General features: G+C 35.6%; 6 protein-coding genes and 1 long non-coding RNA gene across 9 annotated transcripts; 5 read left to right on the top strand and 2 right to left on the bottom strand.

The window, feature by feature from the left end:
• The first annotated feature begins 51,019 nt into the window (after nt 1-51,019).
• LOC128230920 (uncharacterized) lies at nt 51,020-53,210 on the top strand. Its single transcript, XM_052943347.1, has one exon. The coding sequence runs from the start codon at nt 51,020-51,022 to the stop codon at nt 52,670-52,672; it is 1,653 nt and encodes a 550-aa protein (XP_052799307.1). The 3' UTR covers nt 52,673-53,210.
• A 1,936-nt stretch (nt 53,211-55,146) lies between these two features.
• LOC128231420 (uncharacterized) lies at nt 55,147-56,860 on the top strand. Its single transcript, XR_008260365.1, has 3 exons — nt 55,147-55,290; nt 56,003-56,114; nt 56,718-56,860. It is a non-coding gene; the product is annotated as an uncharacterized LOC128231420 (long non-coding RNA).
• A 10,178-nt stretch (nt 56,861-67,038) lies between these two features.
• On the bottom strand, nt 67,039-78,558 carry LOC128231414 (protein SPT2 homolog). The gene is made up of 8 exons (XM_052944226.1): nt 78,430-78,558; nt 76,767-76,878; nt 74,362-75,180; nt 73,884-74,018; nt 72,694-73,647; nt 72,163-72,313; nt 71,211-71,288; nt 67,039-70,759 (listed from the first exon to the last, which is right to left on the bottom strand). The coding sequence occupies exons 1-8, from the start codon at nt 78,484-78,486 to the stop codon at nt 70,669-70,671; spliced, it is 2,397 nt and encodes a 798-aa protein (XP_052800186.1). The 5' UTR covers nt 78,487-78,558; the 3' UTR covers nt 67,039-70,668.
• A 166-nt stretch (nt 78,559-78,724) lies between these two features.
• LOC128231416 (U3 small nucleolar RNA-associated protein 18 homolog) lies at nt 78,725-90,129 on the top strand. The gene is made up of 13 exons (XM_052944229.1): nt 78,725-79,059; nt 79,988-80,079; nt 80,865-80,960; nt 81,107-81,174; nt 81,359-81,486; nt 81,787-81,870; nt 82,753-82,921; nt 83,824-83,924; nt 84,296-84,386; nt 88,038-88,161; nt 88,476-88,650; nt 89,255-89,397; nt 90,058-90,129. Exons 1-13 carry the CDS (start codon nt 78,868-78,870, stop codon nt 90,080-90,082), a joined length of 1,488 nt encoding a protein of 495 aa, XP_052800189.1. The 5' UTR covers nt 78,725-78,867; the 3' UTR covers nt 90,083-90,129.
• A 1,434-nt stretch (nt 90,130-91,563) lies between these two features.
• LOC128231417 (uncharacterized) lies at nt 91,564-93,274 on the top strand. The gene has a single exon (XM_052944230.1). It carries the CDS (start codon nt 91,656-91,658, stop codon nt 92,838-92,840), a length of 1,185 nt encoding a protein of 394 aa, XP_052800190.1. The 5' UTR covers nt 91,564-91,655; the 3' UTR covers nt 92,841-93,274.
• A 2,089-nt stretch (nt 93,275-95,363) lies between these two features.
• On the bottom strand, nt 95,364-98,742 carry LOC128231415 (uncharacterized). 2 transcript variants are annotated; one of them, XM_052944228.1, is made up of 4 exons: nt 98,358-98,742; nt 97,816-98,132; nt 97,374-97,479; nt 95,364-96,942 (listed from the first exon to the last, which is right to left on the bottom strand). In XM_052944228.1, exons 2-4 carry the CDS (start codon nt 98,122-98,124, stop codon nt 95,672-95,674), a joined length of 1,686 nt encoding a protein of 561 aa, XP_052800188.1. In that variant the 5' UTR covers nt 98,125-98,132; nt 98,358-98,742; the 3' UTR covers nt 95,364-95,671. The 2 variants fall into 2 exon arrangements, with proteins under 2 accessions (XP_052800188.1, XP_052800187.1); XM_052944227.1 differs by having other exon boundaries at nt 95,368-96,942; nt 97,374-97,485; nt 98,358-98,740.
• A 5,235-nt stretch (nt 98,743-103,977) lies between these two features.
• Nucleotides 103,978-130,760, top strand: LOC128231413 (carboxy-terminal kinesin 2-like). 2 transcript variants are annotated; one of them, XM_052944225.1, is made up of 16 exons: nt 103,978-104,061; nt 107,673-107,774; nt 108,375-108,591; nt 109,856-109,885; nt 113,686-113,858; nt 116,739-116,869; nt 117,084-117,294; nt 117,556-117,723; nt 117,880-118,026; nt 118,234-118,350; nt 119,489-119,662; nt 122,097-122,261; nt 122,531-122,669; nt 125,264-125,403; nt 127,688-127,837; nt 129,966-130,759. In XM_052944225.1, exons 1-16 carry the CDS (start codon nt 104,050-104,052, stop codon nt 130,008-130,010), a joined length of 2,121 nt encoding a protein of 706 aa, XP_052800185.1. In that variant the 5' UTR covers nt 103,978-104,049; the 3' UTR covers nt 130,011-130,759. The 2 variants fall into 2 exon arrangements, with proteins under 2 accessions (XP_052800185.1, XP_052800183.1); XM_052944223.1 differs by lacking the exons at nt 103,978-104,061; nt 107,673-107,774; nt 108,375-108,591; nt 109,856-109,885 and adding an exon at nt 111,695-113,547 and having other exon boundaries at nt 129,966-130,760.
• The last annotated feature ends 13,419 nt before the right edge of the window (nt 130,761-144,179 follow it).

Genomic DNA, 144,179 nt, shown 5'->3' with positions numbered 1-144,179 from the left:
CAAGAACAGCGGAAATTTACCTTCGATAATTTGAAGAACTCTACCCTACTTCAGGTCCTTGGTATTAGGGCGCTGTACGAGTTTCGCCTCGACCCCATTCTATCCTAAGAACTGACACCCAAAGACGCCAATGAAACAATACCTATACACTAGATTTAATGCTCAGTCATGACTATTTCAGGGATATGGTATGCCCTACACCATTTCTCCCGCTCTTTACTCGATAGTGAAGTTGCTAAAACTCGGTTGAGGTGTCTGCTTAGCAAGAGGAATCTCGGGGTTAAACCATCTTATTTGGAGTCCTTCCGTCCTATAATCTTTAAAATACTCTATCAACACCGAAAATACTGTTTAAAGAAGTTTTGGCAGTGCCAAAATGTTTGCAATATGTAGATATACATATTTAAAATTATCAAATAGGAATTGGCTTCAAAATTTACAAAACGATGCATAACATCGTTGGCCATTTTATTTAATTATCCATCAACGGCCATTTGTTTAAAACTGTCGTGTGGTTTCGGTTTATTGAGTGTTTATTGATTGATCATTATTATTTTTAATATCTACGAACAAATCATATCATTGAAATGTGCAAAGTGGACTTACGACATCATGTGGACAACTTATCGAAGTTTTATTCCATGTGCTGCTGACCATATATCACCGCGGAGAATTTTGTTATTAACTAGTTTTTCATAACATGGAACAGGTAATCGTGCTTAAGGTGCAATTCGTTCAGGAATATTTAATGTATTTCTGCAGAATCTGTAGAATGTGCTTGGGCACGGATTTACAAGCTTTGTTTGAGGCTTTCTCAAGAAAAGAGATCGGAAATTCTCGCGGAACTCTGATGAATGATAAGCACGTTAATGTCACAGAAAAATAAATGTTGGCGGCGGATGGATTTTCCCTATGTAAACTTGCTAAAATGAAATAAGTAAGTTTACTCAAACTTACCACGTGCACGCTGTTGCTAGCTATTTATGGTGTAAATTACCAATCTTGGGAAAAGAATGACATCACATGTTATACACGTGAAAAAATTGTGATTTTGAAGATCTTAAAAACTATTTACGAAAATGCCATGGATATGTTTCGACAAACTTCATCTAGTTATCATTATGATTGATTGCATTATGCTATTGCAGTTTGGACAATTACTAAACTACACGTAATCTCAATCGGTGTAAAATGCCAAACTACGTAGAACACGTAGAATGCCTTATTGGACATTAAAAAAAAAACAATAAAAAAACAACAATAATTTAATAGTAAATGTGATAAATTATATTTCATTATTATGAAGTGAGCGTGGCTAGATATGGCTGTGTTAATCAACGCAAACTTTCAGATCAGGAACTGATCAATATTTTTCCTGTGATATGTCTGTTGTGTATGACACGGATGGCAACTCGACGACAGAGTACGAGAGCGCTGCGCCCTCTGCGGGGGATATTGCCGATGATCAGTGCGGTGTTGCCCTGGCAATCTACTCTGTCCACGCCCCTGCTTCCTTCGTTTTCGTTATCATCATCATTCTCATGTTTTTCATCGCTCACATTATCAAGTAATATTAAAGCTTAATTTAGACCGAAAAATAACTATAGAACGGGACGTATTATAGTTTTACTTGCGGCGTACGTGCATAGGTACGAAAATTACATAGGTTTATCCTATGCTATTGTTCCAACCGGTTTCGTTTCATACTCATCAGGACAGATCACAATAATACCATTCGCACTGATGAGTATAAAGTGAAACCGATTGGCAAATAAAATAAGATAAACCTTTGTAATGTCGTTCATTCATAAGTGGCACAACTTCACTTTATCAGATATAAATATAATTATATGATATATTTAAACGCAGACCAGCAAATGCACATTTTAAACGACAAAATACAATCAAAATAGCAAAGGAAGGCTAGTAGAGATTTTTTAAAACTACATCATATAGCAATATATATATATATGATATTTATGTACTTCTTTGTTTTCTGTTCAAATTTAGTTAATTCATTCATTGGTTTAAACAAACACCAAACAACTGGCAGATAGATATTTGTTTCAAAAAGTTTTTGAAATATCTCGCATAAAATCATTCAATTTCTTATAGCGAAACTAACGCTTTTCGACAAAACAATGATGAATTTTCTGTCACTTTCTGAAATATTTATGAGCAAAATAACTCTCAATTAAACTTGTTAAGGCATACGCACTTCCGAAAGTTTCTGATAGACTGTTTGTGCGCCGTTGTCTATTTGTTAGACCAAAGCAATGAGAAATACAGTTATACAACAACCATAGGCATATTGATTGATATTCTGTCTTCGTGCGCAAGGTTTTTGGCCGATGACATATTATTCATGATGCATAATTGTAGCAAAGCTGTAAAGCTGAAGACAAACTTCATCATTATATGACAAAAGAGTTTATGTTTTGAATAAAATTATAAGTGTTTTTAGTAATTACATTCAATCATATCGTAATGGCTGTTTTTAGTGACCCTACTGGATTGCCATATATCAAGATTTAAAGGTCTTTCAGGTCTTGAGTAGTCGAACTAAAATAAGTAGTTTATTTTGTTCCATGTTAAAAGGAAGACACCAAGGATGGCATACAACATCAACAGATATGTGGATTATTTAAATCCTCTGTAGCAATTATACTACCGAAAGTTAAAGCCAATGTTGCTTATTAAAATAACAAAAGCAAAATCCAGATGTCAGTACCTGTTTCATTAAAGCTTTCAATATGCAGAATTAACATGCCTAAATATGTTTTGCAAAGGAAAAAGCATTTCTGTTAAAGAATGGCGCAGCAGATACATCTGACAAAAAGAGAAGTAGATTTAAACAAACGATATACATTTCATTTTTGTTTACTGAATAACAGTTAAAGGCAGTACAAGTATGGGAAATCGCTACGAGGAGGAGCAACAGGAGTGCTGCGTTATCCATTGAAGAACCTTCCAGTATTTAATTGGGATAGGCTAAACGTTGTGTTTCCCAGACGGAAGGAGTCGATGCTGTTTTTAATTGTATATTTTTTCACAATAGTGTATTTAAATAAAGACCAAACAGATAGAGTATGAACGGGGACAGAAAGCAGATATAAATGGAAATGTAATAAACATTGTTTCCAATTTTGAAACTCAATCTGTGGAAGAACCCTCTTGCAACAATTGAATAAATATGCAATTGGCCGAAGACAAGTGTCTACTTCTAGTAGTAAACATTCATGTTTCACAGAGAATTTGGTAAAGTACTCGCGAGGCACAATGCCGTCTTACAATGGATAGATATATACATTTAATACAGACTATGTTGGGCTGTATAGAACTTTCGGGTACATTATGGGCAAAAACTGAAAAACTTGTTTAAGTATGACCTTAAAAAATAATAATTTGTAATACTGTGTTGGGAGTCTTGCCTCTGCTGAATAACAACCGTTCAACTTGATATTTCCGAATGCTTTAGAAAAATAAAGATAGTTCCATTAATCTCATTAAGGTTTAGTCAAGTTTTTATGAAGAGACGTCTATTTGTTTTGTATCGGACATTACAAAGAATACAAGCTCATTAAAAAACTAGCGTTGTAATTAATACGTATGTTATATGAGTCACAAATCAACGTGTGATAGAATAATACAATCTCTAAAAGATTCCCAGGCACAATTAAACAGAAAATTGCAATCAATTTTCTTACGGACAAAAGTCTTAGAAACTATAGCCATGGATGCAAACTAATTTTTCGAACAAATATTATTCGATTACCATATATCAAAGTTTATAAAAGTATTACAGCTAACAAAGTCTTGGGATTCTTGCAACAAAGTTGCAGCACGTCACACCAGTCTATGACATGAAGCGCTGTTTCCGCTTGTTTCCGTAGATAAAATATGTCCCTGATAAATTGTGTCTTATATAACTGAAGAAAAAACTTTTTTATTTATGTTTATTTTAGTACCATCAATTCTGCAGACACCAATGCTAAAATATAAATTTCATTTCATTCTGATGAGTACTTGAAATTTCTTTATTACTTAAGCTGTTCCATACGTTGCTTTTTTGTTCTTTGTTTTCAAGTTGATGCTGACTGTAGATTTCTGTGGGTATAGTACTGCTTAGATCATTAATTATTTTGTTATTACTTTTGGATGCTTGGACAAGCGTGAGGTAATGGCCAGTTTAAACATGTTTAAAACACTCGTGAATTCATTTTGCAATACACCCGAGTTTCACTGACCTTTTGTAGGCGGTAATCTAAAGCTTTTTGGTGCGTTGGGGCGTGTTCATGCCGTTTGTGTCACTACCTGGTGCCTGAATGTTTGACTTCTGGGATTGTCACTGTAGTTCCCATTATATCATTGTTTGTATATTAACACAATACGTACACGGTCAGTATTTTAGTTTCAATATACTCTGACCTTAGATTGATCATCAACACGCTCTTGCTATTGCTATATAAACCATATTTATTGGCTTAATACATACTGAATTCGTCTGATGTAAGCCACAATCGCCATAATTGATGATACTTCAAGATTCCAAACAGGTTTTATATTAGTTTAACTTATCACACAGAAAATCTGTTCTTTTTGGCAAAATATTGATTATTGATATTTACGTGAAGAAAGCAATTATCTTGCTAGTTGCTTGCACGTGCAAAAGCACATTTCTTAACAAGTTCGTGAGTTTTAGAAACCATTAACCATATGCGAATCATAAGAGTTGCAATAAATGAGATTCCGAAATGTGCACAAGAACACTGATTTAAGTCGGTGAAAATGAACGAAATGTGTACTGAAAGATATTTTAACGAAATTTTGTGTATCGTGCGTTACCGAGTGTTTTGGCTGTGACTTAATTTTCTTCAAATATTTTACGTTTTCAAATCATTTGGAAGGAGAGAATAGCATATACAAGTCGCTTTTATTTTTAATAATGTTTTTCTTTATTTGTTCCCAGTTTAAGTACAATGATGCTTTTTATTATGAAACTCTATGATCACACAGTTTTAAACCTTATATTTTATAAGGTAGACTGTGTGTGATGTTTTTGGTTTCTTACAATGACTGCATCGTATCTTTGAAAAGTATTTGCATTAGGTGCTCTGAATTGTTTCCCTCCGTCTGCAGATAGAGTTGGGATCTCTAATCATAGAAGTACTTGGGGTTTACCTTTTCGTTTATTATTATTATTTGTTTTATTGATAAGTTTCCTAAAGTTAATGCATACTTTGATAAGATTTACCTTTTGCGTTTTATCTTCATTAAGGATTGTTGGGATAAGAGTGAGGTTTGTGCACATAAACTGGTTTAAACCCCCAGTAATTATTACATTTTACTGACCGTTCCAAGGCGGTACCTAACAATTCTTGATAAACATACCAATTATTTATATATATATATATATTATTTATGAACTGTGCTGTTTGTAGAGTTTTGTGCTGTTCTATGTTTCTTGTTTGTGATTTTGTGTTCTATGTCTTTGACGTTTGCCCATTGCCACTAAACCGGGTTGATGTTTAAACTTTTTGCTACTGAGCATGTTTCTGTAGCTTTTTGCATAAATAATGTTCAGAAGCATAGTGTCCTGTTTCCCATTTATAAAAGAAATTGTTTTTCATTTATTAATAATACTACATTTTTTCACGTTTATTACTGTTTACTATCGAGTATATTAAAACATATTCGCTTGGAGTGTTACGTCGTTTTAGATCATTTTTACTTTAACCGACATTGTCTCCATACTTACAACATATTGACTATGACATGTAAATACGGAACCCGGTTACGTGTTACGAGCAAAGTCGTAATTCTATTTGAACAAGGCAGTTCAGCCAAACATTATTTTATCCGTTTATTACCGACGAGGAATCATTCAAGGTATGGCAATAGTGAAGTGAAACACCCAAATATTCTTTTTTATCCCAAAAAGAATGCTTATTACAATGAGACAGAGCTGAAACCATTAGCGTCTTTGAGCGCTTTGTTCTTCTTGTTTTTCTGTGTCCGACCTGGAATACAATCGCTCAAATAAGGACCAAAAAACAGCGGAAATTTACCTTTGATAATTTAAACAACTCTACTCCCGGTGCTTGGTGATTTTACGTGAGTTACGCGTTCCGACTCGACTCGATTCTATCCTGAGAACAAACGCCCAAAGACAACCATGAAACAAGACCTATACACTACATACATTGTTCAATCATTACTAGCTCAAGGATGTATTAAGCCTTACACCATTTTTCCCGCTCTTTACTCGATAGCGAAGGTGCTACAACTTTGTTGAGGTTTCCGCTTGGCAAGAGGTAACTCGGGGTTAAACCGTCTTTCTTAGAAAATCAATTGGACTCCTTCCGTCTTATAATCTTCAAAGTAAATTATCATCACCGAAACAAATTGTTGTTTGGCAGTGCCAAATTGTTTGCAATATGTAGACATATTCAATTATTTACAAATAGGATTTGGCGTCAAAATTTAAAAAAATCCCGATGCATTACATCGTTGACCATTTTATTTAAGTATCCATGAGCGGCCATTTGTATAAAACTGTCGGGTTTCCTGGGTTTAGTGAAAGTGTTTATTGATCATTATTAGTTAAAAAATTACTACGAATGAATCATTTAAATGACCAAACTGGAACTATGACAGGATGTGGACAACTTATCGAAGTTTTATACACTGTGCTACTATCCATTTAGCACCGCGGATGAATAACACGTTATTAAATAGCAGTATTATATTGTTTTCTTTTTCTTAACATGGAACAAGTAATCGTGCTTAAGGTGCAATTCGTTCAAGAAAATTTAATGTTTGTCTGTAGAATTTGTAAAATGTGCATGGGCACGGATTTATTATTGAATACAAACTTTGTTTGAGGCTTTCTCAAGTGAAGAGATCGGAAATTTTCGCACCGCTCTGATAAATGATAAGTTCGTTATTGTCACAGAAAAAACTGTTGCCGGCGGATGGATTTTTCTATATGTAAACTTGTTATAATGGAAAACCTTTGTTTAGTCTAACTAACCACGTGCAAGCTGTTCCTAGCTGGGTATGATGTATAATGCCAATTTTGGGCAAACGTGGCATAACATGTTATACACTTGGAAATATTGTGATTTGGAAGATCTTAAAAAATATTTACGAAAATGCTATGGATATGTTTCGATACATTAATAACTAAACTACTTGTTATCTCAATGTTTGTTAAAAGCCGAACCCTATTGTATGACTCATTTGACATTCAGAATAATACATAAAAAACAAAGAATAAAAAGCAACTTTGATGAATTTAATCTAATCATTTTTATACAAAAAGTGTTCGTGGCTAGATATAGCTGTGTTTGTCAACACTAACATTCAGTTCAGGGGCCAATCAATATTCTTTCTGTGGTATGTCTCTTGTGCCTGACACGGATGGCAACTCGACGACAGAGTACGAGAGCGCTGCGCCCTCTGCGGGGGACATTACCGATGATCAGTACGGTGTTGGCCTGACAATCTACTCCGTCCTCGCCCCTGCCTCCTTCGTTTTCGTCATCATCATCATTCTCATGTTTTTCATCGCTCACATTCTCAAGTAAGATAAAAGCTGAATTTTTCAGCGTTTTTTTCTTCTTTTTGCTTAGACCGTATTTGGTGAATATCACTACGCCGCGAACTTCCGATTGCAAAATTTTATGTCATATTTTTATATGCATGGTTTATGGAAACAAACTAAAAGAAAGCAAAGCTTATTATGTTACTCCCCTCTTCTCTGCAAAAGGTTTGTGTTGCCTTCGCAAAATATGAGCAAAATAGCTGTAAATATGAGAATTCGTTGATTTAAAATACGTTAATATGCTGATTACTTTCCAAATTTCACTTCAGTCCGCAAAGTCGATGGCTGAATCTATGGAAAAGATGATATTCAATATTTCGTCTTCGATGCATTACCCGTCCAAAAGGTAGCCTGTGACAAGACATAACAAAAGTGCACATGCTTGATAACACTGAATGCATTAAAAACACCTTGTAACATGTTGTGAAATGTTCGTACTTTTATCTCAATCGAACGTCATTTCAAATGTATTGGTTGGTATTTTAGTTAGTTTATATCATGGAGCTGTGCCGTCCACTGTACTTTTGACATTTGTTATAATTACATGTGCTTTAATAAAAAAAAAACACCTCATGATAAGCGTTACTTGCTATAATTATTCAATTTTACAGGTGAAAAAGATGCTTATATATTTCGAGAAGACTGAATAATAAACAAAAAAACGCCCATATAATATTGACTTTATTATAACTAGATGTACTTATTATTACATGTGGCTTACTGGTATTGGTTATCAAAGCTTCCGTCAGCAAAGAAGTTCACTGCTCGTTTTAAAAAACTTAGTTCGGTATATAAATTTTACTTATTACCAAACATAAACATGTATGTAATGTATTTTCTTAATCTGTGTATTGACCAGTTTCTTTAGTTTTCTTGCTGCTTGAAATGGTCATATAGTTTTTCATTTGTATAGTTTTACAGCTTTTTCAAGTTCTTGAGTAATTTTATTCAAGCATATCGTAATGGCTGTTTGACGTGACACCCCTGAATTGCCATATATCAAGATATTTAAGGATTGCAGCTGACTCAATCTTGGCACACCATCGGGCAACAGGGAAACCAGCATAATGATAAAATTAAAAAATGTCAAAATAAACCCTAATTATATTGAAATACAGATTTATAGAACTCATTAAATTTAGATTTTTTTTAATTAATTTTTTAATGGTTTTCTTTTTTGTGTTTATCATCAACACAACCATACAGTTTCAATATATTAAATAGGCTAATCAATTAGTAGTTAACCGACGCCAAAATTAAGTTTTAACAAGTGACACGTTCAATAATACAGGGACAAGCAAGGTAGTCAAACATTCAAGAATAATCCTGTTAAGAGTCACAAGTCAAAGGCCAAAAAATGCCCTAACGTGAGACACAAAAAACAACAACCAAAAAACACCAAATGGCTTTTTCAATAAATGACATATAATATTGCCTTGGATCGGTCAGTGATACACGAGCTCACTGGAAAACGAGTTCTCTGGGTGGTTTAAACCAGTTTATATGCGCATAACCGCACATGTATCAATGATAACAAAATGGAAGATATAAGCCCCATCGGAGAAGGGATTATTCAGAAAACAATGGAGAATGACGTAAGTAAGTAATTCCAAGTTTTCAACGACCGGAACAAGTCTCGTTTGGTGTTGACTGTTATAGGCCTCCTTATTCGTCGAGTAGTCGAATTCAAGTATAAAGGTAATTTATTTTGTTGCATGTTATTAAACCCTTTTTTATTCCTTAATCAATATACAATAACTTTTCCCTAGGTTTTATTGCTCACAGTTGCCTAGCAAATTGAATGGCGATTTCCGCTTTGCGTCTTCTGCAAATATGCATCTTTTTATATAATCTCTTCTACAGCATTCCTTTGGTTTCTTACCGACAGTATTGATTATGGCAGCATGTTACATGTATCGAGCAAATTCATTTCATTTTTTCAACAAGGTCATTTATACGTTCTATGGAAGCCGGGGAAAGCCATTTTGACTTATGTCTGTGACTAGTTACATTCGATTTATGAATTTTGGCTTTTGAGTTGTTAATTTTGATTTATGGCTAATTCTAATTTATTGCGCTTTTCAATCACATGGTTGTGACGCATAGGAATACATCGACGACGGCAGACAAAAGATTGTGTCAAATCATTACCAAAAAATATCAGACTGTGTATGGGTTTAATAATCCTATCGAAAAAGTTAAATTACCAGCGATATCGCACTAGTCACTCCATAGTTATTGCCCTTTAATTCGATAAATTACCGAAAATTGGTTTTGCTCGATTGATTACGTCAGTATCATATGTCAAGTCATCAGCAAAGTTGGTCAGAATATCTATGTGCATAATATCTCGGCAAATTCGTATTACCAGCGATATCACTCAAGTCACTCCGGAGTTATATCGCTTTAGTAATACTTAAATTGGTCTTCTTAAGAAGGTATTGTCTGATCATTACCAAATCTGGTCAGGATGCATATGGGCATATTATTGTTGAAAAAGCGATAACCAGCGATATATCTCGAGTCATTCCGGAGTTATCATTCTTTAATTATAGAAAATACCTAAAATATAGCTTCACAAAACTACAACACTTGATGGTTACATCGATACTGACGAACGAAAGGTATCATGGCCATACCTTTGTATTCTGATATATTTTTGCCACTTCATCATTTAACACGATAAATAAGGACTGTGTGGCATCAGCATCTTTGGAAATCAAAGGTCGGGCTTTTAAAAGGTGGCCAAACTCTTTGAATTCATCGAAGTTTCTCATTGGTATAACATACATTTCTTTGGAACTTTTATCATCAAGGTTGTTTATCGATGTGCTGCAGTCATGCATGTCAAGCATTTCCGGTAGGAAATACATTACGTCAGGGTTTGTTTCCGTATTGCACTTTGTTAAGGTGTTGTGGTCTCATATCATGCATATTTTATTGCTGTGCAATTCGATTTAGATCGGTTTGAAGCAAATCAATGGAACACAATTTCAAATTCTCACAATGTATAGGGTCTAACTCCTTCAAACGACCAGAAACACGCAAGTCTTTAAAGAAGTTTATCCATCCACCACTGTATACCTTGTTGCGATAGTGTACACCACGATCTTACAATGCGTTGGTTTGAAGTGCTCTTTCATACAATAATGCTTCGACTTACAGCAAATGGGTGATTCCGACGAGTTTTCTGTACCATCACAACAAAATATACGAGGTGTTTTATGAATTTCATTAACGGAATTCAAATAATATTTTTGCGATAAACTTGGATTGTTGTTAGTGATTTAAACTTCTAACCAGATTATTGTCCTGCTAAACCTGTCTTTCGCACCATGGATACGATATCCGAATGGCTTCAACATATCGTTTTCGTTAATTATGAAACGCCGAACCTATGCATTGACAGCTCTTTTAATCAAGATTTACATCTTCAACCGTCCCTTAATGGAACGCCGAACCGGTGTTACGCTGATGCATCTTATTCTATTAGGTCTAACTGGCATGCTATCATGTCTAACTAATCTAATATCATGTTATGTTATTATGTCTATCCGAGAACTGATTGTGTCAAGCTGACATGTTTTATGTCAGACCGACATATTATTTTGTCTTACTGATATGTTATTATGTCTAAGTGACATGTAACTATTTCAAACTGAGCTTTAATTATGTCCTTTTCCGTTTTAGCATGTTAAAAAAATGTTATGTTATGTTTTACTTTAATAAATTTTCTATCATGTCAGGTTTTTACCATGTCACTCTCAATCGATATGGTTTCCTTTGCCCTGTATATCCTATATCGGTTCACTATTTATCCCGTAACTTAAAATGGCACCAATCTAGTATTAACACAAGGCAAAGACGGTGAAACTTTGACAACTCTGGTATCATGCCATTTCTCGCCGAATTTGGACGTTAACTGATACGCTCTTATTTTTTTCAATAATTCTTGTAAGTTCTTTTAGATAATAATTAACATATATTTCAAAATTGGCAATTTATTTGAAATTTCTATTAAACTTCCTTGTTTTGTAAACGATATCATTTATCTGTTGGATCTTTAAGTACTGTGAATTAGTTTTAAACGGGGTAAACGTTATAACTTTTGGCTACTGAGCTTGTTTCTGTAGATTTTCATATTAATATTGAAGAGCATTGCGCATTCTACTCTTCCCTCACCCCGTTTCCTTCGTTTTCTTCATTCTCATCCTCCCTATGCTCTCCAGTGCTCATATCCTCAGCTATATAAAATATGTATTTAGTTGTGATGTTCGATGCTGGAATTGCTTGTGTTAAGGTTATATTAATGGGAAAAAGCCTTTTTGTTTCCGTAACTTGAATTACATCTTTTAACAATTCGCTTAAACCGACACATTTCACATTGTTATTTTTTTTTTTTTTTTTTTTTTTGGGGCTTTCCGTTTTGTCAAGATGATATGAATATAAAAGCGCACATATAGTTCGTAAGTTCGGCCAAATGGTGAAATCTATCTAGCTAATGGTAGATTAAAGAGCACTTCTTGTTCTTTGACAGATATGGCCAGATATCTATTTGCCTTGCTCAATTATTATCAATAAAAATGTAGGTCAACAATTGGTCGATACTTGATCCCTGGTCAGTTATTAATCATTATCATATCCGCCGCGATAAGGTTCTTTCTGGTTTCTGCAAATAGTTTATTGTTTTCGACGAAGATAACTACAAAATAAACGGAACATCTTGCTTATGTTGGAATTATTTACATTGCGTTATTTTTTTTATTATTTTGAAATGTCATTTTCAAATTCTGTGAAATAGATGACACTCGTGACATGGGCTCACCGAAATAGTGTTTCGTTAGGTTCACTGATCGTTGCAAAATAATTATCAAAATTTCTCAACGATCTTTTTGTGTACAGAGATGCCGCCCCTGTGTATAATTATACAGTTGTAACAACATGACATGCCCAATACATATTACTACATAAATAACCTTCACAAAAACAATATTAGTATACTTTATTTTATTCTAACAACTTGCGATCCAAACGTTTTTCTTTCTATTATCAATGAGATTTCAGCGAAGAAATCGTTGTGCCCATTATTGGAATAATTAATATAACTCACAACAGAGGATATTCAAAGAATACAATTTTTTAAAAATACAAAAAACGTTGACAGGGCAATTTCTCAGACCTGGATCAATGTTCCTTAAAACACGAAACGCAATTTGAGCAAATTTCATAAGAATATTGAAAATGTCCCAATAAAAAAAAACATGTTAAACGATTGTTGACCCCATATTATTTTGTATAATTTGAAAGGTGTTCATGCGCAGAGAAATACTATTTCAAGGTTATATTAAAAAAGAATTGAAAAGAAGCTTTAGTGGTCTGAAGAGATTGAAAATGATATTATTTCACGTCCGAGTTCAGTTCAAATAAAAAGCAAACACTCAAACAACAATAACTATACTTTCGTCATTAAGTTCACATAGTGAAAATCAGCAAGTTTTATCCTTACAAATTATACCAAATTAATAGAGGGCAACCAGGCATAAACCTTTAACATGATGGTTAATGGAACTAAATGGAGTTTTATTGTTTCGTAAATCGCGCTTGATTGATAGGATGCTTTCAGGTATTGTTATGTTGTGCAATGCAATGTTTTTTGAGGTACCTCAGTGACAGGGTTTGCCAGCTGTGAGCATTTATCTGAAGTACATGAATTTTTGTGTTTTGACGATCAGACACTTTTAAAGCATTTCTACATGTGTATGAAATTTTTCACCAAACGAGGTAAGGTTATAATTTTCTTTTAAGATTCAAATAAGAAATAAAAGCAATATCATATGTACGATCTGAATAAAATATTAAATAACTTTTTCGGCACTCATAAATGTCACAAATTGCTCATGTTACTTCATATAATAAATAGTGGGAAAAGAGTTTCATCCAATAAATTCCAAACATGGTCTGGAAATATCCATAAAGATGAAAGGTTAGCTTTGAAAAGTTTTGACTGTTGATAGAAAAAAAATTGTAAGATGTAAACGAGTTCACTTTTGAACCGATTATTTTAACAAAAAAAAACAAAGGATAATCATACAAATGCAGAAGGTTGTGTAACGTGTATGAGTGAACCGAACGAATGTACACTGAAAACTTTAATGGCAGAACTCAGAAAAAAGAGTGTATATAAGTTTCCTGACCTTTTGATTGAATACAAATTATTTTAATTGGGCCTAAAATAAAAACTCAAAACGAGTATTGAATATGTTTGAATAACTAATTTTCCCTGTATATTTTTGCCTTTAGTGTATGTATTATGTATTTTACAATGGATTCGAAAAAAAACAATCAATCACCAAAATCTACTTTTATGAAAATGATCTCTGTGAGTCAACAGAAAGCTGAGCTTTCTCGGATGACACACGGAGGTGCAATATAACTATTTTGTTGTTACAAACTATGACTCACACAAAAGCTGAGATTTCTCCGCAAGAACAAAGACGCTATGGCTAAGCTATAACAAAGCCCTCTGTGGTAGCTCTCAACTACAACGTGGTCGACTCGTCAGCTATTGACCAAGCAATGTGTAAAAGCTGGGCATTTCATGAAGTTCCAATTGACTAAATTTTAGGTTCTTCTCGACGTTTACTAATCGTTTGCAGCATACAGAATGACAGTGTTACACCCAAAACTGGACGTTATATACGCCGCGAAGAAGCGTTTTCGAGTTTTTATTGTTTTTAAATGACGAGTTTGATAAATTTTATACAAAATAAACACTAATTTGAGATCCTTTATAACATAACTCACTTAAGATGGAAATCTAGGTCAGAGTGTTTTCCAGTGCGAATGAATTACATTGGGTGTTATTAGGCTGGCTTATCCGTATGAATGAAATTATTCCAACATTTTATTTATAATAATAAACAGAGATCTTGGCATAATTATCAACCGATTTTCAAAGATTTTACTTAAACTCAACAAAATACATATTTCAATCCCTGCCATAACTACGTGTTGTCATCAGTACTCATGCGAGTGTGTACTGTACCAGAACATGTCATTTGGGGTTTTTTTTAGGTGGAGGATTACCATGATGAATTTTGTCGTTTTGACGGGGGATGTGCAAATGGATTTTACCATTGTGAATTAGAGCACCAGAATTGCTGTAAAAACAACCAGAATCAGTGCCATTGGAGGTGGAATCAGTTATATTGTGAAGTTGAGCATTGCTGGTGAACTACATAGACTGAACATTTTGCGTTTCAATTTTATGCAAAGAAATAAGATATCGTCTATTGGCTAACCTACAATATACAGAGGAATGCGTGATAAACTATTTGCAGTGTTGTATGATTTGCCTACAGAACTAACCGCAAAACTCATTACAATTATGCCTTTTATCTCGTTTTCAGAAATTTCTTGCTAAACCGCTCAATGTGAGTCTGGATGAATTAGTATTTTTGTTCTGTTAATAAGCCTCAACAGAACATAAAACCACGGAACTCACAGTTGGATAGGGATAGGGAACGAATAGGTACATATGTAAGCCTCACCTGCGTTACAAGTAAATAAAATGTTTCATAAAACTAGTCTATGTACGTTTTCAACAAACTCAACAAACATAAATCCCAAACGGATTATACTTTTTAAAAACGTATTTGCTCAAAGAATGTGTTGATAAACAGATTTTGTCAATATTTCAAAGAAAACTAATACTAGAGCAAAAGGATATACTTGAGTAAATGTTAAAAAAACAATAAATTGTACTCAAATAAATTGTGGGGTGTATAATATGTTTCTCTTGGAATCTTGACCGAAGGCATTAATCAACATATTTTATGAGATAATGCCCTTTTAAAGATGCAAAACAGATATGATTTTTAATTACTTTAGATGCTATGTGGTAGGGTGATTCTAGACTGAGATTGTGATTCGACTCATTTTTCGTGATATTGGGGCCTGATATAATAATACAGAATGTTGCAATTATTTTCCTATTGAATAAGTATCGGTTAACAATAGTAAACTACTAAATAGTTATTCGTAGAGTCATTATTCGATTGTCTTACCAGTAATCTTCAATAATCTTGGAATTCTTACACGTCGCGCAAGTGTTCGACATTTAACGCATTATCCGCTTGTTTTAGCAGATTAAATATGTTACAGCTAAATATTTAAGTAATGGCATTATATGTATCTACAAAAAACATAAATTGTTGAATTTTCATCTCGTTTTAACGTATATGCAATTCTACGAAATTTCTTTGCAAAAATTGAAAAAGGCATTTCACTCTTGTGAATATTTTAGTTGACAACAAATTGTTCGTAATGAATGATTGATGTATTTTTAAACCGAATCACACTTTCTCCAGGCTTAACTGAATGAACAGTTTAAGTTTGAACGTTTAAAAAACCCACATACTGTCGGAACGGTTAAATATTATGTTGTAAATAATTGATATTTTTTTTATAATTCTAATCAGTTGAATGTCCATCTAACATTTTACAGCTCTTTTTATCGGTATATAAATTCCCCAAAGTGCTTCAGTGAATTTGAAAGACCACAAAATAAAATGTTCAAAAAGTTCATAAAATTGTTATGTCGATTAAAGTTTCAATATTTAGCAATTATAACACATTTTTCATTTCATAGTGATACAATTAGTCAGGTCGAGCTGTGTTTAGAGCTCAGCGTATTTTATGTAGGAATATTCTATCAGATTTTGATCCAAAGAGAATGTTTGCATTTTTTTACAAACCTGTTGTAATATTAGCATTGGTTTCATGTATCAAAACGTTTGACGCTATCTAATCCTCAATATGGCTGTTGCTTCCATTTTAGGAAATATGTTTGTATTTTGTAACCAGGAAGTTCATTTTAGGAACTATTTTTCAATATTCTATTTTTCAGGACTTTTCTTATTTGAAAGTATGTCATCAAGAAGCCATAATACATTGTTGATCGGATGGTCTGAAACATTTGTACAGAAAAACATAACATATATATAGTGTTAAAAAACAATATATTTGTACATTAAAACTAAATAAAAAGCGGAATTTTCTCATGTTTTAATTTTTGGCCTTCCCAACCAACTTTTATATTCATAATCCTTGGAGGCCGACTCTTTTGAAATAATTATAATGATACATAATAACTATCACTGTACAAGACAATTATAAGTATGTTTAATGTCGGAACAAGTGAGTGACTGAATATCCATCGATTATTTCATACTTCCCTGGTGAAATCCAGCATCACTGTCCGTTCAAAGGCGGTTACCCATACATTCATTGATAACGATAGTTGTATACATGTGTGGTCTGTCTTTGTCGTTTACAAGTACGTTGAGTTACGCTCATTTAGTGTATCGTATCTTTGAAAAGTTTTTGTATTAGGTACTCTGAATTGTATTCATTCGTCTGCAGATAGAATTGGGATCCCTAATCATTGAAGTACTTGGGGTTCACCTTTATTATTATTTGTTTTATTATTAGGTTTCCTCAAGTTAACGCATACTTTGATAAGATTAACCTTTAAGGTTTTTACTTTTTATTTTCGATTGTTGGGATAAAAGTGGGGTTGTGCACGCAAACTGGTTTAAACCCCAGTGAATGGACACTTCACTAACCGTTCTAAGGCGGTACCTAACAATACTTGATAAACACACATACTTTTTATATATTCACTGTGATGTTTGTGGAGTTTTTGTTCCATGTTAATTGTTTGTGATTGTTTGTGTTCTGTGTCGTTAGCGTTTACTCTGTGCCATTCAACGGGTTTTATGTTTAAACGTTTGGCTACTGGGCTTGTTTCTGTAGTTTTTCATATAAATATTCAAACAGGGCCTTTGTTATTCTCTGCTAATGGGATTGTCCCTATTGTCTCAATGATAATTTTGGTTGAGGGATCAATTTTCGGTAAGACTTCGACAAAATTTATAGAAGTTTCCGGGCTATTTAAAGCAGAGTTTTAAAGACCCAGAAACGACCATAAGAAACTTCATTCTGATGTTACAATGAGATTAAACAGCCTTTGACGTTGCAGCATAGATTAGATTGATTGGCTGCATGCACATTAAGTGACTTGATTGACCGTCTTGTATTGCCTTAATGGTCTGCACTTCCAGAACTGGTCTCATATAATCTGCAATTTCGCACAAATTGATTTCTAATTAACACAATATTGACTAGGGATATTAAATCCAATATTCGTGGATAACAATTATCTTGGCTGTTGCTTGCATTCTTAACCAGATCGTGATTTTCAAAAACCATTAACCAGACGTTTGCCTAAAGTGCCCGAATCGAAAACGTTGCACTGAGTTGCCGAAATGTGTACCAGAACACTGCGCACACTGATTAACATCGACGAAAATTACTTGGAGATATTTTACCGACATTATTGTATATCGTTGTCATTCTATGGCGGTGCTAAAACAAAAGGTTATGTTGTCAATGAATTAAAGAGCATGTGTTTTCATATACCACTATAAATAAATATGCTTCAGGTAAGTTACTCATAGCTGCCTAGTGCATTAAAAAATCAATTTCTGCTTGTGGTCTTGCGTAAAAATGCCTTGTTTGAAATTATCTTGACCACTTTATAATTTCTTGTTCCAGAAAGAGTAATGACTTATAATCCGACTACTGTCAAGAAATGAAAAAGATAATGGTATTAACAACTCATCTTCTTAAAATGATCGTTTTTGCGTTTTTATCATATGCAATATAATTGCTTTAAATTATATTTTTGAAATAATCATTTGGGTTTGTCTTGTTAAATAAAAACAATACTTCGCAGACATGTAGCGACAAGACAAGAAACTTTATAGGAAACAGTTGGTCCCACACAAGTTTGGCAGTCGTTATGACCATGCTCAAAACAAGCAGCTAAATCAGCTGATCACATGTTTCATTGAATTAAATGACTGACACGATTTGTTCAATATGTAATTCTTGTCAGTTCTTTAAAATCAAGAGTTTCCTTTATCTCGGAATGGTCAATAAAAATTGTTGCATTAAGTTCTTCTGATTAGGTTTCAGACATTAGATCCACCAGAAACAGCTTTTGCTAATGCTCCGCCCAGTACACCCGTATAATCTGTTGGCAATAAGTGTTTTTTTCTTTAAACTGTATTTTTTCGTATCTTATCAATTTACAAAAACTAGGTTCTAAGTGTTCGTTACCTGATCAGCCAGACCTAGTTATCTTCTAACTGTCACCGATAAATAGATTCTGGAATGGGTAAGGGCTAAGGTTTAGGAGATCCTTTGGAAGCACAATCTACATCCAAAGTATTTAATCAGATGTTTGATTGATAACGTGCATTGATAGTTCTTTTAAATGAAGATTTACATCTTTTTAGGAATGGCCAATTGAGTGTTGCATTGCATTCCTCTGATTCGGTATCAAAGATTTAAATTATAAGGATTTTAAAAGTATGATCTTTTCTTATTAATAATTCAGTCTGTATAAGTTGAAAATATTTCTACGCGTTTTCTCCAAAATATGATAAACATATTGTTATCAACTCTGTTTAAACGTTTCATTACTTTTTAAACGTTTTTTTTATGTTAACCAAGATAAAATGTAACCATCAGTTTCGTTATTTATTGTTGTATCATAAATTGTTTTACATACATTTTATTTTTAAAAATACTACAAGGTCTAATCAGAGCTGATATTAGTCTTTAGTAATATAAGCATTGGCATTTCTATAAATCAATGCTCTTTTTACAATAGAACAACTAATCGTGTCTTTCGATTGCAAAAAAAAACAACATCTTTAATGTTTCTCTGTAGGATCTTAAGAATGTGCATAAGCACTGATTTATCATTGAATACAAGCTCTGTTTAAGACTTCCTCGAGAGGTGTGATCGGAAATTCGCACAACATTCTGGTGATTGTTAAGCTTGGACGTTACCAGTAGAAATTGTTGGCATTGGGTATATAGGTTTTCTTAACATATTGGAATAACTTCAAATACTCGAGCTGACCAGGCGTCATTTCTACCGCCAGTGATATATATGAAATAATAAATATTTGGAAGTTCCTATAAAATCGGAAATTATTTGATCGAAGTGATTTTTTTAAATACGAGTATGATTGGTACTTGTATTTCAGTGTAGACAATCATCAACATAAAAAAGAACGCGTAATCAGAAAATGTTGATTTGACGACGGATGTCGGTTTTACATTTTTATTACTCAAACTTCGAGGGAACTCGTAGTGAAAAAACTGAGCTGAGAAAATAAAGCAACCAAAATATATATGCGGTGATAATATGATATGTATGTATGGATGAATATAAATGTGTTTGTAAACACCGACATTCAGTTATCCGAATTCTTTCGTTGTGATATGTCGTTTATGCCTGACACTAATGGCAACACGACGGCAGTTTTCGAGAGTGTCCCTTCCTCTGCGGGGGAGTTGGACGAGGGGCAGTACGGGGTTACCCTGGCAATCTACTCCGTCATTGTACCTGCCTCGTTTGTTCTCGTCATCCTCATTATCCTTTTGTTCTTTATCGCTCACATTCTCAGGTAAGATGCAATCTAGTGTTCGTGTATGTTCCTCCGTTTGCTTAGGAAATATTTCTAGTTCGTAAATTATGTTTGCTTTGTTTCAAACGAATCGGTAAAATCAATATGCCTTACAATTACCATACAACAATTAGTGTTGTTCGGTGCTCCTTAAACGAAAGAAACTATTTTGTTTAAGTCTGCTAATATACTATCGATAAACAGATGATTATTTGTTGACTTCTAGTAACTTTCAGTCATAATCAAAGTCACCAACGAATTGTGCAAATTGTTTGGGTTCCTTTCCCAAAACATGGACAAAATAGCTGTAAACCTTGAAAGCTATGGAATATGTCCACATTAAGACGTTCAAAATCTTTTCAAATTCCATTTCAGCCCACAAAGTAGACGGGTGATTCTATGGAAAAGATGATATGATAAATCCTCGTCGAGAAAATACCCGTCCAGATAAGCAACTAGTGACAGTACAGAACAAATGTGCACAAGATTGACAACACTGTATGAATAAAGAAATCATTTGAAAAACATTTCATCTCATCTAGTTTATAAGTTCCGATTGGTATATTCGCTACTTAAAGGCCTAGTTTTAGCTTTCTATAAGTAACCCCCTTCCAAATCTCTGTACAGTTCACAACCTCTGTTTATTGATCTTTATCTGCTTGCCTTGATCCCTCTTATCAGTTCTCCGATCGGAGTATCCTGCTGTGCAGTTTGGCAGGTTGTATTTTAGAAATGGACCCTAAATGGCCCTGAACCAATTACGAATACACATGAAACTGGTCCCTTCTGTGACACCAGTGCAAAAAGCAGTAGATGCACAGCAGGGGATTATCATGCCAAACATTCCTTAAACTAGGCCTTTAATATACCAGAGGTATGTCGTGTATTGTCCGCTTGACATGTGCATTAATGGCACATGCATAAAAACATATCATTTTCAGTATTAATTTAACGTGATGTAATTGTTTATTTTGCTTATTTTTACTTCCACATACATTTATACTTGTCATAACATTATTGGTATCAATAGCTCCGGGTAGTTCACAGGAACAATCTTTGAAAAGGCCAATGCTCGTTGCATGGCGGTTATCCAAACGTATTAAGTTATTAGGGAATGTTTTCTCCGTACGTTCATTTGTTAAATATGTTATTGTACTATAGAACTTAATGGTCTTCATTTGCTGCACAGCTTGGCTCTGTAGTTTCATTTATTTTGTTTTAGTTTCCGTTTTTATTATGTTATTCTTACAACTATAAAGAAAAGGGAAACTCAGACCAGTTCCATAACACTTCATCTATACATTTTGATAACGGTTTTGTTCGTAGCAATTTTCATTCATGAGATATATCTTAAACCCAGAAATCTAAGTGCCCAATATTGGAATAATAAGTATTGAACGCATGAGACAATTTATATTGTATGTCATGTCCTACAATGCCAAGAACTTTGACTGGACCATTTTTCTTCAGACTTTATTAAAAGTTCTTTTAAACGCAATGTATTATCCAGAGTTAAGTTTATTAAAGTGTTAGATCTGTCGGACTGAAATTGCTGTTATTCTAAAGATAAATCAAAAGGTATTGATTGAAGAGGTTAGTTTGTTCGCATATCTATTTTCATTCTTGTATTTTCTTCTTTTGCGTTCATTGTAAATACTATTTCGACAAAGACGGTGGACGCTTAACAAGTTCGTACTGTATGGAAATGTTTTTGAATTTGCCATTTTGTCTTTACAGGGAGGCTATTGTTTTAACTACGCGAAGGCACATAGTTTAACATTCATTGAGGAGTGTTCTATAACATGATAACATGCAAATTACTTCATTGTTTGTTTGAACCAACTTGGAGGTTTTTACTCTTCTTTCATTGAAATATTTTGAAATAATCATTAATTGCATTGTTATATAAAACTTAAATGGCTGTACCTTGCCCTGATCCTAATGTGGCTATAAATGCTTTCTGAAATAACTATTATTGCATTGATACCAAATGTTTGTGATGCATATGTTTTGAATCAGATTTTTCTGATAGGTAATGGTGACTTTATTCGAATAGTTGTGTCGATGTTTGATTGAATGTGATGTTGTATTTATGCCATATCTGCGTTGTTTATATCATGCCTGCGTCGGCTTGTCTGTGCTGTAAAATTAAGACTGATTGCGATTACGTGAATTGCAGGATTATTTCTTTTTCATTTTTCTTCCTGGTCCTTCAATTTAGCCTTAAAAGCGACGTTTTCTCGACCATTAGTTTTTGTTTAATATTTTCTTCTTGAGAGTAACTTTATGAAAGGGTATACCCGGAGAAATAACTGCGAACACTAAGAAACATTTCCGACTGTATTGTGCGTTATCTTTAATATATGTTTACTGAAATCGTCCCTTAAAATTTATTTTGATACAAAATCGGGGATAGTTGCAATTGTTTATTTTTCTAAATGTTGTACCAGTTGATCAAAAACTTGAAGATAGTGCTGCAGAGCTGCAATGGTAGCTATAGACAAACACTTTTATAGAATGAATCGCAGAAAGGGTTTAATAAGGTGAAAAATGCCAAGGCCAGGAATTTCAGACATTGCAGTAGCAGACAATTTGCGGATAATAAGTCCGTTGCATGTTTACTGATTTTCCATTAGCAGTAAATTCCCCCATTTTAGTGCTTGATTTGAACATAATACCGCTTGATAATACTATTTCTATAATTCTAATTGTTATAAACATTACTTCTCGTAAGGGAAATTTTCATAAATTTTGTTTCTTTGGGACCATCTGTATTCTGTGTTGTGTATTCTTTAAAGACGACACGAATTTGTATTAATCAAACAACCCGTTGGAATTTTAGTAATCTAATACATGGAGAGCACAAAATACGTCCATGAGAGAAAACCTCGGTTTGATTAAAAGAAGTAACACGTTCAAAGCTTCGTTTTACCGTTTTAAGCCGTATTCTATTTTCAGGATCATTAAGACACCTTTATTCATCTTAACGAACACAAACTTAATTACAAAGCCACAGACTTCAATCTATATTCTCAAAACATCTTTTAGTGTCTAAGCCCATGCCCCGGCAATGGATTTTTTTCATTCATTGGATAAAGGCCCGCTGGTTAGTAAAGAGGCATTCGCGCCGGCACAGCAGGCTTATGCCAAATGAATTGTTTAATACTATTACATATAACATTTCCTTATTGTGATCCATCATATTACGAGTTTATGGCCTGTTAATGTTGTTCCTTGATGCTTTGAGAATCGAATTGTTTTATACTTTGAGAATGCTTTTAGACAAACGAAGACCAACAACATGTATAAACAAACGTTCTCGACGGATATATGGTGGTGGAAAGAGATTTCCTCCTTCTGGCCGGATAATCTTAATAAATTATGACTGACAAATAAAAATATATCATTGTGCTACTACGATTTAACTATAGTTTAAATGTTAAGTTGATGCCAAAGGAGATTGATAATAGTTTAAACGACAACACAATACAAAAGACAAAACATCAACTACCAGCTCTTTAACAACTATGTGCTTCAGTTTTGTCTAACATCTAAGCAAATGGAAAACATGGACTGTTAGGACGACTGTGCAAATGTCAGACCAACATTGACCCAAACCAAATACCTGTTTTCCCATCTGTTCACTCTTTATCTAGGGTAGGCTTGCCCTCCAATTGATTATTATGGTAGAATGACAGACATGTAAAATGCTCATTTCACGCTCAAGAGAAATAAGCCTGAGAAAATAAAAAAAGGAATATCTCAATAAATAGATGATTATTCTCTCAGCCATCATCGGATGTTTATACGTCACGGACGACTTTATAAAAGTCTAGCATGGGATTTCGCTATTAAGTCAAAACACGGCATGTCGGAACAGGCGACTCTTTTTTCATTCGACATCATCTCAATTTAAGAGACATTAACTAATTAACACTTATGTCTTTAACCCCCAGCTTATGTAACTTAAAAAGGCTTTTATGGGCTAAAATGTACATATAAAAGGATCAAAATTGATACTCATTGATCCACTATTCTCTATTATAATTTTTAAACTGTTATTTTCACGATGAAAACGATCACTCTCGCACATGACGGCACTGGTTGATCCTTATGAAAATATCAAGGCTTCTTTTAAAAATAAACAGACGAGCTAAGTAGTAAGTATGCTATTTGAATTTTTGTTTGTTATTTTCCATAAAAATACAGATTCTTCAAATGGTTGTTGACAACAATAACCTTTATATTTACGTATAGTATACCTTACTTAAATGTGTCCCTTCTTTGTGTATATAAAGTTGATCGGTCCGTATATCAATGTATTTTAATAAAAGTCCAGTTTTTATGACATCAGCGGTCCATATCATGTTTTTGACTGGTCCGGACCTCGCCCAAAAATAATATGGACCGCTGACGTCATCCAATATGGACCGCTTACGTCATTAAACTGTTAAGTGCTGCTTGTAATTTTCTCAAAGATTTGTTTAATAAAACGCATAAAAAAAACTTTAAAATTATTAAGTGTTCGATATAATATAAGAAATATATAATGATAAACATTCGTAGAATGCAGAAACTAGTCAATACCATTTTTTGCTTATGGAGACATCTTTTAATAGCGTGGGCAAAGTGGCGGAAGTGCTTGAGAAAAAATGTCTTATCAAATAATTATCGATTTACATCTGAAACTGGCATTTTTATTATACTTTAGTCTTTATTTACTTTCTACATGCTATGCTGTTAAAAATGTCTTGGAATTTTATAGCTATTCGTAAAACTGTATAGTCTTCCAATGGCCATGACGAAAGACTGGACATTTTTTTCAGTATGACATAGGCCGGAACACCATAAACACAAGACCCAAGGTAAGGTATTCAAGCTATAGACTAAGTTGATATACAGCAAGAGTACCGTGGAACGAGCGCGAAACGCTCGTCTGCTAGTTTGTTTTTCAAAAAAACTGGAAAAGGTGTTGTTTCGGGCAACATATTAATAACAAGTTTCACTTGTACATCTTTAAAGCTTTTGGAGTTTAAGCCAGAGCTCACGATTTTGCTCTTTTTGTGTCAGAAAAGGGGCATGATTCAACAGTTATTAGAGTCAATTGCTATACAATATCGTATTTACTCAGGCATCTTTTATGTGAAAAAATAAGTTGTGGCCAAAGTTAAGTGTTTTGCTTTTTTGTCAATAAAAGGGCATTATTCACCGGTCATTAATGTAAGAGGTAGGGGCCTTGGCATACATGTGCGTATTGACACTAGCAATATGTGATCCAAGCTTCGTTTGAATATCAGATAACCATTTAAACCAAAATTAAATTAATTATTTAAATTAATCACGTTTATGCTTAAAGCGGCCAAAAAATAAAATTTCTTGCGCTATCGTAACATAGACATTAGATAAGACCTTAATAACATTTCAGGAAGAACGTTCATGGCAATCATTTTGAATTCTACAACATAAGAAAAAAAATTGTTGTTGAGCGATTCAAAATTGCGTTGTAATGAACGCAGGTGCATAGTTCAAATGTCAGACATTATCCAGTTTAAAAGAATAAAAGAAAAATACATTTTATAGTAAATATATGTATGATATATTGACGAACGATCTTGAACATAACAAGTGAGTAGGAGTTTAGTTCTAAGGCTTTTTGACATCTCAAGAAAGTCATAAATACGCGTGAGTTACCAATATTCTATTTCCAACTGTAGGTTATATTATCACCAGCATTTTGGGAACCTGCATTAAATTACAGAAAAAAATCCATAACAATAACACAGATTAAAAACTAACAGTGTATAAAAGTCACAGACAGAAGCAAGTGTATATCATTTAATTATAAATTACCTCACATTTCAAATAATTTCCAGAAACTTAAAGTATATGCCATTTTAATATTTCTGAAGACATCGTTTACATAATCGTTATTAACATTGTAAGTCTTCACTACTCGTACAGTTTTGGGGCCACATTTATGATGCACATTTTGAAAGAACTGTTTTTCAGTTGTGCTTGTAATATAAATATATTATCACATCATGTCACAAGTCACCTTATTTACAACGCTGTTAACTTATGAACAAGCAAGCCAATTGTTCTGAAATAATGTGTTCTGATATATAATAATACAAAATGTTGCAATACTTCTCCTAAGGAATAAGTTTCAGTTAATCATATTTAACTCCTTAATATATTTTCGTTATGTCATTATTCTAATATCTCATCGGATATCTTGATTAACCTTGGAATTCTTTAACGTCACGCCAGTGTGCGACATGCAACGCATTTCCCGCTTGCTTCAGCAGGTATATTATGTTACGGCTAAATAAATGCATAGTTTTATATTGAATTAGTAGAATTATTATATATATATATATGAATTGGCGTGTTTTATCTCGTTTTTAACGCACATGCAAGCTCGAACGTTCAAAATAGTTCCAAATAAAAAAAACATTTAAATAAAATGTGGCAAATAATTAAGGTTGTTTTCAATTTTAGTCATTTGAATGTCCATCTTCTATCAAACAGAGAGTAAAAATCTTTTGCATATGTATAAAAATATGAATTTCTCATAGGGCAAAAATGAGTTTGAAAGACCAAAACATATAATTTCAAAAAGTTCATAAAATTGTTATTTCGATTTTCGAACTTTCAATATTAAGCAGTAATAACACATTTGTAATTTCATACCAAAAAGGTTATACAGAAGAAGAATATAACATGCATATCATATGTATTAAATGTGAAATTTAATTATTTTACAAAAGATACTACTTGTGCGTTATATTCTTTTAAGTACAAACGTGTCTAACTTTAATGAATATGTCCCATTCCCACACCACTAAAAGGGCGAAAACGATATATTAGAAGGGTTTACAGGGTAGAGCTATGTCGTTCTTAGTATGGTTTTGCTTACCAAATAAAATACATGGCTATATGTCAACGAACATGTTATACACATGAAAACACACATAGTTTCTACGTTTTCCTTTTTTCAAATGCATTAAATATATATACAGCTTAATGTTTTAAGATGTTTGTATTTTCAGACTTTAGCATAGAAACTGGCTTAAACATGTGGAGCTGTGTTTAGAGCTCAGTGTATTTTACGTAGGAATATTCTAGCAAGTCTCGCTCAAAACAGATGTTTTGCATTTTTTCGCAAAACTGTAATAATATATGCAATGGTTTAAGGTACCCATACGTTTGACACTATCTAATCCACTCTGGGTTGTGACTCTGTTGTGAAGGTTTCATTTTAGGAAATTTATTTGTATTTTATAACCAGGAATTGAATTTTAGGAACTATTTTCCAATATTCTATTTTTCAGTCTACATGTATTCTTTGTTACAAAGGCTACCGGTAAGGCCGTACCAATTATTCGCCCAGCCTGAGAATGAAGAAGCTATATTTCATTCTTGATCGGATCGTCTCAAACATTTGTACACAAAAGCATATCAGATATTGTAAAGACATTTCTGTAAAAATGCAAAAGAAAATCTGGAATTCTAAATTATTTCGTCGTAAAATTTGCTAAACTCCTAATTACACTAAAACATAATTGTTACTCTTATTGTAAAAATATTGTACACCAAAACTAAATAAAAAGTGGAATTTTGTGATGTTTTTAATTTTAGCCCTTCCCAACAAACTTTTATATTCATAAATCTGTGAGGCCGACTCGTTCGAAATGATAATGAATATCACTGTACAGGGCAAATACAAGTACGCTTTATGTTGGAACAAGTATGAGAATGATATCTCTCAAATATTTAAATCCTCTTGTGAAATCCTACTTCGCTTACAGTTCCAAGGCGGTTACCCCAACATTCATTAATACGGATAGTTGTCTACCTGTGTTAACAAGTACGTAGTGTTACTCTCTTTCAGTGTCTGATTCAAGCAGGGTCTATGGTATTCTTTTTCACTTGGAATATCCCAATGGTTTCAATTTTATTATTAATTTGAGGATCGAATTTCGGTAAGACATCGAAAAAAATAAGACTAAGTTTCAGGGCTTTTTAAAGCAGATACTGTCATAAGAATCTTTACTCCCATGTTACAAAGAGATTAAACAGACACTTACGTTGCAATATACATTAGATTGATTGGTTGCATACACATTAAAGGACTTGATTGACCGGCCTGTATTGCTTTAATGAACTGGTCTCATATCATCTGCATTTTCATATAAATTGTTTTCTGATTGACACACTATTGATTAGGGATATTAAATCCACTGTTTACGAGTGGCAAACAATCATCCTCTTGTTGTTTGCATTCTTAACGAGATCGCGATTTTCATAAACAACTAACCAGACCTAAAGTGCCCGAAACGAAAACGTTGGACTGAGTTACCGAAATGTGTACCAGGACACTGCGCACATTGATTAACAAAGATGAAAAATGCCGGGAGATAATATACATGATTCTATATCGTTATCTCTATATCGCAGTCCTTAAACATGGGTGTGTTGTGTATGAATTAAAGATCATTCGTTTTCATATATCAATATAGATAAATATGCCTCAGATGAATTAATTGCCTAGTGCATTAAAAACAATATCTTCTTGGCGTCATTCGTAAATATGCCTTGTTTGCCTCGTTTGAAATCATCTAAACCACTTTATAAATTATTGTTCCGGACAGAGAAAAGGCTGATGATCCGACTTCTGTAAATAAATGAAACATTTAATGGTATAAACAACGCCTCTTCTTAAAATGCTCGTTGCGTTAATTATCATGTTGCAATATAATAGCTTCAAAATGATATTCCTTAAACAATCATTTGGGTTCTAGTTAAATATGTCACACGATGTGTATTGTTTGTATCAAATAAATTAATAAAATAAAATAAATTTGCATTTAGTCAGGAGACTTTTTTATTATGACATCCATGGTATTCCAACAATTCTTATTTCCTATATTTCTACTTTTGTCCTTACCTTGGTCCAATTGTTACTCCGCCCTAAGTGTCCTGTGATCATTATTTTACACTACCATTGTTCATACTAAACTATCACGCGTGATTGGTCATCAGGTGTCGAGTGTGTTAATCTTTCCACTTGCCATTCTGACTTTATAGTGACAAGTTACATTATTGCTATAATAAAATATCTAGGATATTATATATTGTTTCAGGCTATTACATTTTTGGTGTAAAATAATCATATAATATGTGATAATAAATGCTGTGATAATATGTATGTTTTAATAAGAATAAAAGAGTTTGTAAACACTGACATTCAGTGATCCAAATTATTTCTGTGATATGTCGTTTGTGCCTGACACTGATGGCAACACGACGGCAGATTTCGAGAGTGACCCATCCTCTGCAGGGAAGTCGGACGAGGTGCAGAACGGGGAAGCCCTGGCAATCTACTCTGTCCTCGCACCGGCCTCGTCTGTTCGAGTCATCCTCATCATCCTTTTGCTCTTCATCCTTCACATTCTCAGGTAAGATGCAATCTATTGTACAATTATTAATTTACATTTCTAGTTCGTTATCTATGTTTGCTTTGTTTTAAACGAATCGTTAAAATCACTTCGCCTTATTGTTAACCAAACATCAACTTGTTTACTATCAACAAATAAAGGATTATTTGTTGCCTTCTGGTAACTACCAATCATAATCATAGCCACACATAAATTGTGCAAATTGTTCTTTCCTAAGATATTTCCAAATAGCTGTAAACATTGAAAGCCTTGACTACTGTCCATGTTTGGACGTTTTTTTTCAAATTTTATTTCAGCCCACAAAGTATGCGGGTTCTACTATGGAAAAGATAATACTCGATATTTCGTCGTCAAGAAAATACCAGTCTAAATAAGCAATAAATGACAGTACAGAAGAAATTAGCACACGACTGACAGTACTGTATGACTAAAAACATCTTCATTAGGGAATTTTATCTTATTCAGTTCATATGCTCCGTTGTTATATTCCATATACCTGACCAATGTCGTCCATTGTTCGCTTGACATGTGCATTTGTGACACTTGCTTTAAAACATATCAATTGCAGAATAAACGTAACGGGGTGGTATTGTGTATATTGTTTAGTTTAACTTCCACATACTATTAACCTTGTTCTTACATCATTATTATCCATAGGTTCGGTATGGTCACCGTAACAGTCTAATAAAAGGCCAGTGCTCGTTGCAAAGCGAATTCAAACGAATAAAGCTTTTAGGGATTTTTTTTCTGTACGTTCATTTATTATATATGTTGTTATACTAAAAACAATATTAGTTTTCTTTAGCTGCCCATCTGGTTATGTAGTTTCACTTCGTTTGTATAATTATTATAGCGTTTTCCGTGTTTATCCTGTGATTCGTACAACGAAATGGAAGGGGAAACCCAGACCAGTTCCATAACCCTTCACCTATACATTACATTTTGATAAAGCTTTTGTTCGTAGCAATTTAATATCATTGCATTTGTTTTCATTTGTCAGTAATGTATAAGCCCAATGCCCAATATTGGAATAATAAGTTTTGAAAGCATGAGAGAATATTCATTGTACGTCATGTCCTACAATGCCAAGAACATTGACGGGACCATTTTTCTTCAGACTTTAATCAATGTTCATTTAAACGCAATATGTCTTTCAGAGTTAAATTAATAGAATGTTAGAGCTGTCGGAATGAAATTGCAATTATTCTACAAATAAATCAAAACGTATTGCTTGAAGAAATAAGTATGTTCGCATATCTATTCTCATTCTTGTAATGTCCTCCATTACGAAAATTGTACACACTACTTCATCAAAGACGGTAGGCGTTTTATAATTTCTTACTGCATGGGAATGGTTCGGAATTTGCCATTTTGTCTTTGTAATGCTATTGTATTTAAGTACGCGAATGCACCTTGTTTAACATTAATTGAATGCGGCTCTATAATATGATTACATGTAAATTACTTCATTGTTTGTAAGTACCAACTTGGAGGTTTTTTACTTTTTCTTTATTAAATATTTTGGGAAACAAAACTGTAAAATCAATTGCGATTACCATAACATGCAATCAAATACACATTTATTGCATTAATATAATATTGTAAAAGGCTGTGCCTTGCTCTGCTGCTGATGTGTTAAATAAAAATTCCTGAAAAAACGTGCATTAAATGCAAATATTTGTGAGGCATATTTTTTAATCTGATTTTTCTTATAGATAATAGAAATTTAATTCGAATAGTTGTATCGATGTTTGAGTGAATGTGATGTTTTATTTATGTCCGATCCTCGTTGTTTATGTCATGCCTGCATCGGCTTTGTCATTCGGTCTCTGTGCTTTAAAATTAAGTCTGATTACGATTGCGTGGATAGTAGTATTGTATCGTTTTCATGTGTCTTGCAGTTTCCTTTCATTCAGACTTAAAAGCGATGCATTCTCGACCATTAATTTATTGTATAATATTTTCTTTTTGAGAGCATGTTTACACAAGGGTATACACAGAGAAAAGCAATTTTCGGGGAATTTCAGTGACAGTATATTACTTAAAATTGAATTATGCAAGGATATTCTGAATGAAAAATACAATATATCAGTTGCAATTGTAATGTGCTTAAAACAATGTTGGTAAGAAGCACCTTAAACAAATCCCCTCTCATAGTGTTTACATTACAAGTTGCCATAAGTGCTTTGAACTGATTCAAAATATTCCATGTTTGCCTTACTCTATATTTTGATGTGTATTATTGTACACTGGGCAACATGGCAACATGGTTAAATCCTGTTCAGATATACTTGAATTTTGGTTAAATAGTTTTCATGAACTTCTATGTCACGCAATATCATTGTATCTACCGATTTCAATTTACAATTTAAAAAATATTGTTCGTGTTTAGCACTGCGTTTATTTTATGAAACATTGAAAAATCATCGACTGACATTGGCACACAAATAACTGCGAACACCAAGAATAATTTCCGACTGTATTGTTTTCGTTAATATATGTTCACTTAAACCGTCCGTTTAATTTTATTTGGATACAAATCGGAGATAGTTGCAATTGTTTAGTTTTCTAATTTTTGGTATGGTATACACAAAGACCAGTTAATCTAAACTTGGAGATAGCGCTAAAGAGATTCAGTGGTTGTTATGGACACACATAATTATAGAAGAAATCACAGTACGGGTTTAATAAGGTAAAAAATGCCGAGGCCATGAATCCAAGAGATTGCAATAGCAGACAATTTGCGGATAATGCGAAGTCGGTTGCATGTTTTCTAATTTTCCATTAGCAGTTAATTCCCCCAATTGAATGAACTCGAACATAATATCGCTAGATATTGTATATAATGTAACTATAATTCTAATTGTTATAAAAGTAACTGCTCGTAAGGGGAATTTAGGGGAATTTACATAAATTTTGTATTCTGTTTAGTGTGTTCGTTGAAAAACGACATAAATATAAAGAAAACACGAATTTGAATAAATCCAACAGACTGTTGAAATTTAATTAACCAAATACATGGAGAAAAATACATCCACGAAAGACAGCCTCAGTTTGTTAAAAGAAATCACAAGTTTAACGCTTCCTTTAAACCGTATTCTATTTTCAGGATCATAAAGACACCTTCATTAATCTTAACAAACACAAACCTAATAACATAGCCATAGACTTCAATCAATATTCTCAAAACTTCTTTTAGAGTCTAAGCCTTTGCTCCGACAATGGATTTTATTTTATTTTTTCATTGATTGGTTAAAGGCCCGCTGGTTAGTAAAGAGGCATTCGCGCCGACACAACAGGCTTATGCCAAATTAAAGTACAGCAAAAAACAATAACCATAACGTGCAACATTTCCTTCTTGTGAGCCATAATATAACGAGTTTATGGCCTGTTTATGGTGGTCCTTGATGCTTTGAGAATCGAATTGTTTTGTACTTTGAGAATGCTTTTAGACAAACGAAGACCGACAACATGTTTAAAGAAACGCTTTCGAATGATGTATGGTGGTGAAAAGAGATTTCATCCTACTCTATCTTAAAAATTATGACTGACAAGTAACAAAAATTACCGTGCTACTACGACAAAAAATATTAAAGTGTTAGGTTGATGCTAAAGGAGAGTGATATTAGGTTAAACGACAACACAAAACAAAAGACAAAACATCAACTACCAGCACTTTAACAACTTTTGCTTCAGTTTGTCTAACATCTTAACCAATGGTAAACATGTACTGTTAGGAGCAAATGTCAGACCAACATTGACCTAAAGCAAATACGTGTTTTCCCATCTGTTCACTCTTTATCTAGGGCAGTATTGCACTCTGATTGATTTTTCTGGTACCATGACAGACATATAAAACGCTAATTCCACGCTCAAGAGAAAAAAACCTTAGTAAATAAAAACAGGAATATCAAAGTAAATAGAAAAGTATTTTCTCAGCCATCATCAGATGTTTACACATCACGGACGACTTTATAAAAGTTCTACAACGCATAGGATCTTGTCGGAATAGGCGAATGTTTTTTCTTTCGACATTATGTCTAATAAAAAGACATTTACTACTAATAATAATGTCTTTAACCACCAGCTTATGTAACTCAATAAAAATTTGATGGACTAAGAGGTACATATAACAGGATCAAAATTTGTGATGATATTTAAACTGTAAACGAAAATGATCGATCTCACACATGACGGCAATGGTTGATCCTAATGAAAATATCAAGGCTTTTTTAAAAATAAACAGACAAGCTAAGTAGTAAGTATTACATTTTAATTTTTGTTTGATATAAAAAAGAAAAAAAACAACAGATTCTTCAAATCGTTGTTGACAAATCAATAGCTTTTATATTTACATATAGTAAAAATGTTAAACATTCGTAGAAAGCAGAAACTAGTCAAACTCATTTTTTTCTTATGAAGACATATCTTAAAATAGCATGGGCAAAGTGGCCGAAGAGCTTGAAAAAAAAAATGTCTAATCAAATAATTATCGATTTACATCTGAAACTGGCGTTTTTATTATACTTTTTGTGAGAGTCTTTATTTACTTTCTACATGCGATGCTCTTAAAATATCTTGGAACTTTATAGCTATTTGTAAATCTTGTATAGTCTTCCAATTTTCGTTGCAAAGGACATGACATTTTTTGCTGTATGAAATAGGCCGGAACACCATGAACACAAGACTCAGGGTAATCAATCTACAGACTAAGTTTATATACAATAATAGCACCTCGGACAGTGCGCGAAACGCTCGTCTGCTAGTTTTTTTTTTTAAAAACTGGACGTCTTGTTTCGGACAACATATTATTGCCAAGTTACACTTGAATACCTTGAAAGATTTTGGAATTAAAGCTACCGTTCAGGTTTTTGCTCTTTTAGTGTCAAAAGAGGGGCATGATTCAAAAGTTATAAGAGTAAATTGCGTATTTACTCAGCCAACTTTAATGTGAATATCTTGAAAAAAATAAACTGTGGTTAAATTTAAGTGTTTTGTTCTTTTGTCAATTATTCCATATTCACCGGTCAATAGTGTACAAGGTAGGGGCCTTGCAACATTTCCACTAGCAACATGTGATCCAAGTTTCGTTTGAATATCAGAAACACCTCGTTTGACCCAAATAAAATTTATTATTTAAATTAATCTCTTTTTTGCTCAAGCGACAACAAATTAAAATTACTAATGTACTAAAATATCATGGTAGAATTAAAACAGTTTGTAAAATTATGTTTAAATTCACGTAATGGTCACACAGTCTTCGTGAATCACTGTCACAGATTATTCCTAGTAAAAATGCTATTCATACGCTTGTTTGAAAAAGTCTGTTTTAAGTGCACGTTTGAAAGAACACAATGAACTTGATTCTCTCACACCGGATGGTAGGTCGTTTCACAGTTTCGGAGCTGCATGTTCAAATCGTCGGTCGCCGTAGGTTACAGTTTTACTTTTTGGTATCACCAAAGTAAGTGTTTTGTTTTGAGATCGTAGGTTCCTTCGTTGTTTGTAGACACATAACATTTCTTCGAAATATTCTGGTGATTTTCCGTTTAAAGCTTTGTAGGTACGCGTTAAATTTTTTAACTGATTTATGTATTGCACTGGAAGCCAATGTAGTTCTTTAAGTACAGGTGTGATATGATCGTACCGCAAGGTTCTGGTGATGATTCGGGCAGCTGTATTTTGAACGATCAGGTTTAGTGTACACTGTATAAAATTTCGGCCCTAATACGGAACCCTGTGGAACACTTAAATTCAGTGTGACCGGGTTTGACAGCAAACCATCAATGTATACTGTCTGTTTTCTATCTTGAAGGTATGATGTTATCCATTCCAGTGGTTTTTCAGCGATTCCGAACACATTTTCAAGTTTTTGTAACAAAGTTTTGTGATCGATTGTGTCAAAAGCTGCTGATAGATCTAGCATTACTAAAATGGTTGCATTACCATGGTCAAGGGATTTGAGAACATCGTTTTGGACTTTGATAAGTGCAGTTTCTGTCGAATGGAATTTACGATTTGCTGACTGATGTTTTTCTTGAAGTTGATTTTCTGTGAAGTGTTCATCAACATTCAGAATTCTACAACATAAGAAAGTTTTTTTTTGAGCGATTCAAAATTCCGTTGTAATGAACGCAGGTGAAGAAAGAAGAAAAGAAACAGAAATGTTATAGGAACTATATGGCTGATATATTGACGAACGATCTTGAACATAAAAAGTTTTAAGGCTATTTGACATCTTAAGAAAGTCATAAATACGCGTGAGTTACCAATATTCTATTTCCAACTGTAGGCTATTTTCTCACCAGCATTCTGGCAATCTGCATTAATTTACAGAAAAAAAAAACATAACAATAAAAAGGATTCAAATCTAACAGAGTTTAAGACCCACATACAAGCAAGTGATTATCTAGTTATGGTTTGCGAATTATGCTTAGTAAGGGGGAACACGAATCGTATTACGTTAACCAATTATTATGTTACTTTTTAAGTGGAATTCGCAAACCATAACTAGATAACATGTTAGCGCCTGAATCTGGAATTAATTAACAGCTATGTGATAACACCAATCTTACTACGTTAACCAGTTAGTATGTTACTTATTAAGTGGAGATAACCTGTTAGTTTTGTACAGCTAAGAAAGGTAATAGGTGCCAGTTCTTGACACTTTCAAGCCTGTTTTTAGTCTCGTGATATCAATGATACCAAAAATGTAACGCGAATATTAACTAGATAGCTAGATAATTAAGTGTTTAACACGTAAATTCGCGAACGCTATTAGGTTATCTTACGGCAGTAATATGCCACCAAACAATCCTTCTTAAGGGATAAGTTTCAGTTAATAATAGTTAAATACAAAATAGCAATTCGTAATGTTACTATTCGATTATCTTATCAAGAATCTTGATTAATCTTTGAATTCTTAAACGTCACGCCAGCGTGCGACATGCAGCGTTTTATCCGCTTGCTTCAGCTATGTTACAGCTAAATAAACGCATACTTTTATATTTAAGTAGTGGCTGCTATGTTCATACATAAATACTAATTGGCGCGTTTTTATCTGGTTTTCAACAGTTGTACGAAAATCCATTGCAAAAAAGGAAATTGGCATTTCATTGTCGTGGACATTGTAGTTGACATCAAAATGTGATTTTCGTGATGATTGATTGATGTACCGCACATAATTCAGGCTTATTGAAACCAGTTTTAATTTGGACTTTCAAAATATTTCCAAATAAAATCCATACTGTCGGAACACTTAATAATATTTGGTAAATAATTTATTTTAATTGTAATCAGTTGAATGTCCATCTAACATTAAACAGAGTGTATAAACCTTTTGTATCGGTATATGAATTCCCCACAGTGCAAAGGTGAATTTGAAAGGCCAAATCATAGAATGTTCAAAATGTTCATAAAATTGTTATGTCGATTAAAGTTTCAATATTTAGCAATTATAACACATTTTTAATTTCATAGTGATACAATTAGTCAGGTCGAGCTGTGTTTAGGGCTCAGCGTATCTTATGTGGGAATTTTCTATCAGATTTTGCTCAAAAGAGAATGTTCACATTTTTTTTCGCAAAACTGTAACAATATAAGCAATAGTTTCATGTACCAAAACGTTTGACACTATCCAATCCTCAATGTGTCTTCGTTGTGATTGCATTTTAGGAAATGTATTTGTATTTTGTAACCAGGACGTATGTTGTGTTACGCTCGTTCAGTGCATCGTATCTTTGAAAAGATTTTGCATTAGGTACTCTGAATTGTATTTCTTCGTCTGCAGATAAAGTTAGGATCCCTAATCATTAAAGTAGGTACTCTGAATTGTATTCTTTCGTCTGAGTTGGAATCCCTAACAGTTTAAGTACTTATCTAAATTGTATTCTTTTGTCTGCAGATAGAGTTGGATTCCCTAATCATTGAAGAACTTTCTATATTTGGTTAACTATTTGGATATATAATTATTTGTTTTATTATTAAATATACTCAAGTTAATGCATACTTTGATAAGGTTTACCTTTTAGGTGTTTTCTTTATTCCGGATTGTTGGGATAAAAGTGAGGTTGTCCACGCAAACTGGTTTTAACCCCCAGTAAATTGACACTTTACTGACCCTTAAAAGGCGGTACCTAACAATCCTTGACAAAAACACCTTTTTTTATAGAGTATATTTTCACTGTGTTGTTTGTGGAGTTTTGTGCTGTTGATCCATGTTTATTGTTTGTGATCTTTTTTGTTTTTGTGTTCTATGTCTTTGGCGTTTACCCTGTGTCATTGAGCTTGCTTCTGTAGTTTTTCATATAAATATTCAAACAGGGTCTTTGTTATTCTCTGCTACTGGGATTGTCCCTATTGTCGCAATTATATTTTTGGTTTAGGGATCAATTTTCGGTTAGACATCGACAAGATTTATAGAAGTTTTAGGGCTCTTTAAAGCAGAGTTTTAAAGACCCAGAAACGTCTGAGAATCTTCATTCTGATGTTACAATGAGATTAAAAAGACTCTAACGTTGCAACAACATTACATTGATTGGCTGCATACACATTAAGTGACTTGATTGACCGTCTTGTATTGCCTCAATTGTCTGCACTTCCAGAACTGATCTCATATCATCTGTACTTTCAAATAAATTGTTTTCTGATTGACACACTATTGATTAGGGATATTAAATCCAATATTTGTGGAAAACAATTATCTTGCTTGTTGTTTGCATTCTTAACCAGATCGTGATTTTCAGAAACCATTAACTAGACGTTTGCCTAAAGTGCCCGAATCGAAAACACTGCACTGAGTTGCCGAAATGTGTACCAAAAAACTGCGCACACTGATTTATATCGATGAAAATTACTAGGAGATATTTTACCGACATGATTGTATATCGTTGTCCCTGTATCACAGTCCTAAATCATATGGCTATGTTGTAAATGAATTAAAGATCATGCGGTGTTATATACCAATATAAATGAATATACGTCAGGTAAATTACTCATAACTGCCTAGTGCATTAATAACAATGTCTGCTTGGCGTCTTTCGTAAATATGCCTTATTTGACATTAACTTGACCACTTTATTATTTCTTGTTCCAGAAAGAGTAATGGCTGATGATCCGACTACTGTCAAGAAATGAAAAAAATAATAATATAAACAACGCATCTTCTTAAAATGCTCGTTTTTGCGTTAATTATCATTATGCAATATAAAAGCTTTAAAATTATATTTCTAAAATAATCATTTGGATTCATCTTGTTATATAGAAAACGTCAACAATGCTTCGCAGACATGTAGCGTTGGAAACTTTATAGGAAACAGGTCCCGAACAATTTTTGCCAGCGTTATGACCATAGCCAAAACAAGCAGCTAAATTAGCTGATCACATGTTTCATTAAATTAAATGACTGACATGGTTATTCAATATGTAATTCTTGGCAGTTCTTTAAAATCAAGATTTTCCTTTATTTCGGAATTGTCATTTAAATGTTGCATTGAGTTCCTCTGATAAGGTTTAAGACATAATGTATTACATTCACCAGAAACAGCTTTTACCAATGCTACGCCCACTACACCCGTATGATTGTATATAAAGGCAATAACTCTTTTTTTTCTTTAAACATTTTTTGCATTTCTTATCAATATGCGAAACATTAGGTTCGATGTGTTCATTACCTGATAAGCCAGACTTCGTTCTTCAAACTGTCACCGATAAATACATCCTTGAGTTGGTTTGGGTTATGGTTAAGAAGGTCCTTTGTAAGCACAAACTGCATTCAAAGTATTTATTTAGCTGTTTGATTGAAACTGTGAATTGACAGTTCTTTTCAATCAAGATTTACATCTTGCCAATTAAATGTTGCATTGCATTCATCTGATTCGGTATCAAAGAATCTTGTTATAAGATTTTTAAACCTATGATCATTTCTAATTAATAATTCAGTCTGTATAAGTTGAAATATGTTTCTACGCGTCATCTCCAAAATATACTAAAACCGACTGTTGTCATCTCTGTTAAAATGTTTCATTGCTTTTTTGAACGGTTTTTATGTTAACCAAGAGAAAATACAGCCATCGGTATCATTATTTATGGCTGTTTCGTATATTGTTTAACATTCAAATTGTTTTTAAAAAGCAGCAATACAACGTCTAATCAGAGCTGATACGAGTCTTTAGTAATATAAGCATTGACATATATATAAATCAATGCTCTTTTTACAATAGAACATCAAATGGTCTCTCTCAATTGCAAACAGCATCTTTAATGTTTCTCTGTAGGATCTTTAGAATGTGCCTGAGCACTGATTTATCATTTAAGACAAGCTCTGTTTAAGACTTTCTCGAGAGATGTGATCGGAAATTCGCACAATATTCTGGTGATTGTTAAGCTTGAACGTTACCAGTAGAAATTGTTGGCATTGGGTATATATGATTTCTTAAAATATTGGAATAACTCCGAATACTCGAACTGACCAGGCATCATTTTAACCGCCAGTGTACAGATGTGAATACATGCGAAATAATGAAAGTTTGGAAATTATTATCAAATCGCAAATAATTTGATCGAAGTGTTATTATTTTTTAAATACGAGTATGTTTGATACACTCGTTTGTATTTCTCGTTTGTATTTCAGTGTAGACAATAATCAAAAACGAAAGAGTACGCGTAATCTTAAAATGTTCAATTGACGCCGGATGTCGTTTGTACTTTTTTGATACTCAAACTTCGAGAGAACTAGTAGTGAACACTCAGCTGGGAAAGTAAAACAGTCAAAATAATTATAGTCAATAAATGCTGTGATAATATGTAAGTATGGATGAATATAAAAGAGTTTGTAAACACTGACATTCAGTTATCAATTTTTTTCTGTGATATGTCGTTTGTGCCTGACACTGATGGCAACACGACGGTGGTGTACGGGAGTGTGCCATCCTCTGCAGGGGAGTCGGACGGGGGTCAGTATGGGATTACCCTGACAATCTACTCCGTCATTGTACCTGCCTCGTTCGTTCTCGTCATACTCATCATCCTTTTGTTCTTCATCGCTCACATTCTCAGGTAAGATGCAATCTAGTGTACATTTACCTATTTTCTCCGTTTGCTAAAGACACATTTCTAGTTCGTAATTTCTGTTTTCTTTGCTTGAAACGAATCGTTAAAATCATTATGCCTTACGGTGAACCAAGGAACAATTAGTGTTGGTCGGTGCTCCATTAGACCAAAGCTAATATATTATAAATAAACAAACGATTATTTGTTGCCTTTTGGTAACTTTCAATCATAGTCAAACCCACTCACGAATTGTGCACATTGTTTCCTTCCCAAAATATGGCCAAAATGCTTTAAACCTTGAAAGCCTTTGAAACTTTTCTTGTTAACATGTTTACAATCTTATCAAATTTCATTTCAGCCCACAAAGTAGGCGAGTGATACTATGGAAAAGATGATACTCGATAATTCGTCGTCGAGAAAAAAACGTCCAAAAAAGCAACTAGTTACAGTACAGGATAAACGTGCACAAGATTAACAACACTGTATGAATCATAAAACTCATTTTTAAAAACATTTCATATCATTTAGTTCATACGTTCCGGTTGGTACATTCGCTATGTAATATACCAGAGGTGTGTCATCTATTGTCCGCTTAATAAATGCATTAATGGCACATGCATAAAAACATATCATTTTCAGAATACACGTAACGTGATGTTATCGTGTATTTGCTATAACATTATTGGTATCTATAGCTCCGGTAAGTTCACTGGAACAGTGTTCGTAAAGGCCAATGCTCGTTGACTGGCGGTCATCCAAACGTATTAAGTTTTTAGGGAATGCTTTTTTCTGTACGTTCATTTGTTATATATGTTACTATTAATTATGTATATATGTTAATGTACTAAATGGAATGAGGAATCTCAGACCAGCTCCATAACCCTTCATCTTTACATTTTGATAACAGTTTTCTTCGTAGCAATTTGTGATCCTTGCATTTGTTTTCATTTATCAGTAATATCTTTAGACAAGAAATCTAAAAGCCCAATATTGGAATTATAAGTTTAGAACGCATGAGACAATATTCATTGTATGCCATGTGCTACAATGCTAAGAACATTGACGGGGCCATTTTTCTTCAGACTTTGATCAATGTTCCTTTAAACGCAATATGTCATTCAGAGTTAAGATCATAAAATTTTAGATCTTTAGGAATGAAATTGCAACTATTCTAAAAAGTAAAGTATTGATTGAAGAAGTTCGTGTTCCCAAACTTGGAGGTTTTTTATTTTTCTTTCATTGAAAATTTAATAATTAATAAAATTGAATGTGATGTTTTATTTATGTCAGGTCTACGTTGTTTATGTCAAGACTGCATCGGCTTTGTCAATTGGTCTCCGTGCTGTACAATTAAGACTCATTACGATTACGTGGATTGCAATTATTCCTTTTTCATTGTTCTTGCAGTTTCCTTTAATTAAGCCTTAAAGGCGATGTTTTCTCGACCAGTAGTTTTTTGTATAATATTTTAGTCTTGAGAGTATCTTTATGAAAGGGTATACCCGGATAGATGTAATATTATTTTCGGGGAAATTTCAGTGACAGTATATTACTTATTATGATATTATGCAAGGATACTCTGAATTAAAATATACAATATATCAGTTGCAATTTATATGTCTGTCATTCTTCCAGAACAACCAATTGTAATTTATCTAAAACAATGTTGGTAAGAAGCAGCTGAAACAAATCCCCTCTCATAGAGTTAACATGCCAAATTGCCATAAGTGCTTTGAACTGACTTAGAATAGTCCGTGTTGCTCTTACTCAATGTGTTGACGTATATCATTGTACAATGGGCAACACGTGTAGAAATTTACTTACATTTTGGTAACAAAGTTTTCATTGAACTTTTATGTCTAGCAATATTAGTGTATATAGCTATTTCAATTTACAATTTACAACAATACTTTTTGTGTGTACCAATGCGTAAATTTTATGAAACGTTGACAAATCATCGACTGACATTGGCACACAAATAACACCAATACAAATTTCGGACTGTATTGTTCTGCCTCATCTATAATATATGTTCACAGAAACCGTTCGTTTAATTTTATTTGGTTACAAATCAGAGATTTTTTTTTCTCAGACCAGTTTATCAAACACTTGAAGATAGCGCTGCAATGGTAGATATAGACAAACATGATTATAGAAGGAATCATATTGCGGGTTTAATAAGGTGAAAAATGCCAAGGCCATGAATCCCAGACAGTGCAGTAGCAGACTTTTTGCGGATAAAAAGTCCGTTGCATGTTTACTGATCTTCCATTAGCAATAAATTCCCCCATTTTAATGCTTGATTTGAACATAATACCGCTAGATAATAATGTTACTATAATTCTAATTGTTATTAAATATAACTGCTCTCAGGGGAAATTTACATAAATTTTGTATCTTGAGGACCATCTGTAATCTGTTTTTGTGTGTTCTTTGAAAAACGACATTAGATAAAAGACGGCACGAATTTGAATAAATCCAACAATCCGTTGGAATTTTAGTAATCTAATACATGAAGAGCACAAAAATACGTCCATGAGAAACAGCCTCAGTTTGCTTAAAAGATATGACACGTTCAACACTTCCTTTTACCTATTGGATTCTTTTATAATCATTTAAACAGGCATGTAATAAATAACCACCGCATTTTCCCATTAATTGGATAAAGGCGCGCTGGTTAGTAAAGAGGCATCTGTGCCGACACAGCAGGCTTATGCCAAATTAATTGTTAAGTACAGCAAAAACAAAAACTATTACATACAACATTTCCTTCTTGTGAGCCATCATATAACGAGTTTATGGCCTGTTAATGTTGGTCCTTGATGCTTTGAGAATCGAATTGTTTGTATTTTGAGAAAGCTTTTAGACAAACGAAGACCGACAACATGTATAAGCAAACGTTCTCGACATGTATGGTGGTGAAAAGAGATTTTCTTCTACGGGCCGGATAATCTTAGTAAATTATGAATGACAAATAAAAAACACTATCGTGCTACTACGACAAATCAATTATTGAACTGTTAAGTTGATGCCAAAGGAGAGTAATATTAGGTTAACCGACAACACAATACAAAAGACAAAACATCAACTACCAGCACTTTAACAGCGATTGCTTCAATTTGTCTAACATCTAAGCCAATGGTAAACATGGACTGTTACGACGACTGAGCAAATGTCAGACCAACATTGACCTAAACCAAATACATGTTTTCCCATCTGTTCACTCTTTATCTAGGGCAGTCTTGCTCTCCAATTAATTATTCTGGTACAATGACAGACATATAAAATGGTAATTCCACGCTGCAGAGAAATACGCCTCAGTAAATAAAAAGAGGAATGTCTAAATAAATAGACAATTATTCTCTCAGCCGTCATCGGATGTTTATACGTCACGGAAAACTTTATAAAAGTCCTACAACGCATTGGAGTTGGTATTAGGTCCAAACACGGCATGTTGGAACAGACGACTCTTTTTTCTTTCGACATTTACTTATTAACAGTGATGTCTTTTTACCCCTCTCTTATGTAACTCAAGAAAACTTTGATGAGCCTTAGGGTACATATTATAAGTTCAAAATTGATATGTTTAACATAATTCCACTATTATTTGTGATGATTTTTAGACTGTATTTTCGAAAATAATAACTCTCACATTTTAAAAATAAACAGACGAGCTAAGTAGTTAGTATGCCATTTATTTATTTTTTCACTTGAACATCGATGAGTATCGTCCGCGGATTGCCTTATCTACGCTTGTACTACCATTTCCCCACGACCACCGCGTTTCCGATACGTTGCCTTTGTGCTTGTACCACGTTTCCACCGCGACCATCACCGATCGTGTACCAAGATGTACACAACCCTACTACGTTGGTAGACAGGCTTAAAAGACTGGTCCACGCTGTCGCCGCGCTCTTGCCGATCACACTACGTTCTCCCCACGATCATTGCACGATTTGATTCGATACGTATTTATGAATTAAGGGATTTCAAACAGTTTTTATTTCTTTCAAAAACGTTGAAAAAAAATGAACAGGCCGGAATTGGTACAACTTGTTATCCTACAACCAGAGCAGATGCTTGTCGAATATCAGATGGAAAATATTATTCGGAGGAGAAGTAGAAGGCGAAAAAGAACATACTCGGTCCGACCATGACTAGCGTTTGATGAAATACCTTATAGGGTTTGGCCGGGAATCCAGAATACTGAGACTTACTAAGAAACAGGCCTAAAAATAGCCACCTCTATGATGCAAATCTCGTCGCGACTTGATCGTCGCAAGGCCTTCGTGACGTATTCATGTGACCTTCCTGAAAGTCGCAGGAGAGTACATGTATGTATATTATTATATTTGATTTGCATTGTAACATGTATTATGGGTTGGAGGCCTTTTAATGAATAAAATTTCGTTCGTTGGTTCGCTCGTTCGTTATTACGATAATGAAGATCTTGCCACGATGTTTCTACGATGCTTCTACGCTTAGGCCGATCTAACTACGTTCTTACAACGTTTTTACCCCGATTATTTTAGCCACGCTCGCTCCCGCTACGCTTGTTTTGAGCATGTCCAAAATAAGCTTGGCGGGCTCGTAGAGCTTCGTGATATTCGCGATTCGACTACGACCCTACCACGTTCGTGAAGACCCTCACTCGATCTGCCACGATAATACCACGATTGGTCACGATTCGGTACCAAGTTTAGAGCGTGGTAGAACAGGGGCCATATGTGAAGGGGTATAAAAAAGGAAATACAAATTCTTCAAATAGATGTTGACAAAACAATAACCTTTATATACATATAACATATAGTAAAAACCTTAAACATTCCTAGAAAGCAGAAACTAGTAAAAAACTTTTTTTTTCCTTATGGAAGCATATCTTAAAATAGCGTGGCCAAAGTGGCCGAATTGCTTGAGAAAACAATGTCTTATCAAATAATTATTGATTTTCATCTGAAACTGGCACTTTTATTATCCTTTTCTGTGAGAGTCTTTATTTACTTTCTACTTGCAATGCTCTTAAAAATGTCTTGGAACTTTATAGCTATATGTAAAACTTGTATCGTCTTCAAATGGCCATGACGAAAGACTGGATTAAACATTTTGAACATGAAATAGGCCGGAACACTATGACCACAAGACTCAAAGTAATCAATCTACATACAAAGTCTACATACAACAAAACGCTCGTATGTTAGTTTGTTTTTCACAAAACTCGACCTAGTACGTTTTGTCTCGGGCAACACATTATTACCAAGATTCCCTTGAATACCTTGTTTTTGTTTGGAGTTAAAGCCAAAAATTAGGCTTTTGCACTTTTATTGTCAGACAAGGGGCATAATTCAACAGTTATTAGAGTCAAGGTTAAAGGTATTGCTATACAAATGCATATTTACTAAGGCAACATGTGATTCAAGTTTCATGTGAGTATCTTGAACGTGTTTTTATTTATGGCCAAAGTTGTTTTGCTTTTCTGTCAATAAAGGGCATTATTCATCGGTCATTAATATAAGAGTTATGGGCCTTGCTATACATTTGCTTAATGTCACTAGCAACATGTTTACTTGTGATTTTGTGATTTATAAGTTTTAAGGTGTACGACAAACAGAAAGTTTGTGGTAATATTTTTGGAATATGGAAGTAGACAAAAAGGAAGAAAACAAAAGAAATAGTCCAGGCCAGTTTGCTCGAAATAATTTTAAGGAGAACAAAAGAGTTAAAGGATTGTGGTGCTGAACGTGGTTGAATGAGTTGGCCTTGTACGTGGCTTCTTTTGATCCAAACAGTTTTAGATGTAGTGACAAAGGCTTGATATCAAACATTCGTTAAATTATTTGAGCATGATATGGGGGACGGGTGAACAAGAAATGGTAGGTGTATTTAGTTTATCCTTTTTGGAAATGGGGCTCGGGATGTATTAAGTGTAGTAAGATATCCTGGAGTAATATATTAAAACGTTTTGTAAAAAAGCGTAAGTTTATGTGTTTCCGCGTTCTTTCCTTTATATATTCAAATCCTGTTTCAATATATACATTGGAAATGGAAATAAGTCATGTAGCTCTGGAGATGATTCGCGCTGCCACATGCTGAACTTGCTCAACATAGGTCCTCTTCGTCTGCAATATTCAAAAAGATGCCGAACAAATGTTGTATATAAATCTTCAATATGTTCACAATCTACGACGTAGTTGAATGATCGCATGAGGCGAATACGTTGCCAGGCCGTCATTTTGACGAACTGAAAATGTTCATACCATTAATAGATACTAGAGAGAGTAACGCTCATATGTTTGTGAGTTGTAACTTCTGCTATTTAGCATTTACCATTTATACAGGTGGATGTGTCTGCCTGTCTTCCTAGGGATAAGAAGTTACTACGTCTTCACTGTGTTGAATGATGCAAGCGAACGATTTCATTAATATGGACCAAGAAGAGTATAAACATATATGAAAATATATTTTCATATCTTTTCTGTCAGGTTATTTATAAATTAACGTCACTTACTTTTTGTTTACATCGGTTGTGACCCGTGGTGATCCATGTGATCCCTTTTGAAGTCAAATGATTCCTCACCCTTGCATTTACAGAGGGCAAATCGATCTTTGAAAGAATAGCTGATTTCCAAATGATGTAGACCGACACAAATGTGCTATACACAATTAATGTCTTCGCTCTTTCGCACAAAAATTGATCAACAGAGAATAACGCCAAGGAAAATTTGAAAAAATCCTCGACTGTCATTGGCCCAATTGCAAATACAAAGAATAATTTCCGGTCGTAAATCTCTGCCGTATCTTGAATATGTCTAGCGGAAAGTTTAATTGAACACAAACAGACGCTTTTATCATGAAGAAAGGACGATCAAAGGAAACTAAATATTTGATAAATGATTTGATAAGGTTAAAGAAATGCCAAGGTCGGGAATCCTAGAAAGTGCAGTAGCAGCCAATATGGTTAAAACGTTTAGGTTAATGTTAAATCCGTTGCATGTCTACTGAGTTCTCTATTAGCAGAGAACATTGCTAGGTTTTCATACCCGATACTTTGTTTCAACATTATACCGCTATATAATAATGTCATCATAATTCTAATTGTTATATAAGTTTCTGTCATAGGTGGATATTTACATACATGTTCGTATTTGGGATAGCTTTGGTTCATGTGTTGTTTTGAGTGTTCCTTTGAGGCGTAGAACACATAAAATAAATGAAATACAAGAGACAGACACCTACACCTACTGTCAATGAACGAATCCACCCGCACGTTGAAATATAAGTAATCAAATACATCCTGAACAGAGATCCTTTGGGCGCACGGAGATGCAGTCTGGGTTCGATTAAAACTGTTGATTCCCCGTAATGATAAGTACACCATGTCAGCGCCTCTTTGCACCGATTCAAGGTGTTCTTTTAAGAATGGTTAGGACACACAAGTACATACGTAACTACAAAGTCACAGACTTATATGTTTATACTCCTTACTACTTTTAATGTCTATGGTCATTCATCCGCCTATGAGTTCTGATTTAATAATTTAGAAAAAGACATCTGATGAAAATATCTGCCAAATGGCATTACATGCAAATAGGAAAGGATGCACTTGCTACTATGGGGGAATTCGTGCCGATACTAATAAGCAAGTTATTTTGGGTATTTTTGCTTCACTTGACTAATTCGGCAGCCTCTGGTTCATTCTCGATTAACGTGTTTTTTGTACAACAAAAATAAACATTAAATATTACGTAGAAGTTTTTTGGAACCCGTCATATAATATATAACGAGTCTATGATATGGTTATGCTGATCCTTGAAAGGGTGGGTATGGATTTGTTTGTATCTTGAGAAAGTTTTAGACACGTAAAGAACGATAACATGAATAAGAAAAGGCTTTTGAGACTAACAAAATGTTGGTACGGACACGGGTCGTGTGTGTGACAATCCACATACAATGGTTGTCACTGCTGCCATACAATTTTAAAATTCAACCATGAATAAAAACATTATGGACCGGACACGAACTATTATCAGTAAGGCTTAGATAGCAAAACATACTAAGTTCAGAAGATTGCTGTGACTTGACCTTGAAGGTAGGGACACGGTGCGAGACATACTCATGCTATGGTGGTCACTGCTGCCAAACAATTTTAAAACCTGACCATAAATGAGAAAGATATGGACCGGACAAAAACGGGACGGACGGACGGACGTGACGACGTGTATGATTCCTGTATAGCCACCACTTTTAGGCGGGGGTATAAAATAATACAATTATATGTAATACTGTTCAGGTGATGCCAAAGGAGCATGCAATAAACGACGACGGACTACATAAGACCAAATCCATTACTAGCACTTATAGACCTTTCACAAAATATGTGCCTCTATCTGTCTTCCAACAAAGCTAATGGAAACATGTTGTGTTAAAAAAAGTCAGACCAACAATTAACTATTCAAAATACGTCCCAGAAGGGAGATCTAGAGTTAGGATATAAGCCTTTGCTTTATGTTAAATGAAATAAAATGCACAAGAAATATGAATATCTGTTCCAACCAATGTTTGGTGCCTTGCTGACATTAATGTGAATTCCAAACTCCATAGGAATGAGCCTTAGTTAATATATTAGGGATGGCAACGAGTAGTAAAATTAATACTCGAGTACTCGGACAATCTTTCGATCGAGTACTCGGGTACTCGATTACTCGGAAAAATTGATCATGTGTTCGCAAAGACAAGATTGTGTATATATGTATCGTTAATGACGTATATTGTGCGTTGGTCGTATTATTGGTCATTTTCACCTTTAAAGTAAACTTTCATTACGTATTTTAACATAAAATGATATAAAAAGAAAACAAATGTTGTTTCAGGCTTTTAATTGCGCGGGCGCATCGGCGCCCGGCGCATATATTGATGGTTTTAGAAGTGTCCCTGGTGCAATGGGCTTGCGCATGCGGCGTTTTAATTGTTTTGATCGCGCATGCGCCGTTTCTTACCGTCCGCTCTCGGATAATTACGAATCAGTTCGCCATTAGACTAGTTCCTGTTCGATTTTGCAATAGAAGATAAAGGTTGGTAATCTTCTAATATGTGAGGCTTTGAAAATATATGGCAAATTAAAACCAGAGATTTTTTTAAATAACGCTTTTAGAAAAAAATATCATAAATGCACGGTTATTGAGAAAACTTCTCTTTTTTATTTAAATATTTTTACATCAAAGAACAAACCACGAATGCGCAGAATGTATCTTACAATAATCTTAGAAAATCGGTGAACCAGTCTATTATCTGATGACCCGGTTATGACACGGGTCAGATGCAAGCGTCCAGTAGACTAGGGATATCGAGGTCAACACGCTGGCGGTCGGGAAAAGGTATTATCATGTTCTTTTTTACGTAGTGAACTGAAAAACTATTGTTATTTTATATTTATAATTTTAAAAGTAGGTTTCGTGTCTTTCGATTTAAACAGTAGCACGTTTTTTGCGGTATTTCTACTTTCATTTTGGACAACTTTTGAAGGCTTTCCCAAATTGCGTCATTAAAACCAGGGATGACAGCCGTCCAATGAAAACGATTCTTGCATTTCAGACATAGGCGAGTGTGCGGTCAAGGTCAAAATTGCGAGAGGGTGATTCGAAGTGAAATACTGCAACAAAAAACGTTCTATTTGGACATTTACGCGTCTAACTCAATGAGTCAAAATGGTAGGGATGATATTTCAAGCCCCTCTTTGTAATGCATGCGCAAAGTTTGCATGTAAGTCTGTATATAACGAGTTGTAGGTGATTTGTTCGTAGTGTAGTGCGAGTGCACTCTTTGACCTGTTTACACATGAAGTGGTGACGTCACTGGTGCGCGCGCATATCACGGGGAGTTCGAGATCAGCTGTAGAAGAAGCAAGACGTACTTTGATATACTGCTTAATAAAAGACCTCACGTGTGCTTTCCCTAAAGTTAATGGTAAGCTAGGTTTGGTCTAAGTAATAATAGGGAATACTTTAATGGTGGCAGCGGTGTTTTATTAAGCCGTTCCAGTGCAATTGTTGCTGAAATTCTGCAACTTTTGTTGGCAAATTTTCCTCGAGAATTTTCCCGCGTTTGAAGCCACATTTTTTCGTCAGTTTTTGGCCATTGTTAATTTTCTTCTGGTCTTACCAGTTGATTATTTGATTCTACGTCGTAGTCTCCATGGACTGCCACTAACCCGGCCCCTTCGTTTGCTTTTGTTTGTTTTTTGAGGCCTTTTCAGCGTCCTTAGCAACTTTTCGGACGGGAAGAGTAGCCGGACAGAAGACAAACAAGGTCGGTAGTTGTACAATCAAGTTAATCTTCTACTCAGGAGCATTTGATTTGTAAGCATGGCCAGTAATAAAGTGCTTGTAAACTTCTTGTCTGTTGAAGACTTGCAGACAATTCCAAATATTTGCCAAAGGTTAGCATCTACTATTGTGGATTTGCGTGAGCATTATGGCAATCTCACACCAGAAAGTTTGCAGACAATGCTTCGGCATAAACTGCCGGACACTGTCATGCAAGAGTTGGATTTCACCCCAAACAGAGACTTGGTCGGCAACACCTGCCCACCTCCTCTAGGTGTACAAACATCCCATACCACCCCTCTTGTTTCAAAGATTGAGACAGAGGTTGACGGGTTTGAGACCTTGGTTGCCTCTGCACAAAAGCAGTTGAATGACCGCATTGATCAACTTACATCAATGCTACCTAGTGTCCCACAGCACTATAAATCTGATCATGTATTGCCACGCCCCAGTGTTAACAATCAGACAAATGCCCCTGTTCCAATGGCCCACCACTATATGCCAACACCACAACAGCTGAAACCCCAGTACCCCGTTCAACAAAGGTTGGACCTGGGTAGACTGCGAGAAAGCGACAGTGACGAGGATGTCCAGTCAGCGTCTGGTATCCCTCGCTCATACAGTACCCGACAGAAAAAGGTACGTATGCATAAAAGCAGTCGGTTACCTCACTCCAAACTCCTGTCCCTTCACCGTCTTGATTCATCTACTGATGAGTCCGACACTAGACAAGCCCCAATGATAAAGAGTGAGCAAGTCAAGTTACACTCCTCCTTACCTGATAAGGACCATATTTCGCAAAAACATGCGGAATACCCCCAAGAGGTAGTACAGGCGTCCCCTCATGGCCACTCTGTGCGCAAGGGTAGTCATGCATTGAAGGATATACCTAAATCTCTGGTATATGATGGTAAATCGAGCTGGCATTCATTCGAAATGAAGTTTCAGCAGTGTGCACAGTCATTTGGCTGGAGTACAGATGATTGTAAACTCTGTTTATTACATTGTTTGTCAGGGAAGGCACTCGACAAATGTGCTCGATTGCTTCAATGCAGTCCAAAAATGCCTTACCGTTCTTTATTGAGCAAACTTAAGGAGCGGTTCGGCTCAGAGTTTCCCGCCTCTGCGCAAGCCAAGTTCGCTGACGCTTCCCAGGAAAAAGGTGAGTGTATCGAAGACTGGGCAGATAGGGTACAAGAGTTAGCGGCTGAAGCTTTCCGGTCACTGCCGGAGACCTTCACAAACCAGCAGGCGATAGACCGCTTCTGTCAAGGCCTGCAAGATCGAGAAGCTGGTCATAGCACCTTCATGCGTAAGTATACAACCATTGAAGAGGCCATGAATAACATCAGGTTGTTTCAGCATTCCAAGAGTGCTATGGGCAAGAAAAAATCTATTCATAAAGCAGTAGATTATGACGAAGATGTAGCAAATGTCTACGCCGTTCAGAATCCTTCTGGACCTGCGTTAGACATGAGCGTTCTCAAGAGAGAACTACAGAGTCTGCGAGAAGAGGTGAAGCGGCTTGGAGAAGCTAGGCCCACTCAACCGCGTAGCAGACAGCAGCGTTTCAACCGTCCGCGAGGTACGTATGGCTGTTACATTTGTGATAGTAATTCGCACTTGATCGCTGAATGTCCCCACAAGAAGGACTTTAAGGCGTTTGTTTTAAACGCAAAAGGGTCAGGATAGGGAGCCAATCCTTGACCCAAGAATACTCCGGCTCAAACCCAGAACAGCGAAACGAGGTATGTAGCAAACTTGTTTCTAATGAGACCGTACCATCCAATTCACTACCAGACGCCCCGTCTGCAGTCATTGTTTCATTAAATGAGACCACAAATGACATACAGTCAGAAGAACAAGGCGAAACACCTTCTCCTTGTTTGACACCAGGTACTCTGCCAGCTGATGGTACAGTACTTGCCCCTCCTGTCAAGGTTTGTTTGTTGAAATCCATATCAGCATTAGCAAAACCGGTATGCGAGTTTGTTCTGAATTGCGACGTGTCGGACAATGTTGTCAGTGCGAAGCTCTTGCAAATTCAGAATGGTACAGAACATGTCATTGCCTATGGCAGTTACATCCTAACGGAAGAAGAGCAGAAATACTGCACTACGAGAAAAGAGCTGTTAGCAGTTGTAAGATTTACTCGGCAGTATAGACATTATTTGCTTGGAAGACCTTTTAAGGTCCGGACCGACCACTCAAGTTTGACTTGGTTGTTGAATTACAAAGAACCGCAGGATCAGTTAGCTTGTTGGATTGAGGAATTGGCTCAGTTCAACATGGTCTTGGAGTGCCGATCAGGAAAGAAGTCACATCCTGGTCACTGCAATTCATATGTAGCTGGAGTTGCAGTTGGAGATCTTCCTTGCGGTGGTTGTAATTATTGTGTGAGGGCTGACAACCAATGTGGTTCATTTTCCCGGAAGGTAGATGTAGTTCCGATGACAGCGCAGAAGGCTGAGGTTGGGGAAGGTCGCGCCTTCGTGAACCCAGCATCCGGGAGCGTCTGTCAGGGAGTGGGGGCTACAGCCACATTGGGTAGTACACAACGGGCACATAGTATCTCGTGGCCGGAGGGCTCAATGATACAGAGTGAGATTGTGCACAGGGGATCAGCGAGTGCTCAATACATTACAGAGCAACAACACCATGTCTGTGACGACAGTGGCAAGCTGGTGGACAGAGTGGGCTCTCAGCAAATAGCTGTCTCTGAAGTAGCCGTTTCAACTGAGCCCGATACTCAGGCTTCTCCGACAACAGCAGAAAGCAGGACATGGGATCCAGGGGGGCATGAAGTATCAATGACAGCCAACACTTATAGTCAGCGGCTGTAAGCAGTATCCTGAAATACAGGATTAGCTGCCTTCCTTTTCTTCTAGGTGGGAGGGGGAAGGTGAAGTAGATGGGTTTACAAAAGTTAAGCCCATAACACCTAGTTGCAGTTGGTTACTCCATGTAGCCTCACCCAGAAGTGCTGGAAGAAAATATTTACTGATGTAGATATTTTGGTAGACGTCGGCGGCTCGTTCAACTTACTGGTTGGACCTAGCCCTAGCAGTGATCTTGTCAGATACTTATGACTTGATCAGCCTTCTACAGACCCCGGTGCCGTCCCAACAAAAGAAACAGGGGGAGAGTGTAGTGCGAGTGCACTCTTTGACCTGTTTACACATGAAGTGGTGACGTCACTGGTGCGCGCGCATATCACGGGGAGTTCGAGATCAGCTGTAGAAGAAGCAAGACGTACTTTGATATACTGCTTAATAAAAGACCTCACGTGTGCTTTCCCTAAAGTTAATGGTAAGCTAGGTTTGGTCTAAGTAATAATAGGGAATACTTTAGTAGTCATTAAACTTTTGGCAAAAAAGTTTTGCATCGTTTTCATTATGCACCAGATATTTTTTTTAGACTAATGCATCAGTCAATTGAAACCACGCCCTCCCTACGGTCCGGGGATTAGCGAGGACCCTGACCATAGGTCCTGGCAACCCTGGCTAAAATCCCGTCCTGCGGGGATGAACAGATTGTTAAATCGCTCAAAATGCCCCATTCGGAACTCCTCGGCCATTTTTTCAAAAACAACCTCGGATGTATTCCGGTACATCTGTTGAAGTAGTCCGTATTTTTTTGAATAAAAGCATTAATTAAATGTAGTGTTTAAGAGTTGTATTCATTGCCCTCAGTTTAAATTGATTGCCAGTGAAGTGTATTATTGCAAACATAATTACGATTCCCAAGAGTTAAGTCATAAATTTTCACTACTAAATAAGATTACTACGCGATCTATTTGCAGCGGACTTAAACGTACCACTTTTTGAGTATGTAAACCGTCCATATACATCCGAGGTTGTTTTTGAAAAAATGGCCGAGGAGCTCCGAATGAAAATGCCCCCCGCATCCCAGGGGCCCTAGGTTTGTCCCATTCCCCGCTATATTTAAAGCGAAGTCATAACCATCCCATTCACCCGGCACTACACGGCCACCTGAAAGTTAAAAAACATGGTTCATTTCCCCGGCTTTCCCCCGTATACCCCCGGACCTTGGGGCCGTGGTTGCAATTGACTGGTGCATTAGTTTAAAATAATAAACATGTTTTACGGGATTCTGTCTCAATAAAATGTATATTTATATTTGTCATCCTACATTCCAGTTTCTACCACAAGAGTTGTTATATATTGAACAGATAGGGCTTCAAGATGACAAAAAAAGCACCAACAATAATGGGCCAGGACTGAGGAGTTCCAAGAAATGAGTATTCTTCAGCCCACAAATATCAGTGCTGCCCCACTGCCCAAAACCAGGTTTGTTCTCTTTCTAAATTTCCTGTTAACTTTATGGTTTTCAAACAATAGCCAGCATTTATATTAAACATGAAATCCAAAACCTTCTGCATTTTGTTTTGTTATGTAACACAACTAAAGCTAGGCAAATTTTTTACTGCAACTTTAAATAGCATTGCTTTTGGTATTAACATTCAACCTTTAATAAAACAAAATATATGGATGTTTCGAAGCATTTCAATAAATAATTGAATGTATTTACAATTATTCACAATTTCATATACCGTTTAAAAAAAAATAACTCTACAGGCTTACATTATTTCACAATATAATCTTTTTTTAGACATCATTTTGATATACATGACCTTTAAACGAGCCTTCCTAAAAATTTAATAACATTTTTTTCACTTTTCTAACAAAATTGTTTAACTCAATGGCTGAATAGATTAATGAAATCATTACATGTATATACATACTTAATCTTAATTATTATTCTGCAATTCATGTATCAATCTTTGATTTGTATAACCTGATTCAGAATTGACATCAAATTGCAAATTACTGTCAATTCACATTTCAAAAGCTTATGAAATCAACCTTGAAACCTAACAACTTCACCTCAGTTTAATGTTTAGAGTTATTTTATTTCTCATGTTTCATGTTATCAGGTCTTCAGTGCTACATTTACTTATCAATCATGATATCATAACAAATTCCTATCATATCTTTTTAGAGTGTGGCAACAACTAAATGGACCCTGACAAATGTCCTCTATGTTAGAGCCAGTCCCTTACCCAAGTGACCTACTATTGCACAGCTGAGGTTGTTATCAAACGCAGCAGTAGGTATGAAATGCGGAAACTGTTCCAACTTGATCATCAACAGTTGAGTTACACCTCGTCACAATACCTGAACTGAAAACAATCGGTGACGATACTGCACTTCACTTCTACCTCACAGTGCTCTTCCCTATAAACGCTAGAGTAAAGTTTGCAAATGGAAAACTTGTCATTGCAAGCGTGAAAAGACCAATTGATTCTTAACAAAACAACCTGCCTCAATGCTTTAGCTGACACTACATCAAATCAACACAAGGCAATTTGTTTTTCTCGCAACCTGACCGGTATGTTGAAATTGTACACAACCACTGGTCAAGAGTGGGAATATAGAAGTACAAGTTGTTCGATCAGTTACCTAAAATATTCTTGAATATTTGAACATATAATAAACGGCTATTCATATTGTGTGTAGTGTAGGTAAGATCAATGTCTAGGTTATTTTGGCTAAAAAAAGAAGGAAAATGACTCTTAATTCAGAACATCAATGAAATAGCAAGCCTTAAGTATTTTCGATAAAGTGATACATATATTTTGTGGTGATGTCATAACATTGTTTTACTGTTTTTGAAGAGAAAACACATGTTATAAATATATTATCACATTTTTTAGCTCAACTATTTGAAGAATGAGGTGGGCTATACTATTAGCCCTGGCGTCGCTTTCCGGATAAAGTTTTAGGGTAAGTTAGGATTTTCACTTTGAAGTCCAATACCCTTCATTCAATTGACTTAATACGCCACACAGTTGTTCAGGGCAATCATATAATGGGAAAAGATAACTCCTTTATACAAGCTATGGCCCCTGATTGACTATCGAATTTACGTTAAAGTTTTAGGGCAGGTTGGGATATTTATTAATAACTTCTATACCATTCGTTCATTTAACTTAATACTTCACACATTTGTTCAGGACCATCACACAATGAGGTTACATAACTCTGTATTATCTTTAATACAAGTTATAGACCCTGATTGACTTAGGTTAAAGGTTTAGGGCAGGTTCAAGTTTTAGAACAAGTAGGGATTTTCACTTATAAGTCCAATACCCTTCATTCCGTTGACTTAATACTTAACACAGTTGTTCAGTTCCATCACATTATGAGGTAAAATAACTCCATGTCATATTTTATACAAATAATGGCCCCTGATTGACTATGAAACTTAGGTTAAAATTTTAGGGCAGGTTGGGATATTTATTGATAACTTCTATACCCTTCATTGAATTGACTTAATACTTCACACAACTGTTCAGGACCATCACACAATGAGGTTACATAACTCTATATTATCCTTAATACAAGTTATGGCCCCTGAATGACTTAGGTTAACGTTTTAGGGCAAGTTAAAGTTTTAGGGCAAGTTGGGATTTTAATAAAAAAAAAATTCTATACCTTCATTCAATGCACTTAATACTTCGCAGAATTATTGACAACCATCTTACAACAAGGAACATAACTTCATGTTAGCCTAAATACAAATTATTGCCCTTGAATGTTTTTTTTTTTACTCTTTTTTTAATTTCTTTTGAAAGGCACATTTTTATATTCCTAACCACATTTTCATAAAGGGAAAATTATTTATTAGAATGACCTGTGTCACTGTTCGGGTGGGCTGGTGTTAGGACAGTGTCAAAGTCACCTTATGTATCGAATAATTTAGCTAGGTTTGACATAAAGAGACCAAACTTGGTATATGCAAAGAGTTTAAGGAGACCTTTTTTGGGGAATGCGTTTGAGGCCCTTATGATCAAGGTCAAGGTTGCTATTATTAGAAAAAGGGTTGTTTTTGAATAACTTTTTCATAAGTAAGGTTCTTCATATTGGTACCAAATTTGGTATATATGAAGAGTTTATAGAGACCTTTCCTGAGATTGTGTTTTTGACCCCGAGAGGTCAAAATAGAAATATGGTAAGTACTGAATAACTCAAGTAAGGGTTGACATGGTAACTTAGTTTATGGGGCATGTTTATGCAGAGCTTTAATGGATGCTTTTTGGCCCCCTAGGGTCGAGGCTACTGTTACTAAAAATAGATTACTGTTTCAGTTAAGGCTAACAGTTAAGGCTGGCATACTGTGACCAGACTTGATATATGCAGGAAGAGCTTATAGCGCAGTCACGAGTATGAGGACAACATTTGTACCAAGTAATATGGTAATCCATCAATGCATAAGTAAGTTATAGCACGGACACGAAATGTTACAGCCAGACGGACAGACAGACTGACGAAGTGTTTCTATAATCCGCCAATAATCCCCACCCCACTCCGTGGCGGGGGATTTGAGATTTGATATTTATAAAATAGTGTACTTCCATTTTTGCCATTGTTGTGTTTTACCATTATGTCAATATGTTCAGTTACAGTTGTGCCAATATCTTAAAGTCACCATATACGACTTTACAGAATCTTTACATTATTTAATTACTTCATCATAATGATTACTTATCTTCCTATTGTTTTCTTAAATGTTCTGCAATTTCAATAATTATTTCCAAAACATATTCCTAAAATCAGAGACATTTGACAGTATTATAAGACTTCTCTCTCAAGGTTTTGTCTATCTGAACACTGATGTTGACATAATGCTCTGTGCATATCACTATGCTTTTGCTAAGTTTAATTCCAAATAATGTTTAATTTAATGTCTTATATGTACATATATTTAACAATGTTCTGTTTTTCAACATCTTAAACAGTTACAAAATGTGAATTTACAGGAAATACTTGTATTTATATCACTATGTCATTTTGCCATGTCACCCTTCTTTACTACCTATTTTGCTTAAAGCTGCACTCTCACAGATTTACCATTTTTACAACTTTTTTTATTGTTTGTCTTGGAACGTGCAAATTTTGTGTAAATATCCGCAAACAAATGATTTAAGATTACTGACAAAAGATCAAATCACAGATTTTTATAATTCCTTTTGAAAAGTAATGTCTTATGGCTTAAGCTGTTACTAACAGTTTAAGAAAATTGCATAAAACATCAATTTTTGAACTTAAGTATAAAAATCTGCAATCTTTTTTTGTCAGCAGTCTTATATAACTGGTTTCAATGGATTTTCGCCAAATATGGCTCCTTTCAAGTCAAAAAATAAAAAAAGTTGTCAAAACGTTCAATCTGTCTCTTTTATAGGCACTGACTCTCCATTTACAAACATTAGAATTCATAATGCTTAAAAATGAATGCCTGTTTCAACTTCTCATCTAACCCTGCTTTTTTTTGGCATGACCGTTAACCATTCCATTGTGTGTTGTTGTTTTTCATTTTCTAGATTTATGGGTTTTCAAACTTTAAAAAATAATGGCATTTTGGCTATCAACCATATCAGCAATGCTTATACTGTCTGATAATATAAAACTCCAGGCATATCATTTATAGTTTTGGGTCTGACAACTTCAAACTTTTAAGTTAGTAAATCATTTAACAAATATACCTATTTTCAACCCAATTAATTCCAACATAACAACTGAAACTAAGTCAATTAAGCCCCCCCCCCCCATGTAAAAGATATTTATCACCCTATAAATAGTTACATTCAAATACTGTGCATTTCCTTACTAGGTACATATTACTAGGTTTTCATGTATTTTCATTTTTCTTTTCTTTCATGCCTGTTCTATTGCATTGCCTAGATGTCTTCTTGTACATTGTGAATACTTCAGTGAAATAGTGGCAGCATGTATTTTAGTATTGTGTTAATTTGTCTGTGTGCATTCTTATTCCATGTATTGGTCATAATGTATATGTCGCACTTACACCAAATTATAACAAATATTCTTTCTATTGTTTATTACATTTTAGTACAACTCTACCATTCCCAACATACATACTAACTCTGTTGTATTTTTTGTTATCATGCTTTTTACTCTTTGTTGTATACAAAATGTATATAAAATGTCATATTGCTCATGTTCTTTCTTGTTTGTACATATGTTCACATTTCAATAATACTCAATGCAGTATTTATTCTTATATTTCAATGTCATATTTTAAAGAATTGAGAAGTTCTACAGGCGAAATAACATTAACACATAGTCTTCCACTAAACTTTGTACAAATGCTTCATTTTTCATGTATTAAAACATATTCCTCACTTCATTTCATTGTAACCTATAATTTTCAGCACTTTCTTCATAAATCTTTTGCGTCATTATATTTCCACACACATTAAGTGATCACCTTCCTAGTCATACCACTATCAACCTGCATCACATTCTTCTCATCATCTGCTTATATCTTATGCCTTAAAAGTGCATAATGCATGTTGATTACATAATGTTATTACCTATAAATGTCCTTATATGCAAAACTTGTTTCCTTTGGAAAACTTAAAACTGTCTTGACCTAAACTTTACCTTCCTGTTGTATCATTGTATTCCTATTGAGTCATTGCCTTTCTTTTGTTTTAAAATGTTCATACTTCTATTACATGTGACTTGAGTGTTGACAAAAATGTTAATTTCCATTTCAGAACCGTATACATTTCTTTTCAATATCTTAAAAATACTTCTTGTAATATCTTCTCTTTAGATTTAAACAATTCTGTCATTTCGGCTATTACCAATACCAACAATGCAAATACTGATAGTGTATTATGTATATTATATGTTCTTAAGTATGTTCAAAATACTTGTGTGTAATAATAATATAGTGTATTATGTATGTTCTGTATATTATATGTTCTTAAGTATGTTCCAAAGCTTATAATATGATTATTTTTCAATCACTGTTTTCTAAGTCATTGCTCTGTGTCCACATACTTTTAAATCACTATTTATGTTATTTTATTCTTAAGAGCATGTTCATTTCAGGATCAGGGTGGGTTTTTTTTCACACTTAGTACCATGTACACGTTGCACATTTCTTAGAACAGCTTTCTTGTTCCATCCTGCATGCCTATAAATCATCTAGCCACAGAACAAGGAAAATGACATTAATAATGATGGTCACATTTCTTTCTTTCAGCTCATGGATAACCGACTTCTTTTAGTTTATGTTAAATGTATTTTTTTAATTGTGTTGAAACCTGTTTCATAAGCAAACAGTTTTATGTGTGTTTCAGTTAGAAACAATGGCTTTGTAACACTTAATTATACCGGTCAACTTTTTTTCGCGGATTATTACCCAAAAAATAAACATTGTTTTAAGCAGCATGTCATTAATTAGTTTTTTGGATAAACATTTGGTGCTACTCTTGTTTAAAGTCAACATTTCACCAAAGTACAAATTCTCAACGTTTCAAACTTAGCCCAGAATTTACCAAATCATGTTGGCATATTTAACATTTCAGCTATCATATCAGCCACTCCAAAAGAAAACCACCACTGTGACCATGTTGTATTTTATAAATGTGTGTGTATATTGATACAGTTCATGAATAAAGTTATTTGATACAATTATGGTTTCTGTCATAGCTATACCATAAGTTGTACAATTGTTATTGTGTTACGTTTTATTTTCATTTCAGAAACAACAGCCCAATTCTGTCATCTTTTAAGCAACTTCATTTCACTGACAGCTACAATCAATGTTAGCCCTTACTTTATTTACTTCGTTCTGACCCTACATAAAGACTTGCATAACCAATAGTTGGCCCGCGCTAACATCCAATTGCTGCATCTTGCAGCAACTTTTGTACTTGTTTACCTTATTCGTTTCATTTTATACAAGTTTGCACTGCAGAAATGAACAACAATCAGAATTACAATGAACGAAAATGAATAGCATACATACAAATAGTGAACGAAGTTCAGTTGTTTACTCTACATTTTTTTTAAATGATAGTTTTTCGTACTGTGTTATTGTTGTTTACCTCATTAATATTCATAATTCTTGATTTAAAATATCAACCAATCAATTGTGATAATCATTGCAAAAATAGTTAAAATACGCCCATTAAGAAATCAATTCTCGATACTCTTTCGCTCGTTAGCGTCCATTGTTTGGTGAAAAGGTCTCTAATTGGTATACAATAGAATTGTGTAGGTGAAAGTACCGCTATCAAAACTTCGCTAATTGACATTAGGGGTCCTTTGTTGACAGTTTGCAACTATCACAACAACTGTCAACTAATTGATTGAGGTCAACTGTGTACACAGCGGTGATTAGAGGGACCATAAATTGTCCTCTTGGCAACTAACCAGATCTGATATTTTGTCTGTAATTCGTGTATTAGGTGATTTTTATAGATTTTTTTTCCGAGTACTCGAGTAGTAATTTGGTACTCGAGTACTCGGACGTTCGATCGAGTACTCGGGTACTCGTTGCCATCCCTATAATATATACATGCATATTAGAATAATTAGATAATTGTTATATTCGCCAACATCGAATGGACGAAGGGATCTTGTTATTTAATGGAAACATGGCATAGCGTTGGTCAACACGTGACTCTAATTTTCTTGAAACAAAGAAAAGGCATAAGATAATTGACAGTTACATATATATCCTTTCTTTTTTATCCCAAGACAATTTCGATAGGCTATGGGGTACATATATATAAGATTTCAAAATTGATTTGTTTAGCACGATTTCATTGAGTTATGTGCTGACATTTGACAACATTATACTAAAGTATTTGCCCGACAAAAATGGCAACACCGCGCCAATGACGACAGTAGTTGTTGCTATGAATATATCAAGGACTTGAATGAAAAACAGACGAGCTAATTATGCCATTTTTAGGGATACTATATTCTTTCATAAATTAATAGAAAATAGAAAAAACATCATTATTTCTAGAACCCTTAGTTCTTTAAATGACATTGCCAAAGCGGTCAAAGTGGTTGACATAAATAGAAGTATTATTAAATAATTATTGATTTACATATAAAACTGGCACTTTTTGTATACTAGTAATTCATTGTGAGAGTTTTTTTTCTCTCTCTACATGCGAGGCTCTTAGAAATGTCATCGAATGCTTATTGCGGGCCGCTGCAGCAGTCCGCTATATTTAATACGTGGTGAGTAAAAGGTTTATGGAGACTTAAGAACTTGGTTGAAAATATGCGTCTCTTTTTCCTAAAAAATCAAGTACTTTTGAGCTGAAAATGAAGACACAGTCAATTTTTCCCTTGTATACATGAGTTGTCGTTCATACCATAATGATTGTCTCGTCATTAAATAAACGGTGTTACTTTTGACATTAATAATGTAGACACAGTCTATTTTTATAGTGTTCGTACGTTTGACAAAAGCGTTTCTGATTTTCGCAACATTTCTGGCGGGTGGTGCTAAAAGCCGGTACCCGGTATCCAGTATCGCCCGGTACCCGGTACCACTTCGATATCGGATTATGTGCTACCGTGATGTTATCAGATGACTAATCTCATTAAGACATGGCCGCTTTTTATTGCCTTTTAAAGGTATCATTATCGGATAAAGATCTCTGTTGTTGGCGGTTTGTTTTAAGTTAAGAAAATCATGAGTTTGAGTTATTTATGTCTTTTTCCGAGTAAGCAAGAGACATATTGATTTAGTGCTGTCTGTCTGTCACAAAACATTGTCCCCTGTAAAACTTATAGTTGTACTGAAACCTGGAAGAAGTGTTTAATATAAACTGTAGTTGTGCATAGACAAATGTTTTATCAAATTAGGTCTCTTTGAATTCCTTCATAGCCTTGACTCGACATCACCAACTTCAAAATAGTTACATGGTAAATATGTTTGTTGGCCCGCTGTGGTACTTTGTTTCACAGTTTTTCTTGTCGCTATTTGTTATAGCCTTGCACAGGTCATGACGAAAGACAAGATTACTCTACGTACGAATCTGATTAGAAAAAAACAGGAACCTTTTTCATGATGAAGTAGGCCAGAACATGCGATGTTGTTACTAAAACTCAAGGCTAAAGGAAATCGTAAACATTTACAGACGAACTCTACATAAATCAAGAGCGCCGCCGAACGAACCCCGAACGCTCGTCGTTTCGTTTCTTTTTCCAAAAAGGGCCATTACTGAACGATTCTTGAGGTGCGTATTGTTTCACACGTACAGTTATAGTTGAGGTGACAAAGACCTGGTAGCAGATAATTCGTCAGATAGGTGATGTATTTGAACATGTTATAAGGGACAGGTGAAGAAGAAATGGTAAGTATCAAATAAACAGCATTGGTAAATGGAGCTCGGGCTAGAATAAGTGTAGTTAGAAAATGGTGTTAGGCAATGAAATATTATGTAGAAAAGTGTATGTTTATTTTTCGTTAGTCTTCTCTTTTGAGTATCACGTTATGTTTCAATATACAGATTGGAAATGGAAACAAGTCGTGTTGCTCCGGCGATGATTCGCGCTGTCTTATCCTGAACTTGTTCTACATCCTGTTCGCCTGTTACAGTAAAATTGTCCCAAAACACTTCTGGATATTCGAAGAGGTATTATAAGAAATGTTGTACATAAAACTTCAAGCGATTACGATCTACGACTAATTTAATGATCGCATTAGGTAAATACGTCGCCTTGCCTATTTGACAGACTGAATATGCATGAGCAAGAACTAGGTACAGTGACGCCAAGATGTTTGTGAGTTATAAATTCCGCTATATTGAAGGGCTCAAGCAGATATTGAAACCGTATCAGACAAATAACCAGACAAGACAACGTAGTGTTTTCTTTCACTGAAATAATTAGCATGTATAATAGGGAACAGAAAATGCCTCTTTCCCGAAGCTTGAAAATGAGATGTTCATGCCACACGCGATCAAAGGATTTTAGAGATGGCGTAGAATACTGGTCTTACGTCAAGGAAGACCGATTGGTAGATATATAAGAGACATGACCATAACGACAACGATGTAAACAACTAAAACACAGGGGCTTTGACAATTCCCTTGAAATACCCTTTATAAACCTTTACCAAAGTAAAAGAAACAGACAATGTTAAATGTCTAAGCAACAGTACGAATGCGAATGCTAGTTTGCTCTTATCCATTGGTCAAGTGGTTTAACTCGAAAAGCGCCATGTCAACGCCTCCTGCTTTCGTTTTAAGCGGGTCTTTTTTTCAAGAATCATATACACACTATATTCATATACTTCTATCTCCGTTGTATTTTCTACGCCCAGGTTCTGATTGAATCATTTGAAAAGGCCGCTGGTGAAAACAAATGCCAATTTACCATTATTTGCAGAAAGACATTTATATGTACGTTAGTTTTTGTTCACTGAACAACTAAAGCCGAATTATTGGTTAAGTAAAGCAAAAATAAAACTATTACGTAAAACATTTTCTTCCTGGATGCTGTCATATTAAAAGTTTATGGTCTGGTAGTGTTGCCTCAAAATACGGTCAGTATGGATTTGTTTGTAACTTGAGAAAGCTTTTAGGCTTATAAAGGATGCCAACACGAACGAACAAGAGCTCCAGATTGATGTATGGTAGTAAGAAGAGAGGTTTTCTAACTGGCCGGATAACATTATCACATAAAGCCTGTCAACTAATAGTTTTCTCGTCAGACGAACGATAGGAACAATTATTGCACTGTTTAAATGATGCAAAAGGAGCGTGCCGTTAGGTTAAAAACACATGACACTCTCCATTAGAAAAGGAAACCAGCTACTAGCACTTTTAGATCTTTAACAAAAAAAAATATGTGCCTCAGTTCTAACTTCAAAGCCATTGGTAAATACGCATTGAAAACGAAGTTAGCTACTAAATGCCAGACCAACAATGAACTTAATTAGGTGCGTTTCAGAACAGAGATCTAGGGTTGTGATATACGCATGTATGTAAAACAGAATCAAATGTTCAGGATATATGTACTAGTATTTACGTTTTCCCACGAATACTTGCTGCGTTGTTTACTCTTTATCAAGAGCATTCTGTTCTCGCTTAAAAGAGATATTTGGTCGTTTTAACGAGTTATTAAATCGTCTAAACGAGATACTTATCAAGAGCATTCTGTTCTCGCTTAAAAGAGATACTTAGTCGTTTTAACGAGTTATTAAATCATCTAAACTAGAAACGTAAGAGATAAGCAAGAGCTTTCATAGCAATAATGTAGCAGAATGTCCCAAAAGTGTCATCCAGTTAAATTGATTACGCAGTTACTAATATGCCTACAGCAAGCATAAACCATAAGCATATGCCTGCCCCTATGGCTGACGTCAAGTGCGGAGGAGTGTTGCAGTAAGAGGTAGGGAAATGGGTCTTGCACCCGAAGTCATCTTTATGAATCGAAGACATGTGCCAATTATTTTAAAGTCCCTCTTTGAACGACAAAGTTACAGCCCAGACACGACCAACTATACTGTATATACATATATGCAGCATTCCATAATGATAAACCTGCAAATGTGACATTGAATTTTGAGATGGGGATGTGAGTCTTGCAGCCGACACGTCGTCTTAATGTATTTAACATATGTGCTAAGTAATTTTTAAATCTCTCCTTGTGTGACAAAACGACAGCCCGAAAACCGGACGGACGAACGCACAGTGTAATTTTAATATGCCTTCGTTGGGGACATACAAATAACACGTACGTCACCCCTTTGCTACCATAGATACTAGAAGTAATTATTAGTTTTCCTTGTCGGGGTATTTCTTTAGAAAAAAAAACATCGTCAAAGTGCTTGACAAGAAATGTTTTTTATTGAAGCATATTGAGTTCTATCTGGCACTCTTATAAAACTTCTTATTAGGAGATTTTATTTACTTTCAATATGTAATGTTCTTAAATATTTCTTAGAACTTAATAGCTATTTGTTATCAATTTAAAGACTTCCACAGGCAAGACGAAAGACTAGAATATTCCACGTACATTCTGATTGAAAAAAAATTCAGTATTAAAAATGCGACAAATCAAACAATTGAAAATAATTACAAATGCAGTCTACCACTGGTAAATAAAATTTGAATAAGGGAGAAACTTCCATAAATAAAATATTTGAAATGCATGATTTTAAATGATCGCATGTTTGTGCAAATGACATTCTTGAACTAATGTGGCGCACACGAGAAGGCCTTACTAAAATATAAGTAAGACAATTCATGGCAATCAATCAGTATTATACGTCAGAAGTTCAAAATGAACGCTTCTAAAATTGCACGAACGATCTTAAACATGGGAGGTGAGTTTGATCTAAGGCCATTTGACATCTAAAGAAAGCCATAAATTCTCGTTAGAGTTACCAATATTTTATTTCCAATAGTAAGAAATATACACACCAACATTTTCAAAATCTGCATTCATTTACAGAAATAATTTCCATAACACTTCAATAAATTACAGTTAATAACAGTTTTCAAAATCAATGACAGAAGCAAGTGCATATCATATCATAAGAAAAATAAATAAATAACCTCTCCTGATGATTTCCATATGCTTTAACAGTATATGCAATTTTAAATACATCTCAGAAGACAATGGGCCGATTGTTCAGAACTTTGTTAAAGTTAACAACATCGATAACAGCAAAATTGTTAACTTTTAAGCGTGTGATATTTTATGGTAAGCTTAGATTTAAAAATAAAACAAGTTCACCTGTAAAGATATCTCAAATCTCATTAGTAATACTGCAAATCACACCTGTATCCATTAAACTTCTACAGCAGTGAAGTTTTGAACGAAAATAACAATGGTGTTAACAACATTTTTAACTTAAGCAAATTTCTGAACAATTGGCCAACTGTGAATTTCATTGTTGTTAACCTTCCAATCTCTACTACTATTATTAAAGTTTCTCAGCCACATTTGTGATCTACCATACTTCTTACACATTTGAGACATCGCTTTCACTTGTGCATGTTTTATATAAATATATGAGTACAACATAAAAAAGTTCACGCTAAAATGTTAACAACGATGTTGTTCACAGCGATCTCAACTTTAACAAGGTACTGACCAATTGACCAACAGTTTGAATCCAATTTCCATCAAAGCTTGAACGCCACACTCTTGAACATAAACTTTACATGAAATAAATCCCCGCTAGCCTCTTAACAAACCTAGAACAATCTATTGCACAATAATAACTACAAACTATTAAATACACTTTAGAATGCGTAAATTAAAGAGTATAAGAAACAAGAGTTTATACTAGTGTTGAAAAATAAAAGCAACATACAATAATCACTGCCTAAATAAGTTTCACTTTTATTTACCAAGCCCACAAAAATATACTTAGTTTGTAATGACAAAAGAGTTCCACAAAGGGACCCCAGTCTTTATTTCCTCTCAAGTTGTTGACCAAGGGACAAAACTCAAAATAAGCCAATATGATGGCAAGTGCAACAATTATGTGAATTGTGACCAAGTTTCAACTTTTAATGGACTTAAATGGCCATGACAATGATGACTTGCAATGATAAAGACAATGATAGAGACAAAGATGACTTGCAAGGATAAAGACAATGATAGAGACAAAGATGACTTGCAAGGATAAAGACAATGATGACTTGCAATGATAAAGACAAAAGTGACTTGCAATGATCAAGACAATGATGACTTGCAAGGATAAAGACAATGATGACTTGCAATGATAAAGACAATGATGACTTGCAATGATAAAGACAATGATGACTTGCAAGGATAAAGACAATGATGACTTGCAATGATAAAGACAATGATGACTTGCAATGATAAAGACAATGATGACTTGCAATGATAAAGACAATGATGACTTGCAATGATAAAGACAATGATGACTTGCAATGATAAAGACAATGATGACTTGCAATGATAAAGACAAAGATGACTTGCAACGATTAAGACAATGTGACTTTCAATGATAAAGACAAAGATGACTTGCAAGGATAAAGACAAAGATGACTTGCAAGAATTAAGACAATGTGACTTTCAATGATAAAGACAATGATGACTTGCAATGATAAAGACAATGATGACTTGCAAGGATAAAGACAATGATGACACCAAGGCTATGACAATACCTTGATTTATTTCCTAAAATAAAGCAAGAGTACTGTTAGCCTATGACACTGCTGTCTTTCTCCATTGGTCGAGGAGTTTAACTCAAAAATGGTTAATCCAGAGGGATAGGATTTGCTGCACACATGCCTTCTAGCATTGGTAGTATGTATAATAAATTTCATCAAGAGTATCTTTAAATGTGGCCAAAGGTTAAAACATATACACAACAAAAAAAACACCTGCAGGACACCTGCGCAATGTGAATACCTTGAAATATGTTTTCCTGGCAAAAACTGGCAGGTTCATCTATTAAGTAGTGAATGAACTAGTGAAGAATGCCGAATGAATAAGATTGGATGAATTGTGTGTAAATAAAATGATTCCCTCACTGTTCATAATGTATATAACATTACAAACACATTAATTCACTTTCATCTAGTAATGATTACATTATACATACAAGCCAGATATGTAAATTGGTCTACAAAATGCACAGCAACCTTCTTTCATCTTCAAATAATACACAATACAAACAAATATTTGGAGACATGAATGTTGTAAAACACATATTAATCAACATTAATACGATACAGCTACCTTCTGCCAAGGTCCCTGGACACTATCTAAATAAATCGTTGAACTAAAAACTAATAATCACATGGTTAAGGTATAGGAGTACAACAGGTTTACATCATGTGATCTCATTTTGTAAATTCTTAAAGAATGGAGAAACTTGTTGAATTTTACATATCAAATTTTCATTGTCACTGGTATATATCAATTAAATTTTATCATATTCAACATGCTCCCCCCTGTATACATATTATATTAAAAACATTTTGTTGACGCAATGTTGGGGAGCATACTTTTTATCCAAACACCTGCTCATGGCCTATTATATAACTACTTACCAATAGTTGCATAAACCTAATAACTAGATAAATGCTAGGTGAGCATCCACACTGTTTTACACGAGTCAAAACCATTACATGTTGTTGAGACTATCAAAGTAGAACATCAAAATTTGATACTTGTATGTTGATAGTTTAAGTGAGTTTCATTACATTTAATACACTTAGATCATGTTAATAATGTGTGTATAATCTCCTGTGTACATGTATCAGTGTGTAGACTCTCCTGTGTACTAATATCTGTGTGTATAATCTCATATATCAGTGTGTAGACTCGCCTGTGTACTAGTATTTGTGTGTAGAATCTCCTGTGTACATGTATCTGTGTGTACTCTATGCTGAATTTTTGAATCTCCTTAAACAGCCTATTTGGTCTTCTCCCAGCAAGAAATAAGCTCCCCAGGATTCAACTTCAATCCAGTGTCTTGATTCTCCACACTTTGTAAATATGTGCATCAGTTGCCTTCCCATTTTCTTGGTTTAATCCCAATAATCACAAGGTTAAAAGCAAGTGGAAGGAGTTACAATGTAAGTTAATGCTGTCAATAAGTCAGTCTCCTGTCCCCTAGCATAGATGTGATCTCTGTAATTCTGCCCCGAGTTCCCTAGTATAGACGTAAGCTTCTCTGTAATAAAGTGCCCTTTTCCCTAGTAAAGATGCAATCCTCAGTAATTCAGTCCCCTGACCCCTTGAGTATATTTGTAATCTTCTCTGAAATCACTCCCCTGTTCCCTATTATATATGCTATCTTCTCAGTAATCCCTAGTCTATAATATTATGTTATCTTCTCATCTTCTTGGCCTTCTTCCTCTTCAGCTCCTCCTCTTCCCTCCGGATGTCCTCAAGATCCTCCAAACGACCAAGTTTTGCACTGAAACACACACATCCAATATGGTAAAACAGGTTATAGAAAATGAGGGATTGCATATTTAAGACAAAAAGTACATATGGTACTCCTAGAAATAGTTTCAGTTGCATTTCTTTGCATTAAAGTGTAGTTACACATGCAAGTTATTCTGTGGGTTTGTATGAATTTGATTTGCTGTAAATCAATATGTCAAAAAGCCACAAGTTGAGTGTGAGGCAACTTTATGCAAACAACTATTTGGAATGTTGTGAATATTATAAAAATAGGACCAATGAGAGACCTATATGTTTAATGCACAAATTTAAGGGATCCCATTGAAACAGTATATTCACAACTGAATGTTTATTTTGGGTGTCCAAGGGATGTATAGGAAATTGGGGTCCATAGCATGAAAATGACGTCAGGGACACAAGGTTTCTGCGTGAGGAAAATCCCTGATACAACATGCAGTTACCTGCGTGCCTCCTCCTTCATAATGGTGGTAAAGTTCGCCTCCATGTCTGCATCATCTTCCTCATCAATGTGCCGGTACCTGCAAACATGTATCACAGGTAAAATACAAAACAAGAGCAAACATGACAGATACGTATACATGTTCTGGAAAGTAACACAGTTGATATTACAGAAATTCAATTAAGATGTGATTTATTAAATATTTGTTTCATTCTATGTTCTTATTTCTATAAGTTTTTGGTTTGTTCTAATTGTCTAAAGTATGAATGAGTTCAGACCAAGATACAGTGCTACTTAGATATTTTTCAATCATTAATTGACTACACTCATAAGCATTTTCACAGGGAACTGTAATTTTGAAAATAAAAACAAATTTTTTTTTTTAATGGTAAAGGTCACCCTTGAACATACTCCACACAACCTCATGATCTGTCAAACGGAGAACCAAAGATGATTGAAATGTAAACCAAACAATCAGCCAAAATACAGAAAAGAAGGAACCACATATTGGGTCAAAAGAAACGATACGCTCCATGGAAATTGTGTCAAGGAATAATAATCTTCATACAAACTTGAATATTTCCATTCCAAGATTCATTTTGGTAAAATGTTATTATTCAAGTAAGACATCACCTACTCTCAAGGAATATAGCAAAATACTTGTTTAAGAAGCAAGCCAATGATCTATTGTTTTGTTGTTGTAAATTTTCAAAAGAAAAAAACACCAAAAACAAAAAAAGAATGAAAATGTTAACAAGTGAATACAACCAAGTCAAAAATTGCAAAAGGTACATATCTTCCAAATTTTGGACTCAATTTACAATGTTTTACCATTGCCAATAAATGATGTAAGCCAATCAAACGGCACAAAATTAATTTTGTCACTGCATTAGAAAAATATATGCAAAAGCATATAACATAAACAGCAAGTAAAACGTTCAGTAAGGACATACTTAGACTTGTCATATCCAAAGATGTCTCTGATGTGCTTGGATACATCCTCGTTTGCATCACCATCATCAATGAAGTCATCGTCTTCATCATACTCATCATCTTCATAATCCTCATCTGAGTAGTATTCCTCCTCCTCACGAGGACGCTTCACTGTAAATCATGTACACATGTTTGTATAAAGGCATGAAAAATAAAAAAATATATACAGTCAGCACAGGACAGTTGATTGCAGGACTATTGTAAGGTTTGAAGCAAAACATAATTCTAAAAAATTAGCTACAAGTTAACACACATGAAACTGATAAATTTCAAAATTGACCCTTATTTAACCATAGACTGAATGAAATAAAACATAGAGCCATCAAATACATGACTGTTATTGATGTTTGCAATATTTTCTACATTGTGATGAACACCAGGCATGGCACAAAAAAGTTGAGAAAATCATGTATCTCTAATTTTCATGTTGTGTTCATCAATAGTCTGGCTCTGTTTTAAGACAATGAGACAGAAAAAATACATTTCCATACCTGGCTTAGGTTTGTTTTTATGGATCTGGTTGTAAATTCTGTCGAAAGGATTCAAGGCTGGTTCCTGCTGATAGGGTTTCAGCTTCGCTGAGCCAGAGGGCTTACACTGGATAACATTTTCATGCTCCTCATCATACCTTCTACCTGCACCTTTGTTTACGGCTGTAGAACTAGTGATTTGACTAGAGTTCTTTCTTACTGGACTACCAATGCCTGCCGTTTTCTTAGTAAGAGCACCTCTTAATAAGCTAGAGTCACTTTTAGGTTTAGAGTTTGATTCAAATTCTTCATAATATGGTTTTCTTAAACCCATTTCCTCTTCCTTACGTCTCTTCTTATTTTCCTCCGCTCTTCTTCTCCTGTCAAGTTCATCTTGCGTAAGCGGTCTTTCTTCTACCTTCTTAGGTTTTATGGGTTTTAATGGTTCTGTGACTGGAACATCTTTGCTCTTTTGTTCAGCTATTTTCAGCAACTCTGCAAAATTCATTGATGGAGGTGGTGCTTGGTTTCTGCGAATGATTACTGGCTTTTTCGGTTTAGGCTGGTCATTGTTATTTGTTGAAAAGTTAGACTTGTAATCACTTCTCATTAATTGCTTGACATAATCTCTTTTCTTCTGCTTTTTATCCAGCATTTTATTACCATACTTGTCCCTATGTCTATCATGAGGGTCCCTTTTTTTAACACCCCTATCTACTTTACGCTGAGGTAAATTTGTTCTCACTTTCTTTTCTTTTTCAGGTCTATCTGGAAAGTGATAATTTGTAAGTTTTTCATCTATCTTTTTTTTAATGTTTTTCATCATGTCTGCTCCAGACTCATTCTGCAGGAGATCTTGGTTGAACGACATGTCAAGCTGATGGTTTGGCATGTCATCATCAGAATCGTCATCCTTCACCGTACTGCGAGACTTCACCTTGTCACCAGACTTGTCTGCTGCACGCTCTTTATCACCTGGAAGAGAGTAAAAGACTCAAAGCGTCGCATTTCAAGCCCTTGTAGCATACTGTTTATTATTTACAGTATGTAAGTGTACAATGAAGGTGCCCTTCATGTTACTATTTTTATTGTTGCGTACCAGTATAATATTATAGAGTAAAGCTAACTAACAGAGAAACCCTCAATTTCTAATTATCAGTTTAAGTACTACAATAGACTGACTACAATATGACCCCTCCATGTTTACCTACCAGAACGTTTCCCCCGCTGTCTTTGTGGCTTAATTCCTGCCCTCTCTTCAGCAAATTTTGCTTTTGTTCTCTCAAGAATCATCTGTGTACGTGATAGGATCTTCGCCTGCTGTGACATCTTGTCCTCAACAACACCTGTCATGGTTTTATATTGTTAGTGAATAACACATTATAGCAAATTTTTAATGATCATTTGGTCTTATTTTTCTAACATGAGCTTTACTAAACTATAGTTGCTTTTTCTGCTTATAAAACAAAGGTTGTAATTTAATAGTACATGTATCTAAGTCTGATGTTTTGTTTATTGAGTAATTTCATCATTCAATAATGTGACTCAAAGAAAATATATGGTAATCTAAGAGTGCTTTAATGCTTAACCTGTTGGTTAAAACCATAAAAAATGCAATATTTTGAGTAATTTGGTCAAGATACAAAGTTCTTTTATTTGAAAACAAAACTCAATGGTCATGTACTGTACCTTGCCTTGCCTTCTGGACAGTCTGATCAAATGGTTTAAGTTTTTCCTTTTCTTTTTCCTTCTCCATTTGCTGTGCCTCTTCCTTCATTTTAAACACCTCGGCTCGCAACTCATCCAGGCTTAAGTTAGAGGCTTTCTTTGGCTTCTGCCCATGCTTATCACTGGAACCACTGGAAGATTTTGAGCTGCTAGGTCTTTCCCCATGTTTACTGCTTTCACTTCTGTGTTTGTCCCCTGAGGTCTTTTCACTTGCATGTTTCTTGTCTGAATTCCGGTCCACTGAATGCTTACTACTGGAGTGTTTTTCATGATGGTGCCCCTCACTAGAATACTTGTCACTTTTATCACTTGAGTGTTTACTACTGCTGGAATGTTTACTATCTGGATGTTTATCACTAGAATGATTACTACTACTACTACGATGTTTAAGATCTGAATGTTTTTCACTTGAGTGTTTACTGCTGCTTGAATGTTTATTATTTGAATGTGTGTGTTTTTCATGAGAATGCCTTTCTCTTTGTGTACCACTTTTGTTTTTCTCTGAATGAGAACTTTGCTTTTCACTGGAAGTACCAGAAACAGTTCGGGGCTTGTCTGATCTCTTTTCACTATGGTCTGATTTCTGTTTGTCATATTTATCAATTCCATTTGACTTTTTGGGGGGATCTGAATCTTCATCACCACTTTCTAACTCCCTCATCAAATCTTCCATCTCAAGGTTGTTTTTCTTAGGGATGCGAAAAGTTTGGGTATTTCTTTGATCATTTTCACATGTTCGACTAGCATCGCTTGGTTTTTCATTTTTCATTTTCTCTTTGTCTGAATTAAAAGAAAATCAATATGTTTTTTCCTTATCAATAATTTGTGCATTTGTGCCATTAGTCTTCAGTCTTTTGATAGTTGATGTTGTCAGCATTTTTAGTAAACACATTAATATTAATACAAAATAGCATTTCTTCCTTTTTATGAGTCTGAACATAATAAATATCAGATATTTCATCCAAGCCTTAAATGAATTAATATGAGTTCCTGAAGCACTAAGACATTTACAGGCTTACAAATAACTGGTCTCAAATACTAACAAAATGTAAACAAGAGATGTTTGTCAAACATTATGCCCCCTGAGCGCCAAGTTGCCAGAAATATTTGGACAATTGAATGAAATATGCATGGACTGAAATGACAGCTGATTTGTCATTGGATGCATATGAGGCAGGTCATCTACTGGTCATACCTAATCTTCATGTCAAGTTTGATGACCATAGGTCCGGGAATTGTTGAGTTATCACTCGGACAAGCTTTGGTCTTCCAACAGACCGACCGACATGTGCAAAGCAATTATATAACCCCTCTGCTTCGAAGGGGGGCATAATTAAACTAGATGTTCACTGAAAACTGATACTTCAACTCATGCATTTAGTGACATATAAATTTCTAATGTCTACTATATAAGAAAATAAAATATGGACAATCAGAAAACCTTTTTTCAGCTTACAGTCACACTGACCTTGACCTTTGACCCACTGACCTCAAAATCAATAGGGTTCATCTGCTGGTCATGACCAATAAGCCTACCTAGTATGAGGTCCCTGGGTCAAAGCGTTCTCAAGTTATTGATCGGAAACCGTTTTTCATGTTAAGGTCACACTGACCTTGACCTTTGACCTCAAAATCAATAGGGTTCATCTGCTGGTCATGACCAATACACCTACCAAGTATGAGGTTCCTGGGTCAAAGCGTTCTCAAGTTATTGATCGGAAACCGTTTTTCATGTAAAGGTCACACTGACCTTGACCTTTGACCCACTGACCTCAAAATCAATAGGGTTCATCTGCTGGTCATGACCAATAAGCCTACCTAGTATGAGGTCCCTGGGTCAAAGCGTTCTCAAGTTATTGATCGGAAACCGTTTTTCATGTTAAGGTCACACTGACCTTGACCTTTGACCCACTGACCTCAAAATCAATAGGGTTCATCTGCTGGTCATGACCAATACACCTACCAAGTATGAGGTTCCTGGGTCAAAGCGTTCTCAAGTTATTGATCGGAAACCGTTTTTCATGTAAAGGTCACACTGACCTTGACCTTTGACCCACTGACCTCAAAATCAATAGGGTTCATCTGCTGGTGATGACCAATACACATACCAAGTATGAGGTCCCTCGGTCAAAGCGTTCTCAAGTTATTGATCGGAAACCATTTGGTATTCCGACCGACCGACCGACCGACCGACAGACAGACAGACCGACCGACCGACCGACCGACCGACATGTGCAAAACAATATACCCCACTTTTTTCAAAAGGGGGCATAATAATATAATGTACAGACAACTAGTCTATCATCTCAATAACATTATCAGTATCAGCATGTCTATTTGATTTGAATAAAGGTTTTTTTTTTTACCCCTTTCCCTCCTTTTCTCATCGATCAAGCGTTGAACCACTTCTGAGCGTTTCTTTTCCTGCTTCTCTCTCTTAGGAGCAGGGAGCTCAGTCTTGAATCCGGACAACTTTTCCTGCAAAAGGGTTATATTGAAGTTGTAACATTTGTTCTCAAATCGTACATATCATAACTAGTATCAGCTAGAGTTGCCTTGGCTCTGTCTCTGAAGGCCTTCATGTCTCCCCTGGGACTGTAGAAGAGAGACCTGCCAGCTCAAAAGTCAAAGATTTAAAAATATTTTGCTCAGTGAACAATGTTGCATGTGCACTTTGTTTAAATGCATAAAACTGAGTTTCTACATATTTTTTTATTATTATGGAAACAATAAAAGGTATGCAAGAAAGATTATCTATAATGCGCATTCGTTTAAGATCAAATCTGATCCTCAGGCACATTACATAGCCAGTAAATCTGTTTGCTTTCGTATGGCTCCTCAATTGAGAACATGTACCGATATTATTAACTCGAAACATATATATGTCTTTTTTCAGGTGTAGTGTATTCAACAAGAGCAGATGCATGGGTAAACACAACTGCATTATTGACCTATTGTAGTAAGCTTAAGTGGATCTGAAAAAATAAATCAAAAGGGCAGCGGAAAAACAACAACAGCAATTTACTGTAGCCATATTAATTCAAACAAAATTTATTTTAACAGCAATTCTTATTCAGTTTCCCCTCCAAGCAATGCCACAATCGTTCTTAGATCGAATGATCAGATGTGGAGGGCCGGAGATCCATTCAATATTTTGGTCATGAAAGCAAAAATCAACTGAGAGAAATAAAAAGTGTATCTAACTTGATGAGTTTACTGAAGCTGTACAAGTGATTAAAAATCATAAACCATTTCTGTGTGATAAGAAGTACAACAGTACACTCTCAAGAGACTTCTGCTTTTTGTTTTACTCTGCAGATTTCCGACATCACATACATGAAATGTAATTTGACGCTATCGACTTTTCTAAGAGTTCACAATTTCTCACCCTCCACAGCCAATCAGTGGACAAAACCATGATGTGCGCCGCATTACTCAGAGTAGCAAATACCACCAAATTCCCCTTAGACTTATAGGAATTTCATACTGCAGTGATGAAGCTAGCCTTCTTTTCATGTGGATTCATAAATGTGCTAGGGGGGTTTGGGGGCATGTCCCCTCGAAAAAATTTGAAAAACATGGTGCAATCTGGTTCATGGGCGTTCTGAGGTGCTTTATTTACTACTGAAAAATGGACAGTTTTAGGATCGTGTAGTCAAGTGGGCATACTGCAACTTTGGCTGATTTAAAAAAAAATTGTCAGAATCATGTGGATTCAGCAGCGTAGTAGCGTATAAGCAGCTAAGCACCTGTACTGTATCTAAATTTGTTTTAAATTTATTAATTGCTTTTCTTTCATGGTCTGGTTTCATTATTTTTAGACTCACTTGCACAAAATACGACTGGTAACTCTTTAAAGAAGTAAGACCCACTTTCTGTGCCTCTACGTGAATTTTTGCTTTGGTAAGAGTGCAATGCTAGTAGTCCCTAGGTCGTGGGTTCGAGCCACACATCGTTACGGTTTGCACTTTTCCTTCCAAGTTAAGTTTATATTGATACAAAATTTCTGAAAAATTCTACCTAACTTACCTTTTTATTTGCTTTATCATTTTTATGAGCTATATCCAGGAGTGATGTGAAGTCCATGTTTAAGTAATTAGACTGAATAAATCGACTTTTCGCGAATTTCTGATGTGTCAGGAGATAAGGAAGAATGCGCCTGAGCAACCAAGATCAATTAGTGAAATTCAAGCGCCTATGTGTATGTCGTAAAATGATTCAGGTGCTCTATTATATGAAATGCATAGTTTTATATTCAATTTGTTTCGATATAATACATTTTTAGCATTTTAATTTTCAATTATTTGTAAACCAACCGCGTTTATCCTGAACATTAATAAAATAGATGGTAAAATCAAAGTCTCACTTCAGGTAACGTAAAACATCCATGTCGAAATAAAAAACAATAAACACGTTTTTCATTGTAATCGGAGTTTTATAGGTTTTATAGACCTTATCTTCACAAACATGCTGCGTAACAGTTATTCCAGACAATGTCCTTCCGAACAGACAAGAAAAATTAAAAGAAGAATCAGAGATGAACGGACATCTGTTCCATTAGGAGGGAAGAAACTGAAAGAGGATACTGAGAAAGAACTTGAATCATTGGTTCTAGGCGGAGAGCACCAGATACTTGAAGAGTTAGACAAAACGGTACAGGTGAGTCAAAATCAAGTGCTTGTTGTTGTCATTATGGATAGATAAGATTAAAAAAAAATCAGCAGCATGCAGAATTTGATAGTGAAATTAGCAAACCGAAATCTTTGCAAAAGACTCCCTAGCCACAATAATGCGCGTTAAGGGAACTTTTTTAACATTAGGATATTCATTTTGTTCCTGAAACGCCACAAGTCAACTGATCCATACCAATGTTAAATAAATCCTTCAACTGTTACTCCACAATACCACTTCACTGTTAAATAAAACACAAAAGTTACACATTAATCATTTTAGCCAATACGTTTTACTTATTACACTCAAGTGTTTAATGAAACACAAATAATTAGTCCAATTCAGATTCACCTCTGTCAATAAAGCATCGCCATTTTGAAACCATCTAGCAGGTGCCCATTATCTTTCCGCTCAATATATACTGCTGGGATCTGTCATGCTAGGAAAACAACAAGTGGGATATATATGGACGCGAAGAGTCGCCAAATAAAAAATCGTCAAAGACTCTGAAGCGGCTGTTTATATGGACTAAGGACTCCCTAGCCCCCCTTACACACTTATGCACCAGTCAATTGTAACCAGGATCCCCCCAGATCAGGGGAATAGCGGTGACCTTGACTTTTGGTCCTGCCAAGCCCGGTTAAAATCTCCTGCTGAGAAGAACTGCTGGTAAAATCCCCGCAAATGTCCCCTCAACCCTAGGGACCCTAGGTAAGACACATTCCCCGCTATTTTGGGTGCAAAGATAAAACTATCGCATTCACCCAGCACTGCAGGAGGACCTTGAAGGTAAAAACACAGCCTGTAACAATTGACTGGTGCATTATCCATGTGTAGTTTGATTTTGAGAAAGGTGTAGCCAAAGGTTGTGACTCAAAATCACCTTACAACTGCACTGATATTTTTCTTCCTACAGAGAACAGAGTTATCAGTTTCTGCAACACAGAGGCAGGGAGTACTTGAAAAAAAGGCCCCAGCTTGGGAAGATGACGATGATGATCAGGGCAGGTGAGACCAAGAAATTCTGCTACAAAATATGAGACAAATAGGCGCAATTTTGGGCCGTCAGCCTTTTTTTTTTTATTGGGTATTTGAATTAAATGACATTTCAAGGAAGTAATACTGAACATTTCATGATGACATTGTGAAAGATACATGTTTTCAAGTGAGAACATGTTTTGCGCATTCGAATACTAGATACTTAAGCACCTGATGCCATTACGAAAGTACATTTTAGAGATGACATGCAGCATTAACATATCAATATTACATCTAGCCTATAAATTTAGTTGTTTTCTTAACACGGTATTTATATGGAACATTAATAAAGAAAACAATGATGATTAATTTTTGTATTTTTAATCCATTTAAACACAAACTATGAATGCAGTCAAAATAAGTTGGTATGAAATTCATGTTTGCTATGGTAACATGAGTAAACTTATGGTCATTTATAAATTGTTGAGAAAATGATGCGCCAATGATAATCCTTCAAAGGAAAGAAGATTAGATTGTTTGATAAACATCAAACAATTTATTATTTTTGACAAAATTTTACTATAAATGATCATTTCATTTGTAATAATTTTCATTTGTAATAATTATGTATGAAGGCCCAAAATCATGCGATGCTACTCATATCATCTTCTGTGGCTTCTGTAAGATGCATGCAATACAGGCACACAGTGAAAGAAAGCTGTTCCAAAATTTCATCTACAATTATGTTTTTATCATAGAAGTATTTGTTTCAAAACGATGTATTCATAATAAACATTTTCTTAATTATTTTTCAGTGTTTTGTTGACAGAAGATAGAAAGTTTGCAGGAATAAAAAGAGATGAAGAGTCAAAGATTACTAAGAAAGAATACAGTCATCGCTTGAAATCACAGTATGTATTGCTAATGAAATGTCTATTCTAATTTATTCTCATCATGTAAGATACCACCATGTCAAAATCATTATTCTTTCAATAAGTTAATCTAATTTTTTTAATGAGAAGGCAAAATTCTATTAACAAATACATTTCTGTTTCAGATTTGAAAAGCTTTCCAGCACCCCAAACTGGGCAAAACTTCCGTCAGAGAGAAAACCTCAGTCAGACAGTATAGTATCGTTCAATACAAACATATGTATCAAATATGAAATTCACATTATTTATGAAAAATGAACACTTAGTCCATTGCAAATTAGTATAAGTACCATTAAATCATATGGTTATAAGATCATTTGGTACCCTATCCCCATAACCAAACAATATGCTAGCAGTATTTTAACTCATTGATCCAGGTGAGGACAGCGATGTGGAGGAGCTGTTACAGAAGACCGGCACCTTTCTGGATGCCCCAACCTCCCTGCCGCGGGGCATCATACAGGTGAAACCATGCACTGACCTCAACAAGGAAAACTACATGAAGGTACGCAGTATGCCTGGCATACACTCCTGTGTACATGTGGTTCACACAATTTTGTTCTGTGTTTGAAAATATGATAAAAATGCATGTACATCTACCTTAAATAAAAGGTGTTCATGAGTTTCAAAATCAAGATGTGTTTATTAATGTTCACATTGTCAATGGTCTTATGTTTTATACCAGTAAAAAAACAAAACACATTTGATTGAATTGGCATATAAAGTTCGTTAATTTTTATTCATTTTTTCAAACAAACATTTTTCCCATGTGCATGAATTTTGATCTGCTTTTTAACAACTGCAGGGAGGTGTACAAGCTCTGGAATTTCATCCCTCAGCCCAGGTTGCTCTCACAGGAGGCTCCAACAACACACTCACATTGTTCCAGGTATGTTACTGTTAGAAATTCAGATTTTCAGGGACCTGTCTGAATATCTATATTCTTGGGTAAAATAAAGCAAAAAACTATGCACCCAACTTAAAACCGGTGATAAAAATTGATTTTATAATTCAAACTAAACAAAAGTGAATGAAATATAAAAATTAACCATGTACATAAATGAATAAACCTTATAATGTTTTAATTGCTCATTGTGATTTGTATGGTTAAATATATTTGATAAACGATAAAGTCTTTCATAAGAAGACAATAACTTCGGACAAAATTGGAAAAAATACTCTTTTTAATGTTCAAAACTGTTCACTGAGTATTTTTTTTATCAAAATTATAAGTGTCGCCCTAAAGCTGACTAGATTCAACATAGAGACATAAAGATTCTGGTATTGACTGAATTTATACAATAAAAAATAACTGAAGTTTTAAACTGTTCAAAAATAGATATTAGAACTTACATGTTGGTCAAAAACTACAGCTGAACATGTTTCCTTTCAAAGAAATCAGGCAATGCTTTCTAAAACTGCCTTAAGATTGTTTGTTCAAAAACAAATGTCACATTGAAACAGGATGAAACTGCTTTAATTTATAACTACACCTTCAGTTAAATAACAGTTAGACTTTGTCAGTACAGGAATGCTAGTACATGTCTTAACCCAATGCAGCAGTTACTTCCCTTTGTTGTATATACTGTAGTGACAATTGATTATGGAATTCAATTTTTTATATTAAGTTAAAAGCTCTCTATTTCCTTTGCGCAAAAACATTTAGTTAAATCAAGTCATCGGAAGGTAAATGTGGTTGATAATGTCTTCAATATTCAAGATAAACACTACTACTACTACTGGTATTTATTGAGACATAAATGTTTTAAAGGTTGATGGAAAGACGAACCCTAAGATTCAGAGCTTTTTCCTTGAGAACTATCCGATCACATGTGCCCATTTCTCCCGCGATGGAGAACAGGTGATCATCGGCTCAAACCACAAGGCCTTCAAATACCTGGACATGATTGCTGGCAAGGTCGTTAATGTGCCTTACAAAGGTAAGCAGAAACAGCCATTTTTCTTGGGCTACACGTAAAGAAATTCATTTTAGCTTGACTGTTAAAACAGCTGTATGCTGATATAAATCACTCTCTAGTTTTGTTTGGATAATAAAAATAATAAAATATCTATTTAAATTTTGAGTGGCCATGAGGCCCTTGTGGCACCTACATAATCTCACCTGATTGATGTTCAGTGTGACTGCTGAGGCCCTTCCATTATTTAACTTACATTCACCTGAAACTTATGATTCTTTACTTTTTTCAAGGCAATTTTGTTTAAATGAAATGTATGCATGGTAATATTCACTTAATAGAGCTACTGGTATTGATGATTACATCTGGCCCCTATAGCCCGAAAAAGCTTCAGTTAAATCTCAATCTCAGTCTCGACTCATTTTACCACATAGCATCAAAGTAATTAAAAAACACATACAGTACAGTATGATTTTACACCACTATTCTATCATATAAAATGTTGATTTATGCCATTGGTCAAGATTCCAAGGGAAAAATATTCTACAGCGAAAAATGTATTTTAGTACAATTTCTTGTTTTTTAACAATTACTTATATTTATTTAATTAAATTTAATTAATTTAATTATTTATATTTTTTGCTTTGGAATGAAGTTTCTTCTAAATATTGACTAATTCAATGAGAAATACATTTTCAAAAAGTTTAAAAATATGCAAGATTTAAAATCATACTATGCTTTAAATTGTGGTTTAAATACTTGAGTTAAGATTGAGATTTGACTTAAGTATTTTTGTGATATTGGAGCCTGGTCCAGTAGTGATGCTTGCATTCAGCATCAATAACTTTATTGAATTTTCAACATAAATGAAGGCATGTTGATGTTTGCCTGAAGCGACATTGATACTTTCTTATGTTATATTCAAGGTATGGAAGAAAAGAGTATGAACAAGTTTGTGTTATCTCCTGATGGCAAATACATTGTCTTCCTCGGGAAGTATGGCAGAATGCACTTCATCTCGTCCAAGGTACCTTTCTCTATATCCTCGGCATATTTGTGTACTTTATATATAATTGAGCCTCAATTCTGTCTTTCGGAAAGCACATAGCTATGCTTAAAGGGTTTGTCAAATTAATTTAGTTGTTATGTAAAGCATGGTTTTGAAAGCATATTTTAAAGTTGTATAAGATAGACAACATTTTCTATCAATATACATAAAGGTCAAGGTAGCTGTACAAAATCTAAGTGAACCATTAATAAATTGCATCTTAAATACCCTTATCACTGGTTAAAAATACTGTTGGTTAATTAATATGGACAGTTATATTATAGTTATTAAATGTCCATAGAAATCTGAATTAATTGAGTAATCGCACAAAATATGTATTTGATATTCAGTCGAAGGAGTGGCTGTTCACCTTGACGATGAATGGCAGTGTGCAGTCTGTGGCCTTTACAAGCGATGGCCAGCAGATGTATTCGCATGGAGGTATAATTAAGAGGCAAATAAACATCCTTCACGTACATGTAATTCCCATATTTTAATGATCAGACAAATAAACATCCTTCACGTACATGTATTTCCCATATTTTAATGATCAGACAAATAAACATCCTTCACGTACATGTAATTCCCATATTTTAATGATCAGACAAATAAACATCCTTCACGTACATGTATTTCCCATATTTTAATGATCAGGCAAATAAACATCCTTCACGTACATGTATTTCCCATATTTTAATGATCAGGCAAATAAACATCCTTCACGTACATGTATTTCCCATATTTTAATGATCAGACAAATAAACATCCTTCATGTACATGTATTTCCCATATTTTAATGATCAGACAAATAAACATCCTTCATGTACATGTAATTCCCATATTTTGATGATCAGACAAATAAACATCCTTCACATACATGTATTTCCCATATTTTAATGATCAGACAAATAAACATCCTTCACGTACATGTATTTCCCATATTTTAATGATCAGGCAAATAAACATCCTTCATGTACATGTATTTCCCATATTTTAATGAACAGGCAAATAAACAGCCTTAAAGAACATGTTTTTTTCTGTAGTGTACTGAAATTTACTGAATTACAGTATTTAAATTTTTTAGCTCGACTTTTCGAAGAATAGGTGGGCTATACTACTCGCCCCAGCGTCGGCGTCAGCGTCCGGTTAAAGTTTTAGGGCAAGTTGGGATTTTCACTTATAAGTCCAATACCTTTCATTCAATTGAGTTAATACTTCACACAGTTGTTCAGGGCCATCACATGATGAGGTTAGATAACTCCATATAATTCTTTACACAGATTATGGCCCCTGATTGACTATGAAACTCAGGTTAAAGTCTTAGGGCAGGTTGGGATATTTATAAATAACTTCTATACCCTTTGTTCAATTGACTTAATACTTCACACAGTTGTTCAGGACCACCACACAATGAGGTTACATAACTCCATATTATCCTTAATGCAAGTTATGGCCCCTGATTGTCTTAGGTTAAAGTTTTAGGGCAGGTTAAAAGTTTTAGGGCAAGTTGGGATTTTCACTTAAAACTCCAATACCTTTCATTCAATTGAGTAAATACTTCACACAGTTGTTCAGGGCCATCACATGATGAGGTTAGATAACTCCATATTATTCTATACACAGATTACGGCCCCTGATTGACTATGAAACTCAGGTTAAAGTTTTAGGGCAGGTTGGGATATTTATAAATAACTTCTATACCCTTTGTTCAATTGACTTAATACTTCACACAGTTGTTCACGACCATCACACAATGAGGTTACATAACTCAATATTATCCTTAATACAAGTTATGGCCCCTGATTGACTTAGGTAAAAGTTTTAGGGTAGGTTGGGATTTTCACTTAAAACTCCAATACCATTCATTCAATTGACTTAATACTTCACACAATTATTCAGAGCCATCACATAATGAGGTTAGATAACTCCATATTATCTCTTATACAAATTATGGCCCTTGATTGACTATTGGACTTAGGTTAAAGTTTTAGGGCAGGTTGGGATATTTATTAATAACTTCTATACCCTTCATTCAATTGACTTAATACTTCACACAATTGTTCAGGACCATCACCCAATGAGGTTACATAACTCCATATCCTTAATACAAGTTATGGCCCCTGATTGACTTAGGTTAAAGTTTTACGCAAGTAAAAGTTAAGGGCAAGTTGGGATTTTAATAAAAAAACTTCTATACCTTTCATTCAATGCACTTAATAAAATTCAAAATTATTTACGACCATCTTACAACAAGAAACATAACTCCATTTTAACCCTAAATAAAAATTATGTCCCTTGAATATCTATATATTTTTTTTTTTAAATTTCTTTTGACAGGCACATTTTTACATTCTTAACCAGTTTTTTACCAAGGGAAAACAAGGAGGGCTATACAATTTGGCCATTGATTTTTTTTTATTATTATTTTTTTTTTTTAATTTCTTTTGAAAGGCATATTTGTATATTCTTTACCACATTTTCATAATGGGAAATCAAGTTATTTGAATGACTTGCGTCATTTTTCGGCTGGTGGGAGGGCAGCATCAAAGTCACCTTATGTATTGAATAATTTTAGTTAGGTTTGACATAAATAGACCAAACTTGGTAATATTACATTGTTATTGTATTCACTTCTAAGTCAAAGCGGCGAAGTCGAGCATGCTGTCTTACGACGGCTCTTGTTAATAGAACAACTTGTAAAAAAAACACAAAAAAAATTTTTAATCTGTAGAAGGGGTATTTATGAATTAGGATTGTCTTATACATGTATATTACAAATGATGCAGTTTTTGGCAGGACTTTCTTGTTAGGCATAAACATCTAGGACTTTGGCTCATACATGAGACTTTTGATGGAATATTCATTTTAAGTATAGGATAATTGTGCTATGAATGGAAAAGAATGTTAAGAAAAAATACAATACGCAGCAGCTAGAGTTGTAACCAGATTAACCTGATCTGATTTGACTTTTGATTGAAGTCGGTTGGATTCCACTAAGTGATCCGCAGAGAAATGCAAAAGTTAATTTTAATATATTGTGTAAACAATAATGGCTTGCCTCATCTTCTTCATGTACAAATAATACAAACAATTGGATGAACGACCAACTATCCACTTCAAAATTATTTAACCTGACACTTGAGTATTCATTTAAAATCAACAATTACGTTTTCCATAGATTTATGGAACAGACTTGATCTTTATGCTGGTAACAGTAATACTCGAAACAATTTCAAGTAAGGTTTAAAAGATATATACAAAGGCTCAATTGGTCCGAAGTATTATTTTGCAGTCGACGAAATGTCTAGTATCAATCATGCAAGAATTAGAAACACTTGCAAGAATTAGAAACACTTGCAAGAATTAGAAACACTTGCAGTAATCTCAATGCAAACCTTCATATAAAATCCCTTGTTGTAATCCTGATTGTCGTTGTGGACAAGGAACATATGATCAAGAACGCTGTTTTTTTATATGTACTATATACCGTAATGAACACCTATTCTTTTTCAAACACCTCACTTATTTTATCCTTTAAGTAAAACCAAACTCTTATTTGTAATAGAATATAAAACAAATGATGAAAATATTTCGATATTTATATATACCGGTTAAAAATACAAAGCGCTTCTATTGATTATAAATTTCAACACTCCAAGGTCTGGGATGTATATATATATGTAAAAAAAATCAGTAGCAACTAGCAACTTATTCTCTCCGTTTTCCAATATATTCCAAATGTTTTAAATCTATACTATCTTATCTACATATGTTTAATCTTATATGATATTGACCTTACAATGACGACTGGGAAGGGCTGAAACTAATGTTTTTATAACTTGTAGCCAAACCTTTTAGTTGTGTTTGTGATTTGTTTGTAAGTATATGTGTAATTTGTATGTCTTTATGTTAACACAAGAGAACAATAAAATATAATTAATCGAATTGATGCAGTCAAGTCTAGTTTACTCTATTTTAATCTATGGCTATTTTGATCAGCAGTTTCATTAGTTAATGTTTGAAAATTCAGTTTGTTGAAAGATAAATCATGACAAAACAATGAAATAAACTTCTTGCTTGTTTTCCTATCAGATGATGGTCAGGTGTACGTGTGGGATGTTCGGACAAGGGAATGTATTCACAGGTTCATGGACGAGGGTTGTACGAGAGGCACGTGTATCGCTATCTCTCCAAACGACCAGTACCTCGCTTGCGGGTAAGTGCAGCAGTAAGAAAATTAGACATTTTCTATTTAATTCAAGTTAGAAATCTTACCATCTTAGTAAACTCACAGAGGATTTATATTGTGAGACTTATTTTTAAGATTGTTTGTTTACTAAAAAAAGATAGAGTTAAATATAAGTATTAGCCAATTTAAAAAAAATAAACAGTCAAATAACGGCATCAGTTTGTCTCTTTTTAGATATTTTGTTCGATTGAATTGATTTAGAATGTTGGTAGAAACAAACATACACATAACTATCAGAGTTTTCAGAACCTTGCTGAAGAACATATGTTTTGATTTTTCAGGTCCAATACTGGTGTTGTTAACCTGTACGAGCGTGAATCATGTCTGACTGGGTTTGAACCTCGCCCGGTAAAGGCAATTATGAACCTAACATCAAGTTGTGCAATCGCTAAATTCAACGCAACCTCAGAAATACTCGCAATTGTCTCCAGAGAGGAAGAAAAGGCAATTAAATTGGTATGTATTATTTCTGGTCAGCTTAATAAATTATATATAAGTATGTGGTAATAATTCTGTTACTCTGTTGTAAATTTTTGATATATGCCTTTAAAATAAAATTAAGACTTCAAGGTAGCTTTTCTTATCTGATAATACCTCTTTTAAAGTGACACTCTTATTCAAAATCAAAGCATAAACATGTATAACAAACATAAATTTTGACTGATAAAACTTGAAATACTTACTGAATAATGCATTTATGGAAAATAATAATTACTGATAACAAGATTTTAACCGTGAATTTAATAGTTGAAAACGCAAAAATATTAAATGATTGGTAAATGCTAAAAGATTTACGGTAATTAACTATAGTCTCATTAGGTAGAAATACTGTGTTTTATGCACATTTCTTTCAAATTGAACTCAGTATCCTTCATAAGAACAATTATTTTCGACATTTATTCATCCTTTTTGGAATATTAAAACAAAAGTATTAAATGTGGTAAATCTTGTTTGGGAGTAAGAGTGCATCTTTAAGCATATATAGTATAGGCTACCTATGATATAATCGAAATGACTTATTTGCTCATGTTGATACTGATGACTGAATGCTATTTGCCAGGTGCACACAGCTAGCCAAACAGTATTCTCCAACTTCCCAGACAACATGGACGTGCACATGAAGACCCCTACAGCCATCGATTTCTCCGTAAACAGTGGTTACCTCACCCTGGGAACAAACCGTGGGAAAGCCATGCTTTATAGGTACTATGGCTTGTACTGGTGTTATAATTCTACTGTAGCAACTATTTGTAGTTATTATGGACATTGTCCTAGTCATAGGGTCAAAGGTCAAGGTCACAGTGACCTTGAATGGTAAAAGGTTGTCCGAGTTATCACTCGACAATGCCTGCACCCATGGCCCTTAAACTTGACTTGGAGTTGCAACTGACCTGTAGATGACCCCTTATGATTTTAGGGGTCATCGGATCAAAGGTCAAGGTCACAGTGACCTTGAATGAATTTTTTTTTTGTCTGTGTGATAACTTGACAATGCCTGCACCCATGGCCCTCAAACTTGACATGTAGGTTTTTGGTGACCAGCTGATGACTCTGTGGATTTTGAGTTCAAAAAGTCAAAGGTTATGGCCATAACACACTCTATCCTCACACTTGAATGGTCATAATCTTATAACTGCCTTAACGGCATCCAATGTCAGTGACAAATCAGCTGTTATTTCGGTCCATGCATATTTCATTAATTTGTCCTTATAAGCCTGACAACATGGCGCTCAGGGAGGGCATAATGTTTGACATACATCTCTTGTTTTCAATCGCTTTAATACATAGTTACATTGGTGAATACTAACTTCGTATGGCAGAAGGATTAATCAAACTAAATTGATTTTGTTTTCTTTTTTTCAGACTGAAGCATTACGGGAACTATTGAATTGATAATTTTATTTTGTTATTAAAATAAAAAGTTCTGAATATTGCTTTAATAGATTTGTTTTTTATATTAAGTTAAATACCACATTTTTTTTAATTTGTGCAGATACAGTTTGACTTTTTATTACCGAAATATAATTATCATGTTTTTCTACATGTATGTATTATATCTAATCTGATATTAGAGTTAGTCCAGCTCTGGTTTAAAAATACATGGATATAGGTTATTATGTTAAACTTATACCATATTTGGATCTGTACCATAATTATCTCTAACTATAAATAGAATGGACCAGGGATGTTAGTCTGTCTGCAGTAGTCTCCCTTTTAAGGAAAACCGATGCTGTATGTTTTTGAAAATCAATTGTAGTCCGGCAAAAATAGACAGCATGTCTGATTTTTACGCCTTAATAATGTAGAAACTACTTCCAAAATATATCAGATCTTTCTAGGCGAATGTTTGTTTTATATAAATGATCATTAGAATTAATGTTTATAAATATTCACACATTATCTTTGTATGTAAATTAAGACAATCTCTTGAGTTAAAGTAAACTGGTGGTATATAATGTGCGACGTTCCCAGGATGATTACGGACGGAAAGACGGGGCAAGACGGACGCCCCGCTTTCTACCTTTTTGAAGTCCTATCTTAATGTTCCAAGATAGGATAAACATGATGTATATGTATAGAGCCATTAACGGGCACCCGACATACTGAGACAATGAAAGTGAAAATTGAGGCTTGATTCCTGAACACCATTAAAGAATAATGACTTGAATACACGTGTCGGTACATTTCAACGCCAGAGCCAACTATTTAATATTCTTTCTAGTTGACGTACCCTACATAACACGCCCCTTGCTGTCTAATTAATTTGATTATGGGTAAAATCTGCATATAAACCTCTTGAATATTTTTTTTCTGATTTGACAATAGCTGGGACATGTACAGGTGCGTTATGACATTACCTTGTACATCTATGTCAACAAAATGTTATCATTGAACAAAACACCCTTAAACGGACTAAGGAAACGAATATCCTTATCTGGACGAAGACTCATACACTACTGACCCTAATGCGAATAATATAACCAACACTTTAAATAACAGCTTTTCTTTGGGGCTTTTAGCTGATTTGAACTGTTTGGGGTTCTATTTTACCAAACCTCCGGTTAGGTTCTTTATCCAGATTACGGCCTTAAATTAATAAAGGGTTAGTGCCGTGCTATCCACAATAGTTTGCTTGTTTCGTCGTCAGAAATATATTGAAGTTGAACATAACATATACTAATGATGTCCATGTCAAATTAAGCCCAGTATCGTTGGTTTCTGTTTTAGAAGTATAAGCAATACCAATAAGGGTGTATTAGCAAGCCCTCGCAGTTTGTGCAGACATGACAGCTGTTACATGGCCGTCCATTGATCGCCATTCATCCTTCCTTCCATTCATTATCACCATTTACACGTAGTCATGTAAAACATGTAAGGAATATCCCTGCAGTAGGCGAAAGTACATTTGGGAATAAAGTTATAGGAATAGAACTGTTAGAAAAAAAATATTGGACATAAGCATGATGCATATTACGGTACAATGGATTTACTTAATAATTGCGTTAATGGCAGGCACATTCGCCTTCGTTCCTGATGTCACGGAGGATGGTTTTCCGTCAATTATCAAAGACAAGAAATGCATGATTTTCTATGTGGTCAAAGATAATTGTCCAATGTGCAAACTGCTGTACTTAAGTTTTTTAACAGTTGCACAGACCTTTAGATATGATAAAGAAATACTATTCGGACGTGTTTCGGACCCCGCTCTTGTAGCAGCCTTCGGATTGAACGCGTTTCCTGGAATCGTATTCTACGAGTACGGGAGTGCGGTACCCAAGATATATTTGGATGATATAACATCAAGTGCGGTGTCCAGAGTGGTGTCAGATGCTATGAAACGAGATTCCAGGAAACTCGATAAGCAGTTTGCTTTAGAACTGACCAGCGATATATTTGATGAAGTTATCACCACTAGCGGTCAGCACAAACTAGTGATGTTGCATGAAGCTGGCGACGAGGACGACATTGCTGCGTACGAAGAGCTGGCTGAAACCTTTGAGAACGAACATGAAGTAGTTATTGCTAGAATAAATGTTGACTTTGAAAATTATTTAAGGAAAAGTTTTGGCGCTGTTGTTTATCCCTCGTTTTACTGGTATCCAAAAGGAAGCGAGAGAAGGATGAGGTACGGAGGGGAGCTTAACGTGGGTCAGATGATATCCTTCGTGAACAAAGAAGCAGGAATGTTCCGGACAAAAGGAGGAAGGCTGAACCCTTACGCGGGGCTTATCAAGCAGTTCGACGAAGTTTTAAGTAAGCATGCCCGAGATATGTACGAAATAAAGAACTTTGACACAATAAAGGACGAACTTCGCAAGGCTCAATTTCAATTGCCTAAAGATACTGACGAAGAGATTGCTGATTTCTACTTTGAGATTCTCAACGGAATGGAGGAAGACAAAACTATCGAATCGCTGGATGAAACAAGGAACCGGCTATATCGCCGAATGAATGATGTGGGTCCGTTAGGGTTTGATATGTTGATTAAAAAGCGGAATGTTGTTCAAAAGATTATCGACATAATTGGTCATCACTTGCTAGAACAATTGTCCGATGGTGACTTTGGTGAGATGGGCGTAGGCAATTTGAATGAAGAATACGACGAGTATTTAAAGCACAGCATAGAATTTCACGAAGAATTATGATTTCGGACTTTTATTGAAACATTATTTTTTTTATTTCGTGTTATTGTGAGTATGTGCTTAGGTTCGATAGTTTATTTAAGTCTAATCAATAAAACATCTATACATTCCATAATGAAATAACACTACAATGTATTGCTACTTAAAGTATATATATACATGTTGTATACAACATTTGCCGAAAAGTTTAAGTGACGTTTTTGAAGGTGTAATTATTTAAGGCTGAGATTGACAAAATTCTGTTCAAATGGGTATCTGCCCGTTGTTGTTTAATTGGTGTTTGTTAACAAAAACATATAAAATAACTCAATTAGAACGTTTATAAATAAAAACAACAACAAATGTTGCCAACGTAAAATATGTGCACTATGAGTGAGTCTAGCTGCAGTATGGATGAATGGAGTTCTTGTAAATTTAGGAAGTAAAATATCGATGTATTTTGTGTTTGTTCAGTTCTTTTCCCCTTCAAAACACAGATCATTTCCTTCAGTGCTTGTAACTAGCTGATTAAAGAAACTGTGCATACAGACATGTACCGGCTATTAAATACTTCTACCATAGCATTTTTTTCAAAACTAATTTTTGCCGTGTTTTGATAAAATTCCTCCATGGCCTATCTGGATAAAAGTTTTTCATTGATTTATCAGAAAAGCAAGGTAACCTTTATAAAGCAGACACCCAAAATCAGCTTTAATGAACGACAGAAGCGAGACATTGCAAACACTCTAAGCTTCCTTAAAAAATATACGTACCATTAGGCGTTTGTCTTGTGACGGAATTGTTTATATATATATATATTCAAGGTATTTGATTGATCTTATGTTTCTATTATCTCGCTTGTATAACGTATTCAAAGATCGAACGATTTGGTATTATTGCAGATTCATTTCGTATTCTACATGTTGTTTTTTTAATTCGACTATCGAAGAATAAGGAGGTTTTACTACTCGCCCCCGCGTCGGCGCCAGGTAATCGATTTAGGGCATGTTTGTATTTTCATTTTTAACTCCAATACCCTTTATTCAATTAACTTAATACTTCACACAGTTGTTCAGGACCATCACACATTTTGGTTGCATTTTTGATCACAATTCTATCAAAACAAATGCATGTTTAAAAAGCCAAATAATATATCTTCCTTAATTATATGTGTGTACTCTTTTGACAAACATAGTCTGAAGTGCATGCATACAAGTATACTTATTTTCTTTATTTCTATTTCAGAAAAAAATACTACGTGTCTGATTAAAAAGGTTCAGTGTATGATCATGCGTTTAGTTTCAGTCAATTTGAATTCCGCTAATATATCATATAGCGGATGCATGTCAGTAATAGTTCAAGTATATGCAACTCAGAAACGTCTTCATTTTTTTTTTTTTTTTTAGCTCGACTATTAGAGAAAAAAATAGGCTTTACTGCCAACCCCTGCGTCAGCGTCCGGTTAAGATTGAGGGAAAGTTGGCAGTTTCACTTATAACTCCAATACCCTTTATTCAATTCACTTCCTTTCATTCACACAGCTGTTCAAGACCATCACACAGTTAGGTTACATAACACATTTCATCCTAAATACAAAACATGGCCCCTGATTGACTTTGGAACTTAGGTTAAAGATAACGCTCACATTTGTGTCCGGTTTAAGTTTTAGCGCAAAGTGGGATTTTCACTAATTCTTCTATACCCTTCATTTAATATTTCACACAGTTATTTACGGCCATCACACCAATAGGTAACATAACTCCATATATACCTTAAATACAAATTATGGTCCTTGGTTGACCTTTTTTACCTTTTTATTGCTTTTGACAAGCACATTAAATTTCACTAAGTGTAACCGGGTTATTAAAATGGCGTTCGTCGCTGTTCGGGCGGGAGGGCAGTGGCAAACCCCTGTTGTATAGAATTTTTTTTTTTTGTTTTGGCCAAACTTTGAATATAGGAAGAGTTTATGGGACCTTTCATTGGATTGTGTTTTGGCCCCCTAGGGTCAAGATCAGTATTACTTAAAATAGAAAAACGGCTAGTTCTGAAAAACTTTAGTTAGGGTTCACATATTGTGATAAAACTTGGTATAATGGAAGAGTTTATGGAGACTTTCAGGGCATTATGTTTGGGGCCACTAGGGCGAAGAACATTGTTACTAAAAATAACCGTTTGGTACTGAATAACTTGAGTTAGGATGGACATGTTGTGACCAAACTTGGTATGATGGAAGAGTTTTGGGAGGACTTCCATGGGACTGCATTTCGGGCCTCCTCTAGGGTCAAGTTCAAGGTCACTTTTACTTAAAATAGTAAAAGAACTAGAGTTGAAACTGAATCTCTCAACGAAGGCTGAAGTTCTTCTGTCAATCATTGAAAACCTGGTTTCCTCGCATTGTGGCGTTTGTTGTTTACGTTTTAAATTCGACATTTTTTTATTGCTTTGGCATATAACATCATTATTGTATATTCATTTCTAAGAAAAGGCTGCGAATAGTCGTGCGCGCTGCCCTACGACAGTTCCTGTTTTCCCGCTTGTTTATTTTTTACTAAGCATGCGTAGAAATACAGTTATAAGGATTAACCTTCTTCTTTATTTATCTTATTTACAAGTTTTCATACAAAAACACATAAGCATTGATAAAATTTGTTTTGACATAAAACATCACAAAACTGAAAACGTATAATGTTGCAGCCTAACACTTCACAAAGCACCAGCTAGATCATTAATAATTTTCAAGACAAATATTTATATGGGTGAATAATAATGTTTTATCACAATACGGCTATTTTATCCCATGCAGACTGAAACCAGTCAATAAATTATGTACAATCAAATATCATCTTGTTTTGTTACGAATCTTGGCTGTCTGGAAACATTTCGTTGATAAGAAATTCCTGCTTTGTTTTCTGAAGAAGAGGCCCAAGCTGCGATTTCCTAGCCTTCCTTTTCCACAAAAGCTCAAGGGTTTTCTTGTTGGCATCGCAGGAATTCAGCTGGCGAATTTCATTCATTTCATGGAGATCGATAATACCTTCTTGGAAAAGATGGTCACACAGACTCTTGGCTTCTAGGTCGGCCACCAAGGACGTGTAGTTTACACGGATGTTAATAAATCCATCGCCAGGCGCCAGAGTTGCCCTGCCCTGCGTTGTTTCTCGGATCAGTGGTAGGCTACTTTCAAGAACAGCGAGTCGGGCCTCCAGACTTCCAACCGGTGGACCTGTAAACAGTTGCTCCATGCTATCCACTAGTCGTCTAAAGTCTTTTTCAATATTCTCCAGGCGATTTTCTAGACTTTGAAAACTTGTGCGCGAAGAATTCTCGTCTGAACAATTATTATCTTGGGTTGCTCCGACTTTTACACAGGTTTGTTGCACACTTGGTGTTCTGGTTTTTAAACAGGTTTGTTGCATACTTGATGCGCTTGGAGAAATATTCAGACTTGACATGATGGTTTGTTCAAACTGTTCTAGCCGCCTTATTCTCATTAACGGTGTGTAGTTGCTCTCCGGTCCACAATTTATGGTCTCGTACGGTGAATCACAAACATGCTCCATTGTGTTCTCGCCCCATTCATTTCTTGGCTCTGCAACAACACCATCACAAACATCACGCCCAGCCATTCGTTTGTTCTTCTTATGTAATATGACCGTTACCCTATACAGGTCTAGAATAAGCCATATTCCGCTAGTTGCCTTACTGGTCAATTTTTGTTCCGCTTGATTGCCGCGTCCAAATGTGTACCGTACCGTTGTCTCATTAACCAGAGATACATTAATGCACCCATAACAGTCTTCCTTTTCTAGACATTCGATTGTAGTAACAGGAAGGTTACCAGTGTTGGCAACCGCTGTGTCAATGTAATGGGTGTGTTGTCTAAGGAGGCTCTCGGGGTCATCCCCGTGAACCAACAGCGACACCTCGTATCGGCTAGGGTCTTTGTCTCCGTCTTTCACCGGCTCGCAAACAAATTCGAGTTGCTCCCCTATAAGGATTGGGGACGAGCTATAACATACAGAAGCCGGGTTCTTTTTGACCGTCATAGCTTTCTGTTTATTGTCTTCCAGTCTGACATTTGTTCCGTGGTTTGAGGACAGGCGTGTGCATGTATTGTCCGGATCTAAAATGAAAAAGAACACATTTAAACGCGGAAAATGTAAGGCAACAGGGCCGTTAGCTTGTCATTTATTCGACGACATCTTAGTTTAAACTTACATATTTAACAACGATTGTGAAACAAGTTATTACATTATATTCATTACACTCGTTGGCACGAAGTAACGCGAGAGTGTGGTCTTGTGATGTGAGGGAAACCGGAGTACACGGAGGAAAACCCACTTGTCCGGCTTGGTGACGACAAACCAAAGTCACATGCGCCCAGGCCGGGAATCGAATCTGAGTCGCCTAGGTGAGGGCGAGAGAGCTAACCACTGCGCCAACCGGACCACCAAATCTTACACATCTGATTTTCTATGTAAATAATAACTTCAGACACATCGTTGTTCACTGGGTATATATCTAGACATATTTATTATTTTAGGCACAACTTACAGAAAATGCTGACCACCATATCTCCAAACTTCAGATTAACCGTCAGCCAAATTTTGCCCTTTGTGTCCTTGATGAATGTGTCACCACTGGACTTTTTAGATATGACCTGAAACTAAATTCTAAAAATGAAATTGATTCCGGAACAAACTTCAGTTAATACCCAGTCTATCTATATGCATTCCAGTACAAAGCAGAGTTCATGAGTTGTGTGTCCCATAAATATAAATATTCTATTAGCAATGACGATGATTTAAAATAAACATGAGATCGTAAAGATAATACCTGTGTATCGTCAAACAGCAAACAGTACGAAATGCAAAAACTGGATACATTATTAATTGAACCCCAGAAGAACGTTGGGTTACTGTTTAGGCGATTGAATCATGCCAGAAACACACACATACACACGCAAACACATACTAAGGCGTTCAATACAACTAACCTGTTTCCCATTGCGGTCAAGTGTGACCAGTATCCTACAGGCCCGCTTGTGAATTTTAACCTCGTTTAACTGAGCGAAAGTGGACGACCTCCCGTTGGTGCTGCTTTGGGGATCGCGCTCAACAAAACCTATATCGTAGTGTCCGCTGCCCTCTACCTGGACCGTGAAGGTCTGTCCCGCCTGAAGGGGTCGCTCACAATGGACCCATCCCCCAGAGAGGCGGGGCTCCCATTTGGCTGTCTTCCGGTCGCTGCTGAGGCGGACATTCTGGCCACAGACGCTACTAAAACACAGTCCTTCAGCCGACATTTTAGCTTCTTGAAAAGGAAAGTAAACCAGGAAGTGGATAAGGGTAAAATTTCAAGGGGGTAATTTATATGAATCATTTAAACAAACATGAACTATTTTGTATCCGCGTTAACATAAGAATAGATCTACAAAGTGCATTCTATCAAAACTGACGACTAGCAGAGGATGTGAATATAATTATAATAAATCAGGTTATAGTTTTTCCTAAACCGGATATAGATAATTATACTTACAACGAAAGAGTTAGATATATGAACGCTGATACAAATTGAAAAAAAACACTATGATTTCTTGAAAAGCTATTTTCTAAAATTATGCTGTCCTCAAATTATAGTTGTTGCTCCATGTCATTTCCCTATATTTCCACACCATGATAGTCCAGTTAAATAGTTCGTTTAAGATTCAGTACTATATTTTGAAATTAAATCACAATTAAAGTAACCCTGGTATCCATATATTTTTCAATTCCATTTCACCTGACTTAACGTGCATACGGAGACAGATTATATTTCAAGTGTAATGTAATCTCAGGTGTGTTGAAAACACGCCGATTCATTCACCATTCCTCTGTTTCACGGTATTGGTAGTAGTAAAATTCGAGTGAAAAATAACACCCCCAACCACCGCCATAGCCGGGGTGCAAAATGCCATGGTCCAGCACTTCCGCCGGTTGGGTGCAAAATACCACCGTCAACCACCGCCACTGGTGGGATTGCAAAATGTCATGACCCAGGACCTCCACCGGTTGGGCGCAAAATACCTCCGCCAACCGCGCCGCCAGCGGTGGGATGTGCAAAATACGATCATAAGACAAAACCACGATGGGCCTAAGCAATAATGGCGAGACCTTCCCCAACGCCCAGTTCTATAACGTGGTCGCGTCGCTGAGATAACCATAACCCTGACCCTTAACCAAAGACTTGGCGCTATTTTTAACACGTGTAAAGGGAGATCACTATGTAATCCGATTGTGTTCAACACTCGCAAGAGTCGTTTATCTTTATTCAACAAACACATATTCGTAAGGTTTACATTCTCGTTCGCTAGAGTGCATGGGGTGATGATGACATGCGGCGAACATGGTCGTACACTAGAGTGCAATGGGGTGATGATGACACGCGGCGAACATGGTCGTACACTAGAGTGCAATGGGGTGATGATGACACGCGGCGAACATGGTCGTACACTAGAGTGCAATGGGGTGATGATGACACGCGGCGAACATGGTCGTACACTAGAGTGCAATGGGGTGATGATGACACGCGGCGAACATGGTCGTACACTAGAGTGCAATGGGGTGATGATGACACGCGGCGAACATGGTCGTACACTAGAGTGCAATGGGGTGATGATGACACGCGGCGAACATGGTCGTACACTAGAGTGCAATGGGGTGATGATGACACGCGGCGAACATGGTCGTACACTAGAGAGCAATGGGGTGATGATGACACGCGGCGAACATGGTCGTACACTAGAGTGCAATGGGGTGATGATGACACGCGGCGAACATGGTCGTACACTAGAGTGCAATGGGGTGATGATGACACGCGGCGAACATGGTCGTACACTAGAGTGCAATGGGGTGATGATGACACGCGGCGAACATGGTCGTACACTAGAGTGCAATGGGGTGATGATGACACGCGGCGAACATGGTCGTACACTAGAGTACAATGGGGTGATGATGACACGCGGCGAACATGGTCGTACACTAGAGTGCATGGGGTGATGATGACACGCGGCGAACATGGTCGTACACTAGAGTGCATGGGGTGATGATGACACGCGGCGAACATGGTCGTACACTAGAGTACAATGGGGTGATGATGACACGCGGCGACCATGGTCGTACACTAGAGTACAATGGGGTGATGATGACACGCGGCGACCATGGTCGTACACTAGAGTACAATGGGGTGATGATGACACGCGGCGACCATGGTCGTACACTAGAGTACAATGGGGTGATGATGACACGCGGCGAACATGGTCGTACACTAGAGTGCAATGGGGTGATGATGACACGCGGCGACCATGGTCGTACACTAGAGTACAATGGGGTGATGATGACACGCGGCGACCATGGTCGTACACTAGAGTACAATGGGGTGATGATGACACGCGGCGACCATGGTCGTACACTAGAGTACAATGGGGTGATGATGACACGCGGCGACCATGGTCGTACACTAGAGTACAATGGGGTGATGATGACACGCGGCGACCATGGTCGTACACTAGAGTACAATGGGGTGATGATGACACGCGGCGACCATGGTCGTACACTAGAGTACAATGGGGTGATGATGACACGCGGCGACCATGGTCGTACACTAGAGTACAATGGGGTGATGATGACACGCGGCGACCATGGTCGTACACTAGAGTACATGGGGTGATGATGACACGCGGCGAACATGGTCGTTCCCTAGAGTACAATGGGGTGATGATGACACGCGGCGACCATGGTCGTACACTAGAGTACAATGGGGTGATGATGACACGCGGCGACCATGGTCGTACACTAGAGTACAATGGGGTGATGATGACACGCGGCGACCATGGTCGTACACTAGAGTACAATGGGGTGATGATGACATGCGGCGAACATGGGAGTTGATGATGGCACGCGGCGGACATGGTCGTACACTAGAGTACATGGGGTGATGATGACACGCGGCGACCATGGTCGTACACTAGAGTACATGGGGTGATGATGACACGCGGCGAACATGGTCGTACACTAGAGTGCATGTGGTGATGATGACACGCGGCGAACATGGTCGTACACTAGAGTGCATGTGGTGATGATGACACGCGGCGAACATGGTCGTACACTAGAGTGCATGGGGTGATGATGACACGCGGCGAACATGGTCGTACACTAGTGTACATGGGGTGATGATGTTTAAAATATCCTACACGCGTCTATTTTAATTCAAATGTTGTTGTTCATTTCCGTTGTAAGACATGAAATACCGAAAACAGAATGTTCTGATGCGCAGAACTTTTATGTCGCAACATATTACCGCGTCTTCCGAAACTTTAAAAGAAATCACACTGATACCAATGGTAGGAACGTACGTCACGCACAAATGCTGAAATGAAAACGTCAACAAACCAGGTATTTTTCATTTTGTACACCGGTATTTCTCGACAACGTTCCATAAAAACCAATTGCGCAACGAACAACTCTATATTTATTGTATGCATTGTGATGGTTTTTGAAAGTACTTCTTCGTATAGGCCTGAAAATGGAGTAAGTATTTTTTTCTAGATCGGGCTCCCTGCGGACGTTAGTATATTTCTTTAGTTGAAGTCAACTAAAACGATATTTTTTATGTATTTGAGGCTTTAATTCCCTTTGAATCTTGTGAAATGGTTGTTGGACTATTAACGCTCAAGATCTGTATAGAACAGTCCGATTGAATAAAATGATTCAACGCCGCGGTAGAGTCCCCGGCGGACGTCTTTCTATATATTTATCATAGCATAGTATGGGTGCCATTAAGGATGGAAGTGAGGATATATGTTTAACATTTCCATGATTTCTGGGAAGACGAAACAAATATCTTAAGACCAATTCTATTTTACTGACAGTTCCTTCTTCTATATATTATATCATAATCAGACTTAATTTTATAAACTGAAAATGGTTTCCTCTTTTAGCTAGTGAAATACAAACTGACATGTAAAGTAAACCGCAATTCATCACAAAAAAGAAGAAATATCCCCACTTCCATCCTTAACGCCATATTAGTAGTGGTTCTTTCAGAAATGAACCATTACCATGCATACAATCAATATAGAGTTGTTCGTTGCGCTATTGGTTTTTATGGAACTTTGTTGGGAAATAGTGTAAAAAAACGAAAAAATACCTGTTTTTTTTGCTGTTTTCATAAACCGCGTGGAATCCATTCAGCAAATAGAGGATATGACAGAGAAAGTATTTCGGTGAAAAGTTGAAAAGTTCGTCCAAGTGATACAACGATGAGTATGCCAATTAATAATTTGTGTAAAAGCTATACACACTGTTATGGTTATTTTGTGTTTGTCGATGTTGATGTATACATACTTGTGTTATATATTTCTCAGTTACGATGCATTTTTTTTATTTGTTTAGAATTTTTTCTTTGTCATCTATGTTTTAAGGTGAAAGTTTTAACGCGGAGGTGGAATATTTCTTGAAACTTGGCCCCATATGCAAAGATCAGAGTCTGCTTCCCGTATGCCTTTTTTGTCGAGCCCATGTGCGGTGAGCGAGACACAGCTGTCACGATGGTGGTTCTGTGTATGTGCAAGTCCGTGCGTACATGCGTCAGTGCGTCTGTCCGTCTGGGCTGAACCTTGTCCGGGCTATATCTTGACCATTACTCATATGAGTTTCAAGTATTGCAATGAAGGTTCACATTTATGAGGTGACTTGTCACACACAAGACCCATGTCTGTATCGAAAAGGTCACGCTTAGAGGTCAAAGGCTGAAATATGTCTGTGCCAAAGGCTCTTTCGATGGTCTCTACATGTCGGCTGTTTAGGTCTAGTTAAACTTTTACATTATATTTCCTAGTGTTTCACCACCAACTTAACAACCTTGTTAAATTCGTGTTAAATTTACTACTGTTTGCAAATGAAATTGACATTTTAATTTTTTGTTGCATTGAAATATCACAGCGTTTTCTCCGACAAAATACTAGTACACCAAGTGAATTTCGAAAACAATTCAACATCTATTGCCTGTCAATCGCTTTCACACATCAAGAAAGCCACTGGCGTAGCTTAAGGTAGGCACTATATAGGCCCGGGCCAGAAAATGATTTTGAAGTTGGTGTTTGAAAAAAATAAAAAAATGAAGGATTTAAACTGAAGTGGTTATGGGTATATGTTGCAGAAAGAATATTAGCCAGTCGCTCTTTTATGAGTATTTTTTATGTTGCTAATTATTCTAATATATAGAGAAAAGGGAATTTAGGTAAATCCTGCATTAAAGAAAATAAGCATACCGCCGAATCGCTCTAGCAAGCCGACTTTAACACCGATTCTGGCATTGCCACGCCCCTGAAAGCCGACTACCACCGTCAGCGATTGGGCGTATCTTTTACGTATCTGAAATTGTACATATCAACACCGAACTTGCTACTTATGGGTGGGCTCATACAATGAGTACATGTATTATTTTCAAACTTTAATTTACCAAGACAATATCCAGAATAATCGCAATGACAGAAACTCTCTATCAAGGCTAAGGGTATATTCCGGCCATAGACTAAAAATATAAATAATACGATGACATAAACCACACATACTTCTAAGAAATGAAAGAAAACACCAACTTTGTAACGCTTTGGAGGACGAATTTCCTTATTCTTAGAAAGCTGCCGAAAACTCATGTATGTAGTGTGAGCAATGCTTTTAGCCATAAAACATCAATTTTCGAACATGAATATTTAAAACTGCGATCCGATCTTTTGTCAGCAGTCTCAGGTCAATGGTTTACAGATAATGACACAAACATCGGATCATTTGAAGACAATTTTTTTTTAAAGTTGTCAATAATGTCAATCTGTGAAAGTGCAGCTTTAATTAAGATTTATTTGTCTTAAAGGCCACTAAATGGTATGCATCGTAGCACCCGCTCCTCCTGTATATGCATACAGTACACAGGTGTCTGTCTGGCGTTAAACTTTATATATGAGCCTGATATATACTTTACATATAATAAGTACACATATAGTAAGAAGTATGAGCAGGTAATCCAGGCATTGCGAATAAAGTTAGTCCCGATCGCGTGTTTGCCGATTTGACTTGTACAAACAGCCAATCAATTGTGGTTTAACAAAATCTAGTAACCAATCAAATCATTTTATCGTGGCTCCATTTTCGAAATGTCGAAACATTCTGGCAAATAACTTCAACTCGAAATTATGGAAAGCAAGGTTATAAAAATGCCATATTGTCCAGTGATTGAAACGCACAGTAACAGTTTTGTATTAACCAAGCGTTTCACCGACGTTTCTATGTTAATTTAATTTTGTACCCACAGAAAAAAATGTTTTAAATTTGTTTTGCATGCTAATGAGATTTGAGTGGAGTATTGTGTTAACTTACCTTCTAGTGTGCTTTGTTGATAAAGTGTATTCTGATAAGCCACAGTTAATAATTAATCTGCTTATGGGCGTTTCGGAATAATAGACATTTGACAATGAATGAATACAATTAGTATATATTCTTTCAGGTTATTTAGTTTATATTCTTTCAGGTTATTTGAATCATTACTGGTGAAGTAACCAGCCTTAAACTAAATGCTTCAATGTGCAAAATAAACTAGCTAGATTGCTCATGGCGATGGAAAAATGTTGATGAAAAAATCATTTTAGATTGTCGGACTGGCGATGAAATCATAGGGCTTGTTGGTTTAAAATTTGTCGGGTTGATGTTTAACTGAACACCAACTTTCAGATATTTTCCTATTGGTACAGATGTCAGTCTAAAATAATAGACATGTTATACTGGATTATTCTAATCCCTCACATCGAAACAAGCTTGTGATAAAACCGAGGGGTTTCTGAAAATGTTTGAAATTGTATTTTGAGAAGTATTTTATGTTTGAAATAGATAATAAAGGTTTATATTCATATTATACTTTGTAAGTGCAAATATATTAAGCACAAAAATAGCATTAAATGCATTAAATAACAGGATTTACCTTTCCAGTAAAATTAAAATTTACTGACTCCGACAACAATTATGCCAATCATAACAACTCGGCCATCTCCAGTAAGCTTCGAGATAGACCTCGTAAATACAATCGAAACAACTCGGACATCTCCGATGGAGATACCCCGTGTGTTTGTGTTCACTGCTGGGCTACCGAAATCTGTCTGGGGCTACAGAAATCTTGCAGTCTGTAGCCCCAATGGCTAGTCTAAAATAATAGACGTGTTATACGGGATTCTTCCAATCCCTAACGTCTAAACGGGAATGTGCAAAAAACGGGGGTGTTTTAAAAATATTGAAATTGTTTTAAGTGAAGTATTTTATGGTTGAAATTGATCATAAAGAGTTATATTCATATTTTACCATGTAAGTGAAATGTTATTTTGCACTAAACAAGCATTTAGTGCATTAAAACAAGTTGTTTACCTTTCCAATAAAACGAAAGCTGACTGACACAGACAACAATTATGCGAAGGGGAACAACTCGATACAATCGTAATAGCTCGGCCTCCTCCGACAAAGCTTCGAGATAGACCTCGTTATACAATCGTAACAACTCGGCCATGGCCGAAATGTTCCGAGCGATTTAAAACTGTGCCCTAAAGCCTTGCAGGTGCCCTTCATGTATATATCGTTATGTTTTGACAGAATGAAATGAAAAAAAGCCGTCAAACTCATAATTATAAGTTGGATATTTATTTTTTTGTGTACGGAACTAATATAAAATAACATTATCTGGTAATATTTCTTGTTTTTATGATATTTTATAGACGCTATATGCTTTAACCCGGAATCCTGATCGGAACAACTACCCACTTTTGATACTAAACAATTTGTACGTGAAGGATTTGCCAAATCAAAAATCTAAAAAAAATCCGTCAACGTACAATTATTTGGACTACCCCAATGGCTATCATTTAAAAAAGTTAATTTTGCACACTGTCTTAATACTTAAATGATATAAATAAACTTTATAAAATTTGAAATACAACTTTCCATGCCAGAGACCAAAATCAGAATCTTTGTGAGAATTATTCTTGGCCCAAGGTTCACCAAAAGCTTGAAAAAGGACAGTCATTGGTTAAAAACTCATGAAAACATATAAACATTGGTAACTTGGTACATGAAGTCATGAAATATCATAATTTCTTTAAGTAGCATTAAATTAATAATATTGAAAATATATAAAAACATGATTTTAAGTTGATTTTAAATGACATATATATACACTACATGTATATTACACTTTCGAAAGATTTAATGAAAAATCTGCATGAATGATTCTTCACTTGTCATTCACCTGAGATTTAAAAAAAATAATATAATAATATATGAAAAAGTATGAGGCTTAACAAAGCTTGAACGCTTTACAGAGTAACCTTAAAATTGAAAAGCAAAATTAGAATACTTCTTCATGTTAAAAAGTTTTATAGATAAAGGGAAGGAAGTCAGAAAATACTTTCTCAGCAGCATTTTCGCCTTTCTCCTAAAGAGTTTCTATGGTTATGGTAGCCAATGTAGTCACGGCCAAAGAGATCATCGATGGTTTACCTGTACAGCTTAGACACATCACTTTGAATAGAGTTGTCAGACAGTCCCTGCTTAAACTTTCAAAGGATTGACTTAGTTGTAAGCTTCTGCAATAAATGCATGCAGGTTGTTCCAAGGTTGTAGTAGGCTGTAGATGTTGTCAGATTTAAGCCTATCATTTAGAGAGTGTGGAGCTTGAGTATTGGATCTGGTTTGTGTTTGAGATGTATGCTAGGTGAGGTGGGTGAGTGGTCATTGACAATAGTGATGAGTATGGTCAAACTAAATTGTGCATTGGTTTCTCTGACTTTCGGCATTTCCCACTCCAATTGATTCAGTTTGGTTATAACACTGCTGGTGTTATGGTATTTGCTGATTGCAAAACCTGCAGCTCTTCTTTGTACCAAATCAACTTTATTGGTATTAAATATGATCATCAAACTTGACATGGAGGCTGGACATGACCAGTACATTCCACCTTTTGATTTTTGGTGTCATCGGGTCAAAGGTCAAGGTCACAGTGATCTTGAAAATTAAAAGGTTGTTCGAGTGATCACTTGATAATGCCTGCACATACGGCCCACAATCTTTACTTTGGGGTTGGGCCTGACCAGTAGATGACAACTTTTGATTTAAGGTGTCAAAGGTTTAATTTAATTGAGTTTTATTTATTTTACAACTATTATGAAACAAGCTTTTGCAACATATATTAATCGCTCTTGTTGGCACGATCTCGAGAGTGTGTTCTTGTGTTGTGGGGGAAATCGGAGTACCCGGAGGAAACCCACTTGTCTGACTTGGTGACCACAAACCATACTCACATGCGCCCAGGTCAGGAATCGAACCTGGGTCGCCAAGGTGAGAAGCGAGTGCACTATACCACTGCGCTAACCAGACAACCAGGGTCAAAGGTCAAAGTCACAGTGACCTTGAACGCAAAAAGCTTGTCCGTGTGATAATTTGACAATGTCTGCACCCATGGCCCTCAACTTGACATTTAGGTTGGGGGTGACCAGTTGATGACTCCTATGGATGTTGAGTTCATAGAGTCAAAGGTCAAGGCCATAACTCATTCATCATTAAAATTTACATCATATTAACTTATTCCCTGCTGCTACGAGGATACATTTTGATGACAAATCAGCTGTGATTTTGGTCCATGCATATTTGATTTATTTATCCAAATAATCTAGACAACATGGGGCTCATTGGAGCATTACGTTTGACAAACATCTGTTGTTGCTGTTGCTAAAACAGTACAATTAAAAGCTAATAAATCATTAAATATTTCTATTGACAGTTACCGAGAATCAGCAGGCTACGGCCACCATCATCGTTGAACAGTACTGCGGCCAAACCGAAAATTGTTGCAGCAACAAAGAGGTGCAGAAGTCCAGAAGAGGTATGAATATCCATTTAGCCATGTCTCAAATATTCATTTAGACATATCTCTGTAGGTTTTCCCTTGGATAAGTCTCAATTTTGGGGGAAATATGATCATTGTTATAAAGGAGATATTAATAAAGTCTATACAATATATTATTTGGCCAATAAATTTATAAAAACATTTATGCAACTTGCAATCAGAGTTTGAAAGTTAAGAGAGTCTGTGAGACTGAGATTCCTAAATTTGAGCCTGGGCTCAGTAGTCAATTTCTGGTATCTTCATTCAAACTTAAAAATGGATAATGAAGTTTTAATTTGAAATTAAAATGCTGTTTATTTAAGTTTTCCTTTATTTTTGACATTCAGTTTATCTTAAAATGCTGGACTCTTTGATTTTTGACTGGATATCATTTGTAAGTAGGTAGTGTGACAGAATCTTATATGCAACACACTTAGTGTCTAACACTGTCTCCGATTGTGTTACTCTTGCCCACCTGATGCAGAGCAAGGACACATGAATTTCTGTCAGCTGTTAAATGTTTTTGAAAGTGGAATAAGTTTCCTCTTGATATTTTATTATTAAATAACAATAGTTTATATATAAAACCCATTCCAGGCACCATCATCGAAAAGGCAAAGGTTTTCAGGAGGGGAAAACAAACCCCCAAGTTCAGGCAACAAACCTGCAGCTAAGCTGAAGACTTCCAACAGTTCTGGAAGTCTGTCTGGCGGTCGACCCTCATCGAAACTACAGAGCAATATCAGTGGCCGTGCCACCTCCAATCCTCGCACTGCAACAGTGAAACCATCCGTGGTTAAATCTGCAAAACCTGGTGAGTTATATAAAAATTTACTCGATCGAGCTGGACTTTAAAAAGAAAGAGAAGTTCTACAACAGGAGAAAATTGTATCAAATCAGAGTTTCTTATATATATATATATATTCTATTAAAAAACCTATTTTATAACTCAAAATAGGAAAAACATCAAGGTCTTCCACAAGTTTGACTCTCTGCCAGAGTCTCTGGCTTAGCTTGATCACTAACAATACAACTTTTGAGCGTGTCATAGTTATCATAATGGTGGTTCCGTGTTTGTGTGTGTGTCCATGTAAGCGTCCGGACTGAATTTTGTTGGGGCTGTATTTTACCATGCATTATAGGATTTTCAAAAAACTTGCCATGATGAGTCACCATGATGAGGTGATGGTTGTGTACAAGACCAACGTCAAAGGTTGAAATGATCCTTGTCCAGGCTGTATCTTGACCATGCATTATAGGTGTTTAAAAAAAATGCAATGAAGGTTCACCATGATGAGGTGACTTGTTGCACACAAGACTCAGGTCTGTACCTCAAAGGTCAAGGTCATGTTTAGAGGTCAAAGGTTGAAATGATTCTTGTCTGGGCTGAATCTTGACTATGCATGATAGGATTTTCAAAAACTTGCCATGAAGGTTTACCATGATGAGGCTGCGTGTCACACACAAGAACCAGGTCTGTAATTCAAAAATCAAGTTTATACTTAGAGGTTAAATGTCAAATTGAGTACTGTTGATCGGGCTTTATCTTGACCATGCATCAAAATATTTTTAAAAAAATCCATGGATGTTCAAAATATTTAGGCGTAGTTTCACTGGTAAACATGTCGCCATATGGCATCTAGTTTTTAAGACAATGTTGATTTATTGTAATATTCTTTGTGATATCATTGACTTCAGGTATTGTCTGTTTTTTTGTTTTTTTTATCTTAGCCATAACTTTAAAACTATACAAGATTTTCAAATGAGACTACATACTGATTCATAGCTCATACAGATGAAATGAAGTTCGGAGAGACACTTTATAGATGCACAACAAAATGTATAGAGAGGCCCTGATCTCTACGTTAAATAATGATGTATTGTTCAGTTATGCCCCTTGTTTTGGCGCTAGCTTCATGACTCTTTTAATTACCGTACAACATTTGTTAAATTTGTAAAGCATCATAATATTGCATTCTATTAATAAAGTCATATTTTATGTCCTAGGCGCTGTTCTGAATAATGACATTTCATAGAAATTTGCCATTATTTAACCACACTTCCTTCTTATTTAACAGTTGGAGCTTCCAGCCGACCTGTGAAACCTGGTGAGTACAGTTTCTATTTAACTTGTATGTAAATCAATTCAATGATAAATGTTACGTCCTCGGCAAGCTTTCTGAAATTCAACTTAAAATGACTCTATACCCTTAGTTCGGACAGGTTTGGAATGAATTATTTTGTGATATATATATATACTCATTACAATGAAAACTGTAGTCCAAACCCATCAGTCACAGTGTGTGTATACCAAGAGATAAATTATGTCATAAATGCTACGTCGGAAGGTTATATTTTGCTTCGAATGAAGACTAAACAAAGATAACTTTCCTATTTCTTCACCATTTTAAATGAAATATAGCACAGTCTACGCCTTCGGTCTTTTACCAGAGTTTGATTGAGAGTGTAGTTTCTTAAAACACTTCAACAAACATTTTCACAAAACAACTGTCTGACAGAGCACTGTCAAAACATTATTTTGGAAAAAGGTTTGTTGAAGTGTATAATGAAACTAATTACCTTATCAACCTCTGGTAATGAAACAAAGGCGTGGCTCTTTGAGCGGCATAGATTTCCCTTTGTTTCATTTAAAATGGTGTTGTAAAAGAAAAGTTACTTTGATTTAAGTCTTCATTTTAAGCAAAATGTTGCCTTCTGATGTAGCATATCTGACGTAATTTATCACATGGTACACACACTGAGTCAGTCTCATTTCCTGCCTTTTCGTTTATGGGATCTTAGCAATACCCAAAAAACTGTCTTAAGTGTGAAATAGTAATAATGATTTAAATTAAAAATGCCATTATATACATAAAGTAATAACTGTATCATACATGTATCCCAGTCTTGTCAACCTCTGTGCCCTGCATGTGTTGTATTACAGCATGAACAGGGGTTTATTTTTGGAATAAGTTATAAGATGTAATTCATTGTTTAATATGCAATGGGAATTCATTGTAGTTTTATTCTGAATTTCCACTCTGCACTTCAAAGGTGACGCTCTAGTAGTAACAAATTGTATGTTGATGTGTGTCTTTTAATTTTTGTAAAGACATGAAAACCATATTAAGATGTTTAAAATTGTGTGTAAAAATCATTTTGCACTGAAATGGTAAATTTCACTGAAACACTAGAAGCAGAATGACAATGTCCAAACTTGTTGTATTTCAAACAAAACATTTATCTCAGATTGGTATCAGTGTAATTGTAGCTGTTGACTTTCAGCAGGCCATTGTTTGTCCTCCACACACTCACAGATGTACTGTCATGCCTAACTGAGCATGTGCAAGTTCATGATGGAAATGATAAGGAAGCCTTTAGGGCTTTGCAATTTACCTTAACATCATTATTTATTTTTTAATATAAACAATTTTGTATATATTTTTAATTTTAGGTAAAAAGGTGTGATCTCGCTTTTTTTTTCAAATTCAAAAGACAAATAGAAATAAATTGATTATAGATTTAGAGATTTCTTTGTTTATCTATATTTGGAATTTTTAAGTGCAATAACATATAAATCAATAATAAATTAATCACTCAACTTCATAGAAGTAGAATTTCATACTCAAAAACTTGGAACTCTGAATTTTATGTCTGACCACAGTCATCATGTCCTTACCATGTCCTTATTGTGCCTCCTTTGGGCATGTTTTGTTTTGTCTGGTTAGAAAGTTGAAATTCGATATACTATATTGTTTTCACTGGAGATAAAAATCTTTAGTGATTACACTCCTAATGAGAAGTTTATTGTTTCTTTGTATTATGTGGTGAGTAGTTATTGATTAATAACATAAACAATGGAATAGATAGATATAAAACTTTCACTCTCTCTCAAGATATATATTCATTCTTTTCTAATGTTTCTGTTTTATCCAAAGCTTAATTATTCATTGAATTGTCGCTATTTTTTTGTTTGATATAGTAAAGAGCTAGTTGTAGTTGCAAGGGATGTATTAATTAATGCAAATAGCGAGTGAAGTCTCAGTGAAGGTGGACAGACACATGTCTCGGATACCAGTGTTTATTGAGCGGAGTAGCCGCAAGGTATGGAGTAAGGCATCAAAGCCTTGTATTTTCATTGCATGTGATTCAGTAGAGACAGAGGTTGGAGATACTACAGTTGAAACTGAATCCAATCTGGGCGAACTGGAATCAGACTTCACTCTGGAAGCGGAGGATGGTGAAGACATAGACCTTGATGTGATCCTTGCCGAAAATTACAATGTAATTAATACAGATGCAAATAGTAATGCCAGTTTGAATCACGGTAAAGATGCAGTAGAAGGTATAAAAAAAGACAAGAAAGTTCAAAACACAGCTGGTAGAAGACTTATTGATAATGTTCATTTTTCAGACTTGGATGACAGTATTTGTGAACAACAAAATAATAATCAGCAAACGCATAGACAGTTCAGTGAGGAGAAAAAAGAGGCTGCTTTGTCTTTTGCTGTTGTTAGTTGCTGTAAGGGTATAGTGACAAGTTCTTCAGGGATGAACACCACCAGAAATGTTGGAAGCCTTATTCCAAAACCAATCCGTCTTGTGGCTGGCAATGTGAGCTTAACACCAGCACCTGTAAGGAAACGAAAGCCATTAAAGGACAAGAATACCAATGTTAATACACCAAACAAACCTAGCAGCTTTTCTGACAAACAAAAGACATCTAGATACAACATGCAAAGCATTAACAGGTTACAAACTGATGATGAAAAAATACATGGTTTTAAGGAAGCATCGGAAGAAAAGAAGAATGAAGTTGCCGGGCTTGTGGAAGAGACACAAGGAAGATCCTTAACTGAGTCACAAAATAGACCCCTTTCTGTGTTGGAAGATTCTGAACCAGAGTGTGTACAGATGGACACTGGAAATGCTGGCATGAAAATAGCATTAAAAAAAGCTGAGAATATAGTTCAGGAAAACATTAATAGTACTAGGCATGCCAAGAGCAGCTTGCAAGCTGTTTGTTCAATTACGCATTATGAGGAAACTGACAGTAAAGGGAAGAGTGCTGAAAGTAATGTTAAAGGAGTCATTAAGCTTATAAAGAGTGTTACACCTGGCTCAGGCATTCCAATCTTTAACCATCAAAGAAGGTCAGACAAGGAATCTTACAAAGATGAAGAGCGATGTGCAACTGTCTCACCACTTTCATCAAGAACTCCTAAGGATTGTTTTCCTTTAAAAAGTGATATGCCTGATCCTGCCAAAACCAACTCAAAGAAAAGACAATCTGGCCCACTGTTGACTTCTTCTTGGGCTTCTAGGTCTACCATATTTTCAAACGCCAGTGAAATACTTTTAAAGTCGCCAAAAGCAAAGGCCAGTCAAGTAAAACCTAAAGGGCATTCTGGAGGTGAAAGTAAGGAAATGCTTTCACACAGGGCTAGCTCTGTACCTTCCACACGCTGTCAGGTCTTCAGTGGAAGAGACAAATCCCTACAAAAGAACAGCTCGCCATCAGCCTTGTCAAAATTGCATGAAAGGCAAGCATTTCAATCTTCAACAAATGGCAAGAAGGCAGAGCCCAGGCAGGTAACTCCAGCTACTAGGACAAGCTACAAATCGTCTAGGAAAACAGATGATATTCAAGCAAAGAGAAATCTTCCCAGGGCCCCAGGACAACATAGAGTAGTCAAGTTTGGGCAGCAAGTAGATTGTGAAGATGATATGGAGGACACATGTAAGCAACATACATGTGGCTGCAATAGAGGTTCTTCATCTTCTTGTTAGAAGTGTTGTGTGTGTGTTTGTAAATACTCTTACATATACAAACATATATATGTTTTAAGTGTGAGTTACATGAAGTCTGTAACAATTAACACTTCTGCGATGTTTATGTGTATTTCAGGAGCATCCAACAATGGTCGCCCCCCGGCATCAGTTAACACGTCAGGTAACACATCAGGATGTGGGACAGGAAGCAAGGCAAAGAGGCCGGCCTGGGACCTCAAGGGACGTCTACAGGACATGGAGGAGAGACTCAAACAACACACGGAACAGAAGTCTGACTTTCAGACACAAGTATGGGCTTTTCCATGACCATGCTCATTCTATGCTTTAACACTGCAATGTCTTTTCATCATATGGCATTGAAGTATGAACAAAACAGTCATGCAGGGTCCTCAATAAGTTTAAGTGGAACTGACTTAAATAGTGAAGTAACCAACCAGCTTACTTATTATACCCCCACAAACATAGTTTGAGGGGGTATATAGGAGTGAGCTTGTCGGTCGGTCGGCCTGGCGGTCGGTCGGTCTGTCGGTTTTCATGGTTTCCGGACGATAACTCATGAAAGGCTAGACAGATTTGAAATATTTTTGTTACTCAGGTGTAACATCAGAAGATACAGGTCAAGTTCGATATTGGGGCTGGTGGGGTCAAGGTCACTGTTAATAAAAATAGAAAACGGTTTCCGGACGATAACTCATGAAAGGCTTGACAGATTTGAAATTTTTTTGGTACACAGGTGTAACATCAGAAGATACAGGTCAAGTTCGATATTGGGGCTGGTGGGGTCAAGGTCACTGTTACTAAAAATAGAAAAAACGGTTTCCGGACGATAACTCATGAAAGGCTTGACAGATTTGAAAAATTTTTGGTACACAGGTGTAACATCAGAAGATACAGGTCAAGTTCAATATTGGGGCTGGTGGGGCCAAGGTCAAGGTCACTGTTACTAAAAAAAGAAAAACGGTTTCCGGACGATAACTGATGAAAGGCTCGACAGATTTTAAATTTTTTTGGTACACAGGTGTAACATCAGAAGATACAGGTCAAGTTCGATATTGGGGCTGGTGGGGCAAAGGTCAAGGTCACTGTTACTAAAAATAGAAAAACGGTTTCCGGATGATAACTCATGAAATGCTTGACAGATTTGAAATATTTTTGGTACACAGGTGTAACATCAGAAGATACAGGTCAAGTTCGATATTGGGGCTGGTGGGGCCAAGGTCAAGGTCACTGTTACTAAAAATAGAAAAGCGGTTTCCGGACGATAACTAATGAAAGGCTAGACAGATTTGAAATATTTTTGGTACACAGGTGTAACATCAGAAGATACAGTTCAAGTTCGATATTGGGGCTGTTGGGGCCAAGGTCAAGGTCACTGTTACTAAAAATAGAAAAACGGTTTCCGGACGATAACTCATGAAAGGCTTGACAGATTTGAAAAATTTTTGGTACACAGGTGTAACATCAGAAGATACAGGTCAAGTTCGATATTGGGGCTGGTGGGGCCAAGGTCAAGGTCACTGTTACTAAAAATAGAAAAACGGTTTCGGACGATAACTCATGAAAGGCTAAACGGATATGAACAATTTTTGGTACACAGGTGTAACATCAGAAGATACAGATCAAGTTCGATATTGGGGCTGGTGGGGTCAAGGTCACTGTTACTAAAAAAAGAAAAATGGTTTCCGGACGATAACTGATGTAAGGCTTGACAGATTTGAAAAAATTTTGGTACACAGGTGTAACATCAGAAGATACAGGTCAAGTTTGATATTGGGGCTGGTGGGGCCAAGGTCAAGGTCACTGTTACTAAAAATAGAAAAATGGTTTCTGCTTCATAACTTTAATTGGGCATGAGATATTGTGATGAAACTTGCTGTATAGGCAGCCTCTGTGAAGACAATGCTTGTGATTGAAAATGGGGCCAGTGGAGTAAAGGTTTTTGTGCACTGTTACGAAAATAGAAAAACGGTTTCTGGACAAACAATACATGCATGATAAAAGAAGATGCAGTGTGCAGTAACCTTGGAGTTATGGCCTCTTTTCAAAGGAATGGTTTGCCATTCCTGTGTCCAGGCGGCATTTGGGGGTATTCGTCACTCCTGTGACAGCTCTAGTTATGCCCCCCTTCGAAGAAGAGGGGTATATTGCTTTGCACAGGCATGTCGGTCGGTCCGTCGGTAGACCAAAGCTTGTCCGAGTGATAACTCAACAATTCCTGGACGTATGGTCATCAAACTTCACATGAAGGTTGGGCCTGACCAGTAGATGACCCCTATCGACTTTGGGGGTCATCAGGCCAAGGTCAATGTCACAGTAACCTTTAAGGCAAAAAAGTTAATAAATCTTCTCCCACTGATATCTCAACAATGCCTGAACCTATGACCATTAAACTTGACATGGATGTTAAGCCTGACAAGTAGATCACCCTTATTGATTTTAGGATTCATAGAGCCAAAGTTCAAGGTCACAGTGATCTTGAATGGTAAAAGGTTGTCCGAGTGATAACTCAACAATGCCTGAACCCATGGCCTTCAAACTTGACTTGGAGTTGCATCTGATTTGTAGATGACCCCTTATGATTTAAGGGGTCATTGGGTCAAAGGTCAAGGTCACAGTGACTTTGAACGAAAAAAACTTGTCTGTGTGATAACTTGACAATGCCTGCACCCATGGCCCTCGAACTTGACATTTAGGTTTCTGGTGACCAGCTGATGACTCTGGATTTTGAGTTCATAGAGTCAAAGGTCATGGTCATAACACACTCTATCCTCACACTTTAATGGTCATAATCTTAAAACTGCCTTAACGGCAACAAATCAGCTGTCATTTGGTCCATGCATATTTCATTCAATTGTCCATATAATCCTGACAACATGGCGCTCAGGGGGGGCATAATGTTTGACAAACATCTCTTGTTCTACTTAAAATTCACTTATTTTTCTAAATGTGAGCCTTTTTGTCCAGCAGCCGGTTCTTATTGTGAACACTATACATGTATGCTGAAAAATAAAAATAGAATTATTTTTTTTACTCCTGTAGTTTTAATGAAAGGTCTGATAAACACATTCAATTTTGAATGTTGATCATGTCTTACTGAGAATAGTGAGAGCATCCATATAGGAAACATGCATATAACAACCAAGGTTACATACCCTCGTTACGTTTCAGATGCGTGAGTGGCAGGAGCAGCAGGCCCAGCTGGAGTCCCAGAACTCCAAGCTGTCTGGAACTGTCAAGGAAAAGGAAATGCACTTTACCAACATGGTCACTGAAAATGATGGACTCAAGAGGAAACTAAGGTATGCAAGCATGATATTACCTGTGAGAAATGTTAATGGTGCCTTAAACAGTAACTTTTAAATCTAATTATTGTTTATAATTAAATGAAATCCTGATTCTCTATTATTTCAGCAAGCTTTTTGTAGAAATATATAAACCATACCAGAATAAGCTCCATCTGCTGCTATTATGAATACCAACTGAAACTGTTTGACTTTATTACATTTTCCACAGTGAAGCTGAGGAAGACCTGTACCAGGTGAGGAAGCAGCTTGAGCGGGATACAGAGAACTTTGAGTTTACCAAGGCATCACTGCGTCGCCAGAAAGAGACCCTGGAGGGGGAGGTGGCCAGTCTCCAGCAGGAAGTGGCCGGCCTCAAGTCCTCTGTTGCCCAGCTCACTGCCTCCCAGGCCGGCATCAGGTCTGAACTTGAAGCCACTAAGGTAAGGAAGGTGGTTTTTAAGCATGTCAGTGTGATAGGTCTTCTAGTCATCATTGTTGAGACCAAAAAAATCTAGTCATAAAGCTTGTTTTTTGATCGTAAAATAATAAACAGTTTTCCTATGTTGCTAAATTGGTAACAATATGTATGATTTTATACTTAACAATTGATTGAGTTGTTTAAAATGGACAAACAACTTTAGAGAGCCAAGATAAGGGGCATTTCATGCAAAAAATGTTCAAAAAGTATGTTGTTCTTTCAGCTGGCATTAGAGCAAGCAACCAGAACCATTGCAGACAGAGATGCAGAGATAGTAACCCATAAGGCAACAATCAGTGGACATGAGGTGACCATTGAAGAATACCTGCAGAGTTTCCAGGAACATGAGACCGTCCGGCGACAACTACATAACTCCATACAAGAACTTAAGGTATTAAAGAATATCTTTATTTTATTTTAATCTTATAAATAATAATTTTGGTATATTAAATGATAAAAAATCTTCCTATTTAAAGGCATTTTGGTGTTGATCAAAACTAAATTCAACTTAAGAGTGACGCCACTTTCATATGTTTATGTATTGCAGGGTAACATTCGTGTGTTCTGTCGAGTACGGCCTCTTCTTGGGGATGAGCTGTATGGTTCAGATGGGGATATCCCGCACATGGCTTTCACTGGGGAGGAACATCGCACCCTTGAGTTAGAGAGACTGGGGGAAGTCAGCCTTAGTGAGGTAGGTGGGGCTTAAAATGAGAGGTGGGGGGAGGGTGAGGATGTTGTTATACTAATTAAATAGTTGTTGTAGTCAGAGGTAAACTTCATGTAATTGTCAAAAATCTTGAGATATTTTGGACAAATTTCATTTAAGGCATATTTTCTTTTTTCTGCAGATATATAGTATAAAACTTTACTGTTAAATGTATCCATGTCTTATTTCCAGAGCACAGTAGGCGGTAACAGGAAGGGCAATGGGAAGTATGAGTTTACGTTTGACCGAGTATTTGACCCGTCCACCTCCCAAGCCACGGTGTTTGAGGAGATCTCACAGCTTGTACAGGTAAAACTGAGTGCTTCTAACAAGACAATGCTGTGGTGTATGTTCAATCACAGAACAGTTCTTCCATCACATTACAGTCAATCAATTAATCACAGAACAGTTCTTCAATCACAGAACAGTTCTTCAATCACAGAACAGTTCTTCCATCACATTACAGTCAATCAATCAATCACAGAACAGTCCTTCAATCACAGAACAGTTCTTCCATCACATTACAATCACAGAACAGTCCTTCAATCACAGAACAGTTCTTCAATCACAGAACAGTCCTTCAATCACAGAACAGTTCTTCAATCACAGAACAGTTCTTCAATCACAGAACAGTCCTTCAATCACAGAACAGTTCTTCAATCACAGAACAGTCCTTCAATCACAGAACAGTTCTTCCATCACATTACAGTCAATCAATCAATCACAGAACAGTCCTTCAATCACAGAACATTTCTTCCATCACATTACAGTCAATCAATCACAGAACAGTCCTTCAATCACAGAACAGTTCTTCCATCACAGAACAGTCAATCAATCAATCACAGAACAGTCCTTCAATCACAGAACAGTTCTTCCATCACATTACAATCACAGAACAGTCCTTCAATCACAGAACAGTTCTTCCATCACATTACAGTCAATCAATCAATCACAGAACAGTCCTTCAATCACAGAACAGTTCTTCCATCACATTACAGTCAATCAATCAATCACAGAACAGTCCTTCAATCACAGAACAGTTCTTCCATCACATTACAGTCAATCAATCAATCACAGAACAGTCCTTCAATCACAGAACAGTTTCATCAAATTACATTCATTTCAATCAATCACAGTCCTTCGATTATTTTCATTTCCTTCTAATGTTTTTAAGTACATGACTGTGATTCCAGTATTTTGCATATATAGCAATTGTATTAAAGGCTTAAATAAATAAACTCGACTTTTTGAAGGATAAGTAGTGCTATTACTGGTCACCATTCAGTTAGATGGGTCAAATCCATTTAAAACAAGGAAATTAGTCAAGTATTTACCATGTCATGTCTTGCATTATTTTATTATATATTGACATTTTTATTGGCATCTACCTGATCATTATTCTCTTATTAAATATTTTAGTTGTTTACCTGGTTTCTTCTTATTTCAGTCGGCGTTGGATGGTTACAATGTTTGCATATTTGCATACGGTCAGACTGGGTCAGGAAAGACTTACACAATGGAGGGTCCGAGTGTGGAAGATGAGGAGAATATGGGCGTGATCAGCCGCGCCCTGCTCCAGGTCTTCTCCTCTACGCATGAACTCAAGGACAAGGGTTGGCAGGTAAGTGGCCAATCAGTTGGAGAGCAATTAAAGTTTAAATGGTATTTATGTCTCCCCCTCTCTGGGGGAGACATATTGTTTTTGCCCTGTCCGTCAGTCCGTCAGTCCGTCCGTACGTCACACTTCGTTTCCGATCGATAACTGGAAAACCGCATGACCTAGGATCACCAAACTTGGTAGGGAGGTTGGTCTTGAGGTGTAGAGGATCCCTATTGTTTTTGGGGTCACTAGGTCAAAGGTCAAGGTCGCGGCGACCCCCAATATAAAAAACATTTCTGCTCAAAATCTTGAGAACGGTTTGACCTAGGTTCACCAAACTTGGTAGGGAGGTTGGTCATGAGGTGTAGAAGATCCCTATTGTTTTGGGGGTCACTAGGTCAAAGGTCAAGGTCGCGGCGACCCCCAATGTAAAAAACATTTCCGCTCAATATCTTGAGAATGGTTTGACCTAGGTTCACCAAACTTGGTAGGGAGGTTGATCATGAGGTTTAGAAAACTCCTATATTTTGGGGGGTCACAAGGTCAAAGGTCAACGTCGCTGTGACCTCTAATGTAAAAAAATATTTCCGTGCAATATCAGGAGAATGCTTTGATCTAGGTTCACCAAACTTTGAAGTGAGGTTGGTCATGATGTCTAGTTCCTATTGATTTTGATTGAAATCAGTAGGTCAAAGGTCAAGGTCACTGTGACCTTGAGGTGAAGAAACAGTTTCTGCTCAGTAACTAAAGAATGCTTGCACCCAGGAACTTCATACTTGGTATGCTAGTGGGTCATGACTAGAAGATGACCCCTATTGATTTTGGGGTCACTAGGTTAAAGATCAAGGTCACCCTGATCTTGAGGTGAAGAAACTGTTTCCGCTCAATAACTAAAGATCCTTGGGTCTAGGAACTTCATACTTGGTATGCTAGTTGGTCATGACTAGTAGATGACTCCAATTGATTTTGAGATCAGTAGGTCAAAGGTCAAGGTCACCCTGACCTTGAGGTGAAGAAACGGTTTCAGCTCTATAACTAAATAACGCTTGCACCCAGGAACTTCATACTTGGTATGCTAGTTGGTCATGACTAGTAGATTACTCCAATTGATTTTGAGATCAGTAGGTCAAAGGTCAAGGTCACCCTGACCTTGAGGTGAAGGAACGGTTTCCGCTCTATAACTAAATAACGCTTGCACCCAGGAACTTCATACTTGGTATGCTAGTTGGTCATGACTAGTAGATGACTCCTATTGATTTTGAGATCAGTAGGTCAAAGGTCAAGGTCACCATGACCTTGAGGTGAAGAAACGGTTTCTGCTCAATAACTCAAGAATGCTTACACCCAGGAACTTCATACTTGGTATGCTAGTTGGTCATGACTAGTAGATAACTCTTATTGATTTTGCGATCAGTTGGTCAAAGGTCAAGGTCACTGACCTTGAGGTGAAGAAACGGTTTCTGCTCAATAGCTCAAGAACGCTTACACCCAGGAACTTCATACTTGGTATGTCAGTTAGTCATGACTAATTGATGGCCCCTATTGATTTTGGGATCAGAAGGTCAAAGATCAAGGTCACAATACTGTGAGGTAAAAAATGGTTTCCGCTCAATAACTAAAGAATGCTTCCACCCAGGAACTTAATACCTGGTATGCCAGTTGATCATGACTAGTAGATGACCCGTATCGATTTTCAGGTCAGTAGGTCAAAGGTGAAGGTGACCTTGAGGTAAAATAACAGTTTCCGCTGATTTACTAAACACAACTGTGGCCCAGGAACTTCATACTTGGTTTGCTAGTTGGTCTTGATTATAAGATGTCCCCTATTGATTTTGAGGTCAGTAGGTCAAGGTCAAAGTGACCTTCAGGTAAAAAACAATTTCTTTGTCACCAGTACGTACGTCACACTTCTTTTGGCTCAATAACTTATGAAAGCTTGGACCCAGGAACTTCATACTTGGACCCAGGAACTTCATACTTGGACCCAGGAACTTCATACTTTGTATGCAGGTTGGTCATGACCAGTAGATGACCCCTATGTTTGTTCGTCTCCAGTCCAAAAGTACAAATTTCATGTCCATCATTGATTATTCCTCACCTACGACCACACAATGGGGGAGACATGCGCTTTTTCAAAAAAGCAATCTCTAGTTTATTGTTAATTATAACATTGCCTTTGAGATTGTTAGAAAATATTGATAAATAGACTCACCTGCCTAAAAACAAATTTGCAGTTAAGGTAGGCATGTTTCCTATTTAAATATTTTGTCAATTGACAACATGTGCTTTGTTTCTTGACAACATATTGCTAGTTTATTAGATCAAAGGAAAACGGTGTATGCTAGTTTTAAGTTATTAGAAGCAATGATACTGCTGTATACTCATACTTAGCAGGAATTCAGGAACCGATAAAAAGGCTGTCCTTACTATACTTTGCTTTGAATGATTCATTCAGTACGAGTTTGAGGGATCATTCCTGGAGATCTACAACGAGACTATACAGGACCTGCTGGAACGGCATGCTGCAGACGTGAAACATGACATCAAAATGACAGGGACCAGTGGCGGTGATGTCATGGTCACCAATCTCACCACTGTCCAGGTCACAACCGAAAACCAGGTATGAATATTCACTACAAAGAGAACATAAACCCATCTGTAGGGATTTGTTTTTTTGAAGAAGAGTCATTTTTAGCTAGTTTTACCAAAAAATGAAGTATTGACGTAGCTAAGTGTCATGGTTGTAAATGTTCAAATGCTGTAATGATGACAATAACAGAAAAGATCTTAACATAAGATGTAAAAAGAATTGTCTGTCAAATGTTATACCATATAAGTGCTGCTTTGTCAGAAATATATTATATTGAAATGATTATATATTATCCACAGATTACGCATTTGTTGAAAACAGCATCTCAGAACCGTGCTGTCGGAGAGACCCAATGTAACGAGCGTTCTTCCCGCAGTCACAGCGTGTTCAGGCTCAAAATTACCGGCAATAACACAATCACAGGAGAAACATGCAAAGGTATGGTGTAACTCATTTCTTGTGCTTCAAACACATCATGATTCCATGTTGATATTCTACCATTACCATTTACTCCAAGGTACTATGCAAATGCTAAACAAAAAATTGTAAGCAAAGGGAAACGATTTTTCATGTAAGCTCATACAGCTCAGTATTAATGGTAATTTGCCTTGAATTTAAGCCATGAATGAAGATAGCTACATCCGTTGTTAGATTGAATATACAGCCTAAGGCCCAAATATAATTTAATAGGTTTGAAATAAATTTGTAAATGTCAATTAAAACCAACATGTTAACATTGGCGCCACTTTAACCACAAAAATTAATAGGCTAAGTTAATACATAAAATGTCAATTAAAATCAACATTTAAACACGGGTGTCACTTTTACTACAAAATGGCTGAGTACATTGTAAGGAAATTTTCACATTTAAGACTAAAACGTGATCAACAGTGTGGAAGTCTTCTACTTTAAAAAACACCAATATTGTTTTCTTTTATACACAATTATACATTTTATTACATGTGTTTGGTCTCTGCTTTTCAAATTAAATGTTAACCCATGTGTAATCTGTGTTTAAAGTAAGTCATGTCAAGCTTTGGTTCTGACATATTTTTGAATTTGATCATCTTTATTCTTTTTTATTATGCCCCCTTTTGAAAAAAGTGGGGTATATTGTTTTGCACATGTCGGTCGGTCGGTCGGTCGGTCGGTCGGTCGGTCTGTCTGTCTGTCGGTCGGTCGGTCGGAATACCAAATGGTTTCCGATCAATAACTTGAGAACGCTTTGACCGAGGGACCTCATACTTGGTATGTGTATTGGTCATCACCAGCAGATGAACCCTATTGATTTTGAGGTCAGTGGGTCAAAGGTCAAGGTCAGTGTGACCTTTACATGAAAAACGGTTTCCGATCAATAACTTGAGAACGCTTTGACCCAGGAACCTCATACTTGGTAGGTGTATTGGTCATGACCAGCAGATGAACCCTATTGATTTTGAGGTCAAAGGTCAAGGTCAGTGTGACCTTAACATGAAAAACGGTTTCCGATCAATAACTTGAGAACGCTTTGACCCAGGGACCTCATACTAGGTAGGCTTATTGGTCATGACCAGCAGATGAACCCTATTGATTTTGAGGTCAGTGGGTCAAAGGTCAAGGTCAGTGTGACTGTAAGCTGAAAAAAGGTTTTCTGATTGTCCATATTTTATTTTCTTATATAGTAGACAGTAGAAATTTATATGTCACTAAATGCATGAGTTGAAGTATCAGTTTTCAGTGAACATCTAGTTTAATTATGCCCCCCTTCGAAGCAGAGGGGTTATATAATTGCTTTGCACATGTCGGTCGGTCTGTTGGAAGACCAAAGCTTGTCCGAGTGATAACTCAACAATTCCCGGACCTATGGTCATCAAACTTGACATGAAGATTAGGTATGACCAGTAGATGACCTGCCTCATATGCATCCAATGACAAATCAGCTGTCATTTCAGTCCATGCATATTTCATTCAATTGTCCAAATATTTCTGGCAACTTGGCGCTCAGGGGGCATAATGTTTGACAAACATCTCTTGTTCAACTTTATTAAATAATTAACTTGAAAACCATAAAATATACATATATAATAGTATTGAGTTATAACATCATATATTCAATGGGTTCTTTGAAAGTACAAAACAGTGATATATGTTTTGAATTTATCATTCTGGAAGGAAGGTAGGAACTGTAGAAAAAAAACTCAAACCAAACACAACAACTATTATCAGATTAATTGTATTTTGCTTTCATTGAATGTCAACAATCTTGCAAATTCATGTGTGTGTGTGTAAACTTACATGTTGATTTAAACTGTGTACGTTGATTCCAGATTTTAGTTTTATATATGTATGTATATGAATTATAGTTTTTATATACTTATAATCATAATGAACTGAAATATACTGTTTTAATATTTTTTTCATCACAAAATCAGTAAACCTGTTCTGAAATCATTTGATTATTAATTTGGTTTGGTGTTGAATTTTGCAACATTATTTATATGTCCATGAAGCTGTCATCTTTAAAATCAGTAGTCCAAGATTTGTACATTTCTTAACGCATTTTAAAGTGAAACCTGGTTATTAAAATTATGTTTGTTGTTATTTGGGTGGGCGGTGTCAAACTCACCTGTAGTACTGAATACTTTTAGTTAGGATTGACATATGGGGACCAAACTTGGTATGTAGGAAGAGTTTAATGTGACCTTTCATGGGATTGCATTAACAAACACACAACACAACAAATAAGCTTTCATACAATTATCAAAATACAGGCTGAAGATCTTCTGTTAATCATAGAACACCTGCTATTGTCACATTGCGGCATTTCTTGTTTTGCTTGAAATATCTTTGGGAGTCTTAGACATTGTTTAGAACTCAACACAATTGTCAACCAAATTATCTTTGCACTGTGTTGGTTACGTGGCGTATTTTGCAGACTTCCCTGCATTTTGAAGGGCTAAGAAAAATCCTTTATTCCTTTAAATGTTCTCTAAATGTATGTTTGATCTGTATATTTTAAGTGCCCTATTCATGTCCAATTATTTTATCCACAGGAACGCTGAATCTGGTGGATCTAGCAGGGAGTGAGCGCCTGAAGGAGTCTGGGGCCACGGGCCAGCGCCTCAAGGAGACCCAGAACATCAACAAGTCTCTTTCAAACCTCGGCATGGTCATCATGGCTCTTGGAAACAAGGTACTTGCTGGAGTTACTATACACCTTTTGTCACAAAGCATGTAGACTGTAGTACAAAAAGGTTTATCTTTACAAAAACTTCGATTTAGTGGACGTTTCAATAGTAACTCTTTGCCATTTGAATCTGTGACTGTGACGGTACGGGTATGGTACTGGTTTTGGTCCACAGGGATACAATTTACATAGTCACCAGTTCAGTCTTTTTCCATTTCTGGTTCTGTTTTTGCTGTAGTTTCTTGCGTTTTTAAAAGTGTCTTTTTGCTTTTAAATACTAGACTGGTTGACACAAAATTAATCACAAAGCAATGTGTAAACATAATACAGTTATGTATTTGAAATCAGTTCAATGGATGAGTATGCCCTGAAATCCCATGCAGAGTCGAAAAAACACAAGAGCAATTTGCCTTTTACTAGTATTAGTATCACGTGTTATACTGTGGACATGTTCACCATTCTGTTGAAAATGTAATAGAGAGAGTGCGAAGAGAAAAGAGATGTGCTAAATTATCACCGAGGAAATAGACAATACATTGAAAACCTTGAAGGACAATTAAGTTTTTGACCAGTTACTATGTCACAAATATGTGTCATTTTCAAAGTTTGCTATTAAATATAGTCTTTGAAAACAAGAGTTATCTCATAGTTTGTAATTAATGAAAGTCCTTGCGAACAAATAAAGGTCGTTTAAATCTCCTTGAAAAGTCCTTGATGTTTTTGCCAGTCTGGCAGTATGAAATCTGGACTCATGCAAATAAATCATACTAGGGTTTTAGCCAGGCTTCATTAAGAGCCGGGTTCTGCAGAAGAGGGACATGGTGCTTATAGAGAAACGGGTACATTGTATAAGGCTGTGAAAATGGGCACATTGTATAAGGCTGTGAAGAACTTAATCATACAAATATTAATCAGAACCAAATGAATTATTGATTTTGACAGTCTTGAGTTATTAATTCTATAAAGGGAGGATGGTGACAATGATGCTCTCAATGAGGGCTTAAGGTTGCTACCAAAAAAGGACAGGGTGCAGCAGCCTCCTTTAACTCCTAATAAAGCCCTACATACTGTCATCACATCTGTTATGTTTCAACAATCAAGAGTAGACTGGTGTCATGATATTTTCCCAATCAGTAGATCTTGGAAGTGGACTTTGACAGCTTGTTTATATCTCGCAATTGTATGGTTATAATTCTTAGTTTTATCATTTACCAAGTGTGTTTTGTGGCGAATGATTGCCAGTCTCTGGTCTATGGATAAAATCAGTTTCAGGCAGACAATATTTTTTAAGGCTTGCATTTCAACCATACATTTTATTGTACAAAGAGTACAATTCTAAGACAAGATAACACTTATATTTATAAGCTTACTCAGATTGTTTTACACCTTCAGTTGTTGTAAAACTAGGGCCTGACCAATAAAATGATAAAGGAGGGAATGTAAGTATCTATCATGTGTTTCCAGTATGGATAGAAAAATCCGACCCTCTGGCATGCTTTTCTTGCATATCTAAAATTATCAATTTGTGGAAAATTTGATGTAGAAAAAGCACTTTTGTACATTTCACCAAAAAGCGCATGCGACATTGTTTACTGACGTCATAATTCACAGTTATTTTAAATCACTATTGACATCAGATAATTCCTCTAAAAATCACTTATGATTATTTATTTTCAATTTCAACTTATATATTTGATTGCGCTTTATTGAAATGGCATAATATACTTTATATACACCATACAATATAATAAATCAGAAGTGGCGCGTTGTTGCGCGTGACTCATCTTAAATGGGGGATGTAAGGCGGGGTTTTCCGGCATTGGGCACATGACCAGAAACACACGTCGGGTGTGCAAGAATAATATGACTACCATGAGATTAATGGATATCCTTTTATTTATGAGACTACTACCTGTGTTATCTCAAAGTAAAGGTAAGGGGTCCTAATGTTTAAATCCTGTATTGTTTGGGAGGTAAATTTGTGTGAAATAAGTAAATAGAATACTATTTTGAGAGGTATCTTTGGGGAAAATTACATGATGCGCATAGAAATATTCAGAGGGGATACCACGTATGAACATTCCTGCTGTAAAAATAGAGCTGAAAAAAAAAGAAACTACAGGGACCAGCCCAGAAATCATGATCCAGATTAGAGAAATTGATTTCAAGGCCACGCAGATACTCAAGGTGTGACACACATTGTCACAGATATAAAAAATATTTGAGATACGTATATTCATACATGAAAAACAGAAATCTCTTACATTTATCTGCAACCTCTAACTTGCAGGAGAACCACGTGCCGTATCGGAACAGTAAGTTGACATACCTGCTACAGAATAGCCTGGGAGGGAACAGTAAGACACTCATGTTTGTGAACGTCTCACCCCGGGAGGACAGCTTCTCAGAAACACTCAATTCACTCAGGTTTGCAACCAAGGTAAGAAATCTTCTGACTGCCACTCTTCGAGTATTTGTATTAAATTGTTGATTATCAGACAGTTTGTATTGCTGTTTTTGAAACACACATGTATGCATTCCAACTGCCGTGTTGATACAGCTTGTCAGACGGCTTGTAATGCTGTTTTTAGCTTGACTATTCGAAGAATAGGTGTGCTATACTACTCGCCCCGGCGTCGGCGTCCAGTTAAAGTTTTAGGGCAAGTTGGGATTTTCACTTATAAGTCCAATACCCTTCCTTCGATTGACTTAATACTTCACACAGTTGTTCAGGGCCATCACATGATGAGGTTAGATAACTCCATATTATTCTTTACACAGATTATGGCCCCTGATTGACTATGAAACTTAGGTTAAAGTTTTAGGGCAGGTTGGGATATTTATTAATAACTTCTATACCCTTTAATCAATTGACTTAATACTTTACACAGTTGTTCAGGACCATCACACAATGAGGTTACATAACTCAATATTATCCTAAATACAAGTTATGACCCCTGATTGACTTAGGTTAAAGTTTTAGGGCAGGTTAAAGTTTTAGGGCAAGTTGGGATTTTTACTTAAAACTCCAATACCATTCATTCAATTGACTTAATACTTCACACAGATGTTCAGAGCCATCACATAATGAGGTTAGATAACTTCATATTATCTTTTATACAAATTATGGCCCCTGATTGACTATGGAACTTAGGTTAAAGTTTTAGGGCAGGTTGGGATATTTATTTATAAATACTTCTATACCCTTCATTCAATTGACTTAATACTTCACGCAATTGTTCAGGACCATCACCCAATGAGGTAACATAACTCCATATCCTTAATACAAGTTATGGCCCCTGATTAACTTAGGTTAAAGTTTTAGGGCAAGTAAAAGTTAAGGGCAAGTTGGGATTTTAATAACAAACTTCTATACCGTTCATTAAATGCACTTAATAAAATTAATAAAATTATTTACGACCATCTTACAACAAGAAAAATAACTCCATTTTAACCCTAAATACAAATTATGGCCCTTGATTTTTTTGATTTTTTTTTTTTAGTTTCTTTTGAAAGGCATATTTGTATATTCTTAACCACATTTTCATAATGGAAAATCAAGTCATTTGAATGACTTGCGTCATTGTTTGGGCGGGCTGGCGGGAGGGCAGCATTTAAAGTCACCTTATGTATCGAATAATTTAATTAGGTTTAACATAAAGAGAACAAACTTGGTAATATTACATCGTTATTGTATTCTAAGTCAAAGAGGCGTAGTCGAGCGCGCTGTCTTACGATGGCTCTTGTTGAAACACACATGTATGCATTCCATCTGCCATGTTGATTGTCAGACAGCTTGTTATGCTGTTAAACAGTGTTTTTGAGATTGAATGAAATGTTTGCGTGTGCGTGTGCATGTGTGTGTTAGAGATCAATAAGAAAGATGGCTATTAAACGGTTTTTTCATGTCCTCTTAATGTTGAGAAACCTACTCAGATTCAGCTGAAACAAAAGAACAACAAAAGGTGTCTGCGGTGGAAATAAAGTAATATAAAGCAGTGGTCAGGTCAAATTAAAAACAAACCAGCAATCCCTGCACTGGTAAAATGTTCAAAATAAGCACAAGCCTGCAAGCCCTGCTCTGGTAAAATGATCAAAATTAGCACTTCCTGCATGTTTGGCATTGGTAAAACGCTCATAATAAGCACTTGCTTGCACCCCCTGCACTGGTAAAATAATCAAAATTAGCCTGAGCTCACAAGCCCTGCATTGTTAATATAATCAAATTAGCTACAGCCTGCAAGCCCTGCACTGGTAAAATATTGAAAATAAGCCTGAGCCCGTAAGCCCTGCTGTGGTAAAATGATAGAAATTTGCACAAGCCTGTTCGCCTTGACTTGTGAATATGCTGAAAATCAGCAGAAGGCCATTAAGTGTGAAGAATTCGTGCTTGTTCATTCGAATGTCAAGTTTTGACAGCTGATTAAAACTATTTCATTTCATTTTCATTGAGACGTTAAATCAAAATTGAACTAAAGAAGTTCATTATACTGTTGGGATTTTATACTTGGGAATCTCTGTGATAAATTGCAATTCTTATTGCTAAATTTTAACTTTTATATTTGTAGGTGAACCAGTGTAATATAGGAACTGCAACAAAGAAGATTCGGTGAACAGATTTAGACCTACTTGTATGAGTTGTTGAATATCACTTGCATTACAGCAGAATGTGGTGCTAATGTTGGCAGGGTCTTATTGTAAAGGCATATATTGAATTTTTTATTTTACTGTAAATGTAGAATGCATCCAACTGTTGTCAGTTGCTAAGCAGCAATATTCATTCTAAGGTAGCCTTTTAATAAGGACTTTTTTTAATACAAATATTTAAATTGAAAAGTGAATTACTTTCAAAAACTGTTGACAGTCTGAAATGTTAGGTATTAATATCCCTTTGCTTAAAAGAGAATCAAATTTCTCACTAAAATAATTGAATGAAAGTATTTCTGACACAACAAAGATGATTTTCTTTTTGTAGAAAGAATTCTAGTGTTTCAGATGAAGGCTTTTTATTAAATTTTCTTTATTGCATTTATCAAGGAATAACTATTTTGTTACAGCGAAATTTGTCATATAAATCAAATAGAAATATAATATAACGAAATTAATCATATTGCTTTAGAAGTGATGCTAAATAATCTCTGATATACCTAGGTTGCATTAGTGCATGTATGGTGTACAGCATTTCATGTTTTATTTTAATTAAAGAACATGTATATGTGTTTCCTGATTACCTATAGTACGCACTACCTGAGTTATTGAAATGATTCACAATGGGTGTTAAGTGCAAGTTATTAACCAGGTTTTCAACAAAAACCAGGTTATTAGAATGAGGTTGTCGTTGGGCGGGCGGGCGGGCGGCCGGACGGACGGGCGGGCTTCAAACATTGGTTTCTGTTCAATAACTTTAGTTAGCATTGATAGATATTGATGAAACTTGGTTTGTTAGTTGCTTAAGGGAAGAGCTAGCTTGGGATTGCTTTTGAGTGGGGAGGGGCTAAGGTCAAGGTCATTATTACTTAAAATAGAAAAATGGTCAAGGTCACTGTAACTTAAAATAGAAAAATGGTTTCTGCCCAATAACTTTAGTTAGCATTGACAGATATTGATGAAACTTGGTGTGTAGGTAGCTTATGTGAAGAGCTAGCTTGGGATTGCTGTTGAGGGGGGAGGGGCTAAGGTCAAGGTCACTGTTACTTAAAATAGAAAAATTGTTTCTACCAAATAACTTTAGTTAGCATTGACCGATATTAATGAAACTTGGTGTGTAAGTTGCTTATCTGGCTTGGGATTGCTTTTGAGTGGGGAGGGGCTAAGGTCAAGGTCACTTTTACTTAAAATAGAAAAATGGTCAAGGTCACTGTTACTTAAAATAGAAAAATGGTTTCTGCCCAATAACTTTAGTTAGCATTGACTGATATTGATGAAACTTGGTGTGTAGGTAGGTTATGTACAGAGCTAGCTTGGGATTGCTTTGAGGGGGGTGGGGCTAAGGTCAAGGTCACCTGTTACTAAAAAAAGAAAAATGGTTTCTGCCCAATAACATAAGTTAGCATTGATAGATATTGATGAAACTTAGTGTGTAGGTAGCTTATGTGAAGAGCTAGCTTGGAATTGCTTTTGAGTGGGGAGGGGTTAAGGTCAAGGTCACTATTACTAAAAATAGAAAAATGTTTTCCGCCAACAGTTATTTTCAGTTACGTCTCTTTTTGATAAAAGTAAAGATAGTCATACAACAAATTAATTGGCTATTATTTCTGATTGCCCATAACAAAAACCTGATGAGACCTGGTTTCGTCGCATTGCGGCGCTTCTAGTTTTTAATTTCCATTACAAGGGTAGTGAATGTGTAAGCTGTCTTGTACCATATTGTTACTTTCCATGCAATAAGTGGTGTGCATTTATTGAAATATCCTTGTCAGTTATCTGCAAGCTAGTTATTTCACAGTAAGACTTCTGCTGTATGGTTACTGTTATAATATTAGAGTTAATCTATCAATCTAAACCCTCTTCAATATGGTACAAGATACAGGTATTGTAAGTCATATATGACATTCAAAATTCAAAATGACAGACTAAGATTTAAGACAGTCATTTACTGTTAACTTTCAACTGTTTGAGTATCATTTTGCAATTTTCCACTCGAGTTTTAATTGTTGAGTGTCAAATGTAACATAGCAGTTTCCCACATTTATATAAGCTTGTCATTCTAAAGTACATTTTCCTTTTTCTGTATCATATGAAAGAGTATTGCCTGCTGTTTACTAATATATATGTGTATATAAAAGCCAAGCAAAATATATTACCTGCATTCGCTTTTAATTTGTAGTTTTTGCCGTAAAATGTAATTAATTGGGCTGGCGTATACACATGTATATGATCATGAATAATCAAGTATAACTGCTACAACATTTTAATTGAAATGTGTTTTATGTTTGAAATAAATACATATACATATAGTTTATACGTAAGTTATGGGCTTGATGCAAGACGGCTGTAACTGAGTATAGAAAAAGAGGGCTTTATAACAGCCTTGCGCTAAACCCTTCAAGTGTTAATACATCAACAGTTGTGACTTTCATTTAATTAAGGAAGTTGTAACAAAACCTATGATGTCAATATTTTATGTTATAATCAATTCATTGACTTGAAATGTATTTAGTTTTGTATGTTTATAGTAATTAAGCATGTTTTATATTGATGAATATTCGTTTGTCAAGATCATGTTGATTTAAATTGATCAAGTTTTAAACAGCCTTATTGATATTTAATCTAGAATATGTTTACATTTGTATGTTTATTTAAATGAAAACAAGCCTGGCTAATGTTTTATTATTTTAATGGAGGGTTGAATCAACATTTTTCTTTCTATAAAAGGAGTACATACATATGTAATGTGAAATCATAGCATTTTTTAATTTACCCGAAAACCTGGCCCAAATTTCTCCAAAAATCTCAGATGTTAGCAAATTCTGGACTTTACCTATTTTTTTTATTGTGATTACCTTAGCAAATATCAAAAAGATTTCAAATTCTTTAAGATCAGAATACACAAATAATTTGAAAAAAAAAATAGTGAGCTTGGTTTTATTCTGTTTACGGTAATAAGAATTTTCAGGTTTTTGAGAAATTGGGGTCTGTTTATCTAGTGCCTACCCTGGCAATACAACCAACATGTACATCTCATGTTTACACCTTGTGTATTGTGTGTAATATTCATGTTTTAGTAGTCGTTCACTTATGCACCAGTCAATAACCTAGCCCCCCCCCCCCCCTCCGGTCCACGGAATAGCGGGGACTTTCGGTCCTGCCAACTGATGATAAAATCCCTGCCAAAAGCCGAGGGACCCAGATAAGGCCCAATCCCCGCTATTTTTGGCGCAAAGGCAAAACTACCGAATTAACCCGGCAATGCGGGGCCACATGGTAAAAACATGGCACATTTCCCAGGCTATCCCCGGTATACCCCTAGACCTGGGGGGCCATGGCTACAATTGATTGTGTTGTTTTGGCCTTGCCTTAAAGTAACACAAACATGAAGTCCTGGACATTTTCATTGGACTCTTCAGAAGGCAGCATCTTCTATGTGTATAGTTTTATACTTGTACAAATATACTTTTAAAAGTGCTTGTTTGTAATAGCTTATGGGTGTATGGTATAACATTTTGCTCTTTATTGTCGCATTTGACAGCAGAATTGTATGCAAATCATGCAAAAAGTAGTTTTAGAAGGTCTAATCAGTTAGAATAATAAACATCACAGTAAAATATAATATTATTTAAGGACTATGAAGTTTTTTTCAATCCTATGGCACACACAAATTATTAATTTTTTGACAGATTTGGCTTGGGAAAAAAAGCTTCCCACAGGCAATGATTACATTTTAGTGAAAAAAATAGAGAAGGGAAATAATTTATCTGTATAATCATTTGGCATTTAATGTGTAGAACATTGGGCAAACTTTCTTTTAACAATTTTGTGAAAAATAGGAGCAGTCACTGAAAACCCCCCCAATATTTTATGTATTTTTGAAAAGAAAGATTCAGTAAATTGTTGAACAAAACATCAGTTTGTTGTGGACTATATTCTAAAGTATATTACCGTAAATCATGTTTTTTTAACTTGTTTATACCATAGTAAATGTTCTAATTGAAACTGTCTCACTTTGTAATAATAAAAGTACACTTAACATTTAAAGAATCTCAATTTTATGCTGATAAAATTTCTAAATATATTTGGTATATCCAACTAACTACTATCCACTTTGTGTAGACGCACACATGGCATCATTCCAGACTGCATACGTGTGTGTTGTGTAACTTCGGTCTGTGATGTCAGTTGCATTCATATTTTTGTGTCAGAATATTACTGTAAGTGATCATGTGTGATTGGATTTTCCTCCTGAACATGACATGTTTGCCTGAGTGTGCCATTTTAAACATGTTTTTTTTAGTATCAGGGTGTGTGAACCTATTTTACTTGTAAATAATTCTTATCATTATTTTTACTGCCATTTTCCTGTGTATAGGTCTATTGTTGTGTCCATTGTCACACTCTGCTTTCTTTATACTTTCTTTGGTGTTTTGTGCATCCCTCAAATCTACCCACTTATAGCCTTTTTGTGTCATCTGACATTAAAATCATTTCACATTTCAAAGATGTGTTCAAGTATATTGTGTTCTATTGTAGCTTCTTGAAGATATTATTCAATTAAGTTGTTTTTATAGACATCATTAATCTCAATACAAGTTATATAGAATTTGCGTCACTTTCTTAGTTTTTAAATATATGTAACAGTTCGCTATGGTTCTTTAAAAGCTATGGTAACTGTATGAATTCATCATAGGCTTGCTGGTGTACATCAGTATATTTCAAAAACACTTGCTTGATCTGACTTGGACTGAGATTTTTAAGTAGGCTTTTATTATATTTATCCCTGTAAAAATTGTCATATATTTATCACTGACGAAAATGAATAAAGTATTTAATTGACTGCTTTGTCTTCAAATATTTTGTCTGCACCAAAAGTAATTGGACATTGATTACTTGTTGTTGTCCGGATTGAAAAGTGAACACATGAAAAGAAGTTGAATTTGATGTGATTGACTGATATAGCACAATAGTTACTGTCCTTTTATGGAAACAGACATTGTAATGTGTTACCTATGGGCGAAATGGGAAACTAGAAAAGGTTTAGTCTTGGCCAGTTGGCTTTGGGCATTGTTTTACAAGCAACAGTCAACAGACTTCCTAAACTGATCAAGTTGGGTATAACTTACATTCTTGCATAATTGTATGCAAATCATTGTCCATTGTTCAAAATTTCCCTGTCTATAGCATATCTTGAAAACTACTAAATGGAATTCACTATAAAACTTCATACAGTGATAGAACATAATGGGAGGAAGTGCAGTTTGCAAGAACCATGACTATGTTTGAGCTTATTACATAGTTACTGCCCATCGTTACATTTTCTTGTCCGAAACATAACTCGAAAACTACTGGATGCAATTTAATTAAGATACAATATACAATAATCTTTAAAGTCGGGTAAATTAATTTAAACAAAAAACATAAGCTCAATGAGCTATTTTCCGACAAATAATATAATAACAAACATAGATAACATATCAAAACAATAATGGTTTGTGCCCTGGAATTAAAAGTAAATAGTTTAAAATAGGTACAAATATTGGAACAAGTATTTACAACAGCCGTTCCTTATTATAGACATGCATACAACTACAAAAAGTAAGTTGGACTAGAACATTGAAAACAGTTATCGCATGATCATCATCAAGTTATGGAAATAAAAACTTATACACATTATGACATAGCAAGAACTATTTGTAACTTTTACTATAGATAGATTTACCTTAAATAGATTGTGTAAGAATAAACCAGCTGTCTGGGTAGTCCAAACGCGCGTTCCCTACAGATTAAATGTTTAAAGACAGATGTCGATAGAAACACTTATTCAGGGGAGTGGAAATGTGATTTTATAAATTAACCAAGCTTGATGGAAAAAATCTTTGGAAAGTATTGCTTAGAGGAGGTATTATATTCATCACATGTAATTTAAATACAACAAGGAAAAAACACAAGTGACTGTGTGTGTTCGACAGATGTTATAAAATATAATACAATCATAAATATATATTTGGCGTTGTTACTTATTTAATTATTTGTTATTCACATTTAAAATGTCCACTGAAATCTTTTCTGGTATTTGAATGCCGTTTCTTGCCCAGTTGGTGAAGAGAGTTAAAAGGTTATTTGCACATTGAGCATTTACAAGAGGGACCTGTCCAGGTGCGGATCAGCCTTCGAAATTCCAGATAGTTTTGAGAGCACCTTATTTTCTTTTGGATGCTGTTTCATACGCGACTGGCCTCAAAGCGGAACGAGTTCTTCCCATATTTATTTGTTGTTTTTGATGGCACATCTACACAGTTTTCATATCTGAGATTAAAATTACATGTCTTAAAAGATACGAGATTTTGAACATATTCTGGTGAGATACCATACAAACATTTGTAAGTTTCAAAAGCGATTAAGCTGCATACGATGCTAACGCCCATTCGCAGTTTAATATTTAATTATTATTAAAAAGTCATTTCTGATAACTATATTTCCGTAAATACATCTTTCTCCTGCGACTGTCTCGGCTCTCAGTACCACTACACAAATGATGTCTATTTTCGGATATTTTAAATTTAAGTTAAAAACTCCATGCTTTTTTTTTGCATTCTGAAGGAATATAAACGACTTTTCATTTCTGTTTAATGTTCACATTATTGTATTTGGTGCGTATAAATAGGTGTACATGTGAATCGGCTTAACGGCATCTCGTCAATATTAATTCGTTTCTGTTAGGTTTACTATTTATGTCTGGCTGCTGAGTGGTAAAAATGGCAAGATAGCATTTATTTTTGTAAGAGCTTCATTACGGTTACAGGCAGGTGTCAATTAGACATACTGTGAGAAAAGAGTGAACAGTGAATCGCTTAAGCACCTGTTTAAGGTGGCTATAAGACTTCAATAATAATCGAAGGTCGTGCCTTTTGCTATGCTCATATAAATCTTGATACTAGAGAATATCAAAGGGATTTGATAAAGGTCAGTCGCCAATGGCTGAAGTAAGTACCGTCCAGAAATGATTTTAATTACCTTGTTTACTAAAATCCTGTCAAAAGGGCTTGGCTAGGCTAAATCTTACGCCACTGCAACTAGTTATTGCACTACAATTTAATTAAGGTCAATTTAGGACTGTAAAAAACTTATTTGGAGCTCGAACATTAGTCTGCTTCTGGATAAGATTCCAGGAAACTCTGAAAAAAATGCTTAAAGCCGCACTCTCACAGATTGAACGTTTGGACAACTTTTTTGTCTTGGAACAAGCTACTTTATGTGAAATACACGTAAACCAGTCAAATAAAACTGCTGACAAAAATAGATCGCAGATTTTTTATATTTAAGTCAAAATTTGATGTTTTATGCATTTTTCTTAATCCGTAAGTAACGCTTTTAGTGATAAAACATTCATTTTCGAACTGAACTATGAAAAGCTGCGATCTGATCTTTTGTCAGCAATCTTTTATCACTGGTTTGCAGATATTTACGCACACATTTGTCATTCCAAGACATAAAATAAAAACAGATGTAAAAACGGTCAATCTGTGAGAGTGCAGCTTTTAAATCAGAGAGGATGTAAAATGGTATAAGTCTTGGGGTATGTTGACCGAGTTTGACGCAGTCTGCTTCTGGTTAGGATCTGAGTGTGCTTTGCTCTTGTTTAATAAAACCGAGAAATATAAATAATATTAATAAATATCATTAAACGTGGTTTTCGACTTAACGACTAAGTGTATGCGACTTGATTTGGATTGAAGGTATTACATGCATACACATGCAATGTTCATTATTTATACCTGGACTATAAAACATATGACTAGGATTTATGACGAACAATTTCAAAATATAGGAAATTCCTGCTTGGTACACATATTTTCATAGCACATCAGAAATTGTTACACGCATTGCAGGTAAAGCACAGACTTGTTCATTATAATAAAGGTATAAAAAGCAGTAGTTGGAACTATATTAGAAATACGTGCTGTTTCTCTGGACGCAACCATGTTTTAGTGACTGGTTTCAAAACAAATTACGCGTTTGATCACCGCCTCCGTTATGTTTTGCCGACAATACCGATGTGCGCCTGTCATTTGTCACCTGAATTAAAGATGGTGAAACTATATAAATAACAATACTATTGTCTGAATTGTTTGCTTCCGACCAGTGACAGACTACTTTATAGATCTGTTTCATGACTTTTTTGCATCTTGTTTTAGAAAGGCCGAATGTCTGCACAATCCAATCCCTCTTTGGTAATCTTATGTCAATTTGCAACACCCAATAACATGAAATGTCATGAAAATTAATACTAGATAACAACGTGACCGTTTCCATTCCGCCCAACTAATGTCAGATGAAAAAAGAGCACCACCGATTTTTTGGGTTAGAATTTAAATCACACAGCGTATGCGAGTAGTTTCACGCTTTTGGGCAATCCTATGCAATTCAACAGCGTAATTGATCTTTAAACTGTATCATAACTGTATTATAAATCATCATGTATCCATTATATTTTATTTTTTAAAACTCACCAGAAATCGTAATAAGAATTTAAATGCTGTTTATAAACAGTTTTGGATGCACATGTCAAATTAAGCCTGTTTACATAATGCTTGTACTTTGCATATACTATCATACTTATTAGTCGAACGATATTTACATTAGTTTTTAAGACCAATAAAACTAGTATTCTGCATTTATTACAAGTAGAGTTTAATTGGCATTTGAACATTCAACCTAATAAATCATGCAGATTCATTGAAGTTGTGTTTTTTTTTCTTAATTGAACGGGCGTCATAGAATAATATTTACAGATATAAGAAAAAGATACTCCTTTTCTTGCAATTTCACAAAATTTCTTGGAAACTCAATATCAAAGACAGTTAAATATTTAAAGTTATTAACCGTCTTTGTACAAGGGTTGAACGATTACATTAAAATACATTTATTTTAATGAAAAAAAAAATGATAATATACAAATCCTCTTAGAATAAAATACTTTTTTTTCAAGAATTCAATTTCTAGCAGACCTGACTTTCATATTTTTTTCTTTACAATGGAAGACTATAAAAGGCGACAAAATTAATTTCTTAAATAAAGAACAACTCATGATAACTTACCTTACATGTTCTTAGCATCGTCATACGATGTGGACGCTTATGGATATCGAGGCAGTACATAAATTTGTCAAGGTCATTGCTACTTTTGTATAAAAGACGTCAAGGAATAACAACATAATGCGTCGTTTTCCACATTTTCAACTTAAATTGAGTTATTTAGGCTCATTGCGGACTAACCTTAATGTGACACTATTATTTCCGTGTCATGTTATCATGCTAAATGACAGTGAAAAACTTTTTAAGATTAATATCGCATAACAATGAAGTTTTTATAAAATACGTCGCTAGAATTCTAAGAAAAGGAGACATTTTTTCATCAAGTAAATCAAAAATATCCCACCTGTTCCATAAACTATATTAGCAATATAGCAGTGTATTTTATTGTATACGAGCAGCTTATCTAAAGCTATTATTTTAGAACGAACGTACGGTATAATTTAAGAATGTCAGAATATACAAAATCTTGTGATGCTTCTCTGTGACAACCTAAGCAGGGATCAAAGAACAGAATATGTTTAGAATTAATCTCAAATACATTATTCAGCAACATATGCATTTCTAAAGATGTTTACTTTAATCATCACTGTTCCAATCTACAAATGGTAAGGGCGGTAAGTGTATCCACATTCTTTCAGCAAGTATTTGTAATTTTAAAATTATAATTCCCACGCGATGTTATAAAAAAAAGTTTTAAAATTTGACCAGACAAGGCATCCTTCATGCTCACCAAAATTGCTTGCAAGCAATTACTAGTCTGTTTAAGCCTATTTATCCTGTTTTTTCCCGGGAGTATTAATAACAGTCGAAGGAGCTCTCCAAAATATCATGAACATTTCTGCACACAATTGTTAATACAATAGAAAATTGACCTGCCATTATCAGACAACTAAATTCAATTGTCAATTGATGTTTTGTTTGTATTCACACTAAGGTTACCCTGTGACAGTTTTTACACCGACCTAAACCTTTCAGAGACGTACATTCGCTGAAACTTGGCTGAATGACGGTTATCCATACTCAACTACTTACTGGGGACTCAGGTCTTGGTATTTTTGAATTTTGTGTGTAATGTGAAGACATTGCATTTAACAATAGTAAGCCTACTAAGAATTTTCAGGAAGGGGAAAATAACTTTTGGAAGTTACATATATTGAACATTGAATGATTTTATGCCTGAATTTATGAAAGTTTGTGTCTGATGTTTGTTGGTTTTACCAGTAGTTATTGCAAATAATAACAATAATGATACTGAATAAGCCGAATAATATTGAATGTATACACATCCGATAAAATACTATGCATACCAATGATAAAGATTACACAGATTTGAAATAGATAGAAATATTAATTTCAGTAAGGAATACATGGTACATGTACATGGTTTACTAAAGCAACATGTTCAAAAGAACATTTATTACAACATGAGCCCTAAATCCCACCAGCACATGAACACGAACACCATGGATGGTACAAAAAAGAGTAAACTCTTATTTCCATTGTGGTCCTTTGTGCCTGTGGCATGACAAAGAGAGGCAAAAACAAACAATATATATTAGCAGGTTTTAAAGATAAGAATATCGAGAGAATCGTGTATACAGTATCACAAAATAAGATGTGACCAGCGTTTATTGAGAGCATGCTCAAAAGAACTGAGTGACGGTACTTCTCTTGGTATATGGTTGATATTAAGACAGATAGGGGAAATCGTTGTGAGTTGCCATGCATATTACGACTGTCGTTCTTTGCGTCTAGCTTTTTGAGGTTCAAAACAGGTTTCTACGTAAAGGCACACCAATTGCGTTTTTCCGGGTACTATTCAAGCAGCTTCGTTTTGGATCCGTTCTTGTTCAGACTGAGTGTTAGCGTATTCAAAATGGGCTTGAAATATAATTTATAAACAATTTCCAAGGAGTTGTGACCAAGTATAGACCTGAATTGACCCATGAAATTGGTACCTTGCAATGCCTTGTTTTGTATGTGGCTTATGTGTTCATACAAAGTTTTTGTTGACAAGTTGTCTCCGATAAACATGATTAACGAATTCCCGTATTAAGGTGTTGCTCATAAATGTAGGTGGATGTAATGGTATATTTTACCTGATATTAAAGTGACTCAGTTTTAGATGGGATGAAAGTGACAAGCCCAAAAATGGCTCATTCATTTATATTTTTCAAATCGCCGTTTAGAGTAATAGTAGCTGAACTTGGGTGGTTTAAAATTTCACAAAGAGTAGAAACGTCAACAAACAATATCATGTTGGATTTGATATCATTGACAATATCGTTGATAAAGACAACAAATCAGTGGCCATATAATGAATTGAACCTTGTGGAACACCTGCAGATAGGAAACCGTGTCGGAGTGTTCACAAGAAATGACAACACACTTTTATCAGAGAAATAATTGTGAAACCAGTTAAGGCGGCGACCTTAAGTTTGATAAGAAGACACTATAGAAGTAAGTTAAAGACGTGTTTGTAGATTACCCTTTCGAGGACTTTGCTAATGACACTTAGCAAAGCGATAAGTCTTTAGTTCCCAACAGCCTTTGAATACTTTCTTTTTTTGAAAATGGCACAGACATGTCTGAGGTTCTACTGAAGAGGTCCTTATCTATATTGTAAAAATAATTGAAAGGGCCTGCTGATGGAGCAGATAGTTGATCAGAAGCTTTTAGAAAAATATCGTTCACAAACTGTATATCTATCAGAGGGTTTCGCATTGGAGAAATCCAAGTTGCTTTGAGAATGAAAATAAGTATTCAACACATTAGCTATCGATTCTGTCTGCGTATTTTTTGTTATTGTATGTTAATGTATGGATATTTTGTTTCGTGTTTGATGGTTGCTTGAAAAGTTTCCAAAAGTCTTAATTCTAATGTTGTTGATTTTTTTCATGCCACAGTGAAGGTCCTTTGTTGTCTTGGCTCTTCTGTGCGCTCTTTTGCGGCGACGAATCATTTACGAATATCATTGTGAAACCAAGGTAGATCATGGGTACGAATAACAACATTTGTTTTGGTATGCATTCCTCACAAAAAGAGCAATAACTGACACGTGAACGTTGAGGCATAGTCACCGATGCCCTGTCCGAAGAAGCTATCGGTGTCAAAATAGGAGATCTGTTTTCGATTGCAGTCAAAATGACATTCAGAGTGTTTCCAAATGTTTCGTTTAAAAGAAGAGTTTACTGATTAAATTTACTTTAAACAATAGAAAACAGGGAGATATCATGTATCTTTTATTAAGTTGAGAGGTTAAAGTAATCGAGATCAAAGTCACTAGTAACAACAATATCTTTAATACTAGTATCAAACCCCAGACCAATACACTGGTTTATGATGATTAATGATGATTAATCCTATTGAGTTAAGACGTCGGGGAAAGTTACCAAGAAGTAAGTGATTAATTCTGATAATGATTTCTAGCCAAGCATCTTCACTATCGGCTGGTTCAAGATCAGTTTTACTATCGGAGTAATTTAGTATAAAAGTATACAGTGGTGATTGTTCGTATAATTAACACAATTTGAACATATCCTGAACATGAACTCTGGGAGAGAGTCCATTTACTATACTATTTTATTAAGTACTGGATTCACACTAATCGTGGTATGCATATGGTATTTTGGGAAGTACCGAACAAATATAAATTTCGTACATACTGAACAAATACTTTCTCGTTTCCGTCTGTTTTCAAAATATTGTTACGAAAATGCAATATATGCTTTTGCAAGAGATCAAAAATAAAAAAAATACTCGTTATCAAGAAGAACTCTTTACTTTAATTTTGATGATGCTATTTTAAAATCTTAATGTTAGACCTTCATTTTTCAAAATGGTTTAACAGATAAAGTAAGTGAGTTGACACGATACTTACATATCCACATTTCGTTTTATAATGTATGGACATTGACTTGATGCAATGCCCAGCAAGTCCAACTTTCTCGAAATACCAAGAGGATCAAGTCCTGTACACTATATTTGTTTTGCTATTAATTAATCGTGTTATATTCTTAGTTTTCTACAGTTTTGAATTTTTAAATGAACGTATCTTTAATATATTCACGATCATTATTATTTTATTATGTAAATTAAAGTTTAAGCAATTTTTCAAATTGAAATAAGGCACTTAAGCTTATTTTCTTTCGAGACATTGGCTCTTAAGGAGTATACTAGAACATTTCTACAGTTCTAAGTGTTCATAATTATATGCAATTGCCATTCGCGACCGAGTTCTGGCGGAGACCGGACAGTGCCAATATAAAACAAGGGATCTGGTAAAATAGAATTAATCCAACGCCGGTGTCAGTTGATTTTAGACTCAGAGTAAACCAACAACGGCATGCTGTGGTGGTTGCGACAGGTCTGAACGGCCTGCTGTGGTGGTAGCGACAGGTCTGAACGGCCTGCTGTGGTGGTAGCGACAGGTCTGAACGGCCTGCTGTGGTGGTAGCGACAGGTCTGAACGGCCTGCTGTGGTGGTAGCGACAGGTCTGAACGGCCTGCTGTGGTGGTAGCGACAGGTCTGAACGGCCTGCTGTGGTGGTTGCGACAGGTCTGAACGGCCTACTGTGGTGGTAGCGACAGGTCTGAACGGCCTGCTGTGGTGGTAGCGATAGGTCTGAACGGCCTGCTGTGGTGGTTGCGACAGGTCTGAACGGCCTGCTGTGGTGGTTGCGACAGGTCTGAACGGCCTGCTGTGGTGGTTGCGACAGGTCTGAACGGCCTGCTGTGGTGGTTGCGACAGGTCTGAACGGCCTGCTGTGGTGGTAGCGACAGGCCTGAACGCATGTAAAACGACATACAATCTGCAACATTTTCAACCATTTTATAACGGTTTTGGTTCAAAAACTCTCAAATCTTTCATTAATTGTAAATTGTTTTGCATTTTTAAACGATGGTTATCAAATGAAAAATTGTTGCAAACTCAATGCAATTATATCTTATGCAAATCTTTCAAATCTTGGTAGCATACTTATTTATCTGCAGTTTTGATATGATGGGTTCACACTTGCGCTTTGGTACAGACCC

The sequence above is a fragment of the Mya arenaria genome, chromosome 4 (genome assembly GCF_026914265.1).
Source record: "Mya arenaria isolate MELC-2E11 chromosome 4, ASM2691426v1".
NCBI classification, from domain to species: Eukaryota; Metazoa; Mollusca; class Bivalvia; order Myida; family Myidae; genus Mya; species Mya arenaria.
Note: the sequence above shows the minus strand (reverse complement) of the source record. Positions and strands in the feature narration are given on the sequence as shown.

Bases quoted from the DNA above. Each gene is read 5' to 3' on its own strand.
- LOC128230920 (XM_052943347.1), top strand. From the start codon at position 51,020: ATGGCCAGTAATAAAGTGCTTGTAAACTTCTTGTCTGTTGAAGACTTG.
- LOC128231414 (XM_052944226.1), bottom strand. From the start codon at position 78,486: ATGGACTTCACATCACTCCTGGATATAGCTCATAAAAATGATAAAGCA. The intron at 72,314-72,693 runs GTATGGAAATGT...CATGATTTACAG, and splicing joins TAAAAACAAACCTAAGCCAG to TGAAGCGTCCTCGTGAGGAG. The intron at 71,289-72,162 runs GTATGTCCTTAC...ACATGTTTGCAG, and splicing joins TTTGGATATGACAAGTCTAA to GTACCGGCACATTGATGAGG.
- LOC128231416 (XM_052944229.1), top strand. From the start codon at position 78,868: ATGCTGCGTAACAGTTATTCCAGACAATGTCCTTCCGAACAGACAAGA. The intron at 80,961-81,106 runs GTATGTATTGCT...TTTCTGTTTCAG, and splicing joins AGTCATCGCTTGAAATCACA to ATTTGAAAAGCTTTCCAGCA. The intron at 84,387-88,037 runs GTATAATTAAGA...TTTTCCTATCAG, and splicing joins GCAGATGTATTCGCATGGAG to ATGATGGTCAGGTGTACGTG.
- LOC128231417 (XM_052944230.1), top strand. From the start codon at position 91,656: ATGATGCATATTACGGTACAATGGATTTACTTAATAATTGCGTTAATG.
- LOC128231415 (XM_052944227.1), bottom strand. From the start codon at position 98,124: ATGTCGGCTGAAGGACTGTGTTTTAGTAGCGTCTGTGGCCAGAATGTC. The intron at 97,486-97,815 runs GTTAGTTGTATT...TTTAGAATTTAG, and splicing joins TTGACCGCAATGGGAAACAG to TTTCAGGTCATATCTAAAAA. The intron at 96,943-97,373 runs GTAAGTTGTGCC...TTTTCATTTTAG, and splicing joins TATGGTGGTCAGCATTTTCT to ATCCGGACAATACATGCACA.
- LOC128231413 (XM_052944223.1), top strand. From the start codon at position 111,798: ATGCAAATAGCGAGTGAAGTCTCAGTGAAGGTGGACAGACACATGTCT. The intron at 117,295-117,555 runs GTAAGGAAGGTG...TTGTTCTTTCAG, and splicing joins CTGAACTTGAAGCCACTAAG to CTGGCATTAGAGCAAGCAAC. The intron at 127,838-129,965 runs GTAAGAAATCTT...TTATATTTGTAG, and splicing joins CACTCAGGTTTGCAACCAAG to GTGAACCAGTGTAATATAGG.